General features: G+C 35.2%; 23 protein-coding genes, 1 long non-coding RNA gene, 3 other non-coding genes and 2 pseudogenes across 32 annotated transcripts; 14 read left to right on the top strand and 15 right to left on the bottom strand.

Annotated features, from left to right (window-relative positions):
- Window positions 1-6059: 6059 nt before the first annotated feature.
- On the top strand, window positions 6060-8572 carry LOC105953095 (F-box/LRR-repeat protein At3g26922). The gene is made up of 3 exons (XM_012976726.2): window positions 6060-6216; window positions 6975-8039; window positions 8133-8572. The coding sequence occupies exons 1-3, from the start codon at window positions 6172-6174 to the stop codon at window positions 8421-8423; spliced, it is 1401 nt and encodes a 466-aa protein (XP_012832180.2). The 5' UTR covers window positions 6060-6171; the 3' UTR covers window positions 8424-8572.
- Window positions 8573-9085: 513 nt separating this feature from the next.
- On the top strand, window positions 9086-11545 carry LOC105953096 (F-box/LRR-repeat protein At3g26922). The gene is made up of 3 exons (XM_012976727.2): window positions 9086-9219; window positions 9468-10526; window positions 11095-11545. The coding sequence occupies exons 1-3, from the start codon at window positions 9172-9174 to the stop codon at window positions 11380-11382; spliced, it is 1395 nt and encodes a 464-aa protein (XP_012832181.2). The 5' UTR covers window positions 9086-9171; the 3' UTR covers window positions 11383-11545.
- A 417-nt stretch (window positions 11546-11962) lies between these two features.
- On the top strand, window positions 11963-14156 carry LOC105953094 (F-box/LRR-repeat protein At3g26922). Its single transcript, XM_088824514.1, has 4 exons — window positions 11963-12112; window positions 12419-13339; window positions 13424-13573; window positions 13669-14156. The coding sequence occupies exons 1-4, from the start codon at window positions 12032-12034 to the stop codon at window positions 13954-13956; spliced, it is 1440 nt and encodes a 479-aa protein (XP_088680640.1). The 5' UTR covers window positions 11963-12031; the 3' UTR covers window positions 13957-14156.
- Window positions 14157-15462: 1306 nt separating this feature from the next.
- LOC105953099 (putative F-box/FBD/LRR-repeat protein At4g13965) lies at window positions 15463-17716 on the bottom strand. 2 transcript variants are annotated; one of them, XM_088824385.1, is made up of 5 exons: window positions 17556-17697; window positions 16925-17142; window positions 16300-16602; window positions 16071-16214; window positions 15463-15989 (listed from the first exon to the last, which is right to left on the bottom strand). In XM_088824385.1, exons 2-5 carry the CDS (start codon window positions 16937-16939, stop codon window positions 15660-15662), a joined length of 792 nt encoding a protein of 263 aa, XP_088680511.1. In that variant the 5' UTR covers window positions 16940-17142; window positions 17556-17697; the 3' UTR covers window positions 15463-15659. The 2 variants fall into 2 exon arrangements, with proteins under 2 accessions (XP_088680511.1, XP_088680510.1); XM_088824384.1 differs by having other exon boundaries at window positions 16300-17142; window positions 17556-17716.
- A 2977-nt stretch (window positions 17717-20693) lies between these two features.
- On the top strand, window positions 20694-23298 carry LOC105953097 (jasmonate-induced oxygenase 1). Its single transcript, XM_012976728.2, has 3 exons — window positions 20694-21561; window positions 22006-22336; window positions 22673-23298. The coding sequence occupies exons 1-3, from the start codon at window positions 21041-21043 to the stop codon at window positions 22919-22921; spliced, it is 1101 nt and encodes a 366-aa protein (XP_012832182.2). The 5' UTR covers window positions 20694-21040; the 3' UTR covers window positions 22922-23298.
- Window positions 23299-24912: 1614 nt separating this feature from the next.
- LOC105953098 (PHD finger protein ALFIN-LIKE 1) lies at window positions 24913-28074 on the bottom strand. The gene is made up of 5 exons (XM_012976729.2): window positions 27730-28074; window positions 27593-27625; window positions 26684-26906; window positions 25542-25665; window positions 24913-25423 (listed from the first exon to the last, which is right to left on the bottom strand). The coding sequence occupies exons 1-5, from the start codon at window positions 27821-27823 to the stop codon at window positions 25175-25177; spliced, it is 723 nt and encodes a 240-aa protein (XP_012832183.1). The 5' UTR covers window positions 27824-28074; the 3' UTR covers window positions 24913-25174.
- Window positions 28075-28830: 756 nt separating this feature from the next.
- On the bottom strand, window positions 28831-31585 carry LOC148767222 (uncharacterized). Its single transcript, XM_088824308.1, has 3 exons — window positions 30352-31585; window positions 29149-29192; window positions 28831-29067 (listed from the first exon to the last, which is right to left on the bottom strand). The coding sequence occupies exons 1-2, from the start codon at window positions 31470-31472 to the stop codon at window positions 29180-29182; spliced, it is 1134 nt and encodes a 377-aa protein (XP_088680434.1). The 5' UTR covers window positions 31473-31585; the 3' UTR covers window positions 28831-29067; window positions 29149-29179.
- A 382-nt stretch (window positions 31586-31967) lies between these two features.
- LOC148767221 (calcium-dependent protein kinase 13-like) lies at window positions 31968-36785 on the bottom strand (annotated as a pseudogene). Its single transcript, XR_016034082.1, has 4 exons — window positions 36023-36785; window positions 33411-33554; window positions 32977-33129; window positions 31968-32379 (listed from the first exon to the last, which is right to left on the bottom strand). The product of XR_016034082.1 is annotated as a calcium-dependent protein kinase 13-like (transcript).
- A 2403-nt stretch (window positions 36786-39188) lies between these two features.
- LOC148767220 (putative FBD-associated F-box protein At1g55030) lies at window positions 39189-41506 on the top strand. Its single transcript, XM_088824234.1, has 4 exons — window positions 39189-39384; window positions 39797-40639; window positions 40727-40870; window positions 41048-41506. The coding sequence occupies exons 1-4, from the start codon at window positions 39337-39339 to the stop codon at window positions 41357-41359; spliced, it is 1347 nt and encodes a 448-aa protein (XP_088680360.1). The 5' UTR covers window positions 39189-39336; the 3' UTR covers window positions 41360-41506.
- A 1574-nt stretch (window positions 41507-43080) lies between these two features.
- Window positions 43081-47758, bottom strand: LOC105953092 (calcium-dependent protein kinase 13). The gene is made up of 7 exons (XM_012976721.2): window positions 46734-47758; window positions 45135-45278; window positions 44707-44859; window positions 44156-44271; window positions 43897-44064; window positions 43463-43693; window positions 43081-43365 (listed from the first exon to the last, which is right to left on the bottom strand). The coding sequence occupies exons 1-7, from the start codon at window positions 47359-47361 to the stop codon at window positions 43219-43221; spliced, it is 1587 nt and encodes a 528-aa protein (XP_012832175.1). The 5' UTR covers window positions 47362-47758; the 3' UTR covers window positions 43081-43218.
- Window positions 47759-50953: 3195 nt separating this feature from the next.
- LOC148767219 (U6 spliceosomal RNA) lies at window positions 50954-51058 on the top strand. The gene has a single exon (XR_016034143.1). It is a non-coding gene; the product is annotated as a U6 spliceosomal RNA (small nuclear RNA).
- A 6008-nt stretch (window positions 51059-57066) lies between these two features.
- On the top strand, window positions 57067-58715 carry LOC105952807 (trihelix transcription factor GT-3b). Its single transcript, XM_012976387.2, has 2 exons — window positions 57067-57414; window positions 57895-58715. The coding sequence occupies exons 1-2, from the start codon at window positions 57136-57138 to the stop codon at window positions 58495-58497; spliced, it is 882 nt and encodes a 293-aa protein (XP_012831841.2). The 5' UTR covers window positions 57067-57135; the 3' UTR covers window positions 58498-58715.
- A 785-nt stretch (window positions 58716-59500) lies between these two features.
- LOC105952735 (omega-3 fatty acid desaturase, chloroplastic-like) lies at window positions 59501-60666 on the bottom strand (annotated as a pseudogene). Its single transcript, XR_016033797.1, has 5 exons — window positions 60589-60666; window positions 60438-60509; window positions 60160-60342; window positions 59968-60048; window positions 59501-59774 (listed from the first exon to the last, which is right to left on the bottom strand). The product of XR_016033797.1 is annotated as an omega-3 fatty acid desaturase, chloroplastic-like (transcript).
- Window positions 60667-62337: 1671 nt separating this feature from the next.
- On the top strand, window positions 62338-64462 carry LOC105953102 (selT-like protein). Its single transcript, XM_012976732.2, has 4 exons — window positions 62338-62598; window positions 62767-62831; window positions 63301-63619; window positions 64166-64462. The coding sequence occupies exons 1-4, from the start codon at window positions 62416-62418 to the stop codon at window positions 64265-64267; spliced, it is 669 nt and encodes a 222-aa protein (XP_012832186.2). The 5' UTR covers window positions 62338-62415; the 3' UTR covers window positions 64268-64462.
- Window positions 64463-64583: 121 nt separating this feature from the next.
- On the bottom strand, window positions 64584-73888 carry LOC105953101 (uncharacterized). Of its 3 annotated transcripts, none has more exons than XM_088824898.1 (24): window positions 73428-73888; window positions 73192-73319; window positions 72639-72723; window positions 72396-72449; window positions 71769-71822; window positions 71514-71617; window positions 70763-70838; window positions 70061-70514; window positions 69159-69491; window positions 68853-69050; window positions 68623-68721; window positions 68464-68533; window positions 67808-67935; window positions 67377-67659; window positions 67078-67301; window positions 66878-67002; window positions 66551-66668; window positions 66285-66340; window positions 66079-66172; window positions 65804-65990; window positions 65594-65665; window positions 65408-65508; window positions 65240-65302; window positions 64584-65141 (listed from the first exon to the last, which is right to left on the bottom strand). In XM_088824898.1, coding segments are annotated over exons 5-24 (2895 nt in total). In that variant the 5' UTR covers window positions 71771-71822; window positions 72396-72449; window positions 72639-72723; window positions 73192-73319; window positions 73428-73888; the 3' UTR covers window positions 64584-65033. The 3 variants fall into 3 exon arrangements, with proteins under 3 accessions (XP_088681024.1, XP_012832184.2, XP_088681023.1); XM_012976730.2 differs by having other exon boundaries at window positions 71731-71822; window positions 73428-73882; XM_088824897.1 differs by having other exon boundaries at window positions 70763-70835; window positions 71731-71822; window positions 73428-73648.
- Window positions 73889-73997: 109 nt separating this feature from the next.
- On the top strand, window positions 73998-74070 carry TRNAA-AGC (transfer RNA alanine (anticodon AGC)). The gene has a single exon. It is a non-coding gene; the product is annotated as a tRNA-Ala (tRNA).
- Window positions 74071-74584: 514 nt separating this feature from the next.
- Window positions 74585-76828, bottom strand: LOC105952736 (F-box/LRR-repeat protein At3g26922). The gene is made up of 3 exons (XM_012976316.2): window positions 76441-76828; window positions 75161-76189; window positions 74585-75080 (listed from the first exon to the last, which is right to left on the bottom strand). Exons 1-3 carry the CDS (start codon window positions 76510-76512, stop codon window positions 74784-74786), a joined length of 1398 nt encoding a protein of 465 aa, XP_012831770.2. The 5' UTR covers window positions 76513-76828; the 3' UTR covers window positions 74585-74783.
- Window positions 76718-78953, top strand: LOC105952737 (F-box/LRR-repeat protein At3g26922). The gene is made up of 3 exons (XM_088824899.1): window positions 76718-76891; window positions 77308-78345; window positions 78439-78953. The coding sequence occupies exons 1-3, from the start codon at window positions 76844-76846 to the stop codon at window positions 78739-78741; spliced, it is 1389 nt and encodes a 462-aa protein (XP_088681025.1). The 5' UTR covers window positions 76718-76843; the 3' UTR covers window positions 78742-78953.
- Window positions 78954-79276: 323 nt separating this feature from the next.
- LOC105952808 (uncharacterized) lies at window positions 79277-80711 on the bottom strand. The gene is made up of 4 exons (XR_001172391.2): window positions 80617-80711; window positions 79835-79926; window positions 79575-79649; window positions 79277-79485 (listed from the first exon to the last, which is right to left on the bottom strand). It is a non-coding gene; the product is annotated as an uncharacterized LOC105952808 (long non-coding RNA).
- A 5189-nt stretch (window positions 80712-85900) lies between these two features.
- LOC105952738 (uncharacterized) lies at window positions 85901-87945 on the bottom strand. Its single transcript, XM_088824830.1, has 3 exons — window positions 87712-87945; window positions 86697-87561; window positions 85901-86593 (listed from the first exon to the last, which is right to left on the bottom strand). The coding sequence occupies exons 2-3, from the start codon at window positions 87069-87071 to the stop codon at window positions 86138-86140; spliced, it is 831 nt and encodes a 276-aa protein (XP_088680956.1). The 5' UTR covers window positions 87072-87561; window positions 87712-87945; the 3' UTR covers window positions 85901-86137.
- Window positions 87946-89754: 1809 nt separating this feature from the next.
- On the top strand, window positions 89755-89827 carry TRNAA-AGC (transfer RNA alanine (anticodon AGC)). Its single transcript has one exon. It is a non-coding gene; the product is annotated as a tRNA-Ala (tRNA).
- A 169-nt stretch (window positions 89828-89996) lies between these two features.
- Window positions 89997-93607, top strand: ACX4 (acyl-CoA oxidase 4). Its single transcript, XM_012976735.2, has 13 exons — window positions 89997-90145; window positions 90305-90409; window positions 90517-90623; window positions 90876-90953; window positions 91054-91177; window positions 91310-91383; window positions 91480-91539; window positions 91651-91760; window positions 92079-92238; window positions 92346-92422; window positions 92727-92898; window positions 92997-93089; window positions 93199-93607. Exons 1-13 carry the CDS (start codon window positions 90118-90120, stop codon window positions 93328-93330), a joined length of 1320 nt encoding a protein of 439 aa, XP_012832189.2. The 5' UTR covers window positions 89997-90117; the 3' UTR covers window positions 93331-93607.
- Window positions 93608-93897: 290 nt separating this feature from the next.
- Window positions 93898-95274, bottom strand: LOC105953105 (PHD finger-like domain-containing protein 5A). The gene is made up of 2 exons (XM_012976736.2): window positions 95193-95274; window positions 93898-94525 (listed from the first exon to the last, which is right to left on the bottom strand). Exon 2 carries the CDS (start codon window positions 94492-94494, stop codon window positions 94162-94164), a length of 333 nt encoding a protein of 110 aa, XP_012832190.1. The 5' UTR covers window positions 94495-94525; window positions 95193-95274; the 3' UTR covers window positions 93898-94161.
- Window positions 95275-95595: 321 nt separating this feature from the next.
- On the bottom strand, window positions 95596-101206 carry SAC8 (SAC domain-containing protein 8). Its single transcript, XM_088824985.1, has 20 exons — window positions 100897-101206; window positions 100397-100471; window positions 100041-100168; window positions 99849-99940; window positions 99698-99755; window positions 99457-99513; window positions 99254-99285; window positions 98978-99060; window positions 98787-98893; window positions 98389-98475; window positions 98205-98282; window positions 97676-97740; window positions 97184-97282; window positions 96968-97067; window positions 96742-96850; window positions 96565-96637; window positions 96368-96461; window positions 96177-96263; window positions 96033-96099; window positions 95596-95942 (listed from the first exon to the last, which is right to left on the bottom strand). Exons 1-20 carry the CDS (start codon window positions 101054-101056, stop codon window positions 95815-95817), a joined length of 1779 nt encoding a protein of 592 aa, XP_088681111.1. The 5' UTR covers window positions 101057-101206; the 3' UTR covers window positions 95596-95814.
- A 301-nt stretch (window positions 101207-101507) lies between these two features.
- Window positions 101508-102030, bottom strand: LOC105953106 (histone H4). Its single transcript, XM_012976737.2, has one exon. The coding sequence runs from the start codon at window positions 101968-101970 to the stop codon at window positions 101659-101661; it is 312 nt and encodes a 103-aa protein (XP_012832191.1). The 5' UTR covers window positions 101971-102030; the 3' UTR covers window positions 101508-101658.
- A 927-nt stretch (window positions 102031-102957) lies between these two features.
- Window positions 102958-104713, top strand: TBL3 (trichome birefringence-like protein (DUF828)). The gene is made up of 6 exons (XM_012976738.2): window positions 102958-103147; window positions 103241-103454; window positions 103547-103718; window positions 103798-103997; window positions 104069-104227; window positions 104300-104713. Exons 1-6 carry the CDS (start codon window positions 102976-102978, stop codon window positions 104634-104636), a joined length of 1254 nt encoding a protein of 417 aa, XP_012832192.2. The 5' UTR covers window positions 102958-102975; the 3' UTR covers window positions 104637-104713.
- An 8-nt stretch (window positions 104714-104721) lies between these two features.
- On the bottom strand, window positions 104722-111673 carry LOC105953108 (AMP deaminase). The gene is made up of 20 exons (XM_088823870.1): window positions 110980-111673; window positions 110634-110770; window positions 110325-110505; window positions 109888-110066; window positions 109695-109746; window positions 109453-109580; window positions 109173-109352; window positions 108995-109062; window positions 108676-108818; window positions 108422-108483; window positions 107849-107962; window positions 107463-107603; window positions 106982-107134; window positions 106436-106489; window positions 106245-106355; window positions 105987-106160; window positions 105826-105906; window positions 105630-105728; window positions 105420-105538; window positions 104722-105074 (listed from the first exon to the last, which is right to left on the bottom strand). Exons 1-19 carry the CDS (start codon window positions 111353-111355, stop codon window positions 105470-105472), a joined length of 2502 nt encoding a protein of 833 aa, XP_088679996.1. The 5' UTR covers window positions 111356-111673; the 3' UTR covers window positions 104722-105074; window positions 105420-105469.
- Window positions 111674-124105: 12432 nt separating this feature from the next.
- On the top strand, window positions 124106-128013 carry G4 (UbiA prenyltransferase family protein). Its single transcript, XM_012976740.2, has 15 exons — window positions 124106-124344; window positions 124433-124477; window positions 124630-124718; window positions 125083-125170; window positions 125297-125382; window positions 125573-125659; window positions 125737-125802; window positions 125888-125971; window positions 126053-126114; window positions 126417-126492; window positions 126567-126629; window positions 126752-126833; window positions 127188-127264; window positions 127443-127490; window positions 127683-128013. The coding sequence occupies exons 1-15, from the start codon at window positions 124230-124232 to the stop codon at window positions 127743-127745; spliced, it is 1131 nt and encodes a 376-aa protein (XP_012832194.2). The 5' UTR covers window positions 124106-124229; the 3' UTR covers window positions 127746-128013.
- An 829-nt stretch (window positions 128014-128842) lies between these two features.
- LOC148767216 (wall-associated receptor kinase 2-like) lies at window positions 128843-132542 on the bottom strand. Its single transcript, XM_088824044.1, has 3 exons — window positions 131630-132542; window positions 131275-131442; window positions 128843-130431 (listed from the first exon to the last, which is right to left on the bottom strand). The coding sequence occupies exons 1-3, from the start codon at window positions 132540-132542 to the stop codon at window positions 129218-129220; spliced, it is 2295 nt and encodes a 764-aa protein (XP_088680170.1). The 3' UTR covers window positions 128843-129217.
- Window positions 132543-132875: the final 333 nt, after the last annotated feature.

Here is a 132875-nt window from a genome sequence, read left to right as displayed (position 1 = left end):
TGTGGTCTTTTTTTTCTCTTTTTTTTTTTTTTTTTATAAAGAGGGGGATTAGTGAAATACAGAAATAAAATAAGGAAAATCTAAAAGTAAGTATAAAGAAATATATATATATATATATATATAAATAAAATTATTTACTATGCTGTAAGGTTAATAAATTAATATATAACTCTTTGAATAGAAGTTAAATGATGCAAACAAATTATCAAATACATTTTTAAAAGATATAATATAGTATAATTATTCACAAATAATTAAATATAGAAAATATTAAAAAACCCGGTTGGACCTCGGTTGAACCGGTCCAACCGTGACCCAGTTGACTATCCGGTTCAATGTCCGGTCCGGTTTTCAAAACATTGATAAAACCTACTCCATATATGAAACTACACCTTCAAATAACTATTTCCATTTTTAACAATCTTTTTCTTTCTTTCATAAATCCTACTCCATATTAGACACGGCCACGGGCCGGTTCGGACCGGTTCACGGTTCACGGTTCACGGTTCACATTTTTCGGAACCGGAACCGGCCCGTGGCGTGCACGGTTCACCGGGCCGGGTCGGCCCGCCGGTTCGGGCCGGTTCACGGGCCGGTTCCGGGTCGGCCCGGAAATTTTGAATTTTTTTTTTTTTTGTTTTTTTTTTTTGAAATATTTAATGAATAAGTAAATTAAAAGAAATACTTTTAAATAGATAAAGGAAAATGAAATAAATGAAAAGTCAATTTAGAAGCACAAGTTTGAAATATTTGATGAATAAGTAAATTATAGGAAAAATTGGGGTGTGAGGGTATTTATAGGAAAAATTGGGGGGGTTTGGAGGCAAAAAAAATTCAAAAAAAAGCAAAATTGGGGTGTGTGGGTATTTATAGGAAAAATTGGGGGGGAAATTTTTTTTAAAAAAATTCAAAAAAAAGTAAATAACGGCCGGTTCACCGGGTGAACCGGCCGTTATTCACTTTTTTTTGAATTTTTTTGATTTTTTTGATTTTTTTGATTTTTTTTTTTTAAATCTAGGTGAACCGCCGGGCCGGCCCGGCGGTTCACGGTTCACCAAATATAAGAACCGGGCCCGTCCCGGGTAGGACGGGCCGGTTCACGATTCCGGACCGGTTCACACGGTCAACGGGCCGGTTCCGGGCCCAAAACCGGCCCGTGGCCGTGTCTACTCCATATAGGAAACTCCTTCTTCAAATAACTATTCATCGAATTCTTTGACCTTCAACCCAAATTTTCCGGCCAAATCCGTCATGGCCGTGACCATTGCTTTCACTTTTTATAAGGAATCCACAGGAACATCCTTTTGTTTCAGGAAGTTAGCCGAACCACGGGTGCTGCCCCAATTAGCAGATATAGTCTTATCTTTGTCCTCAGAACACTCTTCGCCGCTTGCTAGGGCTTCCATGAAGATATCATGTTGCTGGATAATGCTAGCGGTTTCCTCCTCCAATTCACTTCTCGCGACGACGGCGAACGGATCGAGAGACTTTGGTTTTGGTGCGAGAGACTTTGCGGACGAAATTGGTGCGAGAGAATTTGTGGACGAAATTGGAGCGAGAACAATTGTGGCGGAGATCGGTCTGAGAGCGGTTGTGGCTGTGGCTTCGGCGGCTGCTGCTGCCGGAGGTAGATGCATTCCGTGAATTCTTCCGGCCCATTCTCTCGATATGTAGTAATTCTTCTAGAGTTTTGTATTTTAGGGATCTGTGCTGGACGCTAACATAAATATATATATATATATATATATATATATATATATATATATATATATATATATATATATAATAATAATAATAATAATAATAATAATAATAATAATAATAATAATAATAATAATAATAATAATAATAATAATAATAATAATAATAAAATGTACGTTTTATGCTTGCCTTACAGAAACCTCTTCACCGTAGATCTTAATTTGATCAACGGTTGTGATCCTCTAAGAGAAGCGGATCGTTTTTCTTTTAGGGGTTACTTAAACACATCTTAACCGTAGATGTTGATTTTATCGACGGTTGTGCTCCTAGGGACGCGGATTGTATTTCTTTAAGGGGCAATATGGCCTTTTCAATTTAACAGTTACACAAACGGACTGAACTTATATTGCTTAAACACATCTCTACCGTACATGTTGATCTTATGGACGGTTGTGCTCGTAAGGGGCACGGATCGCTTTTTTCTTTAACAGTTTAAACAGAACCCCACTTGCTTTTTAACACATACTATTAAATTTAAATATAGGGTAAATTGCAAACACCCTAGAGTTATGGTCAAATTACAAAAACACCCCTCTTGTTTGGATAATTACAACCACCCCCTCAACTCCTCAAATTTAGTGGAATCTTCGAGATTATATGAAACATTATCACTTTTGTACCCGTTTTATCCCATTCAAACTCTACATTATGAAGCAAGATGATCATAATATGTGATTTTTAACTTGTATATATGAGTTTGTGGTGCATCGAAAACTGTATTTTTACACAAAACGAGTACAAACTAGAGCACATTTCACGGAATCTAGATGATTATGTTGAATTTGGCACCATAAGGATGGAGGTGTAAGAAAAAATCATAGTTGAAGGGGGTAGATGTAATTATCCAAACAAGAGGGGATTTTTTGTAATTTGACCATACCTCAAGGGGGTGTTTGTAATTTACCCTAAAATATATAATGAGTTGGGTTGGGCTTCTACATACCTTAGGCCTCGTTTGGTTACCTATGTGGGATTAAATGAGATTGAATAAATTGCCTACTAACTAATTAATTTGTTACTATATATGAATTTTGATTTTCTTGTATTTTCCAAGAAATATTTTCAAAACATATTTTGAAAATTTTCAATTATCCGAATTTGAACAAAAGATTATAAACTAATTCAATAAATATCTACTAATCTAAGATTTATTCATGCCTCGTTTGCTTAATTCTATTAAGTTCTATTAATTAAATGGTTAATCTCAAAAAAGCTCATAACAAGGCCGCTTAATTAAACAAGTCACATCCAACTTTTTTGTCGTTAAAATATTTCCAGCCATTCAAACTTATTTGTAAATAAGGAAAACACTTTTATATACACCAAAATTACCCTTAATTCTTCGAATCCCAATTCAACTCCAATTTCATGATTTACACCACAATTTAGCCCAATTTCTCCAATTAACCAATTTGCCATAATTTCAATTTTGCCCAAATTTTAATTTTGACCCAAATTTTGACCTGCCACCACCAGAGACCGCCGGTCAGCCGCCGTTGCATTTTTTTTTTTTTTTTTTGAAAACAATTTTTTTTCAATTTTTTTCTGGTCGGTCAACCGGTGTTGACTTTTTTTTTATTTTCTATAATTTTGTGTTTTCTTAAAAAAAATATTTTAATTAATATTACTGTATTCGCTGCTGTCTCTAGCAATTATTTTAATGTCGGAAACAGTAATTTAACTATTAATTAAGCTTTTTTTCTTCTTAAAAAGATATTTTAATTAATATTACTGTCTTGACTGCTAAATTACTGTCTCCAGCCGTTATTTAACTGTCGGAGACAGCAATTTAACTGTTAAGTGACTATTTTTTTAAAATATTTTAATTAATATTACTGTCTCCAGCAGTTATTTAACTGTCGAAGACCTGTTAATTGACTTTTTTTTTTTTGAAATTTTGTTTTTTCTTAAAAAAAATATTTTAATCAATATTGTTGTCTTAGATACTAAATTACTGTCTCCAACAGTAATTTAACTGTATGAGACAATAATATTACTGTATTACTTAATTATATTGTCTTGACCTGCATTTTTTGCGGTCTTCGACTATAATATTACTGTCTCCGACCGTAATATTACTGTCTCATGCAATAATATTACTGTTTGAGTCAGTAATATTAGTAATATTACTGTTCGGAAAAATAATATTCATAATATTACTATCCCAAATAGTAATATTACTGTCTGAGACAGTGATTTAACAGCCAAGATTGTACTATTAATTAAAATATTTTTTTCTAAGAAAAAAAAAATAGTCAACGCCGGAGATTTACGGTCAACAACGGTTGACCCGCCGAAAAAACAAATTTACTTTCTGAAAAAAAAAAATATTTTTTTCAAAAAATTATTAAAATGGGGGTTAATGTGATATATTTGTTTAAATGCGGGGTCAATGTGTAATATGAAGAAAGTTAGAGAATAATGGATGTAATTGATAAGAATTATTTATGGAGAGTATTTTAGATTAAAGACATGGGGATTGATTTATTTAAAATACTATTATTTTTTTATTTTTATTTTTTTTTTTTTTTTTTGTGGATCAATGTGCATTTAAGTCCCTTGTTATGTCCATTTTTGCCATTTGCCCTTTAATTAAATAGTAGAGATTAGTAAGATGTTTGGTTGATCAGAATCGTATTTAGTCTAGCGCCACTACACTCAAAGTCCGTAATTAAATATTATTATTTGGTCTTTCAAATAAATTCAGCTCATTCAAACTTATCTGCAAATAAGGAAAATTGTTTTATAAATACCAAAATTACCCCCACTTCATGAAACCCAATTCAACCCCAATTTCATCATTTGCACCCCAATTTAGCACAATTTCATCAATTAACCAATTTTAACCCTAATTTCAATTTTGACCCCAATTTTTTCTTTTTTGGAATTTTTTTTTCTTGAATTTTGTTTTTCGGCCGGTCAACTGCCGTTGACCACCGGGTCTCCGGCACTGATTTTTTTTTTTTATTGTTTTTCTTAAAAAAAATACTTTAATTAATATTACAGTCTTGGTTGCTAAATTACTGTCTCCAGCAGTTACTTAACTGTTGGAGACAGTAATTTAACTGTTAATTGACTTTTTTTTTTTCAAAACTATTTTAGTTAGTATTACTGTCTTTGCTGCTAAATTACTGTCTCCAACAGTTATTTAACTATCGGAGACAGTAATTTAACTGTTAATTGATTTTTAATTTTTTTTAAATATTTAATTAATATTACTGTATTCGTTGCTAAATTACTGTCTCCAGCAGTTATTTAACTGTCGGAAACAGTAATTTAACTGTTAATTGACTTTTTTATTCTGAAACAAAATATTTTTAATTAATGTTATTGTATTCGTTGCTAAATTACTGTCTTCAGCAGTTGTTTAACAGTCAGAACAGTAATTTAACTGTTAATTGACTTTCTTTTTTTTGAAATATTTTTTCTTAAAAAAAATTATTTTAATTAATATTACTGCATTGGACTGGTGATTCTATTGGTTAAACCATAAGATGTATTGTAGTATTCAATTATCTGTTTTTTTTTTTTTTTTTTTTTTTTTTTTTTTTTTTTTACTTGTGAGTCCAAACTTAAGATAGCAAGTTCGATTATTGTATTGTATAGACGCTTGGATTAATTTATCGTTCTCACCAACTATTTTAGGGTATTACCCTCTAAGTTGGTTCTGAAAATTTGAACATAATCTTTGAATTTCGTTGATTTCGATCCAAAATTAAAGTGGACGACTCAATTTAATTTATAGCTCTTGATGAAAAATAGATCTCTCAACACCTCAAGATGATGTTTATATCTTAGGGTCCATTTGGATGGAGGGATTTGAAAGAGGGATTTGAAATCCACAATAACAAATCTCTTGTACTTGTTTGGATTGAGAGATTTGATGATGAATTTCAAATTCCTTGTACTCCTTTTTAGTTGTTTTTGGAGCAATTGGTGTGAATTTCAAATGACTCCAAATTTGGAATCATTTCAAATCCCTTCCCCAAATCAAAACTCCAAATTTCAAAGTATCTTATGGAAAACACCATACTATGCATTATTTGTTTTTCAAAATTTACTTTATTTAACAAAAAAAAAATCATAGAAAGTATCAAACATTCGATTTTGACTGAAGCATTGTCGCTCGTACGGTTGTTGACTCTAAGTTGACTTAATAAATTCTTCGGTCCAATTAACGTAATAGTCGGTCTATTATATATCGGCCCATTTTTCTATTATATTACGGCCCGTTATTTTATTATATATCGGCTCATTTTTAATCAGGCCCGTTCCGGAAAGATATTTAAAAAGCGGCCCGAACATCTCTCGGCAAAGTTAGTTCATATACAGATATATTTATTTTTTCTTTAATCAAATCAAATTAATTCATTCTTCAATCGAAAGGTTTTGTATAAAAATTCAAGCTATATGGAAGGAAAGCGTGTCCACATTGATTCGAAAGTTCAACGCAAGGTTAGATTTCAGCAAAGCTTCTGCTATTCTATTTAATGTGGTGAAGCCGAAAGATTAAGGGTTTTAAATACCTATTTTTTGAAATTAAACTGCTGATATGATGCTCTAGCTATTTTCTTCAATTTTGAGGGTAGAAATAATATCTGGTGGGGATTTTGATTTATGATAAGCAAAATAATTTGTTTGTTATCTTGTTTGATTGCTGTACTAATAGATATTCTGTTTGTTATTATCTTGCTAGAAACCATCGATATTTTGGTGACTGATAGTACATCATATGTTATATCTGTTTTATCTTCAAGCTAAATTATGGGTGGGAAGCGAGTCAGAATTCATACCAATTTCAACCCAAGAAGCTTTCGATAAAGCTTCTGCCTTTATTTTTATTTTATTTTTCCAAATTTTGGCTCATGCTCTATGTATATATGATGTATGTCTCTGGTATAAAATACCTATTTTTTGCTGTTAAACTAGATCCCTGATTTGATTTATGCAATAACCGATATCGTTTTCCCCCTCCTTCAATTTGCAACAAGATATCATGTTTCGTGGGGATTATGTTAATTTCCGTTGTCTAATATAATCAGCAAAGGATTGGTAGTAGCGTGAGAATTAGAACTAAGAAGATTTTGCAGAGTATGGTATTTTGGTATAGGATTTTAGTTACAATGAACACTTAGAAGGGTGATTGAAGCTTTCCTCTCTTATTGCATTGTTGACCAGTGTCCTAATGCACTATTATCTTGTTTGACTGACAGTGTCGTAAGACAAGTTTTGTGGGGGGTGTTGATGATCGGGTAAGTCAGTTACCTGATGACATTCTTGCTGATATACTGTCTCGCCTGTCGCTCAAGGAAGCAGGACGCACTAGTGTTCTTTCGTCTCGTTGGATGAACCTCTGGAAACACACCAACTCTCTCAATTTTGACACTGAAAGAGTATCGCACAAGCATTTTGCTCAGCGCAAGTTACTCAAAAGAGATAGACGCATGTACGTGAAATGGGTGAACTCCGTTCTCCGATCACACAAATCGACTGTCTTAAAAGAATTCAGAATCCGTTTTCCTTTAAACGCATCAGGCAAAAATACAATCACTCAGTGGCTTGAATTTGCATTATCAAGACAAGTTCAGAAGTTGGAGTTGGACATTCAAAATTATTATGATCCAACCGAAGAGTATTGTTTCCCCAATGGGTTGCTGATCCCAAGCAGTTGCAGAGCATCTAAATTGCAACCCCCTTCAGACAACATTTGCATAGATCACCACCCTTGTATGCTTTTCGACTTTAAGTCCCTCAAAGCTTTGTCTTTTAAAAGTGTTGGTGTGAGTGATGGAGATATCAACTTCTTTCTGGATAACTGCCCGCAGCTTGAACAATTGATTGTCAGTCAATCGAAAAAGTTATCAAAGCCTGAAATTTGTGGTTCATCCCTCAAGTTAAAACACTTGGAGTTAGTCAATTGCTGCGGTTTGGAATCCCTTAAAGTTTCCGCGCCAAGTCTTACTTCACTTCGGGTTACGAGTTTAGACGGGCTTTTACTTGAGAATGTTCCAATGCTAGTTGACGTATCTATTAGCTGTGAGGATGGCAATCTTTCAATACAACATTTATTTTGTTTACTGTCTTGCTGCATTTCTCAATTGCAGACTCTTTGCTTAACGCTGAAGAGGAGAGAGGGTAGAGGAGAAATAGACGAGCTTCCTAAAATGCCTAAACTAAAGAAGTTGGTCGTCGTATATCGTGCAAGTGGTCATGAAAATCTTAATAGACTAGCTGCTTTTATAAGGGCATCTCCGAACTTGGTGGAATTTGAGTTACAGGTAGGCCTTCTACTATATTGGTAGTTGCTCTTTCATGTTTTCCTTTTTCCTTCTCGATCAATAGATTCTTTCTTACTTTTTATCCTCTGGCAGTTTAAATGGTTTGATGCACTTTCGAGGAGAGATAGAGAAGTGAAAGATGCTATAAAGATTCTCCACCGCCACCTCAAAGTTTTCAAGTTTTGTGGCTACTATGGTGCTACCAATGATGTTGAATTACTCAGCTACATTTTAGGGAATTGCGTTGTTCTTGAGAAAATAATAATCGATCCCTACTTTACATGGTCTCGTGACAAATTACAAGTGGAAGAAACTGCAAGGAATAACGCAAAACAAAAGCTTGCACCAAAAGTACCTCAACATATTGAATTGGTTATTCTATAAATTAAACCATAGGATGTATTGTAGTAATTTTTATATTTTTTAATTTTATTTATTTATGAGTTTAAACTGAAAATAGTAAGTTCGATTGTTGTATTGTAGAGACACTCGGAATAATTTATTGTTCTCACCAAATGTTTCACGGTAATCAACTCATGAGATAAGACTAAATTATGAAAAAAGTCTTGCCTTTTAGTGTGATTTCATTTTACCTTAATAACTGTGAAAGTTTGAGCATAATCTTTGAATTCCGCTAATTTCGGTCCGAAATTAAATTACACGACTCCAATTTAATTTATACCTCTTGATGAAAATAGATCTCTCAACACTTCAAGTTGATGTTTATATCTTAGTGAACCTTACTGCAAACACCGTCCTATACATTATTATTTTTTTTTTACATTTACTTTATATGAAAATAAAAAATCATAGAAAGTATCAAACATTAGGTTTTGACCGAAGCATTTTGTACGGTCGTTGACTGTAAGTTGACTTAATAAATAATGTACTAGTCGGTCTATTATATTTCGGTCCATTTTTTTGTATTATTTTGGCCCTTTCGTCTATTATATTGTCGGCCCATAGTCTTATTATATTTCGGCCCATTTTCAATTTTCAGGCCCGTTCCGGAAATATATTTAAAAAAATATTTTTGAGAAGGTAATATATATATATATACACGAAAAATTACAGAAACCACCGTTTTAATCGTATTCGTCTCCGTTTTGTGTCCGAAGATTGAAGCTAAATTATGGGTGGGAAGCGAGTCAGAATTCATACAAATTTTCAACCCAACAAGGTCAGCTTTCGAAAAAAATTCTGCCTTTTTTTTTTTTTTCAAATATCGGCTCTTTCTGTATATATATGCATGTTGTATGTCTTTGTAATAAAATACCTAATTTTTTTCTGGTACAGTAAATCCCTGATATGATTTTCAGATATGGTTATTCCTTATCCGATATTGTTTTTTCCCTCCCTCAATTTGCAACAATATACCTTTGTGAGAATTAGTTCTAATGTACTATTATGATCTTGTTTGAATGACAGTGTTGTAAGAGAAGGTTTGTGGGGGGTGTTGATGATCGGATAAGTCAGTTGCCAGACGACATTCTCGTTGATATACTTTCTCGCCTGTCGCTCAATGAAGCGGGACGCACTAGTGTTCTTTCGTCTCGTTGGACCAACTTGTGGAAACACACCCCCTCTCTCAATTTCGACGTTGGACAAACTGTATTAGACAAGCTTTACGGACAGCGCGAGTTATTCAAACGTGAGAAACGCAAGTACGTGAAATGGGTGAACTCCGTTACTCGATCCCACAAATCTCTCACCTTAAAAGAATTCAAAATCCGTTTTGCTTTAGACAAATCAGCAAGAAAATCAATCACTCGGTGGCTTGAATTTGCATTTTCCAGACAAGTTGAGAGTTTGGAGTTGGACATTAAAAGTGATCGTCATACCTCCACGGATTATCGCTTCCCCAATGAGTTGCTAATCGCATCTAAATTGCAACCCCCTTCAGACAGTGTTTGCATCGATCATCCTCGTATGCTTGTTGACTTTAAGTCCCTCAAAGAATTGTCTTTTAGAAGCGTTCAAGTGGGCGATGCAGCTATTGAATTCTTTCTACATAACTGCCCGCTGCTCGAAAAATTGATTGTCCATCACTCCGAAAAAATATCAAAGCTTGAAGTTTGTGGTTCATCCCTCAAGTTAAAACACTTGGAGATAGTCTATTGCTTCGGTTTGAAATCCCTTAAAGTTTCCGCGCCAAGTCTTACGTCACTTAAGGTTACGAGTTTAGACGGACTTTTACTTGAGAATGTTCCGATGCTAGTTGACGCATCTGTCAGTTGTAAGGATGACAGTATTTCAATAGAGCATTTATTTTCTGTACTGTCTTGCTGCGTTTCTCAATTGCAGACTCTTTGTTTGGATCTGACGAGGAGAAACTTTAGACAAGAAGTAAACGAGCTCTGCGAGCTTCCTAAAATGCCTAAACTGAAGAAGTTGGTCATCGTATATCTTGCCAGAGGTTATGAAAATCTTATTAGACTGGCTTCTTTTATAAGGGCATCTCCGTACTTGGTGGAATTTGTTTTAAAGGTAGACCTTCTACTATATTGGTAAATGCTCTTTCATGTTTCGGTTTTTTTCTTTTCTTTCTAACTACTTAGAAAAGCACCTAAAAATGAACCCACTACAGTATTGGGTACCTCTCTTTAATCTTTAGAGAGCATAGAAAACGTAATAGTATGACTACTTATCCATCACTCCTGCACGTCGAAAGTGAGCATTGGCTCTTGTAGAGAACAATTGTTGGAACATATAATAGTTACCATTTTTTCCAAGACATCATTCAAAGCTAACCAATACTAGTTTCTTCTTGCTTATGCGAACATGTTCGATGTTTTCTTTATTTCGACTTATATGATTTATTCACTTGGTGTCTGAAGTAGGGGTGTAAATGAGTCGAGCATGGCTACTTTGGTGAGCTCGGCTCTTCAGGAAATTCACGAACAACTCAGAAAAAGCTCGAGCTGGAGTTCAAACCGGCTCATTAAGCTCATGAGTCTATTCAGCTCATTTACACCCGTAATTTGAAGTAGACCTTATTTTGTATTAAAAACGCATTTAACAGCAGTAAATTCTTAATTTTTATCTCTATATGCAGTTTCAATGGTATAAACTTCCGAGGAAAGATAGAGAAGTGAAAGATGTTGTAAAGATTCTCCACCATCACCTTAAAGTCTTCAAGTTTTGTGGCTATTATGGTGGCACCAATGATTTTGAATTCCTCAGCTACATTTTGGGGAATTGCGTTGTTCTTGAGAAAATGATAATCGATCCCTACTTTATATTGTCTTGTGACAAATTAGAAGTGGAAGAAACTGCTCGGAAGAGCGCAGAACAGAAGCTCGCACCAGAAGTACCTCAACATATTGAACTGGTTATTCTATAACTTAAACCATAGGATGTATTGTAGTATTCAATTCTCTGTTGTTTTTTTTTTTTTTTACTTATGAGTTCAAACTTAAGATAGTAAGTTCGATTATTGTATTGTATAGACGCTTGGATTAATTTATCGTTCTCACCAACTATTTTGGGTATTACCCTCTAAGTTAGTTCTGAAAGTTTGAACATAATCTTTTAATTTCGTTGATTCCGATCCAAAATTATAGTGGACGACTCCAATTTTTATACCTCTCGATGAAAAATAGATCTCTCAACACCTCAACTATATCTTAGTGATTCTTACTGAAAACACCATACTATAGTATACATTATTCTTGTTTTTCAAAATTTACTTTATTTGAAAAAAAAATCATAGAAAGTATCTAACATTAGATTTTGACCGAAGCATTTTGCACGGTTGTTGACTCTAAGTTGACTTGCTTCGGTCAAATAAATGAACTAGTCGGTCTATTATATTTCGGCCCGTTGGTCTATTAAATTGTCGGCCCATTATCTTATTACATATCGGCCCATGTTTAATTTTCAGGCCTGTTCCAGAAAGATATTTAAAAAGCGGCCCGAACATCTCTCGGCAAAATTAATTCATTTACAGATATATATATTTTTTCTTTAATTTCTCACTCATTTTTACTGCAATGGAGAGGTTCTTGTATAAAAATTCAAGCTATATGGAAGGGAAGCGTGTCCAAATTGATTCGGAATTTCAACGCGAGAAGGTTAGATTTGAACAAAGCTTTCTGCTTTTTAATGTGGTGAAACCGAACGATTAAGGGTTTTTTTTTTTTTTTAATACCTATTTTTTGAAATTAAACTGCTGATATTCTTTGGTGATATGATGCTAGCTATTTTCTTCAATTTTGAACTAGAATAATATCTGGTGGGTATTTTTATTTATGATAAGCAACGGGTGAGTATAATATTTTGTTTGATTGCTGTACTAAGAGATATTTTGTTTGTTATTATCTTGTTTGATTGTTGTACTAAGAGATACTTTGTTTGTCATTAAATTGTTTGATTGACAGTGTGCGAAGATTAGTTTTGTGGGCAATGATGGTGATCGAATAAGTCAGTTACCGGACGAGATTCTCGTTGATATACTGTCTTTGCTAACGCTCAAGGAATCCGCACGGACTAGTGTCCTTTCGTCTCGTTGGATCAACCTGTGGAAACACACCCCCTCCCTCGTGTTCCATGCTCAAAGCGCATTAGACAGGATTGCCAAACGACACAAGTTACTCAAGAGTGAGAGACACAAGTACGTGAAATGGGTGAACTCCATTCTCCGATCGCACAAATCGACCGCCTTAAAAGAATTCAAAATCCGTTTCGACCTGGACAGGTCGTTCAAGAATTCAATCACCCAGTGGCTTCAGTTCGCGTTCGACAGACAAGTTCAGAGTTTGGAGTTGGACCTTGACAATTATGGCGATTCTTCCAAGTATTACCGTTTCCCTCAAGAGTTCCTTACATTAAGCAGTTGCATAGCACCTAAATTGAAACCCCCCTTCGACATTTTTCGCATCCATCACCCTCCTGTGCTTGACGATTTCAAGTCCCTCAAAGAATTGTCTTTTAGATGTATTGATTTCAGTGATGGAATGATCGAGTTCTTTTTGCATAACTGTCGTTTACTCGAATGTTTGGTTGTCCATGAATCAGATAAAACATCGAATCTCGAAGTTTGTGGTCCATCTCTCAGGTTAAAGCACTTGGAAATAGTCAGTTGCTTCGGCTTGAAATCACTTAAAGTTTCCGCACCAAATCTTACTTCACTTAGGGTTACGAGTTTAAAGGGACTCTTGCTTGAGAATATTCCGATGCTAGTTGATGTGTCTTTTAGTTGTCACGACTGCTTTATTTCTGTGAAACGTTGGTTTTCTCAACTGTCTTGCTGCATTTCGCAACTGGAGATTCTTTGCTTGGACGTGACAAGCCTACGACGGGTTAGACAAATAAGAACTTATAGCTGATATTTTATTTCCGGTTTTGATTTCTATGTATATTAATTGCTTCTTAAATGTTTGTAGTTTGATTCAAAAATAAGTGAGCCGTTCGAGTTTCACCTGCGTAAACTGAAGAAATTGGTCATCGAATATGATCCAACAAGTGATGAAAGTCTTGTCTGGCTGGCTGCTTTGATACGGGTGTCTCCTTACTTGGAGGAATTTGTTCTCAAAGTAGGTCCCGTACCATATTGCTATATTCTCTTTCTTGTTGTTTCTTTATTTCGTTTGTGGAGCCATAGAGTCTTATTTCTTCTCCGCTTGTGCAGTATGAATGGTACGAACTTCCGAAGCTAGATAGAGAGATGAATGATCTTATGAGATTTCCACACCGCAACATTAAAGTGTTCAAGTTTTGTGGCTATTATGGTCGCTACAGCGACGCTCGATTAGTCAAGATCGTTCTGGAGAACTGTCCTGCGCTCGAGAAAATAATAATTGATCCGTCAATATCGCCCGAAATTGACGGAGTGGATGTGGCGCAAACCAGAAGGAAGGACCCAAAGGAACAACTTGAACCATATGTACCTAACCACATTGAATTGGTTATTCTTTAACAATGCAGTTGCTCCAGTCGAGTGTTTTCACGCATGTATCCGAGGAGGGCGTTTGTTTAACTGGTATTCGAAGATGAAGAATATGAAATCGAAGATTATTAATGTAGTCGGCACCTACTTATGAGGAGAACAAAAACATTTGATCCCTAATATCAAATATATACTAAATCTTCTAATGGTATCTTTTTTTCTCATTTTAATTATATAGTTAAGCTTAAATTTCTATAAATTAATACAGTCGGAACAATTAAAATTCTATGAATTATCAAACTAATAATTAAATATATTTTAACCGAGTTGGGACCATAAAATAATATTATTATAGCGAAATTATTAATTTATTGGGTATTGATTAATCGAGTTTCTACTCTCCGTACTACTGAATAGTTCATTAATCATTAACACAAGCCCCAACTATAGCTATTAAGTTTGGAAGTTAATCTTGATCCAAATCTTTGAACTCCTTAATAATTTTCATAATCTTTATTAAATTAAACAATTAGCTTTTCACATTTTACTTTCTTAAAAGTGGGAGAGCAACAAGAATATATGTAATATAAAATAAGGGCAAGTTACGGCATACCCCTGAGGTATGGTCTAATTATGAAAAAATCCCCTCTTATTTGGGTAATTACAACCACCTTCTTCTTTTAAATATTTTTACTTAAAATTTATGCAATTGGTTATTTACCGAACCAAATCGTATATTTAGTTCGGTAAAGGGTATCGAATGTTGGTGTACCAAAATTTCGGTTCGATTTTACCGTAACATCCTTAAATTTACCTATGGAGGGGTATTTTCGTAAGATAATACATAGATGAGGGGATGGATGTAATTACCCAAACAAAAAGAGTTTTCACAATTCAACCATAACTCAGACGGTACCCCGTAATTTGCCCGATAAGTATAATCTATAAACCTCGAATCATAAAAAATAAGCATATAAATATAAATTTATATTGATAGAGCGGTGGTAAACAAGTCGAGCCGGCTCGTGAACCTGATGAACCGGCTCGAAAAAACTCGAACTCGGACTCGAGATTTTTCGAGCTCGAGCTTTATGACGAGCCGAGCTCGAGCCAGTTCTTAGTTGTTCGTGAGCTCAGGAGCCGGCTCGCGAGCCTGCCAAAAGAGGCAAGCTCGGCTTGTTCACACTTAGGGGTGGTGAACGAGCCGAGCCGACGAGCTCAATGAGCCGGCTCAAACTCTGACTTGAGTTTTTGGAGCTCGAGCCAGTTGTTAGTTATTCGTAGGCTCGCAAGCCTTATTTATTATTTTTTATTAATATTTTTTTATAATAAATAATGTGTAATAATATAAAATATTAATAGAAATAAATAAAAATAAAATATAAATATAAAAAACACAAATAATTACAATTTATTGTATTTTGTAATTTTTTAAAATAATTTTTAATAATAATAAAATTTTAATTACAAAAATATTTAAAAAAAAAAAAAGAATACACAACAAAATGAGCTTGGCTAGACAAATTGGACAAAAGCTCGAGCAAAAACAAAAGAACTCGAATAGTTCGAACCTGCCAAAGAGGTGAGCTCAGCTCGAGCTCACCTCGTTCACACCCCTTTAATCACAGTACATCGTTGCACAATAACAACCTCGAACTTAAAAGTATCACAAACAAAATGTATTATATAATAATCATACAACAAAAAAACAAATTGCCTATAAAAAATCTAACTTATAGAACAATCAATTCAATGTGATTGGGTAGTTGTCCTGCAAGCTGTTGTTTTGCATTCTTCCTCGCGTTTCTTTCCACATATAAGTTTCTTTCCACATTTAAGTCGTCTCCCGCTATTGATCCGGTGGGATCGATAATTAATTTATCAAGCACAAGACAATTGTCTACAATGTAGCGGACTAATTCAATTTCATTTGTGCGACCATAATATCCACAAAATTTGAAGACTTTAAGGTGATTGTGAGGAAAAACTATTTCATCCTTCACCGGAAAACTTATAGCATCCTTCACTAATCCATCTCTGCTTTGAAGATCGTACCATTTGAACTGAATTTCAACAAAGTTAGCTCTACTTGATGTATTAATCTCCTAAAGGTTAGATATTTTCATAATAGCAGTTAGTCGTACCTTAAAAACAAATTCCTCCAAGTAAGGAGATGCCCTTACGAAAACAGTCGTTTTAATCAGATTTTCAACCCCTTGACCAAAGTATTCTATCTCCAACTTCTTCAGTTTAGGCAGTTGAGGAAAAATGCAGGGCTTACGTGTTCCCTGTGAAATAAACCAAAAACAAAGATTAATCAATAGATAATGGCTTAAATGAAACGAGGCGGAATTAACAGGACTTTGGCCTAACCAGTAGAGCCCCCAGACTAAGTCTAAGTATCTTCAATTGAGAAACGCAGCCACCAGACAGTGCTGAAGATAAGTTTCTGAAGTTAGTATAGTCAGCGGAACAATTAACAAACATCTCAACCAGCATAGGAACATTCTTGATCAAGAGTCTTTCTAGTATCGGAACTGCAAGTGAAGTAATACTCGGCATAGAAATCTCGAGGGATTTCATATTGTAGCAACAGTGTATGTCCAAGTGTTTTAACCTAAGGGATGAACCACAAATCTCAAGCTTTGATATTTTTTCTGAACCATGGACAATCAACTGTTCAAGCAAAGGGCAATTACGTAAAAAGAAGTCAATATCTTCATCGGTGACATTAAGACATTTAAAGGAAAGTACTTTGATGGACTTAAAATTGTTTGAAAGTGGTCCTTTAAGGGTCAAGAACTTTTCAGGGAAACGATAATAATAGGATGCATCATGATAGCCATAAAAGTCAAACTCCAACTTTTCAACCCGTCTAGAAAATGCAAATTCAAGCCACCGAGTGATTGCATGTCTGTTTTCTCTATCTAAAGTAAAACGAACTACGAATTCTTTCAAGGTGGGTGCTCTGTGTGAGCGGATGACGCAATTGACCCACCTCACGAAATTGCATTTCTCAACATCGCGAACCTCGAAAGGTGTGAAAGGTGCATTAAGGTTGAGAGAAGGGGTGTGTTTCCACAAGTTTATCCAACGAGACGAAAGAACACTTGTACGTGCAGATTCCTTCACCGGTAGCAATGATAGGATACATACAAGAATGTCGTCAGGCAACTGACTTATCCGATCATTAGCTTCGACGTATCTCTTTGCACACTGTCAATCAAACAAGACAATAGCAAATCAATCTCTAAGTACATTATCACTCAAAAAAAGATAATAGCAAACCAATCTCTTAGCACACTATCAAACAAGATAATAAAATACTCTTCTAGATAAACAATTTCTAGATCTAGTTCCAAAGGTAGCAACTTTTGTTGATTTTATCCAAAGAAAATTATCACCAAATATTTGATTTTAATGCAAATTGATGAAGAACAGAAAAAGATAAAGAAACAAGTTTCAATATTGAATAAAATCAGCAAACAGAATTAGGGGTTTAATTTCTAGCTTCAGTAACCAAAATAGGGACTTTATGCATACAAAATTTAGATTTAGCGGGAAAAAGAAATAGGAAAAAAAAAATTTATGTATTAGCTTTTACGGCAGAATCATTGTTGAAGGCTTACCTTCCTGGGTTGAAATTTTGAAACTCTTCGGAATCGCTTCCGATCCATCAAGATTGAATCTTTGTACAAAAACATCGCAATTGCTAGACAGAGGAGTAAGGAAAAAGGGAGAGAGAGAGAGAGAGAATTAGGGCTCAATTTGGTATTTTTCTTTGAGGAAATTGCAATAAGACCCTTATATTATTTTAGAACTTTTTAAAAACCCCTAACATTTCATCTAATCACAATTTAACCTCAATTTCACCAATTAATAGATTTTGACCAATGACCCCAATTTTTACCGCTGTTGATTTTTTTATTTTATTTTCCGTTGAATTTTTTTATCGGATGTTGACTTTGTTTTTAAATGGTTTGATTTTTTTCGATTTATTTTCATTTTTTTGCCGACATTGACCGATGTTAAATGTCGTGTTAATAGTCCCCTTAAGTTTTACCATTTGTACCATACCTTCCTAGCTAGTTGAACATTGATTTAAACACTAATCAACTAATTAATTAGTTTAATTGTCGTTGATATTCGAATTAATTGACAAACATAAAGAAAAGATTGAAGGCAAGAAAATGTTGCACGTCTACGCGCCAAAGCATTATTTACATTTAAGTAATAATGGAAAACTGTATAGTACAAATTAAATAAATGAATTGATGATCTACGAAATATGGTAATTTTTTGAATAGACTCCAAAAAGCTTGAATTCAAAATTCCTAATTAAATCGATTGTACACAACTTGTGCACATGCCCACTCCGACATTATTTATATATGTTTCACCATTTCACTTGAATCATTTGCACACCACCACAAAAAAAAAATATCAAAAATAATAATAATAATTAAAAAAAATCCATAAGCAGCATACAAATTAAATGTGCCCATAAAGAGTTTGTAAAATTAACATTCAAAATTGGACACATTTTTTTCTCCCTAGACATAGGACATTCATTCGGGTTCAATTATTTATTTCAAGGTGTTTCATATATATTTCATTTCTTCAAATATTTATGATGATGATAATATCATTTTATATATGATCTGTATATATTTATTCCCTACCATGTGTGACTGTAATGAAGTTGCTGCCTACAACTAACCTAATAATATAATAATTATTAACAGAATTCACAATATTCGAAAATTAGTGGTTTTGGTGTTTGTAAAGTTTGATGCAATTAATTAAGGTGATAAATAATAATGAATTATCTTTCACTTGACAATATATAAAAATGATACTAATTATAAACAGGGTAAATTAAAAAAAAAAAAAAAAAAAAAACTCTTTTATTTGGTAATTACAATTACCCCTCCACTATAAATCTTTGTACATGTCCACTCTTTCAGTTTTCAAATTGAGTGGAATCTTCTAGATTACATGTAATATTATCACTTTTGTACCCGTTTTATCTCATCCGAATTCCAGATTTTGAAGCAAGATGATCATAAGATGTGTTTTTGGCTTGTATATATCAGATTTTGGTGCATCAGAAACTGTTTTTTAACACAAAACGAGTACAAACTAGACCACATACTACGAAATCTAGATAATTATGTTAAATTTGGCACCATAAATATGGAGGTGTAAAAAGATTTATAGTTAAGGGGACAACTCTAATTATCAAAACAAGCGAAATTGTTTTGTAATTTGACCATATATAAGGGGTTGTTGTAATTTACTCTATAGAATAGGGTAATACCGGCACGTGCCGGTGCGCATGTAGGTTCCAGGTATTTTTGTCACGTGACATAAATCAAAAGGGAAGTTTGAATTGATGTCGGCCAAACATCACCTTTCAGTACTTTCTCCAACTGTGCGCTAAAGTGGACACGTGGACATGCTCATCCTATATTACCAACCATCACTAGTAAAATAAATACCTTATATTTTTTTTAATTATTAGTATTTAACTAATAAAATAAAATGTAGAGTGCTTAAAATATTATTATGTCACGACTTTGTTTGTTTTGAAATATTAAAGTCTTTTGATTTAAAAAAAACGTGTCGATTTTGACTGTATATGTAACATGTGTGCAATTTTACAACCTTTTTGCTCCACGTGTTTGAGAAATTGCAAAATAATGGCGCCTACAATTCCACGTCATCACTGGTTTCGCGCACTTTCAAGTTTTAACTTTTAACAATTGAAAAGGATTAGCAGGAAATTAATCACCTAATTTTCAGGCTTTGAAATAACTAATGCTTTAATATTATTTTATTTTGGTTTACGAATTCGAATATCAGATGTATGTAAATATTGTTTATTAATTTCAACGGTAATTGTTTGATGCATCGTAAATTTTGATAACGACTAACTACCGTTGATTCTTTCTTAACACTTGTATATTCAAGTTATATGGTCAATTTTATGTTAGTATAGGATATATATCATTGAACCAACAATTGATTGATTGATTAATATGGCATGTGAATAATATAATATTACAGAATTGGAAAATCGTGCACTATTGCATTTCCATTTGTCGTCACACATTAAATAGAACAACCCCCCCCCCCCCCCCACCCCCTACACACCCACCCACCCACCCCGCCCACCTCAATAATTAGTGACTAATATATTACCTCATTTGGTGCTGTTATAATAAAAGTTTATTAATATTATGGATTAGCTAATTCAGTATTTGTGCAATAATGCAAATAAATGAATTCAGTTTCCTAATTAAATACACAAAAAAACAATCAAATTAAATTGAATTCACCAACTTCTTTGAAAAAAGTAAGATTAAACCAAAAATAAAAAAGACGAATAGGTTATTACAAGCATAGATAACTTTGTCACGAAAATCGTTGACCAGACTTTTGAAAACCTAATTATCACAACTTGAACCAAAATGTCAAAGATTATAAACAAAAAGAAAAAAAGAGAAAAACCAAAAATCCCAAATAATAGTACATGTAATATCAATATATACATACAAAATCTGGATTTTATATATGGATGAATTAATGTAATTGTTTATGGTTTTCTCCCCAGGATTAATTAAATAACTATTAATGCATGTATTAAAAGAGTATGAATTCAACTTCTTCACGGCGCCGGAAATCAGAATTAAATATTATTAATATAATATGATCCCGTCATTTTCTGTCTCTATATATATCCACGTTTATCTGTTTGTCTCTTCACTGTCGAGTCACACACAACACACACTACTTCTTCTTCTTCTTCCTCCTCTGTCCATATATCATAAAAAAAAAAAAATAATAATAATTACATTTATGTATAGACATGTTCTGTATCTATAGTCTATACATACATTTATAATCACACAAGGGTTACATGATTGCTACCTCTTTTTCTTCAATCTTTTTCAATATCAATTCACACATTATATACTATACCCATCAAATTCACGTTCACTATATCACCTTTTTAATTCACATTAAATATTAGTTAGACGACCCACAGTTTCTCTCTCTAACCTCTTTCTCTCTCTAGATCTATCTCTCTCTCTCTCTCACACACAGGAGAATGACGAACTGCGTGCAAAGTTGGCCCGAACCCGTAATCCGGGTCCAGCATCTGTCCGACAGCGGATTACTCGCAATCCCGGAGCGCTACGTCAAGAAACCCTCCGACCGGCCGATTTTCATTCCGGCTTCATCATCGGCCGCCGCCGCGGGCGGCGAGGTGGTCAACATTCCGGTCGTCGACGTGTCTGGGCTGTACTCCGGCGACGCAGATCTCCGGCGAAAGACCGCAGCGGAGATCGACGAGGCCTGCCGCGAGTGGGGGTTCTTCCAGGCGGTGAACCACGGCGTGAGTCACGATCTGATGCGGCGCACGCGCGAGGTTTGGCGCGAGTTCTTCGAGCTTCCATTGGCGGAGAAGCAGATGTACGCTAATTCTCCGACAACGTACGAGGGTTACGGCAGCCGCCTGGGGGTGGAGAAGGGAATGTCACTTGACTGGAGCGACTATTTCTTCCTCAATTATCTTCCGGCGCGGCTCAGGGACCAGAACAAGTGGCCATCGCCACCTGTTTCATGCAGGTATATACATACATATATACTGTACCTGTAATAATTAATAAATAATAAATTAATAACCAGTCACCTAACTTATGTAAATTTAATTTATTTTCGACCAAAAATATATGTGACAGTATAATTTAATATATGATTCAGCAGAATTTGGATAAATTAATAATCTCGCTTAAATAATAATTAATTCTTCTGATTCTAATTTGGCGAGAATGTATTAAATTATTAACTCGAAAATTTTATATTTCGCTAAATTAATAGAATTTCTCTAGTCCCGACTGTAGTAATTTATGGAGATTTATGATTTGACGTGTCATGACTCATGTTGTACATGTAACATGGTCCCTTTCGGTTTTTACTGTTTTGGGGAACATATATCATGAACACATGTTTGTGTCTTAACACCAAAAAATAAATAAAATTAATGAAAATAATTAATTAATTAATTTGCAGGGAATTGGTGGAGGAATACAGCAAACAAGTGGTTGAACTGTGTGGAAAACTGATGAAGATTTTCTCAATCAACCTTGGATTGAAAGAAGACTATCTTCTAGAAGCATTTGGAGGAGAGGGATTAGGTGCATGCATGAGGGTTAATTATTACCCAAAATGCCCTCAGCCCGATCTCACGTTGGGCCTTTCGTCTCACTCCGATCCGGGCGGTATGACCCTTCTCTTCCCCGACGAAAATGTCTCCGGTCTACAAGTCCGACGTGGCGATAATTGGTTGACCGTTACGCCCCTGCCGAATGCCTTCATTGTCAACTTAGGGGATCAACTTCAGGTCTCTATGATAATTAGTAAATGTTTAATGTATATTAGTTTATTAAATTGAAGGTAAATTAAAACCACGTTCTTGAGATAAAGTTTATTTATGAAGAAAAAGAAAATCTTATTTTTGAGAAATTACATCCGGCCTCTGCAGTTGTAATTTTCTTACATCCACATCCTACAAAAGGATGTTATTGCGAGAAATCTACAAATTTCAGGGGTGGATGTAATTATAGGAAAATGAGAGGATTTTTTTCGTAAATACACCATACTTCAGGGGTGCGATTGTAATTTACCACAAATTAAATTATGATTGATTATATTTTATTTTTGTTGGTACTTGATACAGGTTTTGAGCAATGCAAAGTACAAAAGTGTGGAGCATAGGGTGATTGTGAATTCGGAGAGAGAGAGGGTGTCACTGGCGTTCTTCTACAATCCTAGGGGCGATATGGTCATTAAGCCGGCGGAGGAGCTAATCACCGCGGAGGAGCCGCCGCTCTATCCACCCACCACTTACGACCAATACAGGCTATACATAAGGATGAAGGGACCCTGCGGCAAGTCCCAAGTGGAATCAATTAAATCACCCCAATAATAATAATAATAAAAATAAATAAATGTTGCTACATATATATATATATTGCATTATGAACGCATTTTTTCACCTTTTCATCAATAATTAATTCACCTATCTTGCATAATAAATAGATCAAAGTGTATTAATTCATTAATTGCATGCAATTGTATTTGATAGAAATGTTGGAAGCTAGGTGAAAAAAGGTGGAGATATATATACACCAGGTGATTTATTATCGTTGACCTACACAGGCGAACATGATGCGCGTATCTGCGTTTATGTGTTTATAAAAAAATTAAATTTACCCGATGTATTTCACCTGATGTAATATAATAAAAAGCGCAGTTATGTATTTGTAGCAACTTATAAGGTATATTCAAACTTTATTTTATTCATTTGTCTTATTCGAAAAGGAGGACAAATTGGAATATTGGATTGATGATTAATTAATTATGGAGTAATTAATTGTTTAGTGTAACACTTTAATGGGTTGACTAAATGTTGAACCAACTGTCATTTTATGGCCGACTACCTTAAAATTAAATCGCACGTTTTAGTGTACCTCCACAAATGTCACACTCATGTGGTTCAGTATTTCCTGTGGAATTTGCTCAAATGCATTAATCAATCAATTATACTTGTCTGCCTTTATAACTAGTTATATATGCCTAACCTCGTGATTATATATTAATTTGTACTAACTACATTAAAAAGTTTGTTGTCGATAAGATCTTACATTATTTGTCGTTTTAGTCTAATTTTGAGTGCTTTAAAAAAAACTAATATTTTTTTTTTAAGTTTTAGAAAAAATACTTCCAATGTTGCACAATTAACTGTCATTTTTGTAAAATATATATATTTTTTAAATTATCTGGCATTTTATATTTTCAATACTGCATTAAATATAATAAATATTAACTATCTCCTATAAATTATTAAATATAAAGCTTATTTTAGTCATTTTTATGTGAATTTACTAAAATCGAGCCACATTTATCGAATTTCTTAGTACTTATGCACTTGTGCATATGTGAAAATAGATAATTATTTAGGAACGTAGGAAGTATGCAATAATGACCGAAGTATCCCTATCTCTAATTCTCTCTTCATCAATATTTGTTTTGTTGTGTGGAAAATGAGAATTAGTGTTTGAAATAATTTGAGTAATTAGTGTAAAATTAGAAACAAAGTAATCAATGCCTTACTTTATTCATAAAGTGAAAAATAATTAAAAATATATATATATAAATTATAAATTTAAAATCAAATGGATTACATGATTACATCATTATTCGTTTCTCATGCAACAACTATGAAGAAAATGACACAATTGGTGGAGACACGAGCAATTTTGCACGGAATATATGTACCTTTATTCCACATAAAGAAAATAATAAAAGATAAAAGTAAGTATATGCATATCTACCTAAAACGTGCTAATTGCCAACACGATTTATATGGTCCACTAAACGACTTTATTGACTATGGCTTGTTCACGATTACGACGGTTGAGACTTTTGAGATATATATTTAAAAAAAGAAAAAAGAAAAGGTTGTATTATTACTATTAAGCCCATTTCAAGTAAACAATCTTGGGCCCCATTGCAACGATTTAGGTCCATATTGCAATGATTTGCGCCCAATTTGCAATTGCAAACATCTGGGCCCAAATTGCAACCTGCCGATTGTTATAGGGGTAAATATTGTTTTAAAATTTTCAGTAATTTTTCGATTTTTAAAACAATAAAATGTTTTTCATTTCAAATATAGTTGGTCATTTACATTAGTTTATCGCTATTTCGTCAGTTATGTCAGTGATGGGCACGCGCTTGATTTCGTTAGTACTAACAGAAAATTCACCGAAATGACTAAAAGTATCGAATTTTTGAAACATGAGGGACCAAATGTGAAACTGATGCAAACTTGAGGGACTAAAAGTGTATTTTCCCCGATAAGCAAATATTATCATCCATATAAAAAGCTTCATTAAATACAAAGACAATCACCAGTAAAAAAAGAAAAACGCCAGCAATAAACGGGCATTAGATAAAATTAAAACCCAACAAATCTCAGTATAAACATAAACATAATAGCTACAACATTTGAAGCAAATCACCTACTGCTGAAGACGAAAGCGTTGATCCTTCATAACGGGAGTTCTTATCGACATAAATAAAGATATCCACTACACGGTAAGAAATGCTATTATACTCTGTCAGCCATAGAAAATAAACACTAAATAATACTTTTAGTCGAATTAGTAGGGCATCGTTACTGCCTGCCCCGTTTAATGCAGGAAGGGCATTTGTACTGTTTGATGCTCTCGGCTTTCGCAGGTGTTATCTTTACGCATTTCCCATGGTACCATCGCTCACAGATATCGCACCCGATCCAGAACTCGTCCGCATTGTAATTTCCACCACAGCTCCCACATAGCGTTTCACTGTGTTCGTCTTCTTCTTCTTCAAAGCCTTCGTTCGCCAGCTTCGGGTTGCTTTTAGGCTGACCGTCAATTGATCTCTGCAAATAGACACAATTTTTTGAGTTCATTTTCAAGAATCAAATAATAGTAAAAGGGACTGAATTTCAAAGCCGAGGAATAAAGTTTTTAATTAGTCAAGATAAGAGAGAATCGTACCTTTGTGCTGCCACGAGATCTGCTTCCACTGTCAGCATTAGGTTTGTTGTCTTTTACCGGCTTCCTTTCGGTAACAACTTCAAAGACAGTTGGCAGCTCATTCATCAAGCTGAACATACGCTTCCTGAGAGTACAGTGAACATATTATGTACTACCAGATATAATATTCCATATTCAATCAAACGTTATACACACTGCTCTGCCCAAACTCAACAATGGCAAAAATTAGGAGAAAGAGTACAACTAAGGTTGCAATTCCAGCAAAAGAACTTCTTTAAATGCCTCGATAAAGATATGACCTAAGAGAGATCACATGCTCAATGATTGACCAAAATGAGGGGAATATAGGGATCCCAAATTACATATCGTACTTTATGCCTGACCTTTGATTCCATAGTTAGCACTTCATCTGACACCTTCAGTTTTCTTTTCGAGCCTTTTATTCATAAATCACAGCACATCCGAACTTTTCTTTTTGCAGATAGCATATCTTTTAGTCATTAAAAAATGCTAGGGCGTTCTTAATCAGGAAAAAAAGCACGAGTAATTATTTATTTATTTATTTGTGCTTCCACACGGTTATCTAATAGCAAATCATGCAAAAAGACTACAAACAAGATTCGGCAAAAATGGTTGTTGTGCGAACTGGATGAGGAGCTAATAACGATTAACGACAAAGATTACGAAATGATACCTAAGGGTAAGATAAGTCAGAGAAGCAACATTCAGAAATAACAGTGAAGTAACTTATTGACCATGGCTCAATTTCTTTGAGCAACCAAATCAATGTTGTCATAAGGATTTTAAAGTACCAGAACCAAATATCATGTAACCAGATCTACTCATGCAAACTTTGTGACAACTTGGAAAACTTATGCATTTGCTCTTTCATGGTATAACATAGAACATTGAGATTTCATAATCTCAACCCTTAGAAAAACAGAAAGTAGGTCAAAAACAGGTATAAGTCGGTGGGACTAGACCCGTCAAAATTACTGTTCCAAATTCACCAAAACAACGTAAAGACTTCTTAATGCAGCACCAAATTCACGTGAAAGCCAAGGACATGATAAGAGGAATAAATCATAATATGTCCATTGAGAAATTGTTAAATGAGGTTTTCAAGAGCATAAAGTATATACCTTTCGTTGCGGTTCAACCTGGCTCCAAGGTAGAAAGCCACAGAAAGCAACCAACAATCGCTGTGAACAGCAATTAGAGAAAGCCAATCTCTTCGGTTCATTCCATCCCTAGCAAAATTGATCCCAAGTGCTGGTTCTGGAAGCTCGGGAGGAACTTCCTCAGCTGGAAGATTCACTTCCCAAGTTTCATTTGAGTGCCCATATAGACACAAATTCTCCTTCTCTAAAAGTAATACAATGAAAAAAAACATATTGAAAATTAGAGAACTGAAAAACGGAAAGAAGTTAGTAAAACCAAATCAAGAGCAATATAAAGGGATAACGAAACTGATGTACCATGCAGTTACATGAAATGCTGAAAAGGCTCTTTAAATCGACACATTTCCGTGTTTCTAATTGTCAATAAACGAACTTCATGAACCTTAGTAATTGATTGAAGACTAATAGGAAAATAATATCAAATACGAGTTGCTGAAAGTTGTATAATGATTTACCGAAACTGAGACGTCTCTAGAACAATAAATCATAACAAGGATCTACAGAGACGAAAAACAAAAAAAATTGCTGCTAAATCAATTTGAGGTATTAGTTAAGCTGAAAACTGCAAAAATAAATAAATAAATAAATAAAAATCCCCCAGCTGTCCTTGTTAACTAATTAGCTAAATATTTCTTCAAAGAAAGCAAATTTAAAGTTATAAACCTTGTATTCCTTAAATTAAACCAATTAACCTTCAAACTAGCAGGAAAAACCTAATCTGGACAGATACATCAAAGAATTTACTTTTCCAATTGCAAAAACTAAAATTGAAGTAAAAAAGGCCAAGAAATTCATGCACATAAAGATAAGGACCTGAATTCAAACTTAAGAAGTAAACTTTTACTGAATCTGAACTGAAAAACATATTACCTGGATCACAAAGTCCGTAAAATTCATCCACATCTGAAAAAAACACAAACAGAAAAAATAAAATTAAACAATCAAGTATATGTCAAAAAAAAAAATGTTCGAACAAATTGTTGTACAAATGGCGCGGCGCGAAGTACCAAAAGTTAAAGCACGAATAATTCCAGCACGGCGAGCGCTGTAATCTTTGAAGATCTCCTCAACAGTTCGGGGGCCCGAAGAAACCGACGCCATTGGCTGCGTTTGAATTGTGAGATCTATAAACTATGGAGGGAGAGGTAACAGATATACATAAGAAATTGAAGGAATTGTAGGAATTGGAACTGCAGAGAGAAAAAGAGGAAGGTGAGAAGGGAGTTGAGTGTGCATGTAACTTGAGAGAATCTAAAAAACGGAGACGGGAAGAAAAAGGGCAAGGTAAGGCAAAACGCCGTCGTTTACTTACTCGGAGATGGACCGGTCAATTTTGCCTACTTCCATTAGGTATTTGGTTATTTCCCCTTTCCCTTTAAATTATTTTTAGGGCACCCCTGAGTCATGGCCGAATTACGAAAATCCCCCTCATGTTTCGGTAATTACGACTACCCCTCAATACTATGTATTATCTATCGGAAATACCTCTAAAGAGGTAAATTCTTTAAATTGTTCTAGGGCACCCCTGAGTTATGGTCGAATTACGAAAACCCGCCTCTTGTTTGAGTAATTACGGCTACCCCTCAACTATGTATTATCTAACGAAAATACCTCTCAAGAGGTAAATTTAGGGATGTTCAATCGGTAAAACCAAACCAAATTTTCGGTACGCCAATGTTTCATACCGTTTACCAAACTCAATATACAAATTAGTTCGATAAATAACCGAATTACATTAATTTTATGTAAAAATATTTGACGGAAGGGAGGTGGCTGCAATTCCCCAAACAAGAGGAATTTTTTCGTAATTTGACCATGCTCGGGGGTGGCCGTAATGTATATTAGATGTGTTTTTCGCCTTTTGCCTTTAGCTACATAGATGTGTTTTATTACGTTTAGATCAAGATCACGTGACGTGTAGTTCAAGATCACCAGGTATTAGCATCTACGCTTAATAATACTTTTTGGGCACGTCAAGATTTGCTTAGTAATACTTTTTGGGCACGTCAAGACTTTTAAGGCTAATGCAAATAATAAATCGTGCCTCGTAATAATACTTGTTAGGGGCAATGCATTCGAATTTTTTAGCAAGTATACGTAAAACAATATCAAAAATTCAAATATTTACTGAAAAAACGTCAAACAGATTCAACAAGACACAATTTTCAACCAAAAGCCCGACCGTTCAATGGATTAGAACTGACAAACCGCATTATCTTGAGTTATCCATACACATGTAAATGGTGCTATTACAACTAACAAAAGACATTTGTCTTGAATTGAAACCGAGGGCTCACTCACTATGTACATATTCTTCAGACTTTCAGGTTCATTAAAAGTTCTCCCTGCAATAGAAAAAAGGATCGAAAAATGATCAGAACTTCATTGTCATTGCATAAGTTGCATGTGCATAAAGGCTCACTCACTATGTACATATTCTTCAGACTTTCAGGTTCATTAAAAGTTCTCCCTGCAATAGAAAAAAGGATCGAAAAATGATCAGAACTTCATTGTCATTGCATAAGTTGCATGTGCATAAAGAAACGTATGCATCTACTCACATGCACAAGAGTAATCTAATTCACCAACTATTCTAAGATCTAGTCACAAAAAAATATGTATAGATTATAACACTAGTACTTAAGACTCTTATACATTTAGCACTTTGTTCATGGCCATCTCATACACTGCCGTAATTTTAGCCAAAAAGATCTTTATTTTCAGACCCGTTCGACATTATATATATATTAAGATTCAGAAAAAATAGAATTTTCATAACATGCATATGCTATGGAATAAATTGAACCCTGAGTTCAGCATATGAAAAGGACCCTCACTAGCATCACGTGCAACTATTTTTATCTCACAAGTTAAAAAATGAAAAGCAAAGAGCAAATCACGTGATCCCCAGAAGCAAAAACGGTTAAAGAAGCATTAGATTTCAATAGTGCCTAAAAAGATAAATTCAGTTCCAATTGTGTGGGCGAGAAGATAAATATGATTCATAGATAACATCATAGTAAACACGGAAATAAGTTTCTGTTAGTTCTTAATGCCAGGGAAAATAAAGCCAATCGCATGTACCAGTAGACTATCCAATACCGAAATAAATACATGAAACAAGAGAGTACACATTAGTTGTATATGCAGCACCCTATAAAGTCAAGTTCTTAAAATTGCGAAAATCAACAAGATGTGATGCAGCGGAAAGAGCTACTACTACACATAGCCCAGTAACCAACAAATTATCTCAAGATGCAAAATGACCCCCAGATTTGAGACAGAATTTGTGATCACTTTCTTGATGTGGGGTAAGATATATTAATGACAACTTACTTTAAAAATCCAAAAGAAGGACAGGTATTACCGCCAAAAAACAGGGCAGGTTAGGTTTTAAATTTGCATAAGCAAAATGAAAGAGAGCCCATCACAGCAAATTCACGATAGAAATGAAATTTCCTATAGCCCACAATTCATATCTCAGTCTGATTTTTATTCATATAACCAACTTTTAAGCAAACGACAAAAAATTGAAGGTAAGACAGATCATAATCCTCACAGAGAAATAATAATCTAAAGTAAGAAATCGACATTGAAGACAAAATAGGAACAAAACAAATCTTGGATACCTCAAAGGGAGACCACTTGCATGTGCATGGGCCTTGAGCTCCTTAATATGAGCTGGCTGCAATCCGCGGGCGATTTCTCCCATGCCACCATATTTGTACTTCTCCCTTATCTCCACCAAATCATCAATATCCTTCTTCGATCGAACGGGTATGTTGCTTAGAGAGAAGAGCGTAAATCCTGTGTCTCCCCCGTCACCTTCAAAGTCATCCGAGTGATCTTCGTCCATAAAACGCCTGAATAACTCTGTTGCACCTTTTTGATCAATATTCCTGTCGCCCTTTGAACGATGCTTCAGCGAGGGGTTACGGTTAGAGTTCGGGTTCTGTCGTGGATGGACCGGCAGACCCGCAAGTTTGTCCTTCCTCTCCTTATTGCGTTCTGCCTGCACCTTATTCGCAAAGATGGAAAAAGGCGACTGGTACGGAGGTGGTGGGGTACAAGAACGGCCGCGGCGATGGGAGGTAGAAGGAGTATTCGAATAGCCACGGCCCCGATAGGATGTCGGAGGAGCGACGGAACCGCCACGGTCGCGATAGTAGGTAGAAGGGGTATCCGAATGGCCGCGGTAGGATGTCGGAGGAGCAACGGAACGGCCACAGCCGCGATTGGAGGTCGAAGGGGCATCAGAATGGACACGGCCGCGATAGGGTGGCAGAGGAGCGCGATAGGGTGTCGGAGGAGCGCCGGAATGGCCACGGCCGCGATTGGAGATAAAAGGGGTATCCGAATGGCCACGGCCGCGGCCGCGATAGGATGTCGGAGGAGCGACGGAATGGCCACGGCCGCGGCCGCGATAGGATGTCGGAGGAACGACGGAATGGCCACGGCCGCGATTGGAGGTAGAAGGAGTATCCGAATTGCCACGGCCGCGATAGGATGCAGGAGGAGGAGTGGCGGAGCGGTCGCGGCCACGGTCGAGATAGGATGCAGGAGGAGTGCCTGAACGGCCACGGCCGCAACGGGAGAGAGGCGTACGTGAACGTCGGCGATAGGATGCTGGAGGAGGGGTGCGGGATCGGTCGGCCCGATCTCGGCTTGATCCGCCGCTGTCGTCTTCACGGATCGCCGACGACGAACGAGGGGCTCGGGAGACTTTGCGGCGCCGACGTGGAGACGCCATTAGGGTTTGAGATTAGGGTTTGAGTGCGGACAGATGGATTAGGGTTTGAGTGCTGAGTCGACGAAAGAAAGTGATTAGTTAGTGGGGCGAGAAGTGGGGCTCAACTTTCTTTAATTAAACTTGACCCAAATTTTGTTAGTTTTTCTAGGGTGATTGGCGCTTTGCCCCCAAACTATAGTGGCTTTTGCACTTTACCCCCTCGACTAAATTGTTTTACAAAATTTCACCTCAACTCATAAAACACTTGCCAGTGCCTTAAATTGGCAAATTCTGATCAATTTTCCAAGGCTTTTCAAAAAGAAATTGGTGTATTCTATTGTGGTATTTTTGTTTTTCAATATATTTTTCTTGTTAGTTTAATAAAGACAATAGCGAAGATTTTCAAAAATTACAATCGAATGATTTGGTCTTAGTGAGAAAATTTTAGTTTCAAGTAATTTAATCAGTGAGTAAATTTTTAATTTCGAATTATGTAAATTCGGCTTGCACTGTATATAAACTCGGAACTAATAATTAGACTTTAAAATTGCAAATTCACAAATGGAGGTACCGCACACGTAGTAGTAGTATTAGGTTAATAAACAGCAGAGTTACGGCTTCAATGGCAGTTCTCTTTCAGACTCCTGCAATCCAGCCTTGAGTTCTTCAGTTGTCGAAACAATACCAATCATCGGCATCGGTGTCTATTCTACTAGTAAACATCTCTTTCGTACCTCCAACTTCTTCATTAGATAGGAAATCTGCACCTAATCGGAAAAGCACATTTTACAAATCTTTCTAGCAAAACAATGAGAACTTCCTCTTGAATCTATGCATCAATGAGAACTGCTTCAGTCTTGACTTGACAACATTTCCAAGAGGATCGGAACATTAGGAGCCTTTTTTGCATTTTGAATCCGAGGATGTTCTTCTGTCAACATAAGACATTCATCAACCAAGACCTTCGACGTACAACACATACATAACATATTCATCCTAAACCACAAGAGATTCTGCATTAACAGATTTACTAGAACAATGTTACAACTTTTCCTATCAGAATGTGAGGTGTGCCTATATAGCTAGCTACAGATACAAATATATATATATATATTTATATTCACAAACCAACTCACATTATGTTAAACTGAAAAGCATTAACCAAACTCTTAATGCATAAAGATAGTCGACATGCCTAAAATGATACGGTGTAGCTTAAACAAGTACTTACACAGGTTAAAATTAAACCCCACATAATATATTTCCATCCAAAAAAAATCAAAAAAGAAGAAGAAAATGATAGGCGAGCCGAAGTATGAATGAACAAGCATACCATTTTAACATACACAAATATAACCATCTTCATATTGGTTCAGAAATACCCATTATGCACTAAAAAAATCATGCATGTGTCAAACAATAGCAAATATATATATATATATATATATATATATATATATATATATATATATATATATATATATATATATATATATATATATATTCAAGACATATGCTAATGTACCAAGAACTTGTTTCGCTGTCAGTCGAAGCTTAGCATCTTGCTCCAACATCTGTTTTAAAAGGCTCTTGGCGCCCTCTGATATACTTGGCCATGGTTCACGTTCAAAGTCTATTTTCCCACGTATGATGACATGGGCAACACCTTGCTCGGATTCTGTGCAAAAAACTTGCTTAAAAATCTAATCATCTTGGACATTTCATATTGTATAGATACGAGAGCCACATAATGCACAAATGTGGAAGAAATGAATATCAAATTTTGTTTTTAAATCCCATAACATGTGATCTTTGCATTACGAGAAAAAAAATTACATCTACTCATCAGAACTAGCTGTCGTGAGAACAGTCAGTGAGGCATGTGTGTGTGTGTGTGTGTGCGTATGTGCGTGTGTGTATGTAAAGAAAAGAGAAGATAAAAAGGGAAAAGTAAGTTACCAGCCCAAAATGGAGGAACTCCACACAACAAGATATAGAGAATCACCCCAGCACTCCAGATATCTATTTCTGGCCCATAATTTCGCCTGAGCACCTCTGGGGCCATGTAGTAAGGGCTTCCCACAATTTCAGAAAACGTATCACCTATAACCCAAGAGTTGGTCAAAATGTAGAGTCATAACTTTTTTATCATAATAAAATATACTAACATCATCATAACAATACGAGTCTCGCATTGTTGGATTAGAAACATAATCGAACATATGTAAACATGTCTGAGTCAAAAAAAAAATCAATACAACACAAAATTCTACACGAGGTGTCAAAGACCAAATTAAAAATTGATGTCAAAAAACTCAGATACGAAATTATCAATGAGCGCATAAAACTATCAAAAGGTTATTAAAAGTTGAACAAATGTACAATGATTGATATTTTTATATCAAAACACCAAAGGACTGCATTTGTTGGTGTTCAAACCCCTAGAGTCCGGCAGTCGGGTCTTGAAGAAACTAGGACTGAAAGTATCACATATGAAATTCCTTTGAACTCCATGTACTCATATATACCAACTTTTTTTAAAAAAACATACTTTAGCTTCAAACAAAAACAGGTTCGAACGCATTTTTCACATGCACTTTCTTTCAAGAACATTAGTGAAGAATTACCCAAAAATAGTAGTAAGAGATTTGCCATGACACATTAAGAGGAAATTTTGTGGATCTCAACATTTAATAGAATGATTACTAGGGGAAATTTGCCTATTTTTAACTATAGCATATGTTTGAAGTGGGAGTTGATTAATTGTGTCACCAGAGGGTTTATCAACCCTAAGGGAAAGGAGACAAGCGGATTACCTCCTGTAGGTCTTTTTCGACAAGAGAGACGACTAAAATGGACAACCTAACTCCATGATGCCTAACGTATGATGGCATGGGCAACACCTTTCTCGGATTCTGTGCAAAAAACTTGCTTAAAAGTCTAATCATCTTGGATATTTCATATTCTATATATACGAGAGCCACATAAGTCTAAAAAACTTATGCATAATGCATAAGTGTGTGTGTGCATAAAGAAGAGAGAAGATAAAAAGGGAAAAGTAAGTTACCAGCCCAAAATGGAGGAACTCCACACAACAAGATATAGAGAATCACCCCCAGCACTCCAGATATCTATTTCTGGCCCATAATTTCGCCTGAGCACCTCTGGGGCCATGTAGTAAGGGCTTCCCACAATTTCAGAAAACGTCTCACCTATAACCCAAGAGTTAGTCAAATTGTAGAGTCATAATTTTTTTAACATAATAAAATACATTAACATCAGCAAAGCAATACGAGAGCATTGTTGCATTAGAAACATAGTCGAACCTATCTAAACATGTCTGAGTAAAAAAAAAATCAATACAAGCATTAGTCTATAGCAAGGCGTCAAAGACCACATCAGGAAATGATGTCAACAAAGTCAGATATGAGATTATCAGTGAGTCATCAAATATCAAAAAGTTTAAAGAAAAATGAAAAAGGTGCAATGATAATATCTTATATCAGAACACCTCAGCACTGCATCTGTTGGTGTTAAAGCCCCATAGGGGATGGTAGAAGTTAGACCAAAAAGTATCACATATGAAATTCCTTTGAACTCCATGTATTACATATATACCAACTTTCTCGGAAAAGCACACTTCAGCTCCAAACAAAAACAGATCGAATGCATTATTCACATGCGCCTTCGTTCAAGAACATCAGTGAAGAATTACCCAAAACATAGTAGTAAGAGATTTGCCATGACATGTTAAGAGGAAATTTCGAGGAGCTCAACATGTAATAGAATGATTACTAGGGGAAATTTGCCGATTTTTTAACTATAGCATATGTATGGAGTGGGAGTTGGTTAATCATGTCACGAGGGGTTTATCAACATTAAGAAAAAGGGGACCAGCAGATTACCTCCTGGAGGTCTTTTTCAACTGGAGAGACGGCTAAAACGGACAACCTAACCCCGTGATGCCTAAATTTGATCGAGAAATTTAAAAAACTAGATAATTATTTATAAGTAAATACAACATATCCAGATATGACGAATAAACATGTTTGTTTGGTGGGTGCAAATTAAGTGCTATTTTTATTTTGAGTGCGCTGTGTAAGGAAATATGGCCAGAAAAGGAAATGGTAAGTGCCCCAAAAAAAAAACTTAGATCTCTGCATCCATATATGACAAAATGAGTATTTCAGTAACTGAGTTTTGACAAACGTTTTACAAACGGAGATAGTAAGATAACTTAATCAGTTCAACTCACAAGATTACATGTATGCCCCCACCCTAATTCAAAAAATGTTTGCACAAAAGATTCAATATCCACGAAATAATAGGTGACACGAAAGTAGTATTCATTCCTTAAAGAGGAATATGGTATTCTTATTTGGTTCAATCTCCAACAAATATACTGTATGATGTCACATTATCCAGCTTGCTAATTTTCTTGAAAACAAATATTTCCTCAAGAACGTGAACGATAATACAATCACACATAGACCATTTTACCCACTAACAATTAATCAAACAAGTAAACAACTTTCCAATTAATCATTAATCAATCAGAATTATTTCACTACCTGGTTTGAAGAAAATACAGTCCAAAATCGATGGCTTTAAGAGGCGAATTTTCCTCCGTATTCGCAAACAAGAAATTCTCCGGCTTTAAATCGCTATGGATAACTCCATGCTCGTGGCACAGCTGCACAACCTCCATAATCGTCCTCGTCACAACAGCAGCAGCCAACTCCGTATAATGACCACGAGCCACAATCCTATCAAACAATTCTCCACCCTCACACAATTCCATTACCAAGTGAACTGCATTTTCATCCTCACAAGCCTCCTCCAAGCTCACAATGCTCGAATCCCTCGGCAAATGCTTCATTATTGCAACCTCTCTTCTTACATCATCCACATCAACAACTGTCCTAAGCTTCCGCTTCGATATCGACTTGCAAGCCAACAACTCCCTCGAATCCCTCTCAATGCACAAGTAAGTAACCCCAAATTCTCCTCTGCCGAGCTCACGATCGACCACGTACTTCTCCTCGATGTTTTCCTTCTTCACCTCCGTCAGAACGGTGACCACTTTCTTAACGCCGCCGGATGATTTATCTTTCCGCCCGTGATCGTGGCCGGAGAAGTTGACTGACTTCACGTCTTCTCTGGCGACGGCCGCCGGAGATCTGCAGCAGTTACCCATTCGAAATCAGGAATTTGAATTTTGTCAATCGAGCATAAACCCTAAAACCCTTGGAAGAGTAGAGATGAACTTGGGGACGATAATGCGTGGGCTTTTTTTTTCTCACACGGATTGAGTGAATGAATTTGTGTGTGTGATGTAACGGTTCAGAATTTTGGAGATGATTTTGTATAGAGAGAGAGAGAGAGAGAGAAAGAGAGTGATGATTAATAAAAAAAATATTAGCGATTATTATTAGTATTATTATTTTTAAATAATAATAATAATAATAATAATAATAATAATAATAATAATAATAATAATAATAATAATAATAATAATAATAATAATAATAATAATAATACTTTTATAAATTAATATAATCGAGACTAGTTGAATTCTATTAATTTAGTAAAATATTAAATTATCGAACTAATAATTTAGTAATTTTTTATCGAGTTGGGACCTAAAGAAACTATTTATAAACGAGGTTATTAATTTATCGAGGTTATATTGTCTGTCGTAACTATGATGCAATTGTTTGTTTTATTATCGTTTTCTGGTTTTGTGAAATTAGTTTGTTGGTTGATAAACGGAACGGGAGTTGGAGTGTCGGACTATGAGTTGGCGAGCAGATACAACTATGTATTTTAAAAAAGGGGCATGCTAAATCCCACACTAAAATTTACTAAATCCCACACATAAATTTAAAAACAAAATCTCTCTCTACTTACATTCTCTCTAACTTTTTTCTATGATGATTTTTTCCAAGTCACTCAAAATTCGTTAATCTTTCACGTGAATAATCATAAAAAGTAAGTTTAGATTTATTTAATATTTTTCAATTTCATTATGCCTTTTTAATTATTTAAATTCATATCAATTCGATTTTTTTTCTTAAATTCCAACTTTATTTTAGTTTGAACACATGAAGATTTTTCTCAAATTCGAACTTGTAATGATATGGACGTTTTAGTGTGTGATTTTGTGAAAAAAGAAGAAGGGTGGGGAATGAGAAGATGAGATTTTAGAGAGAGAAAAATTTTCAATTGTGTGTATGATTTAGTAAAATTGATGTGGGATTTAGCATATCAGTTTAAAAAATATGGGGCAAATTATAATGACCTTTGAAATAGGACTTCATTAGAAAAAACACCCTCGGTTTGCATAATTACGAGCATGAGGCGGACATTCCACTAGGCAAAGTAGTCAAGGAATACTGCATCATCTTACAAGTTAGACAATAGCTTATTTTTGGTGCGATGCTAAATTTCCACTGGACAATTGGTAATGGATATCACGTGGGCTTAAAAGAAAAGTGTCCCTCATTCTTCACGTCGGCTTAAAAGATAAAGTGTGGCTCATTCTTTTCAAAACGTGGAATTCCCACTAGGCAAGTAATTAAGTGATATCGTATCGCCTTAAAAGATAATAATTCGTTCTTTGCAAGAGTCAATTTGATAAGGAACGTCAAATTAATTTGGAGAAGAGTTATTAATGGACATTGGTGGAAATATCGAAAGAAATTATGAAAAATAAGGGTTTTCGATGAACTCAAATTGTGTTTGAGAACGTCGTTTAGACTCCCAAAAGTTCATTTTTGCTATTTTAGGCAAGTTTTAGAAAATTAATATCAAATCATAGAAAAATCGGATTAGGATTCCGTAATTTGGGTTGTTCACAAAATTACTAGATCTAGTAGAATCAGACTCTAACTCGTTTTTGCCGTTTTGGTAATTTTTATTATTTTCTTAGTTTAATTAGGGTTTTCAGTTTTGTAGCATAAATAGCTTTTTGGGAAGAATTTCAAATTTTAATAAAATATTTAGAATTTTCTCTATTTTTCTTGTAGATTCCAGAGTTTTCAGTGAATTGCGAATGTTATTTTGTTCTATAGATTAATTCGTAGAAATTAATTCATTATCGTGTTTCAGTTATGCGTCACAATTTTCCGGTGATAAAGTCAATGGATATCGTCTTGCTAAAAAAATAAAAAATAAAGTAAGTTGGGGGAAAGGAAATATAATATAATATATTATATTTGAGGTACTAAATTACTAAAATATTATATAAAAAAAAAAATTAAGAAACACCATTTTAGACCCAGGTAGCTGGGCCCGCTCGCTGCCAAGGCTCGTGAAGACAACAAGACCGTGGGTTCAGGCCTCCCAGGCCTGCGATATAATTTCACGGGCTGGGCCTCAGTTTTACTCCGCGGTCTGGGCCGGGCGGGCCGTGTGCCGTAACAGGCTCGTGGGCCTCCCGCCAGGTGTGGTAGCCCAAATATTTTAAGTTTCTACTTTTATTATTATTTTTTTTATACTAATAAAAAAAAAAAAAAATAAGTTTAAAAGGTTATTAACTCATTCTATATGATTATATGATTTAAAAAAGATGATTGTGCCTTGGGCCCGTCGGGCTGGGCTCATGGTGTCTCTCTATGGGCCGAGAGGATCGGCCCGTGAAAACAGTGGGCCGGGTGGGCTGAGCGGACTTGAATTTAGTCAATAAAAAAAATGAAAATTTAATATTTAAATATAACGTTCAGACAAACAACGCTTCATTCTATTACACTTGACTTGTGAGCCTGGTTGCTGATCCAACCTAGGGTTTTGTCTGGCATAAAGGCTTGGCTCTAGCTCCCGTGATTTCCCCGGATAATTGAAGCCATTGGTATTTTTCTGTCTAGCAATTGCGATTCAATCTTCAATGGATCGGAAGCGATTCCGAAAAGTTTCAAATTTTCAACCCAGGAAGGTGAGCTTTCAACAATGATTCTGCCGTAAAAGCTAAAACATATATATATTTTTTTTTTCTATTTTTTCCGCTCAATCTAAAATTTGTATGCATAAAGTCCCTATTTTGGTTACTGAAGCTAGAAATTAAACCCCTAATTCTGTTTGCTGATTTTATTCAATATTGAAACTTGTTTCTTTATCTTTTTCTGTTCTTCATCAATTTGCATTAAAATCAAATATTTGGTGATAATTTTCTTTGGATAAAATCAACAAAAGTTGCTACCTTTGGAACTAGATCTAGAAATTGTTTATCTAGAAGAGTATTTTATTATCTTGTTTGATAGTGTGCTAAGAGATTGGTTTGCTATTATCTTTTTTTGAGTGATAATGTACTTAGAGATTGATTTGCTATTGTCTTGTTTGATTGACAGTGTGCAAAGAGATACGTCGAAGCTAATGATCGGATAAGTCAGTTGCCTGACGACATTCTTGTATGTATCCTATCATTGCTACCGGTGAAGGAATCTGCACGTACAAGTGTTCTTTCGTCTCGTTGGATAAACTTGTGGAAACACACCCCTTCTCTCAACCTTAATGCACCTTTCACACCTTTCGAGGTTCGCGATGTTGAGAAATGCAATTTCGTGAGGTGGGTCAATTGCGTCATCCGCTCACACAGAGCACCCACCTTGAAAGAATTCGTAGTTCGTTTTACTTTAGATAGAGAAAACAGACATGCAATCACTCGGTGGCTTGAATTTGCATTTTCTAGACGGGTTGAAAAGTTGGAGTTTGACTTTTATGGCTATCATGATGCATCCTATTATTATCGTTTCCCTGAAAAGTTCTTGACCCTTAAAGGACCACTTTCAAACAATTTTAAGTCCATCAAAGTACTTTCCTTTAAATGTCTTAATGTCACCGATGAAGATATCGACTTCTTTTTACGTAATTGCCCTTTGCTCGAACAGTTGATTGTCCACGGCTCAGAAAAAATATCAAAGCTTGAGATTTGTGGTTCATCCCTTAGGTTAAAACACTTGGACATGCACTGTTGCTACAATATGAAATCCCTCGAGATTTCTGTGCCGAGTATTACTTCACTTGCAGTTCCGATACTAGAAAGACTCTTGATCAAGAATGTTCCTATGCTGGTTGAGATGTTTGTTAATTGTGCCGGTGACACTATTAACTTCAGAAACTTATCTTCTGCACTGTCTGGCGGCTGCGTTTCTCAATTGAAGATTCTTAGACTGAGGATGTCGGCTCTATGGGTTAGGCCAAAGCCCTGTTATTTCTTTCTGTCTCGTCTCATTAAGACATTATCAATTATTTGATCTTGTTTTTGGTTTATTTCACAGAAAACAAGTAAGCCCTGCATTTTTCCTCAACTGCCTAAACTGAAGAAGTTGGAGATAGAATACTGGGCAAGAGGTGTTGAAAATCTTATTAATATGACTGCTGTCGTAAGGGCATCTCCTTACTTGGAGGAATTTGTTTTTAAGGTATGACTAACTGCTATTATGTTTTGTAACTCCTCTTATGTTTACAATTTTGTATCTGAGCCAAAAACAGAGCTGATACTACTACTACAGATTAATCTTTAAAACACGCATTTATGAGGAGATTAATTATATTTTTACATCAAGTAGACCTTACTTTGTTACTTTGTTGAAATGCAGTACAAGTGGGATGATCTTCGAAGCAGAGATAGATTAGTGAAGGATGTTATAAGTTTTCCGGTGAAGGATGAAATAAGTTTTCCTCACAATCACCTTAAAGTCTTCAAATTTTGTGGCTATTATGGTCGGACAAATGAAGTTGAATTAGTCCTCTACATTGTAGAGAACTGTGTTGTCCTTGAGAAATTAATTATCGATCCCTCCGGATCAAGTTTTGAAGACGAGTTAAATATGGAAAGAAAAGCGAGGAAGAACGCAAAACAACAGCTTGCAGGACAACTACCCAATCACATTGAATTAATTGTTCTATAAGTTAAAATTTTATAGGCAAACTTGCATTTATTTGAATTATTAAATCATAAATTGTTCTTTAAGTTAGATTTTATAGTCATTTGCATTTTTGTTGTATGATTAAATAATACGTTTTTATATTGTTTATGATACATCTCATTTTGAGGTTGTTATTGTGCAAAGATATATATATATATATATATATATATATATATATATATATATATATATATATAAATTTATCATGATAAATTTATGTTTATACATGTTTGGTTTTTATTAGGGGTGTGAACGAGACGAGCTTACCTCTTTTGAGTTCGTTCTTTTTTTTGCTTGGGCTCGAGCCGAAGCTCATTTTGTTTTGTTTTGTTTTTTTAATACTTTTTTAATTGTTATTTTATTATTATTAAAAATTATTTTAAAAACTTACAAAATAAACAATAAATTGTAATTATGTATATTTATTAATATAAACAATTAATATATAAAGAAATAATAAAAAAATATAATAAATAAGGCTCCGCGAGCTCATGAACAACTAAAAACAGGCTCGAGCTCTGCTCGTTAGAAAGCTCGAGCTCAAAATACTCGAGTTCGAGTTTGAGTCGAGCTTTTTCGAGCCGGATCATTGAGCTAATGAATCGGCTCTGCTCGTTTACCACAGCTTGTTTTTATGATTGATTACAGTTAAACCTTTATAAATTAATACAATTGGGACCATCAAAATTCTATTATCCGTGAAATATTAACTTATCGATAAATTAATAATTGATAATTTATACATTAATTAATAACTTATTAATTTATGAACTTATTTTTATTATTATTTTCTATAAATACATTTTTTAATTTTGTTACGTATATATTATTTTTTTGATAATGCAGGAACCCGCAGCCAACCATATAGGTGCACTGGGTAAACCTACACTCTCGTATAATAGTTTGCAATGATAATTTATACATTAATTAATAACTTATTAATTTATGAACTTATTTTTATTATTATTTTCTATAAATACATTTTTTAATTTTGTTACGTATATATTATTTTTTTGATAATGCAGGAACCCGCAGCCAACCATATAGGTGCACTGGGTAAACCTACACTCTCGTATAATAGTTTGCAAACCATACGAGAGATTTAAACCAGCGACACTAGGCTAACCATGTGTGACAAGCTCGACCTAGCGACCGTTGGCAAGGGGATTAGAACTTGGGTCAATTGACCCAAGCTCCCTTGCTTCCAACCGCTAGGCCACCCTTGCGGGTGTTACGTATATATTATTCATTGTACCATTAGTTCAATGTACTATAGAGCCCGTTTCCTGAACGGAAGCTCTTAAAGCAACAATGGTAATGAACAATAACAAAACTAAAAGTTTTAATCATGTTAAGAAAAGTGAGGAACGAGGGTGATGGTGATAATACTTCAAGAAGAAACAACCGACAATTAAATTATATTTTATTAAGTCTTCATAGATCTATAAAATATGCATTGGACTATGTAATTTAACAATTAATTTTATGCATTATTAATTTATATATTATATGAGACTTCTTAAAATTGTCGAATGTGCATTATCTTATCTTATTAATTTAGCGAATATATTAATTTAACATGTTATACATTATATATGTTGGGATCGTGTAATACAAGACTATATATTATTTTGGTTTATACGTCTAATTAAATTGCCCGGTCCACGTGTACATTTTCTATATTTATCATGCAATTACCACCATATCTGAACACCACTGGATTACATGTATGTGTTCTTAAAAATGTATTGATTATGTGTTTCATAGAGTAAATTAAATATTACATTACCTCAATAGGGTAAAAAAAAAAAAAGAACAATGCAAGTTCAATTCCTGCATATTTACTCACCCAAATTAATAGAACCATCCTTCATCAATTTTATGCTGAGACTATTAAATCTTCCTCTCGAATAATGTCGCGAAGCTTTTCTCCAATCTGTTCCAGTTTTCATCATCGCCACAAATTCATCGTAGCTGATTCGTCCGTCCTGCAATCAATGGTGAAATGCAGTCACAAATATATTCTCTTTTTCTTTTTCTAATTATTTGCTAGATAAGATCAATAACTGAGGATCTAGTTTTCACCTTATCCGTGTCGACCTCCTGGAAAATGTCGTTCGCCACATCAGCACTATCGTCTGCTCCGTCTTCCATTAGAGCTTCTCGAAGCTCATCGGGCTCGATGTAATTATTTCCGTCTTTATCGAAAAAGGAGAAAGCCTTGTGAAGATGCTCGTCGTTGGCTATCCTTTGCATATGGAGTGTAATAGCAAGAAATTCTCCGCAGTCCAATGTTCCTTTACCATTTGCATCAACCTGTTGGAACAAAATCGAACACAAAAGACATTATAAACGAACAGTTTAGTTTCATGATTAGAAGCATGACCGCACTGAATAAAACAACTATACAGTCATACAACCGTGACAATCATGTACATAAACTCGAAACTAATAACTAGAATTTAAAATTGCAAATTCATGAAACTGTATTTGCATTGGGTTATAAGCGGCAGACTTACAGCTTCAATGAGAAGCTCTATTTCAGACTCAGCCAGTTGCGAATTGGACTTGTGCAATCCAGCCTTTAGTTCTTCAGTTGAAACAATACCATCGCCATCAGTGTCTATTCTAGTAAACATTTCTTTCATGCCTCCAACTTCTTCATTAGATAAAAAATCGGCAATCACCTAATTGGGAAAAACACATTTTACAAATATTTCTAGCAAAATAATTGTTGCAGAAAAAAAAAACCCAACAAAGATATAATCATCAACTAACCCTAAGAGCCTTCCTCTTGAATCTGTTCATCAATGAGAATTGCTTCAGTCTTGATTTGACAACATCTCCAAGAGGAATATTGGGAGCCTTTTTCGCATTTTGAATCCAAGGATGTTCTGTCAGCAGCATAAAACATTCATTCAACATATAACATTTTACACAACACATCCATTTTAAACCACGAAGATTCCGCGTTAACAGATTCACTAAGACAAATAACTGGTCCAACAGTCTTACAACTTCTCCTATCATAATGTGAGATGATGGTTATATAGCTATAAGCTACAAATACAAATATATATCTACATATTCACAAACCAAATGACATCTTGTTAAACTGAAAAGCATTAACCAAACTCTGAATGCATAAAGATGCTCCACATGCCTGAAATGATACGGTGTAGCCTAAGAAGTACATAGGTTAAACTTAAACACACAATATACTAATTACTAACCGTCTCAGCATGAACTACACAAAACAAATTCAATAAAGAAGATGAAATTGTAACGGCAAGCCAAAGTATGAATGAACAAGCATAAAGCTAATGTACCAAGAACTTGTTTCGCTGTCAATCGAAGCTTAGCATCTGGCTCCAACATCTGTTTTACAAGGCTCTTGGCACCCTCCGATACACTTGGCCACGGTTCGCGTTCAAAGTCTATTTTCCCACGTATGATGGCATGGGCAACACCTTGCTCGGATTCTGTGCAAAAAATTTGCTTAAAAGTCTAATCATCTTGGATATTTCATATTCTATAGATACGAGAGCCACATAACGCATAAATGAGGAAGAAATTGAATATCAAATTTTGTTTTTAAATCCCATAACATGTAATCTTTGCATTACTAGAAAAAAGTTACATCTACTCATCAGAACTAGCTGTCGTGGGAACAGTCAGTGAGGCATATATGTATGTATGTGTGTGTGTGTGTGCGCGCATAAAGAAGAGAGAAGATAAAAAGGGAAAAGTAAGTTACCAGCCCAGAAAGGAGGAACTCCACACAACAAGATATAGAGAATCACCCCAGCACTCCAGATATCTATTTCTGGCCCATAATTTCGCCTGAGCACCTCTGGGGCCATGTAGTAAGGGCTTCCCACAATTTCAGAAAACGTTTCACCTAGAACCAAAGAGTTAGTCAAATTGTAGAGTCGTAACTTTTTTAACATAATAAAATATATTAACATCATCATAGCAATACGAGAGCATTGTTGGATTAGAAACATAATCGAACATATCTAAACATGTCTGAGTCAAAAAAATCAATACAACATAAAATTCTACACGAGGTGCCAAAGACCAAATTAAAAATTGATGTCAACAAACTCAGATACGAAATTATCAGTGAGCGCATAAACCATAAAAAGGCTATTAAAAATTGAAAAATGTACAATGATTGATATTTTTATATCAAAACACCCAGGGACTGCATTTGTTGGTGTTCAAACCCCTAGAATTGGGCAGTCGGGTCTTGAAGAAACTAGGCCTGAAAGTATCACATATGAAATTTCTTTGAACTCCATGTACTCATACATACCAACTTTCTTGGAAAAACACACTTCAGCTCCAAAAAAAACAGATCGAACGCATTATTCACATGCACTTTCTTTCAAGAACATTAGAAAGAATAATCCAAAAAATAGTAGCAAGAGATTTGCCATGACACTTTAAGAGGAAATTTTGTGGAGCTGATCAATATGTAATAGAATGATTACTAGGGGAATTTGCCGATTCTTAACTATAGCATATGTTTGGGGTGGGAGTTGATTAATTGTGTAACCAGAGGGTTTATCAACCTTAAGGGAAAGGAAACAAGCGGATTACCTCCTGCAGGTCCTTTACGACTAGAGAGAAGACTTAAAATGGACAACCTAACTCCGTGATGCCCAGACTTGATCAATAAATTTAAAGAACTATATAATTATTTAAGTAAATACAACATATCTGGATATGACGAATAAACATATTTGCTTAGTGGGTGCAAATTAAGTGCTAATTTTTATTTTGGCTGTGTAAAGAAATATGGCAAGAAAAGGAAATGGTAAGTGCCCAAAAGAAGAAAAACTTTAAATCTATGCCTGACAAAATTAGTATTTCAGTAACTACGAAGAGGGGGAGTAAATAGATATCTTGCATCCATATCTGACAAAATTAGTATTTCAGTAACTGAATTTTGACAAACGCTTTACGGACGGAGATAGTAAGAGAACTTAATCAGAAATAAAAACAAAGACATCAACCTTCGGTTCATCTCACAAGATCACATGTATTCCCAACTCTAATTCACAAAAAGTTTGCACATAAGATTAAATATCCACGAAATAACAGGTGATACGAGAGTAGTATTCATTCCTTAAAGAGGAAAATGATATTCTCATTTGGTTCAATCTCCAACAGATATACTGTATGATGTCATCATTATCCTGCTTGCTAATTTCTTTAAAAGTAATATCTCCTCAAGCATCCGTGAATATGAACGATAATACAATCACACATACACCATTTTACCCACTAACAACTAATCAAACAAAGTAAACAACTTTCCGATTAAAATCAATCGGAACTATTTCAGTACCTGGCTTGAAGAAAATAGACAATCCAAAATCGATGGCTTTAAGAGGCGAATTCTCCTTCTTGTTCGCAAACAAGAAATTCTCCGGCTTCAAATCCCTATGGATAACCCCATGCTCGTGGCACAGCTGCACGACCTCCATAATCGTCCTCGTCACCGCAGCAGCAGCCCTCTCCGTATAATGCCCACGAGCCACAATCCTATCAAACAATTCCCCACCCTCGCACAATTCCATTACCAAGTGAACTGCATTTTCATCCTCACAAGCCTCCTTCAAGCTCACAATGCTCGAATCCCTAGGCAAATGCTTCATTATCGCAACCTCTCTTCTTACATCATCCACATCAACAACTGTCCTAAGCTTCCGCTTCGATATCGACTTGCAGGCCAACAACTCCCTCGTATCCCTCTCAATGCACAAGTAAGTAACCCCAAATTCTCCTCTGCCGAGCTCCCGATCGACCACGTACTTCTCCTCGATGTTTTCCTTCTTCACCTCCGTCAGAACGGTGACCACTTTCTTAACGTTGCCGGATGATTTATCTTTCCGGCCGTGATCGTGGCCGGAGAAGTTGACTGACTTCACGTCTTCTCTGGCGACGGCCGCCGGAGATCTGCAGCAGTTACCCATTCGAAATCAGGACTCTGAATTTTGTCAATCGAGCATAAACCCTAACCCTAACCCTAACAGAAGTAGAATCTAGGCTTTTCACATGATTGAAATGTGAAACCGAAACCCTTGGAAGAGTAGAGATGAACCTGGGGACGATAATGCGTGGGTTTTTTTTTCACACGGATTGAGTGAACGAATTTCTGTGTGTGATGTAACTGTTCAGAATTTTTGAGATGATTTTGTAGAGAGAGAGAGAGAGAGTGATGATTAATAAAAAAATATTAACGAATATTAATAATAATAATAATATGCTGTAACTATGATAGCAATTGTTTGTTTGTTTGTTTTATTATTATCGTTTTCTGGTTTCTGTGAAATTAGTTTGTCGGTTGATGAACGGAACGGGAGTTGGAGTGTCGGAGTATGAGTTGGCGAGCGGCTACAACTATTTAATAAATAAAAATAAAAATAAAAATAAATTAAAATAAATAGTAAATAAATAAAGAAAAAAAATTATAAGTACCTTGAGACAAGGCCTAAATATTACGAAAAAAAATGCTCTCCATTTGCATAATTACGAGCGAGAGGCGGACTTTTTACTAGACAAGTAGTTAACCGATATCGCTTCGCCTTAAAAATAGAGCATAGCTCAATTTTGTACGAGACTGACTTTTTACTAGACAATAGCTAAACATAGTCGACCTAAAAGATAAAATATAGCTCATTCTATGGCGAAATACAACCTTTTCATTAGCCAAGTAGCTACATAATATCGGAAATACGGCCTTTTTATCAGGCTAGTAGCTAAAGAATATCGTATGACTTAATGGTCCAGTTTTCAAAACATTACTTCAAAGTTCAAACTTCAAATCAATTATATTAGAATTTTAATTCAATATAAATCAACAAAATCAGACAGTTATAGTCATAATTTAAATTATTAAATTATTTAAAGTCTTTCCAATAAGGTAAGACTTGAATTTGGTCAATAAAATATTAAAGTTCACAATTTAATATTTAAATATCAACGTATCTTACATAGTTTAGACAAAACACGCTTTGTTTTATTACACTTGTAAGCCTGGTTGCTGATGCAACCTAGGGTTTTGTCTGGCATAAAGGCTTGGCTCTAGCTCCGGTGATTTCCCTTGATGCAACCTAGGTATTTTTCTGTCTAGCAATTGCCATTCAATCTTCGATGGATCCGAAGGAGATTGCTTTGGTAGTATATTTTTTGAATGATAATGTACTGAGAGATTGTTTTGCAATTGTCTTGTTTGATTGACAGTGAGCAAAGAGATACGTCGAAGCTGATGATCGGATAAGTCAGTTGCTGGACGACATTCTTGTTGATATATTGTCTTTGCTACTGCACGTACATTATATATCATGATAAATTTATATTTTATAGATGTTTGGTTTTCATGATTAATTTTTTTCTATTTACTATTTATTGGGCTATTTAGTGAAAATCATTTGGACTAAATTGATGGTGTCGGTTGACTTCTCGTTCCACCATTTGGGCCCAATGGAAAAGCCCAAAATCTGAATTATTCTATAATCATTTTAACTTAGGTGACTCGTCCTGAATAATTGTGTCACAAATATATATATATATATATATATATATATATATATATATATATATATATATATATATATATATATATATATATTAGGTAACAACGAACCTTAAGGTATGGTCAAATTATGAAAAAACCCCTCTTGTTTGGATATTTACAGCCATTCATCAACTCATTAAATTTAGTGGAATCTTCAAGATTATATTGAGTATTATCACTTTCGTACTCATTTTATCTTATTCGAACTCTACATTTTAAAGCAAAATGATCGTAATATGTGTTTTTCAGCTTGTATATATCAGATTGTGGCACATCAGAAACTGTATTTTTACACAAAATGAGTACAAACTAGAGTGGTCTTCACCGTAAGTCAAATGTCAAATATCAGATTGTGTGTTTGGAGAATTATAAGAAACTAATTTAATTCAAGTGGTCTTCACCATAAGTCAAAATGTCATACTTTAAAATCTATATAGTAATTGTCAACAATTTCCAACATACAACGAATTAAAGACAAATTGTTGCTCAAGGAAGTCAAATAGGGCGTGGGGATAAGAGATTTTTTCGCTGCATAAGGTACATCAAAATGACCAAATTTATAACTAAAGTATCTTAACATGTTTAAAAAAAAAAAAATCTTATTTCGGTAATTTGTTAAAAAAAAGTGTTAACCAATTTTCCATATAAGTAGTGTTATAGAATATTATATTATAGAACTCTCCTAATATTAGGATTCTAGTATGATTCGGTTACCTAGATTAGTTAGGATTTAGTTACCTAGTCAAACTCTATTACCTTGGAATATTTCTCTATATATATTCCATGTAATCAACCCATAACAGAATGGGGGTTTCTATTACGTAATAGTATTTCTCTTCTTCTCTTCCTTCTATTCTTCCTATATGGTATCAGAGCACCAGGTTTTTTAACCTAGCCGCCTTTCTTCTCCATGGCGGTGACCACCCAATTTTCTCCCTCCCCCGGTGGTGGTACTCTAATATTTTTTCTTTTTCTTTTCTATCTTCTATGAACACCACCCGAATTTTCTCCCTCCCCCGGTGGTGCATCTTCTTCTTCTTCTTCTTCTTCTCCATGGTCTAAAACCTAGCCGTCGCCTCTCTTCTTCTCCATGGCCGGCGACCACCAAACCGAATTTTCTCCCTCTCTCGGTGGTGTATCTTCTCTATCTTTTTCTTCTTCTTCTTCTTCTTCTCCATGGCCTACAACCTAGCCGCCGCCTCTTTTCTTCTCCATGGCCGGCGACCACCACCCCAATTTTCTCCCTCCCCCGGTGGTGGTAACTTATATTTTTTTTTCTTCTTATTTTCCGACATCTTCTTCTTCCCAGTCGGTTAATCTCTTCTCTCTCTCTTTTCTCTATCTTTCTTTGAATTCTTCTCTTCCCTCATCTCTCATCTCTTCTCTCTATCTCGATAATTAAAAAAAAAAAAAAAAGTGCTTATTATTCTCACCCATTATTATTATTATTATTATTATTATTATTATTATTATTATTATTATTATTTTTTATCAATTGGACAGATATTTCTACAGAGGAATTCTCTAGCGATGTGTTTCGCGGTTTCTGTCCAATCTTCACGTTTGAAGTTTCCAGTCTTCACGTTTGAAGTTTACTCGTTTTGAAGTTTATTCGTTCCGACTGCGGGAGCGTGCTAGCAAGTGAATGTCCAGTCTTCACGTTCGTCACGTTTCGACTGCGGGGGCGTGTTAGAGAATATTATATTATAGAACTCTCCTAATATTAGGATTCTAGTATGATTCGGTTACCTAGATTAGTTAGGATTTAGTTACCTAGTCAAACTCTATTACCTTGGAATATTTCTCTATATATATTCCATGTAATCAACCCATAACAGAATGGGGGTTTCTATTACGTAATAATATTTCTCTTCTTCTCTTCCTTCTATTCTTCCTATAAGTAGCCTAGTGTAGTTTATTAGATCTCTTGTACGATTTGCAAACTATTATACGAGTGTAAGTTCACTCAGTGCACCTATAAGTAAAAAGTCCCTTCACAGACATCCGATAAAATGAGAACGATACAGGAAGATTAGCATGGCCCCAGCGCAAGGATGACATGCATTAGTCGAGAAATGGTGCTATATATGTTTTAGTCAAGATTTAAGTTGGAGTCATCTTTCCAAAACAGCATGCAGTCATTTTCACACGCATCAATCTTGACGTAACCACACCCCAATTTACCGATGAGCTTCTTAACTTCATAAAAAGAGTCGGGTATATTTAAAAAATCAAGTTTTCTCATTAACTGAAGGGTTTCAGTAAATGTATTATCACTCATCTTGTCACGAGACTTAATTTTGTAGAACTCCATGATAAAAGAAAGTTTAGTATATACCCGGCATCCATCATAAACGGGGATGCACCACTCTTCAATGAGTTTACGAAAATCATCAGTTTCGGGGTTGGGTTCTTCGTGCAGATCTTCTTGATCGTGATGATGATCGTGATGAAGACACGCATGCAGTAAGTCTTCCATATTATCACGTACATCAACAGGTTCATTTAAAATTGCAACTTCGGGAATTTCTGTACGATTAGTATTGTTTATTTCCTCGCCAATGTATTGTTCTTCGGACTCTCCATGCAGAGTCCATCGGCGTTGCCCATACAGTTTATCCCAACCCCTCCAAAGTAAATGTTTATGAACGAATTCACGATCCCCCCATTTACGACACTTACAGTCTCTACATGGGCATCTTATTTTATTATCAACGTCACATTTAGCGAAGGCAAAATCCATAAATTCCACACAACCATTTTGATATACTTCTAACCGACGATCATCTAATAAAACCCAACTCCTATCTTTTGGCATGCTTTAATTAACAAGATTACCTAGAAATTGGGAATGGTCACAATTATTAAAATCACAATTATTCTCAAAGTTACATTCATAAACTAAAACTAAATTAAGGTGGTAGTTCGCATAATTTCGAGCAACAATAATTCCGAGCAACACAGGCTCATCAAATCAACATAAAACAAACAAACACACAATTCCGAGAAAAAACCCAAAAAAGTTCGCAATAATCAAACACATACAAAATTTTCAACATAAACAAACAAAGATTTAAAAAAAAGGAAAATTACCTTGAAAGGAGGGCAGGCGGAGGAGGAATGACGGCAGACGGTAACGGCTGGCGGCGGGATGACGGCAAATTAGAAGCTGCTTTTTTAATTGCTAATTGCTGCTCTTGATTTAGCTAATCCTTGCTATTTTCATTATTTTTATTTGCTATTCTCTGCATTTTTTTCATATTTATTTAATATTATTAATTATAAGGCAATTAACATTATACTTAATTAGCTCATCCAGGAGAATTATAAGGCAATTAAATAAACAGAATACTCAACAAAATACTTAACAGAATCATTATAAAATGTTGCCTAATTAACAGAATCATTAGTGAAGTAATTAACAGAATACTCAACAAAATACTTAACAGAATCATTATAAAATGTTGCCTAATTAACAGAATCATTAGTGAAGTAATTAACATAATACTCAACAAAAATCTTGCCATTATCATTATAAAATGAATCCCTAATTCTCATTTTTTATTAATGCGATTTCGATGAAGGTACAAGAAACTCTCTGATGCAAATAAAACCATTCAAAAATTTCTATGAAACAAAACCACCCCCAATAAATTCAATTTACACACACACCTGATTTGATGCAAATAACACATTCAAAATTTTCTATGAAAAATGCACAAACACACTTCTGTGTGTATGTGTGTGTGTGTGTGTGAAATGCTTACTCCAATCAGCGGAGAGCAGCGGCGAACGACGGAGAGCAGCGGCGGACGACGGAGAGATGGGGGCGGACGGCGGAGAACGACGGAGCGGAGAGATGGGGGCGGAGAGATGGGTTGACGGTGGAGAGCAGCGGCGGAGAGATGGTCGGAGGAGAGCAGCGGCGGACGGCAAGAGAGCAGCGGCAGACTACGGCGGCGGAGGCGGAGGGGGAGGACCCGGCGGAGGGGGGGGCGCCGGCGGAGGGGAAGAACGAAAGAGAGAAGAAATTCAGAGAAAATGGGGAAAAGGGGATTAGGGCCTGACTTCTAATTCATTTTTTTTGCGACGATTCCTACCAAATCGTCGCCAAAAAATTTTTAAAACGAATCTTCTAGCGACGTTTCAATGACTTTCGTCGCTAATAAAAAAAAATTAATTAGACTTGCGACGTTTCTTTAAGAAACGTCGCTATAGAAAACCGAGATTTTTTTTATAATTATTTTGGCGACGATTAATACACTATCGTCGCCAATAATAAATATAATTCTTTTAAAAAATTATTTGTCGTGCGACGAATCTACTGTTTTCGTCGCTACTAAATAAATATAATTTAATATTACCTCTTTATTACGCTACGTTTATCCTTATTCGTCGCCAAACCAATAAATTTTTTTTTTCACAATTGCACTAGCGACGAATATGTAATATTCGTCGCTAAGGTAACAAAATAAATTGCAAAAAATATATTTCTTGCGTCGGTTATATAAAAACGTCGCTACGAGAGTGCTTTATTATCTTTTTTTTTCACTTTGCGACGGTTTTTTATCATTAGTCGCAAAGTGGCGACGATTGTTAAAAACGTCGCGAGATATTCCATCGAAATTTTATTTTCCGATATCTTGCGACGTTTGTTAGTCAACAATGGTCGCAAACTAGCGACGATTCTGGAATCGTCGCAAAAAAAAACGTCGCAAGTGAGCTGTTTTGGCCTAGTGTATGTTTTAGATTTAAAATTAAATAAATTTCTTTTATTCGAATCATCTTATCAATTATCGTTAGATCGAGCTTGTCAAATATTGTTAACCTAATGTAATATAGGTATATGATCTCATATGATTTGCAAACTATTATACGAAAGGTGTTGTATCTATATAATTAAATACTTCGTTAAAAAATTAGGGGATGGAAAGAGGTGATTTAGCAAGACGCGGATGACGGTGTGAACAAAGCGCACAAGTGGGTCCCACATTTTCAAGTCGATAGTGATGCATGAATGCCACGTGGATGGACATGTTAGGCGACCGCACGTGAGACATGACAGAAGAATACCGCGTTTAGGGATTAGCACCAAACACAGGAGAACAGGAGGAAAGTCAATTGGGCCAGAGAGGCACCCACAATTCTCCTTTTCCTTTTTTATTTTTATTTTTCCACTCAATTCTTTTTAATATAATTTTTGCAAAGCCCATGCAAAATAATTCTTTTTAATATCATTGCTAATTCTTTTTTATACTAATTAAGCATATACCAAGTTATCATTTACAAGCCCGCATGGGTGTAGCTCAACTGGTTCTGGAGGTGGTAAGTTGGTGCAAGGTCCTAGGATCGAATCCTGGCAGCCGCAGTGTGAGAATTTCAACTCCAATGAGATTGGTTCCTTGTGGGCACCAGGTCCGGGTCCACTACCTTAACGGGCCGATCCCTGGAGGCGAGGGATTTCGCCTTTTGGTGCAAGTTACCATTAACAATTAATAATCATGTCTGATTCTCTTGAATTATTGCATGCTTTCTATTCGAATTATACAACCAAACATAAAAATATAGTTCATTGTTTTAATTAGTGACATGCATATTTGAATTTATAAATATGCATATTTTCAAAAGATTCCGTGACGTAGACTTTGAATTAAGGTTGACTAAGAGATTCCAATTAAGAACTGCTCCCTATTATCCCATATCATTTCTCTTTAAAGATTTTTTTTTGCTGGCTACTATTTATGATCATATATATCTAAGTTTGATGCCTAATCAAATAAAATATACGTAATTTAAAATATTCTCGACGCAAACTTCTAGAGTTTTGCGGATGAAAGTGGTCACCGACGACTCTGATGCTCAAGTCATAAATCGAAAAGTAGAAATCATAACTTTTATTGAGCTTTAATCCATATTATAAACTAAATGCATACTTTCCAAAAGAGAATGATGATATTATGTATTTATAGTTGATGATTATTTAGTTTTATTGGACTATAATTTCTTCAAGGGCTCGGTTTATTGGTCCTATTGATTTGGATCTTATCGGGCTCGATCAAATTAAAGTGCAAGTAATTCATGCTTTGTTAGGATTGATTAAAGTAGATATATTAATATTACAATAGGCTGCAGATATTTGCAAGACGAAAATTACTAAGTGCAAGACCTTACTTCATGCAAGACCAAAATATAAATAAATTTACTAAGATCAAGACTGGAAATTACAAATATAACCCCAATAATAATTTAGATATTATTAATTTAAATTAAGTTAATTGCTATTGCAAGACCAAAAAAAAATACAAAAAAAAGAATAAAAAAAAAAGAAAAAATAGAGGGAACTCACTCACCCAACAAAACACCAACGTAACATCTTCTTCTTCACCCTCATTTTACACATTTTTTTCCACAAAAAAATCTTTCATATTCTCCAAAACCCTTATCACATAAAACCCTCAAATCTTACTAAAACTTGAAAAGAAGGACATTATGGATACACAAGACATAAATATGGAGGATTCTAAGGTCGAAGAACACAAAGAGGTAAGAAATATTGTACTTTGTGATCGTTTTTCTCGTTTTTCGCACCTCATTTCACGTACAAAAAAATCGACATGTACAGGTCGAAATATCAGCTTTATATCGACACTGCAGTGTCGAAAATGTCAAAATAATTCGACACTCATTAACTGTCGAATTATATTGAAATTATCGACATTCTGGTGTCGATATTAAGCGGATATTTCGACGCCAGTGTGTCGAAATTTTTCCAAAAAAACGACAAGTACAGGTCGATTTTTGTAAAACCGCAACTCCTTCAACAATAGTGCTACAATCGAACCCTAGAATCATCAACTATGTTCTAAAACGACTTGAATTCATTATTCTAACAATAAAATCATGTTTATCACATTTATTTCTCAAAAAAAGTTAATTCAAAAAGTAATTTTTACTTGTTTTTCGTGAGATTGTTGTGGCGGGGTTGGGGCAACAACGGAGTTCAACGGCGACGGGCGACGGCGGTGGACTTCAACGGCGACGGCGACGACGACGACGGGGCGGCGGGCGACGGGGCGACGAACGGTTTTTTGCTGCAGTTGATTTTTTTTGTTTTCTTCAATCTTTCCTCCTCGTTTTGATTTTGTCAATTCAATTTCTTTTTTCCTTTTGTTTTATTATTATTTTTTTTAAATTGGTCTTGCAAAAGAAAATTAATAAAATAATTTTTTTTTGTTTGTATTTTATTAAGGTTATTATAGTCTTTTTATACTGAATTTAATAAAAAAAATTAAATTGGTCTTGCACTAAGTAAATTTCGTCTTGCAAATAGTCGCTGCCATTACAATATAGTACTCACAAAATCTTGACTAATAATTAATATAAATTGTCAATTTGATTACGATTAGCAACTATTAATTAGGTAAGCTATTTCGGCACCTAAATTACACGATTTAGACACACTTTACCACTATTAGACATGCCCATGCACAGTTATATATATATATATATTTATATAAATAGAAAAAGAATAGCATAAATAAATTAATTAATATTCGTGGAGTAAAAATAGCAAGAAATAAATAAAAGCTTGTGGTACAAGCATGCATTACAAGTGGTGATTGGAGAATAAAGACTAGAGAGCCCCCACAAGCAACAAATGAAACAAAATCACCAACGTCAGCATGACGGCAGCACAGCACAATATGAACAAATGTGTTTAATTATATGGCCGCAATAAATAAATTTAATTTGCAGATATTTATTTAGTTTATAAAAAAAAATAAAAAAATCATTAACTTCTGGTACTAAATAATTATTAAATGGAAAAAATCAGTTTCCGCGTAGAGAGATGAGACAGACAGGCGCAAAGGAAACTGTACAGAAGAAGAAAAAGAATTCTAGAGAGAGAGAATTCTAGAGAGAGAAAGAATAACTATATGCTTTTGACACATAAGCCTTAACTGAAAATTCATTCTTTTTTTTTTCTTTGGAAAAGAACAGATTTTCTTTCTTTTTTTTTTTTCAGTATTTTCACACCATATTTTCACACCACCCTTTTTTTACATATAATATCACCACCACAACAAAACCCTCTCTCTCTCTCTCTCTCTCTCTCTCTTAAATCTCTCTCTCTCTAAAATCGGAGAAATAATATATTATATGAAAAGAAATGGATCAGGGGCATCATCATCATCATCAGGGGCAGGTGCATCACCATTTCACAGTGAGTAATATTGATCCGGGTGGGGGAGATAGGTTTCCTCAATGGAGCATACAGGAAACCCGGGATTTCTTGATTATTCGGGCCGAACTCGACCCGGCTTTCATGGAAACCAAACGTAACAAGCTTTTGTGGGAAGTTATTTCGACCCGGATGAAGGAAAAGGGTTACATCCGGAGCCCCGACCAGTGCAAGTGCAAGTGGAAGAACCTTGTCACCCGATTCAAGGTATATACATACACACACACACACACACATAAATTAATCTGGAAATTCTTATATTTATACGCTGCTAATAATATTTATAATTGCTTGATTTTTTTATTTAATTAGTACTTATGAAATTATGATTAATTAATTGTTTTTAGCGTGTTGAGTCGATTCATCTACCCTATCTGCAGAAACACGAGTATATATATATTTCTAATTAGATTATCATAATTTAATGTGTGGTGGATTAACTTTTTTTCTTTCACACACACGTTCACACACGAACACACACACACATACGTGTGTATGTCTTTTTTTTGTTTACATAGATTTCTCTCTCTTTAATTTGTGTGTGTGTGCGTAGTTTGTATACATGATTTCAATAACACGAGTTAAAATATTATAAAGATTATCAACCAAATTATTTTACAAACATGTAAGTTAAACCATTAATTTTTTATATGATATGTATTATATATATTGCATATGTATTTTTAGGGATGTGAAACAATGGAGGCAGAAGGAATGAGGCAACAGTTCCCATTCTACAACGAGCTGCAAACAATATTCGCAGCACGAATGCAAAGAATGCTATGGCTCGAGGCGGAAGGCGGCGGCGGTGGTGGTGGTGCCGCCGCCGCCAGCAGCTCCAAGAAAAAAACAACCGCGCAATTCTCCTCCGACGACGAAGAAGAGAACGAAGATCAAATAAGCGAAGGAGAAAAGGCAAAAAAGAAAAGAAAATTAAAGGGAACTATTCATAATAATCCGCAGTCATCAACAACGGGAATAAACTCGGCGGCGGCGGCCGTAATAAACGGGGTAAAGGAGATAATGGAGGAGTACATGAAGCAACAAATGCAAATGGAAACGCAGTGGTTGAAAGCGTACGAAACGAGAGAAGAAGAGAGACGAGTGAAAGAAATGGAGTGGAGGCAAACAATGGAGGCATTGGAGAATGAGAGGATAATGATGGATAGAAGATGGAGAGAGAGAGAAGAACAAAGGAAGATTAGGGAAGAAGCTAGGGCTGACAAAAGGGATGCTCTTATTACAGCCCTTTTGAACAAGCTTAGGAGATCAGAAGATAATGTGCAATAATAAATTTTTATTTTATTTATTTATTTATTTTTAATTTCGTTTCGATCTCTCGATCCTTTTCGGGATCTTGGGGGAAAAACAAATGGGGAGAAAAAGGGTTTTTTTTTTATATGATCTTGACCATGTATGCATGGGAGGTTTGTTTGATTTCATTTTCTTGTAAACTCTTATTTAGGTTACCTAGTAATTATATATTTATATTGATTAATTAATTTCCATGTTTTTTTGTGTGTGTTTTATTGTGTGTATCAGTGTATGTGGTTGTTGGTGGCATTTACTAGAATGTTGGAACTTTCGTGGTAGGACTGTAGAATGTCACAAGCTTTGATTTTTATTTTGTTTTCATTTTTATTTTTTGGCAATTTCTTGGAAGGAAAGTAAAGAGAATATTTATTTTAATTATATATATATTTTGGTGAGCAATTAAAAACTAAGAATTAGTTATATGAGTTTATATAGCTTAGAATATAATCTTAAAAAAAAAAAATTAAATTTATGTTATGAACCAAAATCGATACTAGGATAAAATATTGTAGTGGTGTTTTATTTTATGTGGATAATGGTAAAAATATAATTAGAAAAATTAAATTCAATGAAGGAAAATGATTATATATATGTCATACTCATATAATTTGGATTATTATTATTGTTGTGATAATAATTGGTAAAATGTGGTTATAATTGATTTCAAACTTAGATCATTATTACATAATCTTGGAAAAGTAGATGTCAATGATCTTTGTGGTGATTCATGCCTAAAGTCAAAATAAAATAAATAATTAGATTACCAACACATGTATAAATGGGTGCAGCAATATCAGCATAATTAGTTACATATGAATTGATTAGAAGATTGTATTTAATTAAGGTGGGTGGGCTTTCACAATTAAGGCCATCATTATGTAGAGCAATTGTTATCATATCGTAAAAATAATACCGTATCATTTAAATAAAATAAAATAAAGAAATTAAATACTCACATGAAAAAAATACTCACATGATATTGATCTTGCTCAATTCATAAAGATAAATTAAAATGAATGAAAATTTCGAATTTCTTCCTGTCATCTAATTCATATATTACCACTATCAATTAAGATTTTAACAGAGGTCCAAATTTCAGGGTCGGTTTGGTAATAAACTACATCGCTATTGTCGCTTGCGTAATGATCTCGCTTCAAACTTCTCACGAAATCGGTAACGAGATAGATAGGCAACGGCCCTGATTTCTTTGGATCCCTATAGTACTTCCCCAACTCAGGCTTAGCCGCCCTTGTCTACAAAATTACGTTTCCGCCCTTTTAATAAAAACAGAAGGAAAAAAAAAAACGAACCTTTATTAAACAGACTTTAAAAAGGAATCCATTTTCGCCTCTTGTCCTTTTGCGAAGGAAAATCGGAACAAATACGGTCTTTTTCAGCCAATCAGAAAAGACTAATAAAGGCATGAAAAGCAAGAATATTAAATACCTTTCCGCGATACCAGGGGAGTTTATCTTCATGATCATGGTGGTGAAGGTAGGTAAGTAAATCGAGCCACACGACAAAACCCTTAAAACAGAATTGCAATCGTCAAGTAAGATGCACCGTTTGGATGGATAATTATTTTGTTTGTACTCAAAAAGTACGTAAAAAGAATTAATATTGAAGTTTGGAAATTACCCAATATGGTACGCCGTATAGTTTCATTGCTTCAATAGACCAATCACGAAGGACAAACCGATAAGCAAAGCAGCCAGTTGTCCAACGAATAGTTGAAGTTATTACATCTTTCTTTTCGTTCGGGACAAATAAGGCACTGTTTGAATCGAAGTGAGAACCAGTCTTTCCAAAAATTCTATTCCACTACGAGAATGTAAAAAAAAGAAAAAAGTTAAATCATCATAACAAACTCGATTTTTGGAAATAAATAATTAATAAATAAGCAGAAGAACACTTACTAGGTAGAAAGGCAATGGGAAGCGTAGATTTCGGGTTATATTGTTCAAACTCTTGTAAATTTTCTCGGGCAGCTAAGATTTATCAATAAATAAGAGATTAAATACGGAAACCAATAACGAGAAACGATGAGCGATGCTAAGTTGAACTAACCGGATGCCATGATTCGTCGTTCTCAACATGTCCATGGTTTTGATGATGAGTTCTATGAATAATTCTTCTATATAACATTCAAAAACTAATAAATTAAATAAATTAAATCTTTCGTAAGTTGAATGAATCAGTTCATTAATGCTAATCTTCACTAAACGAATTAACTAATCCGATAGAAGCCTACCACACTATTCAACTTGCGATTATTTTCTAAAAGCTCCCATGGCCACAGGCCCACAACAATCAAATTTTAAACAACAAAAATTACGATAAATCAAATCAACAATTATACCGAATAATGTAATGATAAATACTTCATATGATGAATTTAAAAAAAAAAAAAATTGGAGAAATATACACACCAATCATGGCCGCTCTTATATCAGCTAATTTGAACTGTGGGGCTGCCCCATAGTCAAATTCGTTTACAATTTTTTATGGGGCGATCACTCTCGGAACCATTTTTGCTGATTCTAGAAACCCAATTGGATGCTTGTGCAGAGTGAAGAGTGAATTTGCGATCGGGAATTTTGTTTACTTGTTGTTTGTTGGGTTTGAGATGAACCTTGTTCTGGATTTGGGAAAATTTTGAGGGAGGGGTTTAATTCCGCATGCTGATAAAACCCTACCCGCCATTGGAAACCCGAATAATAACTTGAATGTTCAATGCGGGTCCCCCTCGACCCGGAGAGAGAGTTGGATTGATCGAGAACAGAAGCTTTTATAGTGATTAATTCTGAAATTTGAAAATATTAATATCTGATTTTTTTGGAATAACGTTTCTCATGATATATAGCAAAAGTGCTACTAGAAGACACGACTTTACTCCAAACATACAGTAGAATCTCGATAAATTAATAACCTCGCTTAAATAATAAATTTTCCCGGTCCCGACTCGGGGACAACGTGCTAAATTAATAATTTGCTAAATTTATAAGATAATACACATTCGGAAATTTAAGAAGCCCCATATAATATATAAATTAATAATGCATAAAAATAATGCTTAAATTACATGGTACAGTGCATATTTTATAGATCTATAAAGGCTTAGTATAATATAATTTAATTATCGCTTGTTTCTTGTAGAAGTTCACATTACCATCAATCTCGTCCCTCACTTTTCTTAACATGGTTAGAACTTTCGGTATAGTTTTCTCATAACTCAACATAAACCGTTCTATACCATTACTGTTTTAAGAGCTTCCATTTGTGAGACGGATTCTATAGTGCATTGAACGAATGGTACAATGAATAATATACACGTAAAAAATTTAAAAAATATGTATTTATTGAAAATAATAATAAAAGTAATTTCATAAATTAATAAGTTATTAATTAACGTATAAATTAATAATTATTAATTTATCGATAAGTTAATATTTCGATAAATTAATGAAATTTTGATGGTCCCATCTGTATTAATTTATAGAGGTTTAACTGTATTTCAATACACTAGCAATGATTTCACATTTGGTCCCTCATGTTCACAAAAAGCACATTTGGTCCCTCATGTTTCAAACATTTAACACTTTAAGTCATTTCCGTCAATTTTCCGTCAATGATAACGGAATAAAGTCTAACTTAACTGACAGACGAACGGTGAATTGACGGAAACGACAAAAAATGATAAACTATTGAAACACGAGGGGATAAATATGTTTTTTGTGAACAAGCGGCCAAATATGAAATTAGTGAAAACTCTAGGGGCGAAAACTGTAATTTTCCACTATTAATATATGGAGTTCTCTGTATTCAACATTTGCCTTTACCTTCTCTTTTTCTTCTTCTCATCCGATTCAATTAAATCGGAGCTCCGGCGAAAATATGGATCGGGCACAACTTCTGTTAGTGGGGCTACCACTCCTCCTGTTTTGCTCCGACATCTTCAACCTCTTTTCTCCGCCGCCGTCTAAGCCCGCCGCTACTCACCACCACCACCACCACCATCAACCCGATTCACAGCCCCTAATCCAGCAACAACATCCATCCCTTGAGTTCCCGACTCAGGTTTGACCTAATATCTTCAATTAAATTTGGGGGAGATTTCAATTTTATTGATTATTATATTAATCGTTGAATTGAATTTATACTGTGAGAAGTACTCTAGATCGGAATAGAGCGTCGTCTTCTAATACAAAGTCAATTTTGCTATGCTTACTGTGTTTTTTTTAACAGAAATCTAGCGGGATAGGTTTTGGAAACACTGTTAGCATCGACTTTTGTGCTTCTTGTTCTTACAGGTATTTATAAATTATTTTTCTGCCATTGTTGATCAAATTTTACTGTTGATTTTTCGTATTTCATGTTTACTTTCTGATGCTATACTTCAAGACTATTGTGAGATTACACATAGGTCAACACTATTGTGAGATTAAACGAAATGTTAATTCATAGTTTGTACGATCACGATTCTACATGTTCATAGGAACAGAAAACCTACATCATTACAGCAATGAAGATACACACTCGATAAGATTAGAAGCAACATTTGCGCAGTAGCAATATGCATTTAGGTGTTTGAAAATCTTAAATGAATATTCATTTTAGCAGTATTTATTATTTTGGCTGTGTAAGTTCATCATCTTCGTAACATAGACTCAATAAGATTAGAAGCATAGTTGCTAAGATGATGCACAGAGAGCGTGAAAAATTAACTATCCATTTTTTGGTTAATATGCGCATACATTTACATGACTTCCATTTCGGCAGAGGGACTGCAGTCACGATGAAGAATATGCTAGAAAGCCAATTTCCTGGAATCAACGTAGCTCTTGCAAATTACCCTCCTACACTACCCAAACGCATGTTGAGCAAACTGGTACCAGTTCTTCAGTTTGGAGTGATTGGAATTATAGTGGGCGGTGAACAAATTTTTCCAAGATTAGGGTTTGCTGCACCACCGCAGTGGTACTATTCCATGCGTGCAAATAGGTTTGGGAGTATGGCAAGCACTTGGCTGCTTGGAAACTTCATACAGTCCTTCCTGCAGAGTTCAGGTGCTTTTGAAGTGTACTGCAATGGTGAACCGGTAATGCTCCTCTCATCCTTCGTCAGTAGTTAGTGTTAATATTTTGTGCTAGAAACATATCTGCGGCATGTTTGTTTTTAACCAATGAAGCAAATGATATAAAATCTTGATCTAATTTGAATGTGGATAATTTATTTAAAAAAAAAAAACACTCTGAGATTACGATTAGCAGAAGCCTAAATTTAACATAGCTTTTAGGGTTTGGATCTGCCTGCAAGGCCAGTTGAATGCGCTGTGGTAAAAAAAGATGCTTATAGCCCCTCCTGGCCTTGCCCCTCCATAATCGAGTAAAACCCTTTGTTGAGTGATTGTAAGAATGAAGCATTGATTTGAAGTGATTCAAAATGTCTTCCTTGCATGATTGCGTTCAAAATTTGTCCAGTATTGGTAAGTTTGAAGCGACTCTGTTGTGAACTGTCCGGTCCTAAATTCTCGACAGTTTCCTGTACTTGCAATTTAAAAAACAGATGTTATTGGAATTCTATTTTTAGCATGATATTATTTTTATCCCGAGTTTTACTGAACTTTTCAGTATGTACGATGCAGGTATTTTCTAAACTGAAGGAGAATAGGTTCCCTGGGGAGATAGAGTTGAAAGAACTTGTTGCTAGAAGGATTTCTAGTTCAAGAGTGATCGATGGATTTTAAGTTCCGATAGAACTATGATTTTACCTATACTACGATGAATAATTTGTTGGGCTCTAACTTTTGTTTAAGTCGGTATATTAGTATGTTTTTTGTTCCAGGTTTGAAACAACTCACCCGATTGTCATTCTTACTGTCACAGCAGGATCTGTAACACTAAACTTCTTTCCATATATTGTGAATTTTTGACTTGCCTGATTTTGGGTTTTCGTAGTATGAGGATCGTGAGCCAAGGATTACAGTGGGGCCACATGTGATCCAACGGTTGATTTGATGATCCATCTTCTACATTCTAAATGAGATGAATTTGAAATCTACGTTGATCACGAAAAACCAAGTCTTGAAATCCACTGAAAAAAAAATAATTCAAACATGTTCGATGTCTCGTGAAACATGGAACAACTATTTACACTGTAAATACAAAGAATTATGAACGCTCATGATGTGTAGCACCAGTTACAAAATCCTCTCACCCAATAAGTAATTATTTCCAAGCTATCTCACATGCAAATCTCCGGTATCATCTTTAGGCCATCCACAATTTACAGTAAAAAAGGAAAAGCAAACAAACGAAAGAATGACATTTTCTCCAGTTTCCTCAACTGGGTTGTATTTCCATGTTGATGAGAACCACGAATAATAAGCCGATTGATATAAATTATGTCCATTTCTCATGAGTTGTAACCACAAAGCTTCACTTGAAACCAAAATATGCAAATCACACGTAGAGGACAACTGAAAGAGATGAAGCAACTTCTATGAAATGCTATCATATTTGATACCATTTCCGGTTTTCCATTGCCTTGGCAAGCTCGCCAGCCAATGATGCGAAGTCTTCGGCTCCATTACGAAGATCTTCCGTTCGTTTACTGATTCTCTGGAGAAAAAAGACAATAATAGCCTCCATTATGAGCCAGTGTCGTGGTTAACACTGGATGAAATTCACATTTTTATAATGATCACAGATAAGTTCACCTCAAGTTTCTCCTGGCGCTCCAGAAGCTTGTTTCTTGCTTCTCCAGCTGCAGCCGAGGCGTCCTGGAATTAAAAAAAAAAAAAAAAAACAAACGATCAAGCAGCAATATTGATAAGAATGCTCCAATGTGGCAACAAGTCTGATAGCTCAAAGAGCTCATAAATTACCTCAGCTTTTCTGTATTTAGCAATGATTTCTTCCCGTGTTCTAAGTCTAGGCTTAATCTCACCACCATCATCCAATAATTGTTCTCGTTCATTTTTCTTGTCTGCAAGATAATAACAATATATTCAGTTACTTCATATCTTGTCTAATCACAAATTCACAATCAACAAAAGTGGCAACTTCCATACCTTTAACTTGTTTACCTACTTCATGGGATGACGTAGATGCAAAAGGTATAGGTTCGTCAATTTCAATGTCATCTGTACAAATTTATTATTAGCCACATGGAGTGAACATAAAACATAGCATCCTTATAAAAGAACATAAAACTTAAAAAAAATAGTTTGTTAGATAAGAAAAAAAAAATAATACAAAAAAGGCAGAGATAGACGTGAAACCTATAGTAAGCTCAAAAGCTTCCTGTTCATCTGTAGGTGTTGATGACTCTGGAAATGGATTCCTCGTGAATATTTCCTCTAGGTGACTAAAATCAGATTTATAGTTGGACCCATGATTCGTTGATTTGTTTTGATTCCGCCCCTTAAATCCTTTTACAATACCTCCCAGAATTCCTGTGTTACCTCCCTGTAGTGCCAAATCAAGCAGTTGTACAAAATTAAAGAAAGATTCAAAGCATAAATGATTGAGAAACCAACAGTATCAATTATCAAACCTGTTTTCTCTTGAGATCCGAGGAAGCACTAATTGCAGCACTGGCCGCAGCCGCAAGCACTTCATCATGAAGACTAGGCAGGGACTTTTGGATCCTGAAAATGAAAAAAAAACCCCTCTTAATTCAACGTATCCTGAACCTTGTCTATTGCCCAATAAGCACCGCTGGAACAGCGTCGACCGGTGGACATGATAATAAATATATACCTTGAATCATGGTCACCGTCGAGTACAGAAATAAATGCCACTTCATAGCCATTTGCCTATGCGAAATGCTCAGCATTAGAAGATATTTTAGTAGAGATGCATAAAAAAATTAAGAACAATAAAACATTCTGTTAACACTTGGATATTAGAAAACTTTTAACAATTATACTAGCCACATTTAAGCTTATAAACGAAGTATGTTTGGTAACCCAAAGAACATTGACAGAATTATTTCTCATGGAACAACACAATTATAGCAGCATTACCAATGCAATATGCGAATTTTCTGTCGAGCTGATCATCCCTTTCATGTTTGCCCTGAAATTCCACCTTAACTCTGACGTTAAAGAAAATTCTTTCACCAATTCCAGATCAGGTAACGATCTGCATAAGACCAGACATTACAACATCTTTTCCGGTCAATTTCTGCAACTCCAGTTAATGTCATTGGGAGACATCCAAACGCTAGATTTTAAAGTTAAGACTGGTGATAAAATTCTAAATAAGACTTGCAGGATGGAATTCTTGGAGCCTGTGATAGTGGAAATATGATGTAACCTAGAACAAAGTAGAAAATTCGATGAAGTAGTTACCTGATCTCCATCACGCCTGTCTGATAAAAGACGACCAATCCACAAACTTTTTCATCTTTTCTGATGAGAGTAGTCCAACAGCAGGGGTTGGAAAGTTTGACTTTATGAATAGATTTACTTTCTCCCTGATAAACCGTAGAACTTAAGTTAATGAAAAATAAAATCAAAGAAACTGGGAATCAGAAACAAGAGACACTTACTTGAACCACAGACTTGGCAGGGTGTACACGTATTGAATCCTTACAACAAAGCAAGACATATAAATCTTTCAAACTTTGTGTGGAGGGAATTTTGTCCAAAGGGTGGTCTTCAGTTTTACTTTTCTCACTCACTTGGGCAGCATCCTCGGGAAGCTCATTTCTTAGAATATCATCCTTCGGCAACTGTTGTTTATCGACAGATTTATAAACAGCTGCCTGGCTTTCTGAAGTATAAGAAACCCAGTAAGCAATGGATACAACTGAAACAGAAATTGAATAACCATTAAGAGGATACTTGCCTATAACATACACGGAAATTGCTGTTGACTTCTTCTTCAACTGGACAGGCCTTGAGCTAATCATACTACCATTATTACCGTCAATAACATAGATACTTGCATCCTTGGTTAATATGAATATAGCTTCTCTTCTACAGTTATCTGGGATCTTTTGTGCAGATTCATTATTATTTTTAGCCGTTTCATAAACAATAGCTTTACAGTGTACTGATACCACTGGGGAGTCGGTTATAGAGTCTGTTATAAAGGAAACAGATGATGAATGCACATCCAGCACTGCAATCTGAAACAAAGGCAGTTTATATAGGCCACAATACGAATTAACATGTACATGAAGTCTGCATGAAGTGGGATTTAGCACAATGAGCAACTTGCCCACATTTGTAATTACTGCAATCATTTGACTTGGAACCTAGAAAGATCTTACTCACTCGAGAACATTCATATCCAACAATAAGTTTGGAGCCATCATTTGTGAATTTCAGTGCCTGAACTCCTGATTTTACAATGTTGAAAACAGCTCCACGCCTAGGTCCTTGAACTTTAGCAGAGCTGCGAACTGCAGGAAATGATGGTTACATCAAGTTGAGACAACATACTACGATCCAATTCAAGTTTGTCCAATAATACGGCCAACCTTGGAACATGAACCTACTCTTTGAAGTTTCTAAGCTACATTTGGCACGTAAAAAAAAAATAAGTCTATAATATTACTTGGCTCTCTAATGATCTTTTAATAATTCAGTTGCTGGACCTGATATTATACATGCAATCATTAAAAGTAACAGTAATCTAATCATACAATAATTGCTTGTAATTCCTAAGAAACAGGATTATGTTAACCGAAAACAGAAGTAGATACTTCGGAATCACTCTTAATGTAATTATTAGTTGTGCTCCTGTAGCTCATACGAAGTCCTCCATCACAATCATAATTTTAATACATAGACAGCAATCGAGTTAATCGAAGAAATGATAGAGCAGCCTATGGGCCATATACATGTGGATTTTAATTTGTATCCAACAATTGCATAAATCTTGTAATGGAGGGGATTCATGAGAAAGTGTGGTATAGAGTTTAAATCACCTTCACTTTTGGTCTCAGTAACAAAATGAAAGCTTGTTTCGTCGCTGCCATAGAGGTGGTAAACTTGGACCTATGAGATCAAACCAAGAGAAGAATAAATAAAAGCAGGGAAAGCATGTTCCATTGATTAGAACTTGAATATTTATGAAACACTTCTACCAGACCACATTCACTGCCAACTGCTAATCTCAACGTGGAGAAGCATAAATCAAGTGTCGTCAATGATGCACTAGAATCATCCAAATTTTCTCCAGTAACCTGCCATTCATCAGCAAAAGCTTACATTAAGTGTTGCCACGTAAATCTGTTGGCAACAATAAAAGAAAAGGAATTGAGTTTTTTTTATCCTTTTAACTTGGCAAGTTCCATGAAATAAATTAAATCTTAACCTCATTTGTCAAAACGCAAAGGAACGAAAAAACTGGATAAGTAGCATCCCATAGTCGAATTGATCCATCCTGATAGCCTGCTACGTACAGTCTGTGGACCTTGTTATCTTCACCAAAATTTATATTATTATTGACACCCCCAGTTAAGAGCCACTTTCTATTCCCAGGCAATGTATGTGTTGAACTCACCGCAGCTAACTAATTAGACAAAGAAACATGAGTAGTAGTCAGTTTAGAATCAGGATAACAGAAGAACAAATAAAGGAACGTAAGACAAAAGAAGAAGGGTATCACATAATATATCACCTTGGATACCAAGGCTTCTATGCTTCCATATATATGAAAATATTCTGAAACAGTCATCACAGGATCAATAGTTGGTATGCAAGCAGGAAAATTTACAGCAGAGGTAGGTAGTTCCATCCTGGCCTGTAAGTCTGAGGAAGAAAGGCTGCTTCTATCATAGATATTTACACGGCCAGGGTTTGATAAAACAAACAGAGAAGCATTTGTATCACTCCCAGTTGCACCAGCAGATGGTATTAAAATCATATCAGCAAAAGAGCCAGTAAGAGAGAGGTCTACACGACCTACACATCCCACTGCTTCCATTCCAGATGACCATTCAAGACTAAGAACCTGCCCAACAAAAAAAAAATTCCGAGAACATATCAGACTTTTAAAGCGTAGTAGGGTCATCAGTTTGAACTTCCACTACAGAAAATTCTTTTATAAATTCAGTGAAGTGTATTAAAGCACACAAAAATTGAGATAGTATACAAGCCTCCACGGCATTTGGTTTTCTGAAAAAATAATGTAGTTGCTTTTTCACTATTATAAAGATTAAATTAACAGGAAAAAGGCATGAAAATACATCAAAATGATTTTGCAGAAAATCAAACTATCCAGGTTCTTAGATTACTGTCATTTAATAAATAAAGAACTCCTCTTCTGAACCAAATATGTAGAGAACAAATATTCTCCTTCTCAATTACTTTTTCAGAGAAATCTTCTGCAGATACCATTTCACAAACACCAAACTTTTATGCTTGTTATAGAGTGTGGTTTGATAACCTCATAAAGATTAGTACAGTTGATGGACAATAGCATTTCATCAATATTTAACATTTTTGTAGTCATTATCAAAAGGTATCACATAATTGGGACTGGAGGTAATATCTGACAAGAATTTAGTTTGACAAACCCACCGTAACAACTTCTTCGAATCCTATCTCATCACCACCATACACGAGAAGTTGACCTTCTAGACGATTATGAGATTTACTGTTGTCCAGCCAGTGCAAAACAATGACAGGCAGCCTCTTCTCAGCAGAAGACAACTGTAGCTTGACAACATTTGGTGACAACCGAGCTTCTTCGTCCTTGATAGGAGAATCTTTGGATGTATTCCAAAATAAAATATCCCCATCTATATATCCAACAGCAAGAATGGACCCTTCAGTAGATGCCCAACACAGAGCAGTGATCTCTTTCTCCTCCAAGTCACAAGAAGGTGTATCGTCGAAAGTGCTGGTGTCTACGTCGTTAGGAGGAACAACTTTGTTTTTCAGTTGAAGGACCTTATCACCTCGAACAACAATAGCATGTGCTTCAACCACATCCCAGAGAATAATCAACCCACTGGCATAAGCAATCAATAGCCTACAAATGCTAAAAATATTTTGTTATCATTTCAGAAAAAGTCTAGATTTGAGCAAAGTCGAAGCTTCTAAAAGGGAAATTCAGTAAAAAACTATATAGCAAGTGCGCAAGTAAAAAAGTTGTTGAAGGTCCTTCATGTCACCATTTAGTATCTTAAGATATTCGCTCAACTTAAAAACACAAATTGCCTGCTGAGTTCCAACAAAAAAATAAATGAGCAAGAGATGTAGAGACTAATCATAACTTGCCTATTTCCCGAAGAAAATGGTTGAGGAAGAAGTCCAACTATAGGTTGCCGACTAGAAATTGAGAATCCAGTAGCTTCTGTGAAATAAAAACACGAACTTATTTGTTGAAAGTGCGTGTATACCATTTGAATGCAAAACATATAGATAGCATTTGCATTTAGCATGATATCACAAGCATAATCATATGTGACAGAGCATGTCTTTAACCTTTTCTAGCTAAAAATAATTCGTCATTGAAGTTTCAGGAAGTTATTTTTAAGACATTAGTGATATAAACTATTAACTTGATAAAGTAAATGAGTGGGTTCTTTGATCGTAAAATAGAAATATACTCCCTATGCATCGCTACCAGGATAAGGCTTTAAAACCAAATGTTCCGACAAACGGAAAATTAATAGAGCTTTTACTGGAAATAATCCATCAAATGTATTCAATGGGAAACTATGTTCATTTAGAATCCAATTAAAGATCTTAAATCTTGGGGAAAAAATCAAACACAGTCTAAGTTATCCCTAGTTTTTTTTGGTTCAGCCTCTACGAAGAGTTGGAGCCTATCTGTGAGCATGTACTTTAAGTATTCTTAGAGGTGAATTGATGTCTCCACAATGACAGCCCTCATTATCAGAAGCAATTCAGAAGTGGTCAATGGTTCTAGATTCTAATAAATCTTACTGAATGAGGTTTATTTTAGGAAATAAACAATGTACACCTGCACTTTTAAGAAATATTTCTGTGACTTTAGAGTACTCACCAGCAAGAGAATCTGAAGATAGATGGTAATGAAATTGCAAAAGCTGTTCACTGTTTGGATCATACTTCAGAACGGACATCAATCCGTTTTCATCGCCAATATACCTGGAAGAAAAGAGAGAAAAATGTTCACGTGCCATAAGACCAATAAGAACCACCCCATGGTAGTGCGCTGCTGCAATATTCAAAGCCTATTCACGTTCATATCAGTATCATACATAAATGAGGAGCCACTGATTACAGAGAAAGCAGTTACATTGGATTGCCACTGTAAACAACAAGCTATTGACCTTGTCTCCAGATTCCAAACCTGAGAAGGGGAGAGATGTTTTTAGATAGTTATCCATAATGGTGGTGGAAACAAATTTCAAGAACTATAATGGTGGTGGAAGCACCCTTGATATCAAACCTTCTCAGAGAAACTCGAACACTCAATATCTTATTTGAAGAAGATTGATAAGAATGACAGCACCTTATTTTGGTAGGTTACTCCATAGCATAGAGTTTACTAGAAATGCTTAAAATAAGAAAGTGAACTGAAAAGTAGAAGACAGAGTTCTGCATTCTAAATTTCCAGAAAATGAATTGACTGGAACTACTTAAATTAAGATTACATGGAACAGTCCATCCGCTACTTTATTGGTCAGTAACTAAATAACCTTGAGAAAAATCAAGTGATCTAACAGTTGAAATAAGTAGCATTAGAAGATCAAATGCGTAGCATACAACTTATTTCTATGGTGTATGCTTGAACGATGAGAACCAATCAGAAGTGCTAGAATTACTTCTAAATTTTTTTAGAACACAGAGTTGTGCATTCAAGAACTCCAGAAATCAGTTTCATAGTTGACCAACGACGCAAGATCTAGAGAATTATGCACACCTGAATTTCATTGTCATTTGTAATGCTAACCAAGAAACCTTGATTCTGCAGAAACTGCAAACATAAGAACAATGAATAATTAGAAGTAATACTAACGATACTTTAGAATCACAATTTCTAGCTGATAATGTCAATTTCTGTCAAACACCAGAGAAGGAACTCAGTGCAGTAGGTGGAATTTAAAGCAGATTTCCCATAGAATCATCTCAAGTTGAGAGTTAGTACGGGACATAGAAGACAGACCTCTAAGTATTTATATGGCGACATCTTTGGCGAAATCAAAAGTCCTTCGATGTTATCACCACCAATTACCTTTATCCTACCATCCCTGCATACAAGTTTTAAGGTGAAGATGGGTAGAAACTAGAACGTAAGTCGTCGATCGATCAATAGTAAAAACAAATCCACATCATGAAATAACATAAGAAATGAAGATGATGATATTTGCCGTTTGCACGTTATCACGACTATAAAAAGAATGCATTCCAAATATCAGCCAACAAAATTGGAATTGAAGCAGACACAACGAAAACAACATGGTGTTTTGTTAAGCAAAAGATTCCGAACAATTCCAGTACAGCTTGAAAAATGATTAGTAGAACTAAATATTTTATCGATTATATTCGAAACACAACCAAGACATAACATCTGTCATGAAACTATACTCACACTAATTTCACTTACATGTGATTTCTCGGTACAACTCGAAACAATCTCTATTTCGAGAAATCAAGCCGATATTTGCAAATATAAACCCGAAGTAATCGATAACAAAAAAGAGTATGCGCGCACTCACAATGTGGCGATTGCCAGTAGGCGCTGAATCGGATCAAAAGCAAGAAGCGACGCCGTAGAAGGAATCCCATAGTGCACATTGACCTGAAGATTCAAGTCGTCTGACGTCAGCAAACCTTTTTCGTGACGCTGAATCAAAACAAAAATGAAAAAAAGTCAGAAACAAAAAAAATGAAATTCGATTGAGTTGGGAGAAGAAAGAATGAAAGTCAACTGAGTTGATGAATCAATCGGTACCTGATGATGACGATGAGCTGCCTTCTGCAACAAACGTTTTGCGAACATGGCGGAATTCAAAAAACCTCCTTAAATCCTTCCTCTCCAAAAAAGAAAAAAAAAAATCGAACGTTTGGTGATTTCGGAGTGTGGTTTCCCGTTAGTTTCAAAGTGGTGTTTATAGGTTGGGGATTTATATCGGGGTTTCTCGTTCTGTACGCTAAGGAAAGGGGTGATTTTGCTGTGGGTCCCACTGAGTAAGGAAAGGGTATTATGAAAGCCACTGCTGCGGGCCGGGTCACGGGTCAGCCCAATAATTAAATGAAGAAATTAACATTGATGTTGGGTTAACTGTTTGGGCTTCGGCTAATGAAAATTTTATGAAATTAAATAGAATTTTTTATTCGATGAAAATTTTATTTTGTAATTAGAATACTTCAATGGATTTTTTTTATCAAAAACCAAATTGATGGTTTAATAGTGAACTTCCGAAACGTGACTAGATAATATTTATAAAAAGTTGATACCACTTATCAAATGACCCTTCAAGGTATTATGATTTTTATAAAGGACGACAGCATACCATCATTCGGGGATGTAGCTCAGATGGTAGAGCGCTCGCTTAGCATGCGAGAGGTACGGGGATCGATACCCCGCATCTCCACTTTTTTTATTTTATTATTTTTGTACCTTTTTTTTAGGACAAAATGCACATTGACCAACTATAAATTTCTGTATTTTGCACTTTCCCCCCTAAAAATTTAAAACTTTTTTATTTGATTTTTGTACCTTTTATTTTAGGACAAAATGCACATTGACCCACTATAAATTTCTGTATTTTGCACTTTCCCCCCTAAAAATTAAAAACTTATTTATTTGATTTTTGTACCTTTTTTTAGGACAAAATGCACATTGACCTCTACAAATTTCTGTTCTTTGCACTTTCCCCCCTAAAAATTCAAAAGATGGATGGATGGTCAACAAAAATCCTCAATTCCGATGAATAATCCATCAGAATTTTGCTATCGGAGCACTGTGTAACAAGAATAATATTTGAAAGGGGACATTCACTTTTAATTTTGAGGGGGTAAATGCAAAAATTAGAAATTTACAGAGGTGATGTGGAATTTGCCATTTTATTAATGTCTTTCTTGAGGTACCAACTGCGAAGTCTGTTCAACTTTGGGAACCATTGTTACAGTGTATAATTCTATTGATTCATTATCAAGCAAAATAAATTGTTATTGTTTGCCACATTACCAACAATAAATCATTAATCTTATAAATAAATCAACAAAGCAAATTACTCTTAATCAAATCAAAACTTCACCGAAAACGGATAGACTTCACTTCAATATAAAAAGGCCAATTCTTAAGCTAAACAATAACCAATTTAACGCGGCGAGGCAACAGTGGTTCAAGGCCAAACTTCGCATTTTCACGTGCAATTTGCTCATCTTTTAATTCGCCACCTTTCACACAGATAAGTACAGCACAGGGATGAATTATTAGTTTCTTAAGCACAACGCAATTTTCCAAAATGTACTGGACAAAGTCAGTATCACTCGCGTGACCATAATAGCCACGAAATTTGAAGACTTTTAGGTGCTGGTGCCGAAACCTTATAATAGCATTCTTATATGGTGTAACTTTCCTCGGATGTTGCCATGTATTCTGATAGAATAAATCAAAAATGAAATGAATAAAAAACAAAAAAATCCAAAAAACGAAGAAACGAAAGAGAAATCGCCTACCTCAAAAACAAATTCCTCCAGATGAGGAGATGCCCTTGCCAAAGCAGCCAATCTAATAAGACTTTCATCACCTAGTGCGTCATCATACTCGATGAACAACTTCTTCAGTTTAGGCATTTTAGGGAAATTGCGGAGTTCGTCAGTTTCTTGTACATATCGAACATGTCGGTCCACCAGGTTCAAGTTAAGAGACTCCAATTGAGAAATGCAGCAAGACAGTGTGGAAATTAAATGTCTCAGAGAAATACTGTCATCGTCACAACTGCCAGTTAAATCAACTAGCATTGGAACATTCTCGAGCAAAACTACCTTCAAAACCGTAACATTAAGTGTAGTAAGTCTAGGTGCAGAAACTTTAAGTGATTTCAAACCCGTGCAATGGACTATCTCCAAGTGTTTTAACATAAGGGATGGACCACAAACTTCAAGCTTTGATATTTTTTCAGAGTAGTGGACAATCAATTGTTCGAGTAGCGGGCAGTTATGTAAGAACAACTCAATAGCTCTATCACTCACAATAATGCTTTTAAAAGACAGTTCTTTGAGCGAATTAAAGTCGAAAAGCATACGAGGCTGTTGCATCTTAGGTTCTGGCGGGGTAAAAAACTCTTCAGGAAAACAATAGAAGTTGGGGGGTTTCCCAAGGTTCAATTCCAACCTCTGAACTTGTCTGCGAAATGCGAATTCAAGCCACAGAGTGATTGAATTCTTGGCTGATACACCTAAAGGAAAACGGATTACGAATTGTTTTAAGGTGGTCGATTTGTAGGATCCGAGAACGTCCTTCACCCATTTCACATACTTGTTTCTCTCCCAATTCAGTTCATGGGATCCTTTTCTAATCTTTTTTAATGTGCTTGGAACATCAAAATTGAGTGATTGCGTTTGTTTCCACAGGTTCATCCAACGAGACGAAAGAAGACTAGTACGCGCTGCTTCCTTGAGCGATAGGAAAGACAGTATATCAACAAGAATGTCGTCCGGCAACCGACTTATCAGATCATCATGGAAACGGCATATGTTCGCACACTGTCAATCGAACAATACATTAGAACTAATCAACAATGCAATAAGAGGAAAGTTGCAAAATAACACATCAACAAATTAAATTAGGGATTTTTATGCCACAGACATATAAAATAAATTATATAAAAAAAATTAAGTTAGGGTTTTTTTTCAGATGAACAACTAAAATAGGGGTTCTTCATGCAAAGATTGAAAAAAAAAAAAAAAAAAAAAAAAAGCCCATAATAAACTTTGTTGAAAGCAGCGAAGCTAACCATCTTCTTCTTCATCGGTAGAAAACTGGTATCATCATCATCATCAATTCCGACTCGCTTCGTCTTACCCATGGCGTCTGAATCGTCGGAATTAGGACAGAACACTCGCAATTATTAATCAATAATTAACTAAATAATAGGAGTAATTGGTTAGTATTTTTACTAATAAATAAATAATTATTCCTTAATACCCAGCCAGACGGCCTGGCCCGGCCCGTTCATGCAAAGAACGGCCCAAAAATACTTAATTTACATATTTGCCAAAAATAATTAATATACAAATTACAACCGCTTTTCTTCCAACTGTAGCAAAATTTGTGTATGGTAATTATTTAGGTCTGGAGATCGATAATCTGTCTTTCTGTTTTATCTTCTCAATTTTCTGTTCGAAGATTCAAGCTCTATGGGTGGGAAGCGAGTCTATATCCATTCCAATTTTCAACCCAAGAAGGTGATATTTTTTTAATAAAGCTGATGTGTTTTATACGTAAAAGAACAAAGATTAATTTTTTTTTTTTTTTTTGTGGTGAAAATTAATTTTACTAGGAATTCGGAATTCATCTGGTGTAAGACGAAACTTATGTCTTTTTTTTTTATATGTTAAACATTCAAGATTAAGGCTTGTTTTCCAATGTTTTGGCTAATTTAATTCAATATCTGATTCCCCCTCAATATGCAATAAGATATTTTTTTTTTGTGGGGATTATGATATTTTCCTGCTGATAAAATAAAGAAGAGTATGCACTATGCAAATCAGAGTATGTTAGTAGAAAATCTAGTCAATGGAACTTAACAAGGGTGGGGGGAGGGTGAGTTGCATCATTGATTAGTTCTGATGTGTTATTTTATTGTTTGTTTAACTGACAGTGTGCTAAGAGATGCTTTGGTGATGGTGATCGGATAAGTCAGTTACCAGACGACATTCTCGTTGATATACTGTCTTTGCTATCGCTCAAGGAAGCTGCACGCACTAGTGTTCTTTCTTCTCGTTGGATCAACTTGTGGAAACACACCCCCTCTCTCAATTTCGATGCTAAAAGTTCACTGCGCAAGATTAAAAAAAATATCAAGTTACTCAAAAGTGAGGGATCCAAGTATGTGGAATGGGTGAACTCCGTTCTCCAATCCCACAAATCGACCACCTTGAAAGAATTTATAATCCATTTCCGTTTTGACATAACAGCCGAGAATTCAATCACTCAATGGCTTGAATTCGCTTTTTCCAGACAAGTTCAGAGGTTGGAATTGTTCATGGAGAAATCTGGCATCTTTTATTGTTTTCCTGAAGAGTTTTTTAGCCCGTGCAGTGGCACAGAACCTAAGTTGCAACAACCTCGAATGCTTTTCGACTTCAAGTCACTCAAACAATTGTCTTTTAAAATGATTATTGTGAGTGATAGAGCTATTGAGTTGTTCTTACATAACTGCCCGCTACTCGAACAATTGATTGTCCACTACTCTAAAAAAATATCAAAGCTTGAAGTTTGTGGTCCATCCCTTATGTTAAAACACTTGGAGTTATACTATTGCATGGGTTTGGAATCACTTAAAATTTCTGCACCTAGACTTACTACGCTTAATGTTACGGCTTTGAAGGCAGTTGTGCTCGAGAATGTTCCAATGCTAGTTGAGTTAACTGGCAATTGTGACGATGACAGTATTTCTTTGAGGCATTTAATTTCCACACTGTCTTGCTGCATTTCTCAATTGGAGTCCCTTAACTTGCACCTGGTGGACCAATATGTTCGACATGGACAAGAAACTGACGAGCTCTGCAATTTCCCTGAAATGCCTAAACTGAAGAAGTTGTTCATCGAATATGATGACATACTCGGTGACAAAAGTCTTATTAGACTAGCTGCTTTGGCAAGGGCATCTCCTCACTTGGAGGAATTCTTTTTTGAGGTAGGTGATTTATCTTTTACGTGTCTTCATCTTCATCTTTAGGTTTTTTTTTTTTTGGTTTATCTATTTTTTATATTTGATTTATTCTATCAGAATGAATGGCGACAGTTGAGGAAAGTGAGACCATTTGTGAATGGTGTGATAAGGTTTCAGCACCAACACCTAAAAGTGTTCAAATTTTCTGGTTATTATGGTCGCGCGAGTGATATTGACTTTATCCAGTACATTCTGGAAAACTGCGATGTGCTCGAGAAAATAATAATCCGTCCCAGTCCCAGTGCTGTATCTTCTCGTGTGGAACGTGACAGATTAAAAAGAAAGCAAATTGCGCGTGAAAATGCAAAGCGAGATCTTGAACCACTGTTGCCTCCGCAGGTTGAATTAGTCATTCTATAACTCAAGAATTGGATATATTTATATTAAGTTATCTGTTTTGGTGAACTTTTGAGTTAAAACTTGCAAGACTTGTTAAGTTTATTCCTTATTCGATGTTATTGTATTATTAGACTGCGGAACGCTTGTGATAGTAATTTATAGTTGTATTATTAATGACATGGAAGATGATATAATATTTTGCGGCATTGATGATAATATGTTTTTTCATTAAATCTATTAAATTGTTACTCGAAGCATTGTTGATATGACTGTCTTAGCTGCATTTCGCAACTGTAAATTCTTTGCTTGGAGCCGACTTACCTAGAAGTTGGACAACACAACTGCAGCTGCCCAGCAGAAGGAAGGTTTAAGTAAGTCGATTAAATGTTGAACCCTTTTCGTAAATAGAGTTAGTTGATTTTTTGGAATGTTGTTTTACAGCTTTTTTTTGCAAAACTATTGTATGCCACGCATGTTCAGTTATTTAGAATTTGTTTTTTTTTTTTCAATAGTTTTACGTTTTTGTGTGACGGGAAGATTATCAGACCGATGGGAGTGGCTTAATTCTGCAGCAATCAGAAACTTCGGACATCGTGTTTTTCAGGCTGTAGTTATATATATAGAGAGAGAGAGATCAAGCAGCGATATTGATAAGAATGCTCCACCGTGATTTTCTGCATTTAGCAATGATTTCTTCCCGTGTTCTAAGTCTGGGCTTAATCTCACTACCATCATCCAACAATTGTTCTCGTTCATTTTTCTTGTCTGCAAGATAATAAGATTGAGTATCTTCAATTACTCCATATCTTGTCAAAACACAATTTCACAATCAACAAAAGCAGCATCTACTATACCTTTTAACTTGTTTATCTACTTCATGGGATGCCGTAGAGGCCAAAGGTATACACGTTCATCAATTTCAATGTCACCTGTACAAATTTACTGTTAGCCACGTGGTACGAACATAAGCATAGCATCCTTATAAAAGAACACAAAGCTTAAGCAAATAATTTGTTACAAAAACCAGATTTATAAAAGAACACAAAGCTTAAGAAAATAATTTGTTACAAAAACCAGATTTGTTAGAAAATAATTTGTTACATTTCTCACTCACTTGGGCAGCATCTTCGGGAAGCTCATTTCTTAGAATATCATCCTTCGGCAACTGTTGTTTATCGACAGATTTATAAACAGCTGCCTAGCTTTCTGAAGTATAAAAAGCCCAGTAAGCAATGAATACAACAACTGAAACAGAAACTTAATAACCATTAAGAGGGAATACTTGCCTATCACACCTTGAGAATTTTGATGAAGTTACGACAAAAATACAATTCTAAGATACATAATGTCCGAATACAATTTCAAGAAGCACCTGACAAATATACCTTCTAAGATCCAATTCAAACCTTGGAACATGAACCTAATCTTTAAAGTTTCTAAGCTACATGTAAAACAAAAAAGGGAAGAAAAAAAATTGCGATCAGTGTCGAACTAGAATATTTTACTTGGGTCTCTTGTGATTTTAATTTGTATCCAACAATTGCATAAATCTTGTAATGGAGGGGATTCATGAGAAGGTGAGATATAAAGTATAAACTGTTAACTCGATCAAATAAATGGGTGGACTCTTTGATCATAAAATAGAACATACTCTTCATGTATCATTATCAGGAAAGGCTTTACAACCAGATGTTGCGATAGACAGAAAATTTGTGTAGCTTTTTACTAGAATAAAATCAATCAAATGCATTCAATTATACATGCTATCGACATAATGGAGTTTCGGGACAAATTTATAGGTTTAGAAAATTATGTGCAATTAGATTCCAATTAAAGATCTTGAATCTCGTAAAAAATTCTCAGAAAGAAATATTTATGTGACTTTAGAGTACTCACCAGCAAGGGAATCTGATAGATGGTAATGAAATTGCAAAAGCTGTTCATTGTCCTACTTCAGAACGGACATCAATCCGAATTCATCGCCAACATACCTGGAATAAAAGAGAGAGAAATGTTCATGTGCCGTAAGACCAATAGACCAATAGAAGGGAGTGCGCTGCTGCAATATTCAATGCCAATTCACGCTCATATCAATATCAAACACAAATGAGGAGCCACTGATAACAGAGAAAGCAGTTACATTGGATTGCCACTGTAAACAAGTGGAAACAAGTTTCAAGAACCTTCTCATAGAAACTCGAACACCCAATATCTTATTTAAAGAAGATTGATAAGAATGACAGCACCCAATAGCATAGAGTTTACTAGAAATACTCAAAACAAGAAAATGAATTGAAAAGTAGAAGACAGAGTTGTGCATTCTAAAATTCCAGAAAATGAATTGACTATAAATGCATATTTTGGTAGTGAGCTTTTGGCTAACATATATGGTCTTGTCTTAATAGAAAATGAATTTACTATAAATGCTTAAAATAAGATTACATACAACAGTACATCCGCTACTTTCTTGGTCCATAAAAGTAAATAACCTTGAGAAGAATCAAGTCATCTAAGAGTTTGAAATAAGTAGTAGTATTAGTAGATCAAATGCATAGCATACAACTTAGTGCTATGGGAGAACCAATAAAAAGTGCTAGGATAACAGAGTCGCGCATTCTAAACCTCGAGAAATCAGTTTCATAGTTGACCAACAACGCAAGATCAAGAGAAATATGCTCACCTGAATATCATTGTCATTTGTAATGCTAACCAAGAAACCTTGATTCTGCAGAAACTGCGAACATAAGAACAAGGAATAATTAGAAGTACTACTAACAATGATACTTTGGAATCACGATTTCTAGCTGATAATGTCAATTTCTGTCAAACACCAGAGAAGGAACTCAGTGCAGTAAGTTGAGAGTTATTACGGGACATAGAAGACAGACCTCTAAGTATTTATATGGCGACATCTTTGGCGAAATCAAAAGTCCTTCGTACTTTTATCCTACCATCCCTGCATACAAGTTTTAAGGTGAAGATGGGTAGAAACTAGAACGTAAGTTGTTGATCGATCAATCATAAAAAAAAAAAATCCACATCATGAAATAATATAAGAAATGAAGATGATGATATTTGCCGTTTGCACGTTATCACGACTATAAAAAGAATACATTCCAAATATAAGACGGAGCAGCCAACAAAATTGGAATTGACGCAGACACAACGAAAACAATATGGTGTTTTGTTGAGCAAAAGATTCCAAACAATTCCAGTGCAGCTTGAAAAATGATCGGTACGCATCTTTTCCCTAATATTTTACTTAATTTGCTTGTGTGCTTAAAATAAAAATAAAAATAAAATGAAAAGAAACACGGGAAATTGAAAATTCATTAGAAACTCGAATTACATGGAATTTTTTCAAATTCAGAATTACATGGAAATTGAAGTTTCATATAAAAGGAAATCTGTGAAATCTATACAAGTATACAGACAATCGATAATTTCTTTCAATAATCATCAAGGAAACTAATCACTATACCCAATTTAGTAGCTTTCCTATTAATCTTGCTTTTACTTTTTCCCCTCTCCATAATCAATTTTCAATTTTCTCAAAGTTGTTGTGAAAAATCGTGATGGCCTTCATATGGTTCATATGGTGTTTGTTACTCACTAGCCAAAGTTGTTGTGAAAAATCGTGATGGCCTTCATATGGTTCATATGGTGTTTGTTACTCACTGGCCAAAGTTGTTGTGAAAAATCGTGATGGCCTTCATATGGTTCATATGGTGTTTGTTACTCACTGGTCAAAGTTGTTGTGAAAAAATGTGATGGCCTTCATATGGTTCATATGGTGTTTGTTACTCACTGAAAACTCGCTGAATTTGCGAAATTTCCTTACGATGATCTATTGTCAGCTGCAGCTGTCGGTACAAGTTCGTACATCACAAAGTTGATTGGAGGGATAATATCTCGAAGTCAATCTCGAAGATAGGAGAGTAGGAAAGTACTTTTATTGATCAAGTGTTTGTTAGATTTTCTGGATGGTTACAAATGAAGACCCTACCTCTATCATCTATTTATACTACACCACCTCCTCAATGGACGGTGGAGATCTATTTGATCTAACGAACACTTCAAAGAATTCTACAAAGGTTCACTAGAACACTTTAAAGAATTCCTACAAAAATATCTACAAGGAGGGTTCTAGAATATTTTCTCCTCCAAGAATCTTTACTCCTCTATATATTTAGGCCAAGAATCTCTACTCCTCTATATATTTAGGCCAAATTGGGCCTAACCCTATTTGGGCTAAATCTTGGACTTCTTAACATTCTAATCCATGGACTTCTTAACCTTCCAATCCAAGGGAAACTGACAAAGGGTTGGGCCAAAATTAATGGGCCGTGACATTTAGTTTTTTTTTATGGAAAGTGACATTTAGTCTTTGGAAACCTCCTTCTTCTTCTTCTTCTTCTTCTTCTTCTTATTATTATTATTATTATTATTATTATTATTATTATTATTATTATTATTATTATTATTATTATTATTATTATTATTATTATTATTATTATTATTATTATTATTATTATTATTATTATTATTATTATTATTATTATTATTATTATTATTATTATTATTATTATTATTATTATTATTATTATTATTATTATTATTATTATTATTATTATTATTATTATTATTATTATTATTATTATTATTATTATTATTATTATTATTATTATTATTATTATTATTATTATTATTATTATTATTATTATTATTATTATTATTATTATTATTATTATTATTATTATTATTATTATTATTATTATTATTATTATTATTATTATTATTATTATTATTATTATTATTATTATTATTATTATTATTATTATTATTATTATTATTATTATTATTATTATTATTATTATTATTATTATTATTATTATTATTATTATTATTATTATTATTATTATTATTATTATTATTATTATTATTATTATTATTATTATTATTATTATTATTATTATTATTATTATTATTATTATTATTATTATTATTATTATTATTATTATTATTATTATTATTATTATTATTATTATTATTATTATTATTATTATTATTATTATTATTATTATTATTATTATTATTATTATTATTATTATTATTATTATTATTATTATTATTATTATTATTATTATTATTATTATTATTATTATTATTATTATTATTATTATTATTATTATTATTATTATTATTATTATTATTATTATTATTATTATTATTATTATTATTATTATTATTATTATTATTATTATTATTATTATTATTATTATTATTATTATTATTATTATTATTATTATTATTATTATTATTATTATTATTATTATTATTATTATTATTATTATTATTATTATTATTATTATTATTATTATTATTATTTTTTTTTTTTTTTTTATTATTATTTTTTTTTAATAATAATAATAATAATAATTAGTGATCATTACCGATATATATTCATATCTTCTCATGAAAATATTCAATTATTCTAACATAGGAAGTAAAATACTGGAGAAATGGATTAAGTATTCAAATAAAATAAAGATTGTTCCATATTTATGAAAAACAAAAAGTTGAGATTATTTATAAAAACTGCCAAATTAATTGTTATGATTAAGCTACATCCCCAATTGAAAATATATTATTTAATAAATACTCCCTTCGTTCTTTATAATTGTCGTTTTTAGCTTGTGCACAAGAATTAAGGATTTCAATAAATGTTGCTTAATTTTAGAAAAATATATGTTCTTATACTAAAATGTCCTCGCAAATAATTAATGTGAGAGAGTGTTGAAGATAGTTAATAATGGTAAAATTGATAATTACATAATTAATGCAGTATTGGAAATGTAAAGTAACAGATAATATGAAATAAAAATAATTTTAAAAAGAGACAGTTATTGTAGAGCATAGAGCGTATTAATTATACAAATTGTGGAACAGAGAGAGTACTAATTATACAAATGTCTAAGTACCTTCAAGGGCCATTCAAATAATGGGTACCGACTTTGTATAAATAGTCATATTAATTGAATTGAAGAATGCTACAATCATATCTAGTTTCCACGAATCATTCCTCCATCGAGATAATGGATTTTCTACCCTCCTGTTTAGCAGATAACAAATTTGAAATTTCACATTCTTTAATGCTATTATGTACAATGATTAGTGTAATTAGTGACGACTATGTTTGAGTTGTTAGCATTAGTAGTCCAAGCACGAGCATTCTATAAATTGGAAAATATTTTTATCGACGAGTACATTACAATTTAAATCAAGATATTTATCGGCTAGTACATTACAATTTAAATCAAGATATTTTTGAGTTGTCTACTAACAGTTGATTGCAGCTGAATGAGATTTGCAATTTATGTCGGTTCGATTAAAAAAAAAACGATTTTCTAGAACAACTTTTTTTATTCCAATTTCCAAAGTTTTTCGAATTTTTCGTATTGGAATTCCAATTATATAAAAAATAATTGGAATTCTCGATTTTCAATCCGATTTAATTTCCAAAATTTAATTATGTGAATTCTAATTGTTTCATCGAAAAATACACTATAATTATATAAAGATCAAATTCGCTCGAATTCCTGTTTCCAAATGAAAATAAAATAAAATAAAAATCGTAAGAACCTATTTCAAAATGTATTAAAAAAGAAAACCCAAACTTTAGTTTCCTTTTTCTTATAAGAACACTTGCTCGAACTTTTGAATTGAAATCTACAACACAATCCATCATGAAACCAAATCGTATGACAAAGAAATTTCGTATTTTTTAAAACTAACAAAGCAAACTAATAATCAGGTGTGCATATAACTACAGCCTGAAAAACGCGATGCCCGAAGTTTCTGATTGCTGCAGAATTAAGCCACTCCCATCGGTCTGATTATCTTCCTGTCACACAAAAACGTAAAACTACCGAAGTAAAAAAAAAAAAAAAATCTAAATAATCGAACATGTGAAGAATACAATAGTTTTGCAAAAAAATCTGTAAAGTCACATTCCAAAAAATCAACTAACTCTATTTACCAAAAGGGTTCAACATTTAATCGACTTACTTAAACCTTTTACCAAAGGCCGGGCTTTCCTAAGGTATCTAATAATTTGAAGAAGTGGGTGAATATTTGCTAATTAATCGAACTGCCGATTTACATGCAGTAAGTTATTCCATTTCCTGCAATATTAAATTTTATTTCAATAGAATTCAACAGTAACGCGAAAAGAAGACTACCGGCCGATCACCTTCTTATACCATTTTCCTCTAACAGAAACATGTGGCAAGAAGTATGTCCTCGTATCCATCATTCATAAAAGAAAAAGAAACAGACAATGTAACTGTTACGTACTTTATTTAAAACTTATCATCTATGCTCTCTACGTCTACGATCTAGATTTATTTAAAACTTATCATCTATGCTCTCTACGTCTACGATCTAGAATAACCAATTCAACGTGGTGAGGTACGCATGGTTGAAGCTTTTCTTTTGCCTTATTCCTCGCACTGCGTTCCACGTCCAATATCTTGTACTGAGGTGCACGACCACCACGGGGATCGACAATTACTTTCTCGAGCACAACGCAATTCTCCAAAATGTAGCCAAGTAATTCATCATCATTTTTGCTACCGTAATACCCAGAAAACTTGAACACTTTAAGGCGATGGTGGGGAATCCTTATAGGATTCTTCGCTGGTCTATATTCCCTCGGAAGTTGATACCATTTAAACTGCCCATAGTGCAAATCAAATTCCTCCAAACAAGGAGATGCCCTTATCAAAGCAGTCAGCCCAACAAGACTTTTATCACCACAATATACAACAATCAACTTCTTCAGTTTAGGCATTTCCGGGATATCCTCTGTATCCTGTGAAATCAAAACCACAACGATTAACGTGACCGATTAATACGTATAAACCAAGCCAGAGAGATAAAGAACAACAGCTACAGTTATTGTGTTGTTGTCTAACCTTTAGGTTGTCCAGGTCCAAGCGAAGAATCTCCAATTGTGAAATGCAAACAGAAAACTTAGAAAGCATACGTTTAACATACATAGGCGATTCAACAGAACCGACAAACAGCTCAACTAGCATCGGAACATTCTCAATCAGCAAGTCTGCCTTGCCCACTGTAACCTCAAGTGAAGTAAGATTTGGCAACGAAACTTTAAGTGTTTTCAAATTATAATGGACTACTTTCAATTGTTTTAACCTGAGGGATGGACCACATATTTCAAGATTTGATATATTATCCGTAAGATGGACATCCAATCTTTCGAGTAACGGGCAGTTAACTAAAAAGAAGTCGATAACTCTTTCAGTCAAACGAACACTTTTAAAACACATTGAGAGATTTAAAGTTGTGTGAAGGGGTTTGTGGTTTAGGTGCGAGGAGCTTTTCGGGGAAACAATAAAAACAGCTACTCGTTCCAAGATCCAACTTCAAGCTCTGAACTTGTCTGGCAAATGTGAATTTAAGCCACCGAGTGACTGAATTCGTGTGCGATTTGTTGAAATGAAAACTTATTTCGAATTCTTTTAAGTTGGGTGATTTGTGTGATTGGAGAACAGAGTCCACCCATTTCATATACTTGGGTGTCCCACTGTTGAGTAACTTCTCCCAGTCAAAGTACATCGGAGCTACTCTGTTCAATGCACGGTCCGCATCGAAGTTGAGACGCCGGGTGTGTTTCCACAGGTTCATCCAACGAGACGAAAGAACACTAGTGCGTCCTGCTTCCTTGAGCGGTAGCAAAGAAAGTATATCAATAAGAATGTCGTCTGGCAACTGACTTATCCGATCATCATCTCCGCCCACAAAACTTGTCTTAGCACGCTGTCAGTCAAACAAGATAATAGTTACATTAGAAACTGATCAATAACGCAATAAGACGAAATTATCCAAAGGATTTTATCATAATTCCCACAAAACTTGTTTTTTTGTCAGCAAATTAAATTAGGGATTTTATCATAATCGAAAGGTCACCTTATTCTTCGGTTGCAAACTCGTATCAACTCCCACACGCTTCCCGCCCATGGAGTTTGAATCTTTGGGAAAAGCACTCGAAATTGCTACACTGAAAACAGGAAAATAAAAACTAAAAAGAAATTTCATTCACTGAAGAATGCAGCAGTTGGAGGAAAATGGCTATAACTTTGTATTTTACCTATGAATGAATTCGACAGCGCCGCCGTGGGAACAATCCTTATTTGTTCAGGCAACTAATTTGGCCACTGAATTTTCACAGTAAATTAATTAAAATAAAGCGGATGGTTATTATATTTAGGCCAAATGGCAAAAAGGGCCATCACATGGGACTTAAATGCATTTTAGTCCACAAAAAAAACAGTCTCTCAATTAAGTCCATCCCCATGTCTTTAGTCTAAAATACTCTCATTAATATAATTCTTAACAATTCCACCCATTATGCTCTAACTTCCTTAATATTACACATTGACCCCGGATTTAAACAAATATATCACATTAACCCCCAAAACTTTTTTTTTTCAGAAAATAATTTTTTTTCTTAACTGTTTTTTTTCCGGCCAGATTCCGGCGCTGACCGCCGGAGACCGCCGGTCTCCGGCGTTGACTTTTTTTTTTTTTTTTTTTTTTTTGAATTGTTTTTTCTTAGAAAAAAAATATTTTAATTAATATTACTGTCTTGACTACTAAATTACTGTCTCAGACAGTAATATTACTGTTTGGGACAGTAATATTATGAATATTATTTTTCCGAACAGTAATATTATTAATATTATTGTCTAAGACAGTTAAATTACTGTTGGAGACAGTAATTTAACATCCAAGACAGTAATATTAATTAAAATAAATTTTTTTAAAGGAAAAAAATTAAAAAAAAAAAAAAAAAAAGTCAATTAACAGTTAAGTTACTGTCTCCGACAGTTAAATAACTGCTGGAGACAGTAATTTAGCAACGAATACAGTAATATTAATTAAAAATATTTTTTTTAAGAATAAAAAAGTCAATTAACAGTTAAATTACTGTCTCCGACAGTTAAATAACTGCTGGAGACAGTAATTTAGCAACGAATACAGTAATATTAATTAAAAATATTTTTTTTAAGAATAAAAAAGTCAATTAACAGTTAAATTACTGTCTCCGACAGTTAAATAACTGCTGGAGACAGTAATTTAGCAACGAATACAGTAATATTAATTAAAAATATTTTTTTTAAGAATAAAAAAGTCAATTAACAGTTAAATTACTGTCTCCGACAGTTAAATAACTGCTGGAGACAGTAATTTAGCAACAAATACAGTAATATTAATTAAAATATTTTTGAAGAAAAAAAAAAAAACAGTCAATTAACAGTTAAATTACTGTCTCCGACAGTTAAATAGCTGCCGGAGACAGTAATTTAGCAGCCAAGACAGTAAATTAATTAAAATATTTTTTTAAGAAAAAAAAAAAAAAAAGTCAACGCCGGAATCTGGCTGGAAAAAAAATATTTCAGAAAAAAAATTATTTTCTGAAAAAAAAAAGTTTTGGGGGTTAATGTGATATATTTGTTAAAATCCGGGGTCAATGTGTAATATTAAGGAAGTTAGATCATATTGGGTGGAATTGATAAGAATTAGGGTTAAAATTGGGGTCAAAATTGAAATTTGGGTTAAAATTGGTTAATTGGTGAAATTGGGCTAAATTGGGGTGTAAATCATGAAATTGGAGTTGAATTGGGTTTCAATGAATTGGGGGTAATTTTGGTATATATAAAGGAATTTTCCTTATTTGCAAATAAGTTTGAATAGGGTGGATTTATTTGAAAGACAAAAAAGTTGGATGTCCCTATTTTAATTAAGTGCCCTTGTCATGGGCCTATTTGTCATTACCCCTTATATTTAACATGACTGGGCCTTGCGCTTTCGAGCTCAATGGGCCTATATTGGTTACATATACCGGTTCGGCCAGACCGGGCAAATATATTGTATAGGCCCAGATCGCTAATATAGACTTAACGGACATTTTAAAAGTTAAATTAATTTTACATTAATATATCTTTCAATGGGGATGTAGCTCAGATGGTAGAGCGCTCGCTTAGCATGCGAGAGGTACGGGGATCGATACCCCGCATCTCCATTCTCTATACATTATTTTTATAATAATTATCTTTTTTGGAAATTACGAAAATGGGCTAATTTGAGGCCAATTCTAATTCAGGCCCAAAATCATAACTCAGGCCCAAAAAAATAATTAATTAATAATTCTATTTAGATAACATTTTTAATTTTTTTGTTGACTTAACATTAAAAAAAAAATTATAATAATAAATAGACATTAAAAAGCGTGCCAATCCGTCTCTTCTCTGCTTCTCTAACTTGTTCATTTCCATTACCGCTAAAACATCTTGTACCATTTCGTTCGTCGCCATGAAAGTACCGCCTTCCGAAGCTCAAGGTTTTTTCCACTCTCCGCCTATCGGTTTTCTTTCCGTTTAAAATTTTCACGTTTAATTTTTGCCTTTCTTTTAGTTTTCCGTTTGTGTGTAAATTCACGATCGAGTCGAATTTATTATTCGGAGTTTATTGAGATTTTATACCTTGATTGGTGATGCAGAGGATATGTATAGAAAGGAAAAGAGCTCCTATTTTGATTCGCCGGCGTTAGATGTTTCCGTCGCATTTCCTCAAGCAACTCCAGCTTCCGTCTTTCCTCCTTCTGGTATGTAACATTTAATTTTACTCGAGTTTCGATTTGAAATATCGTTTCCAATTTCACTATTTGCGACGGTTTGAAAGTGTGCCGATTCTGATCTATTGAACCTGCAGTATCGGACTATTATCAGTTTGATGATCTGTTGACTCCCGAGGAGCAAGCTGTCAGAATTAAAGTAAGAGAGTGCATGGAAAAGGAAGTAGCTCCGATTATGACTAAGGTTCCGTTATCTAATTAAATTCTACGTCTTCCATTTCGTATCATACCATAGTGTTTTTTTGTGTTTTTCCATCATTTTGCTCATTAATTGTTATTTAGTAATGTTTCATCAAATTAAGCATCAAATTAAAATTAAAATTAAACGAAATCTTGATATTTTTATTCTTACACATAGACATAGTGATATAGCTCCTGTTATTGCCTCATCTTTAGTTTGACTGACAACGATGGGGTTGTAAATGTGCCTTTTTAGTATTGGGAGAAGGCGGAATTTCCATTTGAAGTGGTTCCGAAGCTTGGAGCATTGCGAGTTGCTGGTGGCAGTATCAAGGTACTCGATTTGAAGGTTTCTGTTTCATACTGTTATGGCCTGAGAGCCATGGTAGCAAAAAATATGTGGGAAATGTGATATATAACTGGATATAATTCAGGGTTATGGTTGTCCCAACCTCTCCATTACTGCAAATGCCATAGCTACGGCTGAGGTTGCAAGAGTTGATGCGAGCTGCTCTACTTTCATTTTGGTTCACTCTTCTTTGGCGATGCTTACTATTGGTAAGTCTTGCTACCGTTTATTGGTTTATAACTTTCTTTCGTCGTACTTATTGGTTCGTTCAAGGTCTTTTACTTAACACGTTGACAGTGATATATATAACTTATGATGAATTGTTCATCTGTCAAGGACAGGACTTTGTGGGTCTGAAGCACAGAAGCAGAAATATTTACCATCTCTTGCGGAATTAAAGACAGTTGCATGTTGGGTAAGGAAGTCTTTTCGATGTGTAACGACGTCCTTTCTGATACATGCATCTCTTTTTTTCATTTTCTCAATAACTTATGTATTTGGTTGGATCTAGGCTCTAACGGAACCTGATTATGGTAGCGATGCAAGTGCTTTGAAGACAACTGCAAGGAAGGTCTGGATTATAAACTTTACTTATTTCAGTGATATTTCTAGGTTTGTCTGTATTAGGGTATCTCGATCTCGTTTCTCCTCTTATCCTTTGTTTCTGACTTCAAAAAATCAGGTTGAGGGTGGATGGATACTTGATGGACAAAAGCGCTGGATAGGGAACAGTACTTTTGCGGATGTTTTAGTTATTTTTGCTAGAAACTTAACCACGAATCAGATAAATGGGTAAGTATTGCACTCCTCTGCATAATTGATTGTTATATTTGGAAGCACATCTTAAACGTTTATTGACCACTTATTGTGTTTCTCCAACTGATCTTAGCATATCTTTTCTTTTATGTTTTTAATCGTGTCGTGTGCATTCCTAGTTTGATGGACTTCCTGATAAGCTAACTCAAGGCTGATGATCTTACAAAATGTGGTGGATAATTGATATGTTTAGTGTATATCTGTTTTTAGGAAGAACATTTTCCGTGTCTACATAGAATTAAGGTATAACAAGCTTTATAAACACCACTAATATCTGGTCTGCATCCGCTACAGATACATCCTAAAAAAGGACACTCCAGGGTTACAAGCTACTAAAATCGAAAATAAAATTGGACTAAGAATTGTTCAAAATGGTGATATCGTAATGAAGAACGTTTTTGTCCCCGATGAAGACAGGCTTCCTGGAGTTGATTCTTTTCAAGATACAAACAAGGTATGAATGAAGTCATAGTACTCAACGATGGTAGCTTCCCTGCCCGTATTGGAGTAATAATTTTATTCTGTATTTGGCCTATCTGATTCACCTTTACCTGAAAATAGGTGCTTGCTGTTTCGAGAGTCATGGTTGCCTGGCAGCCTATTGGCATATCGATGGGTGTTTATGATATGTGTCACAGGTAATTAATAACTTCTTGTATTTTCACTGTGGTTTAATACTAAAATTAAAAAAATCACCTAACAGAAGATAGCTCGTCGTCCTTTTGGTGTAACTACTGAAATTACAAATTATGCATATATTCTCCGTCTAGAATTAGCTAGGAAGAAGACTATTGATACTATCTGATTGCTGAGCGAAGATTGTAATTTTCATTGTGATTTAGTAACCAAAGAGTTAGTAATAATATTAATAAAAATAACAAAAAACTATTAGAGATCCTCGTCGTTGTTTTAATATGAATATGATTTGTGTAATAATGGAAGGTACCTGAAGGAGAGAAAGCAATTTGGTGTTCCGTTGGCATCTTTCCAAATCAACCAACAGAAATTAGTTCGCATGTTAGGTAATGTGCAAGCAATGTTTCTTGTTGGTTGGCGACTATGCAAGCTTTACGAGAGTGGTAAGATGACTCCTGGTCATGCTAGCATGGGCAAGGTAATATATTCCCATCTTTATTTTTTATTTTATTTTTAATTTGGAGCAGCGATATATGGCTGATTTTGGTTTAACTGATGAATTTGTCTTCTATTCAGTCATGGATTTCTCTCAAGGCAAGGGAGACTGTTTCTCTTGGACGTGAATTACTTGGTGGCAATGGAATTTTATCCGACTTTCTTGTCGCAAAGGTGTGTTATTATGGATTCAGTAATATTATATCTGCCAAAAAGTTAAAAGAAAAAAAATTTGTAGCATGCGTTGGGATTTATAATGTGTAGCTCGTTATTATGTCGACAGGCTTTCTGTGATTTAGAGCCAATATACACTTATGAAGGAACATATGACATTAACACCCTGGTAACTGGAAGGGAGGTCACTGGAATTGCTAGTTTTAAGCCAGCTGCATCGAGCAATCGAAGCCGACTGTAGTATTGCTCGCTCGTACTAAAGATACTGGAATTACTCTTGAAGCTGGGTGGATCTGTGCAAGCTATTTGGATTATTTATGTATGTAATTCAAAAGAAATCAACGTGATAAAAGTCCCAAACGTAATAAAGAAATCTACATCAAGAGGGTTGGGTCGAAATAAGGTTTACTTTGTATAAGCAGAAGTATTAGTTATTAAATTAATTTAAAAACTTGTATCTGCAGAAATATTGTTGTTTGAAACCAGTTTCAGTTCTTATGTTAGTTAATCTTTGTGTTTGTTCATGTTCAATTTGCATAATCGGCAGCACCCGATCTATACGACATCATTTATACAGTCTTTCAAATCAAAATACTCGCAATGTAAATATAGACAAGAGCCTAAGTACTCTGCAATGTATACAGATTTGACCTGTTTGCTTTATTCATATAGATTGAAGCCTCCTAATGTTGGCATATTTGGCATCTCTTTTCCGATGAGCCCAAGACCCCAAATCAACACGCAAGAAATAGCACCACTCACCTAAGAGAAGAAACATGCATATAAAAACAATAACAAAAACAAAATCTTCTACGAACACTGCATAATATCAGAGACAGAATTCCGAAAAATCTCAACAGAGAGATTCAATAGTTTGTTCTCACTTAGAAGTAATACCACTTCAATAAGCCCTACAGTTTCATCATATCACTTGAGTGAAAGTCAGCATTACGAATACTCAAATACGCACTACCGACAAGCATTTCAATAGTTCTTATTACATAAACTAGAACATTAAAGAACCGAAGTAACGGGAAGGAAAAACCACAACAATGCAACCACACGGTATCAATCACCTCTTCTTGAAGCCGTATTTCTTGCGCTCGTAGAACAAGTCAGTTTTAGCACTGCCCAAATTGACAATCTTCGGACAACCATCCCTATCCTTTTCCATCTGAGTGCACTCTTTGCAATAGTAAGCATCTGAAATCCCCACTCCTCCGCAGATGACACACCTCCCCTGGAAAGATCCGTAGTTGCACTCATCGCATATTCTCACAAGGGTGCAAGGACGCACATAGGAATCACATATTACGCATTTGCCATCGTCTTTCTCGCATAGCCTGCCTATGGCTATTCCTGGTTGCTTTCGGCACATGATCAAATCGGGGTGATGTTTAGCCATCTTCCTGCAGACTCTTCCTAGAAAAATTTCACTGCATGATAATTTTACCCATTTTAGAATCATTAAACAGCACTCTATTCAACATGAAACGTACGATAATAATCCTGAAATCAGTGATGTAAGAAGAGTTGAATAATATTGAATTTCTACCAATCTAAGTTTAAATGTGTGAATGAATTAAACATACAAATAATAACCCCAATTTAGAAAATAGTAAGTGGTTTTATTATAAGCTATTCCATACACCATATTTCGAGTGGAAAGAATCGAAGAAGAAGAAGATCGAAATTAAAGCATAAAAGTAAATACATCACCAGTGACAGTGAAACTCAACATTATGAATCGTCTCCGGACAAAGCAAATCAACCTTCTTAATTTTACCTATCTTGTTAGATACAACTTCTTTAGCGTAAACTGCTGTAATCTATGAGTTGTGACCTAATTTCAGAGCTTACGCAAAGCAAAGCAAAGCAATTCCAATGATGAATCCAAGTTTAAATTAGGGTACAAATCGAACAGATTTTGTGTAAATGTTATGAACTTCATCTCAAAAGTTCAGTTAGGGACGAATTCACTAATCAAATAATATATTAGGCATGAACTTTCACAAATTATCACAAATTAGGGCAGAGTGTTCGACTCTGTGTGTGTGTTTGTGTGTGTGTGTGTGTGTGTGAGAGAGAGAGAGAGAGAGGAACCTGTAGCTCTGAGTGAGAGTGCCGACTGAACTGCGTAGAAAGCGTTGAAAGAATAAAGCCTGGGTTTTATATTTTCTTTTTGGCGTTTATTTTTTTATTATTTTTTAGGTAAATCTATGTATTTTCCTCGGTCAGTCCAGTCATCCATCGGCCGACGCGTCGACCTCACGCTCCTTTTATATAACGAATCAATTTACCACAACTTTAACGTTGAATCTAATTTTCTTATTTATAAATTATAAACCTTGTTAAATAATCAAATTGTAGCAACTCTACAAGCACTTATTTAGTTATTTTCATTCTTGTTTATAAACAAACTAGATTAAATTGTGTTATCAAATGTCTGGAAACTCATTATAAAGACGAAAAAAAATAAAATAAAATAGTATATATCCAGGTGCAATAAAAGAATATGGCTCTCCCAATTGGAACCTCATGCCATCAGTTAAATACAGAACCCAAAGTTGCAAAGTGTTTTGCGGACTATTCACAAACAATTTATTTCTCATTAACTAATTCATTTTACTTCTATGCACACAAAGAACCACAACACCAGGTAATAAACATTGTTCAAATATTATCCTATAAATAAATATATTATACAAATTTCCCAGAGTATAGCCTACAACAGACCACACAATCGAGGTCTCGAACAAATTTGCCTTCCGTTGCTTTTAATCAATGCCATCAATCCTGCTGTTAGGCCAGCGCACACCATTGAAGATAGCAAATGTTGTGCGTTTCGTCCCGCTACAGTGAAATTATATGTTGTTGATTACTAATTTTCACGACATAGTAAGATTCATTTAACTTCAAACATAAGGCTAAATGTGTGAATACCTTGGTTTAATGTGATTGATGTCACCGTTAATCCCCCGATTACTAAAGCCGATGCCACAGGAAGGTACTGAAATTTTATTACAGTTGTCAAATAGGAAAGTAGTCATTGCATATCGAGAGAGAGAGAGAGGTTATATAGCTTACGGAGATGGGTTCGAATCCTTTGGGGCGGAAAGGAGAGGAACCGTTTCTGTTCACAGTGTATCGGCCACTGATAAGATCAATAGCGTCCTGTAAGAATACCAGAAAATATGTCAAAATCTTCAATAGTTTAAAGCATTGGTAAAATAGAAAAGAAAGATAAATATGGCAATCAATAATACTAGATGGCTTGCCTGTCGAAGGCCGTCTTGAAAATTATTTAAGAAATATCTTGAGATTGCGCTCATTCCATCTTTGATAATGCCAGACATTGTCTGTTTGCCATATCTGAACATAAAAAATCTCGTAAAGAAAGCCGAAACATTTTTGGACTCCATTTAATTAAATATAACAGACTTCCAGAAAATATTGCATATGTTCATAAGGTTACCTCACAAGGTCCCGTTTAAGTGCATGGGTTCCAGAGTACTCGAGGCTTATCTCATCCCCATGCTCGACCCACACTGTATAAGGAAAAGAATGTTCAGCACAGGCGAAAAGAATAACGTTGTTTCGTAATCCAAAATCACAATTGATTACAGAAGCATTGGTTATATTTGGTCCTTACAAGTCTTAAAAAGTTCGAAATCTTCAATAAACATCGAAAGAGTTTCCCCTGAAGAAAGTGCACCAAGTCTCTGTAGCTGAGAATTCAAAGACTTCTGTGCTAGGTAGCTCTGCACTTGAAATATCCAATTCTTGATATGAACTCGTAGTGAAAACAGTTCCTCCATAAGCAAATATATTGGCAATAAAAAATCCTGGAAATTAGGGGTTTCATGTAAGCTGCAAACCTGTGTTACATTTGTTCTGTCAAGGCAATCGATGCAGTTAGATCTAATTATTCCTTTCTGTTCTGCTAGAATCTTCCCTTCCAGATCTAAAATGAGGTATCTGTTCAGCTTGAATAGTAAATATTAAAAGAATAATATGAAGATCCGAGCATAGTAGCATTCTTACACCCCCATGTAACTATAAAACGAAATGTCATAATGCAAAGTCATTATTACCCTTGATTCTCAAAGTCTTCTGAAATTTCTTTGTACAGAAGTTCTATGTTATCAAAGTTCCCGTTGCCACATGAATGGTGAAAGTCGAACGAAACATATCTGGAGCAGTAGGATATTAGAAACAAACATAAGATATTAACCTTCCTCCCAACTTAAAAGATAATTAAAGTGAAGAAGGCATCTACAAAATTTGGATAAAACGGGAACACGAGCAAATTGCTAACTTGTAGCAAGTAAAACTTCGTTCAGACCGTCTATTTATAGGTTTCCATCATCTAGTCATACCATATTTGCAAAACCACTCCATCTGTTGTGATCCTAATATGTTTGATAAGAATTAACAAGCATTTCATCTTCCTTATATTTATTTTGGTCCCAATTTCTAATTTTCAAAACCAGGATAGGACATTCCAATTTCTTTCCATTTCCTTCAAAAATGGATAAGCAAAGAGCATTACAACGGACACTTAGACAAGAAACAGATAAACTCACCTCACATTTGGAAGTTTGTGCATTTCTTCGGCATAAGATTTACTTAACAAACCTTCATCTCCTTGCTACAATATAGAAAAAAAAAAGTGTTGAGGATAAATTGCTGTTTTGATTACACCATTAATCAGGCATTAAGAGCGAGTAGATTTGATGAACATCCCTAAAACACAATGCATAATTCAAATTCAGAGATAAAAAAAATGTGCAGATGTTATTAGGAAAGCATCATCATAGTTCTATTAGAAGTAGGTGCCTAGAGGAGCCACCAGGATAAGTAATTTAAATTTAATCAAAAAACTGATTTCACCTTTAAGAAACTGAAACATTTTGTGATGATCATGAAACTAACTATAGCTAAATGGTATTTACTGAGAGAGGGGAACGAAGGAGTTTTTCATGTCGATTTAAACCATACACTGGTAATCTATTTATGCAAAAGCAATTAAACAAGAAACATTATCTCAGCCGATATGACTTCTTCAGCTGCCCAATAGTTGAACTTGGTAGGCATCAACAGAGTATATCTAACCTGATTCGTCAGGTCAACCACAACGCATCCTCCATATCTTTTTAATAGATCATTAAAATGGCGTTCCACAACTTTTGACTGAAATACGAGACACAAATATTAATTCTGACAACAAAGCAACTAGTGCACAAAATAAATATATTATTGTAAAATTAGGAATTAAAATTTAGGGGCATGTGCGTACTGTATCCTCATGATTAATTATATTGAGTCGTGGTTTATAGCTCAAATCAACGATTTGCTCCCATAGAAGTGGAATTGACCCCCGAACCTGAGAACCATAATTTCGTAAGAACTTGCTTCCAGTAAAACTAAAAAACTATCTGAACAAAATTCATCAGATTGACTGGTTTCCTCTACTTCACTATGCACTCTTATGGGCAAGTTTGAATATGCCTGGGATGCAAGATAAATTCCAGCAGATAGTTGTTTTCGGAATCATGTGTGTCAAAAGGTGGATATTCATTATCGAAGTACGTCAACTCATTCAAAGGAGAAAGATGCAAGTAATTAGATGTCGGAGTAACAAGCACACATAATAAATGATCTTCGACCAAAGGGGTGGTGATAACCGAAGCAAACCTGCAGAAAAGAGGAAATATGATCTCCAAATTCAAGCAGCTGCTCAGTTTCAATGAAATTAGCAGTATCTCCCTCAAGGTTGGCTCCTCTTCTCCACATTCTTGTCCCTAAATTCAAATGCTTAAAAGTTTGAGTTCCAAAGGATTGAACTGAATAAAGTAAATTAAATATAGGACATATTGTTGTTATACCTAAGCGCCTTGTACACCTCCGTGAAAAAAGTTTTATAACAGCAGGTGATTTTCCCAGCTTCATTTCTCCAGTCTGAAAGCTTTAGCTTCAGTCAAGTAAAACATTACCATTTTGTGTGTGTGTGTGTGTGTGTGTGAGTGTGTGTGTGTGTGTGTGTGTGTGTGTGTGTGTGTGTGTGTGTGTGTGTGTGTGTGTGTGTGTGTGTGTGTGTGTGTGTGTGTGTGTGTGTGTGTGTGTGTGTGTGTGTGAGAGAGAGAGAGATCTAAAGGATATTTCCTTGTAATAAAGGGATGACAAATCCATCAAGCTGCAAGAAGAAAGTGCATAATTATAAATTGTATATGTTAGTAAAGTAATCTCCCACTATGGAATGCTCATGCAAAAACAAGAATGTTTTCCCTACACTGTTTCAACCTTCATAAACTTCCATTGTTGAGAAAAGAGCAGGAATTAATGAGAGGAGACATTTATTTCTAACCTTGTTCTCAATAAGATCTTCCAATAAGTTCCTATTCCAAACAAATCGAGGGTCACCCTGCAATTCACCAGAATCCAGTTGTTATAAAAACCATTCTAAGCCAAAAGTAACGAAACTGTAATTAGTGAAAGTAACTCCAGTTCTGTAGCACAATCGATGTAGTAGACCAATTAAAATAGCTTTTCCGATTTAATATTCATGTGTGATAGAAAGAGTCCGTAGTTTGATTCAATATATATACCTGCTTCCAAATTGGTTTGCTCATCCATCCTTTTGCCAGCTTGGATCTCCTCTGCAAGCTGGTAAATGCATCAGCACTCTTGAAAAGGAACTCAATACACCTAATTTTCCTTTAAACAATAAAGCAGGAGATATCCTAGGTACAAACTTACTTCAGTGTTATATCTGTTCCATAAGAATAATACAAGCCTGGAGTTGATTCTACTATCTTCAACAGAGTCATGAAGTAAGCTTCGTCTTTTTTCTGGAGAAAAGATTATGCAAGTGTTACAATACAAGGTTTACTAGACAAATGGATTGAGAAAATTTGGGAACTAATTAAATCAAGAAATACCCAATCACACCTCTTCATTGGTTAAGAATCTTGAAGTTTCGTTGCAGGGCAGGGTTTTCATTGATGTCACCAGGAAAACAGGAAAACCAAGATAAGTTCCAACTTCCTTCCTAGAAGTTATAACTAGTATATATGTACCTATGAAAAGGTTGCAATCATATTTATCAGTTAGGCCGCTCGGGTACAGAGAATAACAACACACTGCCAAATAAACCGAATAAGCATACTACCCAAAAAAAATTAAGCAACCAGTGGCCATTTTAAACACAGATGAAACTGAAAACTAAGCAAAATTTGACTGCAACTAGCATTTGGTCTCGATTGCACTTAGACATGACTCTTGTCTGTAGCTACTTCAAATATTACCTGCCAGCAACCTAATTGTTCCAGCAACCCCATATATGGTCGAGACTGTAGAAGGAACCTCAGAAGAATCGTCACCTATAACCGAAAAAAAAATAGTCGACTGCATCAGAGATAGATTATAAACTGAATTATCTTCAACAAAATGAACCTAATGTATGGTTAGCTAAATTGCAGCAAATCCTGCATCAAGCAATCCCCCTGAAATATCCAATACTCAAACTTCTGTTTTGTATAAGTTCACCACGTGCAAGATGTTAAAGGAACAGCTGATCAAATGCTTAATCGTTTGAGAAAATACTATCTATAACTATCGTTAGGGGAAAAAAAAAACACCACGGATAACTAAATTAGCAGAGCAAATCCTACAAATTACAAAAACGGAAAATGCTTTCGAAATTACTCTTTCGCTAATCGTCAATTAATCGAACAACATCGTAGATTCATATGCTTTGAATCTTCTTCAGTTTCAGAAATTTCTTAAGGAAAAAAAAAAAGGTTACCATTAAGCTTGTCAATGCTTCCGTCAGATCGGCTGATAGAGAATCCTTCTTCCGGCGATTCCATGGATTTTATCACGAATTTGTCGGTGAACTCTTGCAACTCTAATTCGCTCCATAGCTGAAAACGATTTGTCGAATTCGATTCGATTTCCGTCTCCATTTTCCGCCTTTTCCAAATTTAATTGCTGAACCAAATGAGAGAAGTGTTAGATTCAGAAATTGGATCGTTGTAGTGTTTATGAGTCAACGACAATTTGAATTATTGAACGATGGATTGATAAACAGAAATTAGATTTTGTTTCTTACAGGTAGGTACAACTGTGTAATTAATACCGGCTTAATTAATCATTCTCTGATAATGGCTGATATCGATTAATGCTTTGTTGTACCTTGCCATAAGAATGTTGTACTCAACAATAATAATGTTGTCTTTTTTCTCTCTTCATTTTTTTAATTGATTTTAAATCTACGAAAATTCAATATGATAATAATATAATTTAAATTAGATATTAGTAATAATATAATAATTAAATTTTGGCTTGTTATAATTATGAAGTTAACCGGTCAGAAATTAAATAAAATTAAAATTAAAATTGAAAGAAAAGGTAATCATCAACAGAAATTTTAATTCGATTTAAGATACAAGGATCTGAGATAGAAACCCATCGTTCAAACTTCTAATTTTTGGATCTGAGATGATAGAAACATAGTAATGAAACCCTAAATCTACAATCTAATGAAACCAGCCAAACTGCACGGAACTTAACCACCGAAACCGTAGAGAGTTCGGCCCTGCCTCTTCAAGGCATAGACGACGTCCATCGCCGTTACGGTCTTGCGGCGAGCGTGCTCGGTGTAGGTAACGGCGTCACGGATAACGTTCTCAAGGAAGATCTTGAGGACGCCACGTGTCTCCTCGTAGATGAGACCGCTGATACGCTTCACTCCGCCACGGCGAGCCAGACGGCGGATCGCCGGCTTTGTGATTCCCTGGATGTTGTCTCTCAGCACTTTGCGGTGGCGCTTTGCTCCGCCCTTTCCCAAACCCTTGCCTCCCTTTCCTCTTCCTGACATTTTTATTCAAACCCTAATTTGAATGAGATTGAAATTTGAAATAGAGAAGGAGAATTGAATACTGCTCTGGAGATAAAACTGGTGGGGGTTTATATAAGGGGCGGCCAAGTAAAGCGCCTGATTTTCTGCCGTCGGATTTCAAATGTTAATCTACGGTAGAGCTGCAGGATCCGCGTTTGCGGAGAAATGATTACTGGCCTTTGATAAATACTCAATGGACGGGCGAGATTATTTCGTAGCGGATCTACCGCTTTTGGAGAGGATCCGTGTTAACAATATTAGACAATTTTAAGCCGTTGATAAAACTCAGATCAACGGTTGACCATTGGAAGATTAAACAATTTTAAGCCTAGTGCAATTAACCCGATTTAAAATTAAATAAACTTTCTAAAAAATTAAGAAACAACGTTCAATTTTATTTTTTATCCCGCCTCAAACGTTCATTCAATAATACTTTCTACGATCTTACACCTGGTGATAGTGTGATTCATTAAAACTATTTAGAATTGAATTAAAAAGGCCAAGAGTGTTAATACATAAGATACTCGATAATGATCACGAGGTACCGGTATACGTATATCTGTATACTTTCTTGTAGCGTGTGCAGATCGATCTCTACATAATAGTATAATACAATGATGGATAGTATTTCTAGTATGATATCTACTTCATTATCACATAAATAGCAGTGCTTGATTGGTAAGTTGAACCAACAACATTTGATCAAATTTGTTTCACCATTGAACATTTTTTTTTATTTCCACACCTAATAAAATGCCAATTTAATTAGCTTCGATTAATATTGCAATATTTTCTTTTACCCAATTTTATTTGCATTGCTGATAAATCATAGTTTCCTTTAGCTTCAATCCAACTCAACTTCCCATCCAAAAATTTGTTTCAAAGTAATGTCATCATCATCATTCTGTTTGCACTTGATATTGATTCTTGATTGGCCAACTTTATTTTATCACCTAGCCATTTTTTTTCTCTTTCTCTACTGCAATGGGCTCTCCAAGGAGGGGAAATTTATCCTTGTCCGTAATTACCGTCATAATTTGCGCGTTGGCAATTATCGGTCTCTTATACTCTGAAGCAATAAGTTCTTTTTCGTCGAGCACGATTCTCAGGCTCAAGCCATGCGCTAGAAGAAACGGAGCCAAGAATTTCGTTACAGGTATATATATACATACATACATACATACATACACAAACGAAAGTTCTTGACGATAAATTGACAATGTATGTACTTTTGGTGTTTGTTTAACAGAGGATAATTATGCGGCAGACGATAGGTTCGAGTTTGATCCGGAGGAATGCAGTTTGGTACACGGAAAATGGGTGTTCAATAGTTCGATAAAGCCTTTGTATTCAGACAGGACGTGCCCGTATTTGGACAGGCAGGTTTCGTGTGTCAAGAATGGAAGGCTCGATTCAGATTACAGGCACTGGCAATGGCAGCCTGATGATTGCATGTTGCCTAGGTTTGTTATATCAATACTAAAAATAAAATATTGTCATTTAAAATAAATTCTTTTTTTTTTTATCAAATCTAGATTACTTTGTTTTTTAATAGGTTTGATCCTAAAATCGCACTACGGAGACTTCAAGGGAAGAGGCTAATGTTTGTAGGAGATTCACTGCAGAGAGGGCAATGGCAATCAATGGTTTGCCTTCTCGATTCTGTGATACCCGAAGGGCAAAAATCGATGAAACGAGGCCGTTTTCATAGTGTGTTCAAAGCTAAGGTGCTTTCAATGAAATATGTGTTTTTTACGTACTTATTGGAGACGAAGCGTAACTCCTTTTCTTGAATGGATAATGTAGGAGTATGATGCGACAATCGAGTTCAATTGGGCTCCGTTTCTAATAGAGTCCAACTCGGATGTTCATATTGTGGCAGACCCAAAGAAGAGGATTCTGAAAGTTGATTCAGTTGCTGAGCATGCTAAGTACTGGTTAGGAGTTGATATTCTTGTCTTCAATACTTATGTTTGGTGGATGAGTGGCCTCAGAACCAAGTCATTGTAATAAATCTCTCTCTCTCTCTCTCTCTCGATTTTATCGCACGTGTACTAATAAGGTGATTAAAGTGCAGATGGGGTTCTTTTGCAAATGGAGAAGAAGGGTATCAAGAGTTGGAGACACCAGTTTCATACACAATAGGGCTAAAAACATGGGCAAATTGGGTGGATTCAAATGTGAATCCCAACAAAACAAGAGTGTTCTTCACCACAGCCTCACCTACACATCTGAAGTCAGTCAATTCATTCTCTCCAACAAATTATATTTCCCATTTTTTTTTCTTGAATCCATATTATAAATTCAGGAGCGCTGATTGGGGCAACAAAAACGGGACGAAATGCTTCAACGAAACGAAACCGATAAGCAAGAAAGGGCACTGGGGGAGCGGCTCGGACAAGCGGATGATGAGTGTGGTGGCAAGCGTGGTGAGGTCTATGAAGGTGCCTGTGACGCTGATAAACATCACCCAGCTGTCGGAATATCGAATCGATGGCCACACTTCGGTTTACACCGAGTTGGGAGGGAAACTGTTGAAGGACGAAGAGAAGGCTGATCCATTGCATTACGCAGATTGCATACATTGGTGTTTGCCTGGAGTTCCTGATACCTGGAATCAAATACTTTATGCGCATTTGTTGTAGCACAAATATTTTGCGATGGAGCATTCGTTGATTTGATTCAAACAAACGAAAAGGTAAAGAAAAGTGTTGTTTCTCTTCTCGGCAATTGTCATATTAACTGTTCTTTTTTGGTCGAATTTTTATTCAGTACACAGAAGCGTCCGATGCAAAATATTACACAAGCACTGGATTATTCAAACTTAAATATAGCATAATAGACGCAACAGGATTTATATATCATACACCACTTCTCACTGTGGGTTGTATATTGACCCAGTTTACTCTCGTCCAGCAGTCAGAAAAACGAAGACCAAATCCATTGTTACTGAATAATCTTCAACCTGAACTAACACCAAAAGCCCTGCATTCTTGGCTGTAATACAGCTTCGTGTAGAGTAATATATAGTCTAGGAAGCCATTTTCTGCGGCTTGAGGCAGGAATTGGTGCCTGTAAAATTTCTGGAGTAAAAAAGGAATAAACAAAGTAAGTTTCAACTGGGGGGGGGGGGGGGGGGGGGGGGGGTGAAGCACATTTATCAAAATTGTGTTTATACTTTAGTGTAAGTTTCAATCAAAGCCAAAGTCGAACCAAGCTCTAAGTGCTAGGATATTGTTATATATGCTACGATATTGTTATATATATTTGGTTAGTTCTTATATAATCGAGCTTCAGACCAGTTACAATAAAACCACTTTGAGCTCTATTTGCGAAGTTGAAACGCCTCATTTCGTTCAGTGATCGTTTGGTCGAATTATGGATCCCATTTTCAAAAGTAGACCCTTAAGAGGTAAGTATATTATTACCTCTGTGCTCAAGTACCGATGACGCCTGGTATGCAAGTTAGCCGAGCAAGTTATGGGTCAATAAACTTGGGAAAGTTTGCCCTGCCCAGATAAACCTGTTGCATTTCCTCTCTCCATATCTACACCAGTAACAAAATGTTGTGTGAAATTTTCTGTCTTTCGACTTCTCAGCAAGGAAATAAAAATACCAGAACAAATTCAAGCACGTACCATCTCACGAAATTCGAGCCTTATATGAGGGACATTTGTCTTGTGAATGTCATTCCCGTCTGGTCCTCGCTTGAAATACTGCTTTCCAATCCAGTGAGACTGAAACGGAATTGAAAGCAAAAAAATCAGAAAGAGCTAAAACTAGAAATAACGCAGTACGAGTACACAATTGATATAGCTTGACGCAGAAGTATACCTTTAATGCATGTGAAAAACCAGACTGATACACGGAATTACGAGCAATCTCACACAAATCACATGAACTTAACTTCCAAACCTGCATTAACAAAATGAACAAAGGATCAGAGAGGCTCGTTTAATGTAAAGCATAAGAAACAGAGAGACAGTTTTACTCACTGAAGCAGCAATACTGTATTCTTCCACCAGTGGCTCTTTTGTTAAGTGGATTTGTAACGGATCGTCAGTTGAGAGGGATACATTGAGGCCCCGTAAGAAAAACATGGGTAACGGATTGCGATGGTAGTCTAGGAATAAGGAGTTGTTGCTCAGAGGAGACATAGCAAGACCAATCTGAAATCACAATTCAATTCAAAAGATTAGAAACTGTAGTAGAATAAGTTGCGTACCTTATTTGGATTCTTTCATTCTACTTGCCTGGGCTAGGTAATACAAATATTGAAGGACCGGCGATTTTCTCAGATTGATTCCGTGTGCAATATTATGAGCTGTGAGAAATGTTGTTGCGAGATGGTCTATATCACCGGCCTGATCATGTCACGGTATCAGAGTAGCGGATACTAGTTAAAGATGACAGAAAAACGATGATTTGAAACTGAAATGTTTACCTCTCCGGAATGGGGCCTGAACTTTATAGTGGTCATACCTTTTGACTCCCGAAGCTGAAAATGCCAAATTGAGAAGTTTAAATACTAACAGACACACTTAATCAATGATTAGAACCTAATCAAGTACAGTTTTAGAAATTTATATCTGGTAAAACAAATATAGTAACAGCTGCTACAGGCAAGAAAGTATTTACATTCTTATTGTCAACATAACAAGCAGCTAAATTTCATCCTTACTGCAAAGTACATGACATCTAATTTCTTTAGAAGACGGCAGTATAGACAAGTAGGTCAGTTGATAGAATGACTGTGACCACACATCATAAGTGCAGAGAGGAAAAGCAAGCAAGAAATTCTCCAGGAGGATTTGAACCTCTCTGAAAGTTATGCAGTCCTCTTTTGCCCCAAGAAAATAGCAAAGAAAATAAACTAAAGTAACAAATCCGACTCGCAAAAAAACAAAAATGAAATCCGAAACAAAATGTTTTTTCCTTTCGAGAAAGACCTTTGGGCTTGTATTAAGTGAAGCGTTTGTGAGGTGCAAACCTTGTTCAGGGTGTAGAGATTAGCATAACAGTAGTAGGCGTAATATGAGAATGCAGGATTAAATATATTGGTCCACTGAGCCGGCGTAGGCATGTGTTTTGTTGGACGTCTTTCAGGCTTGCTTTCGTCATCCACGAGATCCAATCCAACAACCTGTTAAGTTCAAGATAGTTTAAACAAATCAATGCAAGATGATTTCAAATATAACATGAAATGTGGATATTAAATATTTGCAATAAGGGTTTTTATTTTCGTTGCCTTATAAATGGCGGTTACAACACACACACAAATGGATTTGAACCCCCAAAATTAAGCAGTATTACGCGACGAAGAAACATATAACCGACCAACACTGTTCACAATCCATTTCAAAGTGCTGGTAACTAGAAAAGAGCATAACAACAAATTCTTAAAAAAACTATAAAGACAAATGTTTCAAAGTTGCAACAAAATGGTTATATAAGAAAGGAAGCAAACATACCTGCTTTAAGAAAACATGCAACTGCGGATGTGAATCTGGATCGATGGTGACCTCAAATAAAGGCAGAAAGATGTTATCAAGGATATTCTGAAAGGACGTCACAATTCCCATCTCCTTGTAGATATTGTAGAGTCTTGGCAGCTAGACAACAAGAATTTGAATAGTCAGAGTTCGATCGGTTTCAGGTGATTACATAAAAAAGTTATGTATTACATAAAGGGTGGTGTGCGATCGTGAAAGGGGAAAGTTCCATAATTAGCATATCTTTGCAGTTATGTTTTTCATTCTTTTCGAGACATGATTTGTTAGTCATGAGATTATTAACGATTAGAAGATCTAACATTGACTAATTATATAACTGGATGGGATAAAATCTATTCTTTTACCTGAATCAACCATACAACATTCTCACTGTACAAGTCATTATTCACTATCCAACTTGCCATTTGGTCCCACTCACTCATCTTTCTACCATATATTGATATCCGATATTCAGCCATCTGCACAAGAGCAAGTCAATGCTCAGAAACTATAATTAGAAGGTTTCAGCAAAAAACTTGCAGAGTTACAACAACCATGATATATTACTTGGATGCAGGCACAATACTAAACAATTATTAGTACAGTATAGATACTAAACATTTCTGACTTTCAGAAGTCGTGCAAGGTGAAAAACATATCCGATACGTTCTTAGATCTGAAAGACAGACATACAGAGTGAACAAAATATGGAAAAAAGGACGCAACAGCTAAACCCCAGCAAAAAAAATAAAAAACTAAATAAATTAATTCTTGCGAATAATGATACAATTAACAAGAACATGGCATATGAATGTTAATTCAGAGCTAGACAACCAAAGCCTACCCTCTTCACAGCACAAACCCGATAATGAATAAAAATTCTGACTTTGAAAATTTAAGTGATGAATAATTAACAAAGAGGTTATCAGAAGACCAACTTGATATTTACTTGTTTCCAGATCCGAAAAAACTTGCTTAGTCACTTCAGCAAGGAAACGACCTGTTGGAAATTACACAAGTTAGCCAAAAAGCCAATCAGTGCATGACATGAGATTGAAATGATTTATGCACGACTCTCTATGCATATTACGATTGTCTCCAATTAATTGCTGACATGTAATTTCATGACATATAGACTGGAATTCACATCTTCTATTTTTCGGAGTGAAATGAAAAGAAATGGAATGTATACCCTGGATAAGATTGTCCTGTTTCAGAAAGATCTCTCTCAATCTACTCTGACCGCAGGGATTATATTTCAAATTAAATTTGTCAAAGCGGTGAAAGGTGCTTTTGTCAGCATGCACGTCTAACAGATCAACATTCAGGTCATACCTGTAAAATTTGATTCAAAACAACAATTCATTAGGAGAAGTAATGAATGAAGTGTAATAGGAGTTATGATTACGATACTGATAGTGGTCGGTATAATTAACTACTCAAAACAAGAATATTTTTCCTCTTTTTAAAGTTTTCCCCAAGTACAAAATCCTCAAAAGCTGGAAAATTACCCAGTTAAATCCAAGCTCTCAAAGACTTCTTTCAAGGTCAGATATGTCCCATCTCGGAATATAACAACCTGATACGAATATGGAAGCTTGTTATGCACATAATCGACAAATATTTCCAGCAAAAGTATTCCCTATATAAGAAGCTGAAAAAGATCAAACACATTAGTTAACATGTTACCTCATCTGGTTCTTTCCTCAACTTCGATTTTATAAACCTCAAAAGATGTTTCTGGTTCATGCAAGCTGAGTGGTGAACATGTGTATCGACTTTCCTCACATTATAGAAATCTCGATGTGGTGCACTTTTTTGAGCCAGGAATTCTCTGTCCGCATTGAGCATTAGATGAAGGTTGAATTTCTACGGGGCCATACACATAAGAGCTAATTAGAACGGAGTTGACATCTGGAAATGAGATACTTTAGTAAATTGAACAATTCAAATCAGAAGACACGTCAACCTGTTCTAGAAGAACTAGCCTGTGGTGGCATAGGGTTCGGATGTTCCCGGCTGCTATAACCTTGAGAATATGATGCAGGTCAGTGAAAAACGTTGTAGCATCAGCGACCGGAAAAAGTTTCTCTTTTGCTACACGAAAAGAAAAAAGTACTATTAACAAAGGGAAGAGTGGTAATAAGAGGGGAGAATACAATTAGGAAGTAACCCAACGATGAGGGGATTAAATAAACTCTTGCGACTTACAGTCTTTATTTGAATAAACATGAACAACTCCATCTTCCATCCGAAAATAATGCTGCAGGAATTTGGAATTAAATTAATCAAAATTGTAACAGGAAACAGAATAGGTCAGACGAAAAGCATAAAGAGAATTCTGGGTAAACAACTCAAGCAGATAAGGCAGATAATAGAAAGCTTGGTTTTTTAAGAGACTTACATCAGATTTTGCCACAGGGTAATGATCAAATGGGTTCAGGATTGGTTTTGGAGTACTAGGATCGGATAAAATTTCCTTTTCCCATGGGGCAACAGCTTCTCTAAATACGTAATTTTTCCGCATTTCAAGGCAATCTTGCAGAGTACGGTAAACCTCTACTTCATCCGGAGACGGTATCTCTACCATAAATCACAAAGAACAATGTTAAACAAAAATCATTTGCCCAATGCAATAATTCTACCACACTCGCAACAAGAATGGATGTAATAAAATAAAAGTAAAACTTCCCAATACAGAGATTGTGAAAGTACAATGTAATCGCTAGTGAAAGGTTTTCCTTTTGAACAAGGATGATATGTATTGTATAATCAAGAGCATGTCTTAATATGCAGTGCAACTGCCAAAAATGAATGCATCAAAGAGCACAAGGAGAATACCAGAGGGGGATATTTTTAATTGAACAAAAGACTCGTGCTCCGGTTCTTTTCTCAGAATATCAGCAGCTACGGGATCAGGTTGAACCCCGTGCAGGTCACCCGAGACGCTATGGGACCGAATCATGCTTGGCGTAGCCAACGGTGCTTGTTCACCGTTTGCGTTGATATGATCTGTCGCATTCTGAAACATGCTAACACAATCAGAACTCATACATTACAGAACCACATAGAAAGAATGCAGAACAAATGCCATGGTTCTTGAATATTAAAATTAAGTATGCATAAACATTCCCAATTCATGCTACTTACCTCATTTCCATTTGTATGAAGATATGTAGAGTCGATGTTATCGGTCATAATATCCTCGTCGTCTGAACCTTCTAGACTTTCAAATGCACTTGCACTAGCGACCGGTGATTTGGGTGAAGTGGGTCGAATAAGATGTCCTGACACAAAGGGAGTGAATCAGTTGTCTGAAACAAAAGAACGTTATGCTGTTAAGTGGAATCGAATTTGCGGAAAGTTAAATTAAGGAATACAATCTCTGCACACTGGTTCGTTGTTAAAGTAAGCTAATTTTGGCGATACTGCACTACCAGGTTACTCTCCAAAGACTAAAAACACAGATAAAAAATAAAATTCGGCATTGGCATACCTTCGGGAAGCGTATGAAGCCTCGGCAAACCCGCCGGAATCGAATCCACACGCACAGGAGCGTTCCTCTTTTCTCTCAATTCACCTTCTCCGCCGCCAGAAAACGTGGTGACATCCGGCGACGATGCGGAACCGCGGCGGTAGTAACCCCCGTTCCCCTTCCCCCGCCTCCGCGAAGGGTACTTTTTCAAACGCTCCTCCGCGTCGTCGTCGGCGCCGCCTTCCCCCGCGGCGGCGTCTTCTCTGTCCCTCTCTATCGACTTGGCGAACTCCAGCAACTGGTTTAGGGTTTTTCTGTGCATATAGTAGGCGGAAACCGCGACAAACGACGCTCCGACGAGCGCCGCCATCGCCAGATGCAACGAATAAGCGTCCATTTCAGTGTACGCGTATAAATACGCAAACACTACGTATTCGTCTGTAGAATATACGAATGATTACAGAGGAATTTACGAAAGCTCAACAATGGAGAGAGAGAGAGAGAGTTGAAAAGAAAACCCCTAGTATTGGAGAGTGAGCAGAGTGTTGTAGAGTCTGTATTACTTGGGGGAGCGGAGGCGGAAGCGGAGAGGTGGCCGTAATTTTATAGGTAAAAGATAATCGGAGGGAGATGCCAGCACATTATTAGTTTATTCCTTTATTATTTATTATTTATGAAGTTTTCACTTTAAAAAAAAAATTATATTTGATATTTTTTTTTAAAATAGTATGTCAACCAAACCTTATTATATAAAAATTATAATTAATAAATACAGCATATAAGCTCGCAATCCAAATAATTTAAAAATTAATTATAAAAGTGAAATGTAACAGCTTATCAGCTCTTACAATATTTTATTAGACGTAAAAGTTTATCAGCTATAAGTTGCTTAACATCTTAGGGTAAATTACAATCACCCCTGAAGTGTGGTCAAATTACGAATATCCCTTATGTTTGGGTAATTACAACCACCCCTCAATTATAAATCTTTTTACACGTTCACCCTTGCGGTTTCAAATTTAATGGAATCTTCGATATTATATGGAATATTATCACTTTTGTATCCCCTTTATCCCATTCGAACTCCACATTTTGAAGCAAGATGATCATAATATGTGTTTTTTGGCTTGTATATATCAAATTGTTGTGCATCAAACACTATATTTTTACACAAAACGAGTACAAATTAGAGCACATTCCACGAAATTTAGATTATTATGTTGAATTTGACACCAGAAGGTTGAAACTTGGAAGTGTAAGAAAAAATCATAACTAAGGAAAATATATAATTATCCAAACAAGAGGAATTTTTTCGTAAATTGACCATAGCTTATAACTTAGAGGGTGGTTGTAATTTACCCTAATATCTTATAAGTATCTTAACATTGTTATAACTCAACTAAGATTTGGCTACCTGTTATCCCAAAAACAAAATGTCACAACTAGTTGTTATTCCAATCACTATACAGCTTTATAGATGCCGTTAGCGATTTATTCCCTAAAATAATTAGATAGAAGAACTTAGAATAATCGTATATTTCCCTATCGGTAATCAGATTATGTCGTTTTTTCAACTAATTTAATAATTTAATTCGAGTTTATTTTGTCTGTGAGCGGTGTTCGATAGTGGCATGTGATCCACCACTTCATTATTTGCAACTTTATGAATGTAATATGATAAATTTGTCCACTAACTTCGTCCACTTTCTTCCATGTACCAAAATTTCGATTTTTGGTCACGTTCAGTAATTTACTAATTTATTAATTTATTACTGCTGTTTACAAAGTTAATTTTGATAAGATAATGATTAGTGGGCCCAAGCCCAAAACGATGGACCAAATTCACGGCCTGCGTTGATTCAAGTTCATAGGCCCACACCGACAAATAATTATTTTTGGACAAAATACAATTTTTTACCCATCAAGTTTGTACTAATTATATATTTAGTCCCCCAAGTTCACAAAGAACACATTAGGTCCCTCGTTGTTTTTTAAATTCAACACTTTTAGTCATTTTCGTTAGTACTAACAGAATCAAGCATGTTCTCATAACTACCTTACCTGATTGAGTAACGGTGAATTAACAGAAATAACCAAAAGTGTTTAATTATTGAAACATAAGAGACCAAGTGTGTTTTTTGTAAATATATGGGACCAAATGTGAAATTAGTGTAAATTTGAGGATGCAAACTGTAATTTTCCCAATCATTTTCAACTTAAAATTCTCAAAAAAAGCGGCACTAAAATCCCGTTATATGTCACTTTAATTTTCTTAATAAATTATAAGATTTATAAAAAAAATAATATAATGAGTAGATAACTTGGCCAAAATCGTATGGTCCTATTCTACGTAATTATACAATGAATTATTAAGTGGAGATAAAAGACACATCTGGAAATACTAGATTGGCTAGCATTCATTGTCAACTAGATTACGCAGATCTTTGGATATAGAGCTTTGGACTTACTGATCTTCCGTTTTGAGCACGTTTATCTTTTTCCATACAAAACTCGTGACCAACTTTATATTACAAAATGATAATATAATTGAATCATATTTTAGTGTATAGTAAAGATTGATACCGGCTCGATTGTCCAGAAGCCCAAATAATAAGGTTCCTATAACAAAATGTTCATAACGCATCCTAAGCTCATTCATTCCAAACTTGCACATTAATATTTCCATAAACTCAAGTGGGGTAGACAGATAATTGATGTGACTATGTTCGGATGTGTCAGAGAAAAGCGGAAAACCTGTAAAGTAACATTGATCGGGAAAGCAACTCACTACTGAAGCAACAATACATGTGAACTCGTCTCATTGAACTGACTCGCAACGCAAGACACAAGATTGCTCACCCTCAATTGACGAGTACATCCCGCGGTAATCTGACCAGACAGGATGAGGGACCCACCACCCTATCTCTACGACATGTATAAATACAGGCTTGAGAGTTGAGACACAAGAGATAGATAACTCTCTATGATAATTTATATACACACTTATTCTCACTATACACATATATCATTTTCTCCACGAATTTTCTCCACGACTCTGACTGACATCGGAAAACCCTTCCACATCACTCATTTTTGCAGTTTTCTCAGGACACGTGGGCTTCTTCTCGTTCGGGCTTTTTCTACTCTAGGGCCATCTAATACATATTTCATTTTATTATTTCGCAACTCAACTATTCAGGCCTCATCATAAATGATTTACGAAAATTATAGTAACTTGGAATTTTCTTTTATTGACAAGAGAACTCACAACCACTCTTGTTGTATTTTATGCATCAAATTGTTCGATTTTAATGTGTAGAAACTTAAAATACAAGTACAGGAGATCTAATTAAACTACCAAACAAAAATGTCCAACTGAAATCATCTCTTACTTTCCCAATAAATAAGTAAGTAAATAAATAAATAAAATAAAATAAATAAATAAATAATCTCATACTTATATGGGCTACGGGCTGACAAATTTACTTAATAACTAATGGGCCTCAATAAAATATCTTATCAAAAGTTTGAAATCTAGAACTGTTAATTCTTAACCCATATTGTGCTTAGAGGTGAAGCCCAAGCTACAACTTTACATCTCGCTGCTGTTGCCCAAATCAGAATAAATAAATAAATAAACTTAATTATTCAGAAAATATTTTTATGGTAACGCATAAATAAACTTGTTTTTTAATTTTGAAACACGTGGATTATTTCCACATTGTGTTTTTAACTTTCTTATTTTTTAAACTAAATTTTAGTTATGGAATAAATAGTGCTTAGTGGGTTAAGTATAGTGCTTAGTGGGCTAAGTAGTGCTTAAGTGGGTTTAATTGTGAATATTATTCTAACTCCTTAAACTAACCCACTAACCCACTAACCCATGTTCTTGAGTGCTCTTGTAGTTGGTTTTCTTGCAGATCATGGGCTGAGGAGTGGATGCTTGGAATGCCTATAAATACCGACTTCAATACTCAAGGAAGATTATCGATTCTACGAAATAAGAACCGAGGGCTGAAGAATATTCACGAGAGTTTTAGAGTGGTTTTAGAATCGGTCGTTTGTACTCCTCATGAGTACAATCTTTACGTACTCCTTATGAGTACATTCTTTACGTACTTCTCATAAGTACATTCTTTGTAGTCTAGATTGTATAGTATATATGTTTCTAGACTTGGTTGTAAGAATGATCAAGATAGTGATTCATTCATAAGTTCTTTACGTACTCCTCACGAGTACATTCTTTGAAATCTAGAATTTTTAATATTTTTCTTTTAGTATCTAGATTTGGTTGTAAGAGTGATCTTGAAAAAGATTCATTCATAAGGAAGAAGTTTTCGCACTCTTCTGTTTGTATTCTTAGAATACTGTTTTTAATATATTTTTCCGTCCTGTAAAGGGCAAGTTCACAAGTCTTTACTTGTGAACATTTTTAATTCTGAGTACTGTCTTTTAATCTTTATATTTCCGCTGCATGTTGTCTCAAGTGTTACAACATTTCAGATAACATCTCTGTATAATACGAATTCGGGACCATAAATTTTTTTCAATTGGCATCAAGAGCCAACACTTGACGTATACTAAGTGTTTGTTCCTATTCTTTTTACAGAAACGAATTCGTGATGGATACTCAGATGACTGCTTCTATGCGACCTCCTGTACTTGATGGCACAAACTACACCTACTGGAAAGTCAAGATGAGGGCGTACATCAAAGCCATTGATGATGAAGCCTGGAGATCTATTCTTACTGGATGGAAGCCACCAACTATCACAGATGCGGATGGGGATGTATTTCCAACACCAGAATTACGGTGGACAGTAGACGATCTATCAAATGCACTCCAGGCAGAACTAGAAAAGGAAGAAGTTGCTACGGAGCATGATGATGATGCAGAGGAATGTCTCAACAATGTGGCATTTCAAATTCAGAAATTCAATAGGGCGTACAGACGAAGTGGAATCAAGCCCAGACAGTTATTTCCAGAAGGCTCTCCACAAAATCGACAAACTCAGCCCCGGAACAGATCTATTCCACAGAGAACATTTCCTCAAACATCTTCTCAAAACACTTTAAAAAATTCTTCATTTATTCGTTCAAATTCTGAACCACCTAACTTGGATCATATTAAATGCAGGGCTTGTTCAGGGTTTGGACATTATGCTAATGAATGTGCAAATACCTTGAGAAGAAGAGGAATGAGTTTGATTTGTGCTGTCAGTGATGAGGAGGAAGAACAACCTGAACAGACAGAGGAACAACAATCCTCTAAACAAGCTCTTTCTGTCAGATATCTCACTGGAAGTGCCTCTGAAACAGAATCACAAGGAGTTCCTCTGGATGCTGCAACACTTTCTGAAACACTTTCAGTAACTGAAATTTCAGAGTTTAATACTGATCATTATACATGTTTAAACTCTATTTCTTTGAATGCAGCAGAATCCAGTAATGAAGCAGTTAGTGATGAGGAAGAAATGTGTAAGAAGCTGATCAGCAACTTGGAGAAGAAGACTCAAGCTCTAGATGCAGCCAACAAGGAAAATTCTTCCCTTAAAGAAACAATCACACATTTGGAGGTTGGTATCACCAAGAAGGGTCTTGAACTGGTAAAGGTGAAAGATGAACTCAAGGAAGCAACTCTAGCAATTAAGAGGATGAATACCGACACAACTAAACTCGAAGAGATTGTGTCACTGGAAAAGTACAACAAAAAGGAAGGTCTAGGGTTTAAGAAACAAGTGAAGAAACACAAGCCAGTAAAGAAGAAGGAGATTGTCTTTGTAAAAGAGAAGGGTTCAAATGGAAAAGAATGCAGAAATTCCACAGTCACCACTTCAGAGTCCAGAATAAGGGGATACATTTGTCATGACTGTTTCTCACCAAGACATACCCGTCCATTGTGTGAGAAACTAAGTAGTGACAAAATGTTGTATAGGTTGAGTCACAGCACTCCAGGGAACACCTCCAAGAAAAAGGTAGAATTTACCAAAAAAGAGTGTAGAATATGGACTCCCAAAGGTAAACTTATGTACAAAGCAGTATATACTTCTTTAAATGCTAACATTTCAGGTTCATGGTACTTTGATAGTGGATGCTCTAGGCACATGACTGGAACAAAGGAATTTCTATCAAACTACCACACACTTAATGGAGGACGTGTAACCTATGGAGGAGGAGCTAAAGACAAAGTGGTTGGACGTGGAACACTCAGTATTGAGGGACTCCCAAAACTTTCAAATGTCCTACATGTTGAAGGATTGGGGTCAAACCTCATCAGTATCAGTCAATTGTGTGATGATGATCTACGTGTAGAGTTTGATAAATACTGTTGTTATGTGTTTGATAATCAAAATCATTGTGTACTGACAGGTTCCAGATCAATGGATAATTGCTATCAAACTGGTGACACCATATCTTGCAAGAGCTCAAGAGTAAGTGAAGTAGAGTTATGGCACCAGAAATTAGAGCACACAAACTTCAAAAATCTGAAGCTGCTCAACAAGTACAATGCCATAAGGGGAATTCCTGATCTCAAGATCAAGGACATTCCTATATGTGGAATGTGCCAGAAGGGAAAGCAAACTAGAGTACCACACAAAGTGTTACAACCCGTTGGTACCACCATTTGTTTTGAACTTGTACATATGGATCTTATGGGTCCTATAGAGGTAGAAAGCCTAGGTGGTAAAAAATATGTATTTGTGTGTGTTCATGATTTTTCGAGATATACTTTGGTGTATTTTTTAAGAGAAAAATCTGATCTAGAATACATGCATGTGTTTGGATGTGTTTGCTATGTCCTCAATGATAGAGATCATCTAGCTAAATTTGATTCCAAGAGTGATTTGAGTTTATTTATTGGATACTCTAATAACAGTCATGCTTATAGAGTATATAACTTAAGAACTCGAACCATTATTGAATCTGTAAATGTGGTATTTGATGATTTTGCTGATCTCCGCAGTAAAACAGCTGAAGATGAAGTTGATTACCTGATTGCTGAAGGTGAAACAACCAGAGGAGACACTACTGCCACAGATGCTCCATATATAGACAGTCCAGTCTCAAGAAAAGAGGGTGTTGAACCAAGTGTTACCACACCTGACTCAATACAGCCTACAGAGAGCACAGAAGCTGAAGTGCAGCTAATTCATGATGTCTGCAGAAAGGAACCATCAAGTAGAATCCAGAAAAATCAACCCTCTACTCAAGTTGTGAGAGATATCTTTGATGGAATAAGGACCAGAAGAAAAGAGAGAGTGAATTACAGAGATATGGTAAGATTTGCAAATTTATCTTCTGAATGTGCACTAACTGGAACTACTTGTTTTGTATCTTCAGTAGAACCAAGGAATATTGCAGAAGCACTGAAGGATGAGTTTTGGATTAATGCAATGCATGAAGAGCTGAATCAGTTCATCAGGAATGATGTTTGGTACTTAGTTCCCAGACCAAGTCGTATAAATGTGATAGGAACTAAGTGGATCTTCAAAAACAAAACTGATGAAAAAGGTACAGTTGTTAGAAATAAGGCTAGGTTAGTAGCACAAGGTTATACTCATACTGAAGGTATAGATTTTGATGAAACCTTTGCTCCAGTAGCTAGAATTGAATCTATTAGGTTACTTCTTGCTATAGCCTGTTTTCTTAAAATCAAATTGTATCAGATGGATATCAAAAGTGCATTTCTAAATGGTTTTTTAAATGAAGAAGCATATGTAGAGCAGCCCAAGGGTTTTGAAGATTCTGCCAAACCTGATCATGTGTTCAAGCTTAAGAAGGCTTTGTATGGTCTTAAACAAGCTCCTAGAACTTGGTATCAAAGACTCACTGACTTCTTACTTGAAATACAATTTTCTAGAGGAAAAGCAGACAAAACTCTATTTGTTAGAAGAACAAATAACCATATCATTATTGTACAGATATATGTTGATGATATTGTTTTTGGCTCTACTTGTGCTAACCTTTTACAGTCTTTTGTAGATTCTATGTCTCACACTTTTGAAATGAGCATGGTAGGGGAGTTGAATTACTTCCTAGGACTCCAAATCAAACAGTCAGGTGAAGGAATTTTTGTAAATCAAAAGAAGTATGCTCTCAATCTGGTCAAAAGATTTGAGTTGGAGTCAGCCAAGCACATGAAAACTCCAATGGGTTCTAGCCAAAAACTGTCCAAGGATGATGTTGCAGAAGATGTTGACAGCACTCTATACAGAAGCATGATTGGAAGCCTTCTGTATCTAACAGCAAGCAGGCCTGACATTATGTTTAGTGTTTGTGTGTGTGCCAGGTATCAAGCTAATCCCAAAGTCACTCATCTTAAAGCTGTGAAGAGGATTATTAGGTATGTTGCAGGTACAGTAGATTTAGGGATTCAGTTTTTCAAAGACACAAACACAAACTTGATAGGTTTTAGTGATTCTGATTGGGCTGGGGATATTAGTGACAGAAAAAGCACATCAGGTGCATGTTTCTTTTTGGGGAATAATTTGGTTTCTTGGTTTAGTAGAAAACAAAATTGTGTATCACTTTCAACAGCTGAATCAAAATATGTAGCTGCTGGAGGATGTTGTGGTCAACTAATTTGGATGAAACAAATGTTGGGGGATTATGGGTTAACCAGTGACACCCTGACCATATATTGTGATAATTCAAGTGCTATTGATATTTCAAAAAATTCTGTTCAGCACTCACGAACTAAACACATAGATATTAAACATCATTTTATTCGTGATATAGTTGAGAAAAATATAGTGTGCTTAAAGTACATTCCTACAGAAGATCAGCTGGCTGACATCTTTACAAAGGCATTAGATTATGAGAGGTTTTCTAAACTTAGAAAATCTCTCGGGATGTGTACTCAATAAACATGTCCTGAAAAATGTTGCAGCACCTCATTAAATATCTTAAGCTGCAACATAATTTATTGAAGCTTAGCTTCTTTAAATAAAGGCTTCACTGTGATGGATTATTCTCTAAATAAGTAACTGGAAGTCTTTCACCTTGAAACGTGATCATGCTTCATGTAAACATTTCAGAGAATAATTACACTCACATAAGTCAAACTCCTCTATTTTGATAGTCATATCTTAGTAACTGAGGAACCTTCAAACTGAACACTTGATCATGTTCCATGTGAATTGTTTGACTTGAAAATAAGAGTTTAAAAAAAAAAAAAAAAAAAAAAAAAATATTATTATATACTTAATAATATCTATGCCTCTTAGCCAATTTTTCTCACACTATTAATCATTAATAAATGTGTATCTTATTTTTGTGAAAATTTCGTGAGTACTACTATATTTATTTTATTTATTTTTGAATTATCACTATTTATATGGGTCATGGGGTACATGGGTTAGTCTTTCATTTTCCACTAAGTCCACTCCTTATTGTGCCATGTGTCACGGTTTGCTTTAAACTGCCAAAGAAACTTTTATTCTCCTTAATCACACTTTCTCCAAGAAAAATGCACACCACTTCTTCACCTTCTCCACTTCGATTTTTTCTGCAAATTAGGGCTTATAAATTTCGTGCTTCTTTTTCGAAAATTCACACTCAAAAATCAAAAGCACAAGAAGCAATTTTTTTTATCTACTGTATCATGGCATCTCCTCCTAGAAATCCTCTTCCAGCCGCAGCTGGTGATGTCCACAACGATGCTGCAGCACCTGAACCAGCAGACCCAAATCTGGCCATCATCGTTCATCCTGTCAACCTTGAAGCTATGCCGATTAGCTTTATTGAGCCCGGAGACGAGCTGAATCCGATTGACCCAGACAAATTCCAGAACGTGGGTCCCTCTTCCACTGCAGGAAGGATTTCAACTCGCCGGTCCAAGCGCATGAATCCCTTCCCAGATCTGAATGCTACTGGATCACAACGCCGAAGGGGAAGTCATTCTCCCAGCAGAGGCAGCAGAGGTAGAAGAAGAGGCAGCAGAGTCGGTCGCACTCCAGTTAGGCCAAACCCACCAAGAGGCCTTCATTTGGTTGATGAAGAAACTGATGATGAAGAAGGAGATCCCACTTTTGCAGAACCAAGCCCAAGCTCTCTCCTCAAGCTTTACTGAGTCATCCTCCAACAACTCAATTCCATCAGCATCAACTTAGGGGGAGACACTTCAGCCTAACATGGCAGCAGCCTCTTCTCAAACATCCTGTTTCCGAAGATGTTGTTGCACATGTTCCTGAAAATGTTGTCGCACCTACTGTCTCAGACAATGCCCTTTAGAATGCTGCTGAGGATGCTGCTCCTTATCAAGATGAGGAAATGCCAGACTTTTCTGGGATGTCCTTTGCTGAGCATGTAGATATCACCACTGCTGATGCCGAGGACTTTGCCACCACAGAAGAATCCTCACTTCCTACACCCTCAGCTCCAAATGAAGATCCTCTGGAAACTCTGGCAGAGGCAGTTGTTCAAGTGGATGCACCACCTTTCCAGGCTGAAGAAGAAGAGAAAAGTGATGATAGCTGGGAAGTTCTCCTTGCCTCATTTCGCAAAAATTTGCCACCTTCAGAGTCAGACAGTGACTCGTCTGAGGAATTCTCTCAGATGCAGGAAAATGCTGCCCCACGTGTTGCATCACCTGAGCCAGCATACATCCCAGATGAACTTGAAGACTCAGAAGAAGAGGAATCTTCTGACGAAGAAGAGCTGAAATTGGATGGGAATGATCTGTCAACTTCTTTTGAGGTAAACAATGCTTTCAGTACAACCTTTTATTTTGAATCTGATTCAATTTTGAGTCCTCAAATCATGAATTGCCAATTCATTGAGGAGAAGAAAATTTCCAAGGATGAGTTTGATAGACATAGGATTACTGATTTTCTTGATCAAAGAAAAATCCTTAGTCTAGTTGAGATTTCCTGTCCTTATGATCCCTCTGTTGTGAAGGAATTTTATGCCAATTTACAAACCTCCTTTTTAAAAGAAAAATTCTCCAAACTTTGGCAAAGTTTTTGTGCGAAATTCCATTTTCTCCCTTTTCTCCCAAAAATTATCAACTCTCATTTACAAACTCCTACTGTGATTGATGAGGATAATTATGGTGATTTTACTGAGGTTTGTAAGACTCTTTCTGGAAATCGTTTAAAATGTTGGCTTGCTCACCCCAGAAAATTCAAAGTTTCTCAACTCACTGCATTTTATTTTGTCTTGTTCAGACTCACAGTGATGAATTGGATTCCATCCAAAAATGTCTCTGTGGTTACTAAACCTCATGCAGTACTCATGTACAAATTGGGGATGGGATTACAAGTTGATGTTGGCAAACTTTTCTTTAATAATTTAGGTCATCTTGCCCAGAAAATTTTATCCTCCACTCATCTTTCGTATCCTTCTCTCATCTACTCCATTCTGTTTTCTCAAAATTTGGGCCAAGATGAATCATAATATCTTCACACTCCACTTGGCATGATAACTGTTTCTCAAAATTTTCTCAAGGCTACTCATGTCCAAGATCTTCCCTGGAATGGAGATAATTTTCTCTCAACTGAATCAGGTCAAAATAATCTTGGTACTGAAGGTGTTGCTCCTCATGTTGACAACACCCCTGACAATCTTGTTTCTGTTCCTAGAGATCTCTTGTTACAACAGCTTACTCACTCTCTAGCTCAGATTACCTATCATCAGTCCATGGTGGAAATGCTCCGAAAAACTCTTTCTGATCAAAAAGGGGGAGAAAAAGCTAGTCATGAAGTTGAAGCAGGGACTTCTCATCCTTTGGATGCCAGAGGCAGAGAGCAAGGAGTTAATGAAGAAGGAGCAGAGGAAAGCAGTGGATCCAGTGCTAGTGATGGAGGAGCAGCAGCTGATACTGAGGAGACTTTGGATATTGTTCTGTTTTGTTCTGTTCAGTGATGGAGGAGCAGCAGCTGATATTTTTATGAACAATATTTGGTTTTGTTGAGTTTTTATTTTTTCCTCTGAACTTTTATGTTAATGTTGGTTGTCAAATTCAGGGGGAGTTCAAGCAATGACTCAGGGGGAGTTAAGCTAAAATTTAGTTTTGATCAGAAAGTTAAAAAGGGGGAGTTTGAAACACGTGGATTATTTCCACATTGTGTTTTTAACTTTCTTATTTTTTAAACTAAATTTTAGTTATGGAATAAATAGTGCTTAGTGGGTTAAGTATAGTGCTTAGTGGGCTAAGTAGTGCTTAAGTGGGTTTAATTGTGAATATTATTCTAACTCCTTAAACTAACCCACTAACCCACTAACCCATGTTCTTGAGTGCTCTTGTAGTTGGTTTTCTTGCAGATCATGGGCTGAGGAGTGGATGCTTGGAATGCCTATAAATACCGACTTCAATACTCAAGGAAGATTATCGATTCTACGAAATAAGAACCGAGGGCTGAAGAATATTCACGAGAGTTTTAGAGTGGTTTTAGAATCGGTCGTTTGTACTCCTCATGAGTACAATCTTTACGTACTCCTTATGAGTACATTCTTTACGTACTTCTCATAAGTACATTCTTTGTAGTCTAGATTGTATAGTATATATGTTTCTAGACTTGGTTGTAAGAATGATCAAGATAGTGATTCATTCATAAGTTCTTTACGTACTCCTCACGAGTACATTCTTTGAAATCTAGAATTTTTAATATTTTTCTTTTAGTATCTAGATTTGGTTGTAAGAGTGATCTTGAAAAAGATTCATTCATAAGGAAGAAGTTTTCGCACTCTTCTGTTTGTATTCTTAGAATACTGTTTTTAATATATTTTTCCGTCCTGTAAAGGGCAAGTTCACAAGTCTTTACTTGTGAACATTTTTAATTCTGAGTACTGTCTTTTAATCTTTATATTTCCGCTGCATGTTGTCTCAAGTGTTACAACATTTCAGATAACATCTCTGTATAATACGAATTCGGGACCATAAATTTTTTTCAAATTCAAAACATTAAAAGAAGAGCCGAGTTCCATAAATAAACTAGTAGAATAAGTATTTAACTCAGTGCGCTCTTACACTTACTAATTATTAATTAGTCCGGAAATAAATACAGAAATAGAGTTAATCAGGCAGTTAAGTTTCACATTTTGAACCAACCAAGGAACACCACATCATCAGTGCACCGTTGCGTAAGATACCCGCACACACAGATAGCTACCCATCGGTTCAGGAGGATTAATAAATGTAAATGTAATATCTGTGTGTTTTAAAAGGACAAGAGCTGCATTGAAATAGGGGAGGAGTGAGAGAGGGGAGTGTTATCACAAGGAAACCCATCGGAAACCAAAGATTCAATCTCTCTCTTCCGATTTCTTCAATGTCTTCTTTAGTCAACACCGTCTACTCCGTAAGACTATCTTCCAGCGCCGAGGCATCTTGCCCCCCGCGAAATCGGCGGCTCGCCGCCAAGCCGAGCTGTATTTCTTTCAACAGTAAGCGTACATTTCAGTAACCTGTAATTTTTTATTTATTGTTTTAATATTTGCTGTACTTAATTTCATGCGTTGCGTTGTGTTATAGGGAGGAGACTTGTAGTAAGAGCTACTGAAACTGATACGAACGAAGGTATTTTGCTGGGGTTTAATTTTTGGGTAATTTTTAGTTATCTGGAAGAATTAATTATAACGATTGAAGTGGGGTTTGAATATGTGATTGGTTTTTTTTTTTTTTTTTTCAAATTGGGGTTTGAGTAATTTAATTTGGTTGATGTGTGGCAGTTGGAGCAAAGGCACCGGATAATGCGCCGGCCCAGAGTGGTTCGAGCTTTAATCAGATTCTCGGTATCAAAGGAGCTAAACAAGAAACTGTGAGTTTATTAATTATCAATACAGTAATAGATTTAAGTTGATTTTTGGTATTTAAGGCATGGGTTCGAGATCGGACGAAACTGAATCCCTGCTATGTAAATGCACAATTCACTACAGTTAGCCTGTTTATAATTGCTATTGTATGTGTTTAGTGACTAACGATCTTGCTGAAATAGATCGCTGAAACAATTCGTTTAACATTATCGCTATCAACTTAAACCTAATTTTCGTCCAGTTTAGTGTATGTATAATGTCGAGAAACGATTGAAGGAAATAAGAATGAGAGAAATAAGGTTTAATATCGAGTAATGATGAATCGTAAGAAGTTAGGTTTACTTAGTTTAATTTTTTGTGCTTGTTCAGAATAAGTGGAAAATCCGAGTTCAGCTCACGAAGCCTGTTACATGGCCTCCACTTATTTGGGGTGTAGTCTGTGGAGCTGCTGCATCAGGTAAACTTGCATATCAATTATTTCAGTTGACTCTATTATTGATAACTGAAATTAGTTATTTTCTCATTTACGAATTCTGCATTTGTTACAATTCTTATACTTATTACAAGTGCTAATTTCTCACAGGAAACTTCCACTGGACCGTGGAAGATGTAGCTAAGTCGATCGTCTGTATGCTTATGTCTGGTCCTTGTCTAACCGGCTACACTCAGGTAACATTATCTTATCGGAAAAAAAACTTTGCCAGGCGAAATATGGTTGTTTTTGGACTTATGCACTAATCCTTTATTTATTTATTATTATTATTAAGTAATTTGGTCCACTTAATTTGACAAGCTTCGCAACTTGAGTATTTGCTTCAGAATGTCATCTATATAACAAACTGCGCTATTCAATCTGCAGACGATAAATGATTGGTATGACAGAGATATCGACGCCATTAACGAACCTTATCGCCCAATTCCTTCAGGAGCAGTATCCGAGAATGAGGTATACGATGTTTCAAGATGTTATCTAAAGTCAAAATAAGCTCGTCGTTCTTCAATATTAAAAATTGATGTCATCAGGTGATTACACAAATATGGGTGCTGCTTTTGGGTGGCCTTGGCTTGGGTGGTCTCTTAGATGTGTGGGTAGGTCTTCAAACGGGAATCTATTCTTTAGCATATAATTTAATTTTTTTTTTCTTCTCCCGTATAATTGCTTTTTTTTGTACAGGCAGGGCATAATTTTCCGGTGATATTTTACCTTGCCCTCGGTGGATCCTTGTTGTCCTACATATATTCAGCTCCACCTTTAAAGGTATTTACATCATTCTTCGTCTTGATATAAATGCTCGAAAAGAAAGAGCGAACTGAAACTCCAATTTGTCTGTTATCGTAGCTCAAACAAAATGGATGGATCGGCAATTTCGCTCTAGGAGCAAGCTATATAAGTTTGCCCTGGTAATTTTTTAACTTTCCGATTCTTTTAACTTATTTTGCTTACATGTAATGAAACTCTCTCGGGTGACTAATTGCTTCCGTCACTATAATGGTCTTAAATAATGATTGGTTTAAATTTGGTTAATTTTGTATCGATAACTTCTAATAGTTGAAATTAATATGGGATCAATTGCACCATGATTCTGGACTTAGTTATCATAATTTCTGCTAAGGCATGATACAAACAAGATACTTTTTCTGTAGTACGTTTCGTAAAGGTCAAAATGCCTAATATTTGGTCTCATTATTTATTTCAATCGTAGGTGGGCTGGTCAAGCATTGTTCGGGACGCTTACACCCGACATTATTGTTCTAACACTGCTCTACAGTGTAGCTGGTGTATGTGTTATCACTTTATATATATGTATATGTGTATGTATATATTCTTATTTCCCTTAATGTATTTATTGTAGCTGGGAATAGCAATTGTAAATGACTTCAAGAGCATCGAAGGAGATCGACAAATGGGACTACAGGTAACCTTATATTCCTAACTTCGATCCGATAGATTCATATGGAATCTTGACATATACAAATTTATTTTATGAGCAATTTTTGGAATAATAATAATAATAATAACTAACATATATACTTACAGTCACTCCCGGTTGCTTTTGGCTCTGAGACTGCAAAGTGGATATGTGTTGGTGCTATCGACATAACTCAGTTATCCGTAGCAGGTAAATTTTACTGTCGACTCAAATAACTACTTCTCCAGTTTATAATGCCAAACTAAATTTCTCTGGCATTATTTATTTGTTTCAATTTGCATTTTTCATAGTTATAATGTGAACTATTATTATGTGAAAAGGGAAAATGCTGACTGACTTCATTTGATTGAGAATCATACTTAATGTAAGACTGGTAATTAGTCGGACTGGATTTTGATCTCTAATTTATTAAATTACATATTGCAAGTCTGTTTATAGAAATAAAACGTATTAGTTAATTAGTGAGCCGATATTAGTATTTCTACAATTTCTGAAACCATAATATCAAATATTAACGGCAATTGGTATGTTTTGTTCTTGCAGGGTATCTTCTGGGTGCCGGTAAACCATATTACGCTTTAGCACTTGTCGGCTTAATCGCCCCACAAGTCTTTTTCCAGGTAAAGATTGTCCGCATATTCCCATCTTCTAGGATGAGCTCTGTGAATGAAAAAACATTTTTTTTTCGAAGTTTGTTAGAAATAAACCACGGCAATCTCGAAAATCACAAAAAAAAATTTCAATGCCAATAAAGAACGTAGTTGCTTGCTCTAACATGCGAATATAACTACAATGCAGTTCAAGTACTTCCTCAAAGACCCAGTTAAATACGATGTCAAGTATCAGGTACTCTTATTTTTCCCGCAAAACCATATTTTAAATGCATTCATTATGTCGTTCAGCAGAAGCAAAAAAAGGCGAAACGGAGACTTTTGTGTACATTCTTGAAACACACTCGTTGTATGTTAATTATGTAATTTATGTGCATGCTATGTATATGCTGCTAACTATATATACTTCCTCCAAATTCAATTCCAGGCTAGTGCACAACCATTTCTTATACTCGGTCTATTAGTCACCGCTTTAGCAACTAGCCATTGATCCTCCTCACGAAGATAAACGCAGAAATCAAGGAGATTTCCATAAATGCTTTGCCACTTCAACTGTATGTAGATCTCTTGCCTATTATTTTTTTTTGCTATTATGTTTTTTCTCATCCATTATGTGCTACATGATAGATTCATAGTTCGTTTTCTTGCTGGACCTTTTGCCAAATTAACAGTAGTTTTTTTTATAACTTAATAGCATGCCCTTAAACTATTTATATCTGTTTTGTTTTTTCAGTTAGTAAATTTTGATGAGAAACAAATAAGTGTCTATGAAATTGCATGAACTCTCTCACTTCCCAATTGAACCCGAATACCATCTTTCGGTAAAAAAATCAAATATTCGAATTATATGTGGCAATACTTTAATGTAAGATAGGGATGGCCATGGGGCGGGTACGGGGGCGCGTTTTGGAAAACATGCACCTGCCCAGCTAGCAATTTTTTCCACCCGTACCCGCCCCGTATCCATTTCGGGTTTGGTTTTATTAAAACCCTCCCCCTCCCCCCCCCCCCCCCCCCCCACCCCGCCCTGTACCCGTAATTTTTTTTTATAATATGATATAAAAAGTATATAAGGGTGCATTTGGATGGAGGGATTTGGGGGAGGGATTTTCAAATCCATAATAACAAATCCCTTGGACTTGTTTGGATTGAGGGATTTGGAGATAGATTTCAAAACCCCGCCCCTTCTTTTTAGGTAATTTTGGAGTAATAGTAGTGGATTTCAAATGACTCCAAATTAGAGTCATTTCAAATCGCTTCCCCAATCAAATCCCTCAATCCAAATGGACCCTAAAATTAATAAAAGTATATAAAGAGGTTGGATACGGGGTGGGTAAGGGTGCATATGTTCAAAACCTGTACCCGCCATGTGGCCGGTGTGGGTCCAATTTTTAAAATCCTTACCCGCCCCATCATCTAACATGGCGGGGTTACCCGGTAAATCCGAGGCGAGGCACGGCGGGTATCCGGTGCAGCGGATTAAATTGCCATCCCTATAATGTAAGATTAATTTATACAAATTAGCTCAATGGATTTCAAATCCTTCAAAAAATAAAAATATATATTAAAGTTCAAGGGATTTAAGGTGCTCGTTAGAAACTGGGGAAGGAAAACACACACAAGGTCGTCTATACCAGCATTTCCAGGAAATCCTGAATATATGATACATAGGTTGAAACAATTGGTATTTGTGAATCTCCAAATTCCTAAACAAAAGCAAGAAACTACAATAATCACCATAGAGTTGATACAACAAACAAGTTCAAAACTTCAATATAACAAGAGATTGTGTCACATACAATACTTTTGTTTTCTTCTTTTAAAGAAAAAAATTTCAGTGTGTCTTGACTCTTATAGCAGGAAAATTATGAATATGAGAAGAATAATACAGGAAAAAACAACACAAACATTAACTGAAGAAATAGAATCAAAGGAAAAACCATAGAATCTGAACAACCTCGATTAGCGAGGGCTATTCACTCCATTGAACAATCGGCTCTCCATACTGTACTGTTCAGAGTACTCTCCAGAGTTGAAATCAGTATCTGTTGGAGCTGGATATAGATCAGGTTGCTGCTTGACTGTTGAATCCATGTTTCTATCGTCGATTATATCTTTTTGTTTTTGGGATTGCATATTATACTTTCTCGCTGTCTCCAATTCCATAGTCACTTCTTTCATAGTTGGCCTATTTTCGCCTTCTAACTCGAGACATCTTCTAATAATTTCTGCCACTGCTGTAATTTGCTCCAAACTCCCTTCCTTCAAAATTCTTGGCTCTATGATTTGGAACACTCTATTTTTTGTCATAGACGATAGAAAGTAAGTACCTAGATTCATCTCTTCTTCACTCTTATCCATAGACAGAGCTTTTCTCCCAGTGAGGAGCTCAGCCAAGACCACCCCAAAGCTATAAACGTCACTTTTCTCTGTCAATTGGCCAGTATGGAAATACTCTGGATCAAGATAACCCAAGGTTCCTTGTACAAGAGTTGTTACTCGTGTTTGATCAATCGGGACAAGTCTTGATGCTCCAAAATCTGCTACCTTGGCAGCGTAATACTCATCCAACAATATATTGGGAGACTTAACATCTCTATGGATAATCGGCATTCCTGCTGAAGAATGAAGATAGGCAAGTGCACCTGCCACCTCTGTGGCAATCCTCAGCCGATTTTCCCAAGAAAACCATGGCATTTCTCTACTGTTATGGATATGGTAATATAGGGTATTGTTGGAGACATATTCGTACACTAACAAAGGTGCTTCAGTTTCCAAACAACACCCCATTAGTTTGACCACATTTCTGTGGTTAATCTGAGTTAGAATAGCCACCTCGTTGATGAATAGTTCTATTTGACTCTCATCCAATTTTATGGATTTCTTGATTGCAACAACACGTTCATCACTGAGAATCCCTTCGTAAACTGTTCCGTAACCCCCTTTGCCGAGAATACGATCTTTGGAAAAATTATTGGTAGCCTTCTCAAGCTCTTTAGAAGAATATATTTTAGCTGATTCCATGTTACCCTCATTTGAAGAAAGTTGTTGCTTTAGTAACAAGCCACCATTTTGCTGGAAGAATCCCTCTCTTAATTTAATGAGTTTCCTCTTCTGAATGATAAGGTATATACAAGTAATTCCAAATATCACAGTCAATAAGCCAAAACAGACACCTGAAAATTCACAATTTGACATTCTACATATTAAACACAAGTTACAACCTTATATACTATCTAGAGGCCGCAATCATTGGTTTGGTTGAATTTTGCGTTTTTATCCTCATACAACGTACATTTAAATAAACTGAAATGATTTTTATGAGACTAATTTTATTGGATTGTACATTCAAAAATTGTTCTTTTTCTCTAAAACTCCCAAACCGACCCAAACTCACAAACACGTCCAAGCAGGGCGTGAAAAATCATTTCCCACGCCCAGTTTGAGTGTGGGAGAGACATTTTTTTAAAATACATATAAATAAAACTAATATATTTCTTACATGAACAAATATAAAAATTGCTAACCAATTACTAAATAATTATTAACCAATACTTATTAATTTTCATTCATCATAAATTAACAACTAATTAATTATTCATTGATTACTAAATAATTATTAATCAACATTTTTATTAATTATTCGTGAACTACTAAAGAATTAGAAATCAATAACTGTATTTATTGATTATCAACCAATAAATTAACCATTAATAATTAAATTATTAATTATTCGTGAACTACTAAAGAATTAGAAATCAATAATTGTATTTATTGATTATCAACCAATTAATCAACCATTAATAATTAAATTGTTAACATAGGTAGGTGTTGGCGACATTTTCCGACATCTGTTTTAGGCGTGAAATATGCTATTTCACATCCGTTTTGGACGTGGGTAGATAAAAAAATTGAATTTTCAAACTCTAGAGAGAGAGTTTCTGAAAGTTGAAATGACTTTATCAACTACATTAAATAAAATGGGATAGAGACTTAAATGTATCGTTCACAAAAGATACCTAATGAGAATTTGAGAGCTGAGATTGGCTTATTTTTTTCATAGCAGCCATGGCCATTTTTTGTGGCATCACCTTTGAAGCCATCTCGACAAGAACATATATAACGACCTGGAATATTATTGCATTGGCCTGTCGGATGACAAGGACTATCCTCACATTCATACTTGTCTGAGAAAAGTCACAAACAAGCATCAATATATATATATATATATATATATATATATATATATATATATATATATATATATATATATATATATATATATATATATTCATTCAGCTTATCAAATACATTAAACCCAATAAATTTCAAAAATTTTAACTATGGTGCATGTAAAAGCAAAAAAAAAATAACCTGTGCAGCCTGAGTCGAGATATGGATTGCCCTCATATCCATCAATGCAGCTGCATCGATATCCACCAAGACCAGTATCAGGGGTTATGCAATTGCTGTTACTGCGACATGCATTATCGTTGGATTCCTGGCAAGTTTTGTTCCCAATCACCCAATCCAGGACTATTGGGACATTTTCAATGGTATTGTTTACAAATGTCTCGTCGTTGATGTCAGAGGAATGAAATGTGTATGTATTCTGCTCTGCAAGAAAGGCATAACCACAAGGGTTAAAGGACCATACATCTTTGTGATTATTGGAGCTGTACGGGTCTGCTTCAAAATTCGTTAGGCCCTTGGGTATTGAGGACTGGCAACAGCCGATATGATCACATTGACCATCACGAAGTTCCTCTCTTGCTGAACAAGTAGAATCGCACGTACTGGTGAATCCAGACCCTTCTAGTCCTCTTGACATGGCAGAATCATCACAACCGATGGTTATGAACTTATTTGTATCAGAAAAGCTAAAATATGGAGCCAAATGGATAGTCGCCAGGTTTTGCCTGGTCAAATCGCCTAGCTGGTTGAAACATATGGTAGCCACCCGATTCTTGATCCTCACTTGTGAATCTGTTATATCAACAACTTCAAGACTCGTAGATCCAATGAAAGGCCTTGGTGGGTAGAAAGAAGTATCGCAGTTGATGTCAAAAGAAGGCTGTATAGAACATCCTGAATCTATGCCGATGCCAAATGGATAAGGAACAATTAAGTTCCCACACTTGCTTTGGCAGCCAGGCTTAACTATGTTGACGCCTTTTGTGATGGTTGTCGGAGATCTCGTTGTGCTTGTTTCTTTAGAAACTGCCAGAGCCCATTCGACCAATACAAAATGGAAGAAAATAAAATAAAAAAGAATGTTTTTTAGCATTGTTGCCGATGATATGTATGATCAAGAATTATGGTCTATTGGTCTTCAAACTCGGCCTCGTACATATATATATATTTAACATATTTGTCCCTAATCATATAATCAAATAGCCACTTTGAGAAGTGTCCAAGACTACTTATTTGAATATTCATACTAGCTAGTTAGTTGGGCACAACTATCATATTTTTAATTAGAGTGATAACTCCTAATATTATTGGAGAAATCTTTTTTTCCAAACAGAAGACAGATATATCATGTTGTCACATAAGATTAATCTACAATCTCACATGCAAACGAGTCAACGTCAACTATAAATAATGTTTGTGCCGAGCA

Source organism: Erythranthe guttata, chromosome 10 (genome assembly GCF_056151865.1).
Source record: "Erythranthe guttata isolate IM_541 chromosome 10, IM_541, whole genome shotgun sequence".
NCBI classification, from domain to species: Eukaryota; Viridiplantae; Streptophyta; class Magnoliopsida; order Lamiales; family Phrymaceae; genus Erythranthe; species Erythranthe guttata.
The sequence above is the reverse complement of the archived record's forward strand: the minus strand, read 5'-3'. Positions and strand labels throughout refer to the sequence as shown.

Excerpts from the sequence above, each read along its gene's own strand:
- LOC105953095 (XM_012976726.2), top strand. The coding sequence starts at position 6,172 with ATGGAAGGAAAGCGTGTCCACATTGATTCGAAAGTTCAACGCAAG. Across the intron at positions 6,217-6,974 it reads ATTCGAAAGTTCAACGCAAG|TGTCGTAAGACAAGTTTTGT; the intron begins GTTAGATTTCAG and ends TTTGACTGACAG. Across the intron at positions 8,040-8,132 it reads TGGTGGAATTTGAGTTACAG|TTTAAATGGTTTGATGCACT; the intron begins GTAGGCCTTCTA and ends ATCCTCTGGCAG.
- LOC105953096 (XM_012976727.2), top strand. The coding sequence starts at position 9,172 with ATGGGTGGGAAGCGAGTCAGAATTCATACAAATTTTCAACCCAACAAG. Across the intron at positions 9,220-9,467 it reads CAAATTTTCAACCCAACAAG|TGTTGTAAGAGAAGGTTTGT; the intron begins GTCAGCTTTCGA and ends TTTGAATGACAG. Across the intron at positions 10,527-11,094 it reads TGGTGGAATTTGTTTTAAAG|TTTCAATGGTATAAACTTCC; the intron begins GTAGACCTTCTA and ends CTCTATATGCAG.
- LOC105953094 (XM_088824514.1), top strand. The coding sequence starts at position 12,032 with ATGGAGAGGTTCTTGTATAAAAATTCAAGCTATATGGAAGGGAAGCGT. Across the intron at positions 13,340-13,423 it reads ACGTGACAAGCCTACGACGG|TTTGATTCAAAAATAAGTGA; the intron begins GTTAGACAAATA and ends AAATGTTTGTAG. Across the intron at positions 13,574-13,668 it reads TGGAGGAATTTGTTCTCAAA|TATGAATGGTACGAACTTCC; the intron begins GTAGGTCCCGTA and ends CCGCTTGTGCAG.
- LOC105953099 (XM_088824384.1), bottom strand. The coding sequence starts at position 17,630 with ATGTTTTTGTACAAAGATTCAATCTTGATGGATCGGAAGCGATTCCGA. Across the intron at positions 17,143-17,555 it reads CAAAATTTCAACCCAGGAAG|TGTGCAAAGAGATACGTCGA; the intron begins GTAAGCCTTCAA and ends TTTGATTGACAG. Across the intron at positions 16,215-16,299 it reads TTAGTCTGGGGGCTCTACTG|GGAACACGTAAGCCCTGCAT; the intron begins GTTAGGCCAAAG and ends TTTATTTCACAG.
- LOC105953097 (XM_012976728.2), top strand. The coding sequence starts at position 21,041 with ATGACGAACTGCGTGCAAAGTTGGCCCGAACCCGTAATCCGGGTCCAG. Across the intron at positions 21,562-22,005 it reads TCGCCACCTGTTTCATGCAG|GGAATTGGTGGAGGAATACA; the intron begins GTATATACATAC and ends ATTAATTTGCAG. Across the intron at positions 22,337-22,672 it reads ACTTAGGGGATCAACTTCAG|GTTTTGAGCAATGCAAAGTA; the intron begins GTCTCTATGATA and ends TACTTGATACAG.
- LOC105953098 (XM_012976729.2), bottom strand. The coding sequence starts at position 27,823 with ATGGCGTCGGTTTCTTCGGGCCCCCGAACTGTTGAGGAGATCTTCAAA. Across the intron at positions 27,626-27,729 it reads TATTCGTGCTTTAACTTTTG|ATGTGGATGAATTTTACGGA; the intron begins GTACTTCGCGCC and ends TGTTTTTTTCAG. Across the intron at positions 26,907-27,592 it reads TTACGGACTTTGTGATCCAG|AGAAGGAGAATTTGTGTCTA; the intron begins GTAATATGTTTT and ends TATTACTTTTAG.
- LOC148767222 (XM_088824308.1), bottom strand. The coding sequence starts at position 31,472 with ATGGCGTCTCCACGTCGGCGCCGCAAAGTCTCCCGAGCCCCTCGTTCG.
- LOC148767220 (XM_088824234.1), top strand. The coding sequence starts at position 39,337 with ATGGATCGGAAGCGATTCCGAAAAGTTTCAAATTTTCAACCCAGGAAG. Across the intron at positions 40,640-40,726 it reads TGAGGATGTCGGCTCTATGG|AAAACAAGTAAGCCCTGCAT; the intron begins GTTAGGCCAAAG and ends TTTATTTCACAG. Across the intron at positions 40,871-41,047 it reads TGGAGGAATTTGTTTTTAAG|TACAAGTGGGATGATCTTCG; the intron begins GTATGACTAACT and ends GTTGAAATGCAG.
- LOC105953092 (XM_012976721.2), bottom strand. The coding sequence starts at position 47,361 with ATGGGTAACTGCTGCAGATCTCCGGCGGCCGTCGCCAGAGAAGACGTG. Across the intron at positions 45,279-46,733 it reads GTCTATTTTCTTCAAGCCAG|GTGAAACGTTTTCTGAAATT; the intron begins GTACTGAAATAG and ends CTTTGGTTCTAG. Across the intron at positions 43,694-43,896 it reads TAGAGCTTCTCATTGAAGCT|GTTGATGCAAATGGTAAAGG; the intron begins GTAAGTCTGCCG and ends TTGTTCCAACAG.
- LOC105952807 (XM_012976387.2), top strand. The coding sequence starts at position 57,136 with ATGGATCAGGGGCATCATCATCATCATCAGGGGCAGGTGCATCACCAT. Across the intron at positions 57,415-57,894 it reads ACCTTGTCACCCGATTCAAG|GGATGTGAAACAATGGAGGC; the intron begins GTATATACATAC and ends ATGTATTTTTAG.
- LOC105953102 (XM_012976732.2), top strand. The coding sequence starts at position 62,416 with ATGGATCGGGCACAACTTCTGTTAGTGGGGCTACCACTCCTCCTGTTT. Across the intron at positions 62,599-62,766 it reads CCCTTGAGTTCCCGACTCAG|AAATCTAGCGGGATAGGTTT; the intron begins GTTTGACCTAAT and ends TTTTTTTAACAG. Across the intron at positions 63,620-64,165 it reads TGTACTGCAATGGTGAACCG|GTATTTTCTAAACTGAAGGA; the intron begins GTAATGCTCCTC and ends TGTACGATGCAG.
- LOC105953101 (XM_012976730.2), bottom strand. The coding sequence starts at position 73,475 with ATGTTCGCAAAACGTTTGTTGCAGAAGGCAGCTCATCGTCATCATCAG. Across the intron at positions 68,534-68,622 it reads TTGGCAGTGAATGTGGTCTG|GTCCAAGTTTACCACCTCTA; the intron begins GTAGAAGTGTTT and ends TTGATCTCATAG. Across the intron at positions 67,302-67,376 it reads AATTTCCGTGTATGTTATAG|AAAGCCAGGCAGCTGTTTAT; the intron begins GCAAGTATCCTC and ends CTTATACTTCAG.
- LOC105952736 (XM_012976316.2), bottom strand. The coding sequence starts at position 76,512 with ATGGGTAAGACGAAGCGAGTCGGAATTGATGATGATGATGATACCAGT. Across the intron at positions 76,190-76,440 it reads TACCGATGAAGAAGAAGATG|TGTGCGAACATATGCCGTTT; the intron begins GTTAGCTTCGCT and ends TTCGATTGACAG. Across the intron at positions 75,081-75,160 it reads TGGAGGAATTTGTTTTTGAG|AATACATGGCAACATCCGAG; the intron begins GTAGGCGATTTC and ends TTATTCTATCAG.
- LOC105952737 (XM_088824899.1), top strand. The coding sequence starts at position 76,844 with ATGGGTGGGAAGCGAGTCTATATCCATTCCAATTTTCAACCCAAGAAG. Across the intron at positions 76,892-77,307 it reads CCAATTTTCAACCCAAGAAG|TGTGCTAAGAGATGCTTTGG; the intron begins GTGATATTTTTT and ends TTTAACTGACAG. Across the intron at positions 78,346-78,438 it reads TGGAGGAATTCTTTTTTGAG|AATGAATGGCGACAGTTGAG; the intron begins GTAGGTGATTTA and ends TTATTCTATCAG.
- LOC105952738 (XM_088824830.1), bottom strand. The coding sequence starts at position 87,071 with ATGTGTTTTAAAAGTGTTCGTTTGACTGAAAGAGTTATCGACTTCTTT. Across the intron at positions 86,594-86,696 it reads TGGACCTGGACAACCTAAAG|GATACAGAGGATATCCCGGA; the intron begins GTTAGACAACAA and ends TTGATTTCACAG.
- ACX4 (XM_012976735.2), top strand. The coding sequence starts at position 90,118 with ATGAAAGTACCGCCTTCCGAAGCTCAAG. Across the intron at positions 92,239-92,345 it reads CTTTTCAAGATACAAACAAG|GTGCTTGCTGTTTCGAGAGT; the intron begins GTATGAATGAAG and ends ACCTGAAAATAG. Across the intron at positions 92,423-92,726 it reads GTTTATGATATGTGTCACAG|GTACCTGAAGGAGAGAAAGC; the intron begins GTAATTAATAAC and ends TAATAATGGAAG.
- LOC105953105 (XM_012976736.2), bottom strand. The coding sequence starts at position 94,494 with ATGGCTAAACATCACCCCGATTTGATCATGTGCCGAAAGCAACCAGGA.
- SAC8 (XM_088824985.1), bottom strand. The coding sequence starts at position 101,056 with ATGGAGACGGAAATCGAATCGAATTCGACAAATCGTTTTCAGCTATGG. Across the intron at positions 99,286-99,456 it reads AAGATCTTATTGAGAACAAG|CTTGATGGATTTGTCATCCC; the intron begins GTTAGAAATAAA and ends TTCTTCTTGCAG. Across the intron at positions 96,638-96,741 it reads TTTCGAACTTTTTAAGACTT|TGTGGGTCGAGCATGGGGAT; the intron begins GTAAGGACCAAA and ends TTCCTTATACAG.
- LOC105953106 (XM_012976737.2), bottom strand. The coding sequence starts at position 101,970 with ATGTCAGGAAGAGGAAAGGGAGGCAAGGGTTTGGGAAAGGGCGGAGCA.
- TBL3 (XM_012976738.2), top strand. The coding sequence starts at position 102,976 with ATGGGCTCTCCAAGGAGGGGAAATTTATCCTTGTCCGTAATTACCGTC. Across the intron at positions 103,455-103,546 it reads GATGATTGCATGTTGCCTAG|GTTTGATCCTAAAATCGCAC; the intron begins GTTTGTTATATC and ends GTTTTTTAATAG. Across the intron at positions 103,998-104,068 it reads GGCCTCAGAACCAAGTCATT|ATGGGGTTCTTTTGCAAATG; the intron begins GTAATAAATCTC and ends ATTAAAGTGCAG.
- LOC105953108 (XM_088823870.1), bottom strand. The coding sequence starts at position 111,355 with ATGGACGCTTATTCGTTGCATCTGGCGATGGCGGCGCTCGTCGGAGCG. Across the intron at positions 109,353-109,452 it reads GGCTAGTTCTTCTAGAACAG|AAATTCAACCTTCATCTAAT; the intron begins GTTGACGTGTCT and ends ATGGCCCCGTAG. Across the intron at positions 108,484-108,675 it reads ACAGGACAATCTTATCCAGG|GTCGTTTCCTTGCTGAAGTG; the intron begins GTATACATTCCA and ends AATTTCCAACAG.
- G4 (XM_012976740.2), top strand. The coding sequence starts at position 124,230 with ATGTCTTCTTTAGTCAACACCGTCTACTCCGTAAGACTATCTTCCAGC. Across the intron at positions 124,478-124,629 it reads TGAAACTGATACGAACGAAG|TTGGAGCAAAGGCACCGGAT; the intron begins GTATTTTGCTGG and ends GATGTGTGGCAG. Across the intron at positions 126,834-127,187 it reads AACTCAGTTATCCGTAGCAG|GGTATCTTCTGGGTGCCGGT; the intron begins GTAAATTTTACT and ends TTGTTCTTGCAG.
- LOC148767216 (XM_088824044.1), bottom strand. The coding sequence starts at position 132,542 with ATGCTAAAAAACATTCTTTTTTATTTTATTTTCTTCCATTTTGTATTG. Across the intron at positions 131,443-131,629 it reads TCTCGACTCAGGCTGCACAG|ACAAGTATGAATGTGAGGAT; the intron begins GTTATTTTTTTT and ends GACTTTTCTCAG. Across the intron at positions 130,432-131,274 it reads AGCTCTCAAATTCTCATTAG|GTGTCTGTTTTGGCTTATTG; the intron begins GTATCTTTTGTG and ends GTGAATTTTCAG.